Source organism: Brassica napus, chromosome A1 (assembly GCF_020379485.1).
Source record: "Brassica napus cultivar Da-Ae chromosome A1, Da-Ae, whole genome shotgun sequence".
NCBI lineage: Eukaryota > Viridiplantae > Streptophyta > Magnoliopsida > Brassicales > Brassicaceae > Brassica > Brassica napus.
Genome location: NC_063434.1, coordinates 24,423,244 through 24,567,422, shown reverse-complemented (window position 1 = coordinate 24,567,422; position 144,179 = coordinate 24,423,244). Strand labels below are relative to the sequence as shown.

The 144,179-nt window shown below is 33.7% G+C and overlaps 9 protein-coding genes, 1 long non-coding RNA gene, 1 other non-coding gene and 1 pseudogene across 27 annotated transcripts; 7 read left to right on the top strand and 5 right to left on the bottom strand.

Annotated features, from left to right (window-relative positions):
* Positions 1–6,593: 6,593 nt before the first annotated feature.
* LOC106396003 (F-box/kelch-repeat protein At3g17530) lies at positions 6,594–11,865 on the bottom strand. The gene is made up of 2 exons (XM_048738216.1): positions 8,485–11,865; positions 6,594–8,189 (listed from the first exon to the last, which is right to left on the bottom strand). Exons 1-2 carry the CDS (start codon positions 9,654–9,656, stop codon positions 8,090–8,092), a joined length of 1,272 nt encoding a protein of 423 aa, XP_048594173.1. The 5' UTR covers positions 9,657–11,865; the 3' UTR covers positions 6,594–8,089.
* A 6,335-nt stretch (positions 11,866–18,200) lies between these two features.
* On the bottom strand, positions 18,201–22,293 carry LOC106425326 (polyol transporter 5-like). The gene is made up of 4 exons (XM_013866059.3): positions 22,056–22,293; positions 21,583–21,929; positions 20,610–20,909; positions 18,201–19,057 (listed from the first exon to the last, which is right to left on the bottom strand). The coding sequence occupies exons 1-4, from the start codon at positions 22,210–22,212 to the stop codon at positions 18,272–18,274; spliced, it is 1,590 nt and encodes a 529-aa protein (XP_013721513.2). The 5' UTR covers positions 22,213–22,293; the 3' UTR covers positions 18,201–18,271.
* Positions 22,294–41,717: 19,424 nt separating this feature from the next.
* LOC106425247 (probable 1-acyl-sn-glycerol-3-phosphate acyltransferase 5) lies at positions 41,718–43,879 on the bottom strand. 2 transcript variants are annotated; one of them, XM_048738211.1, is made up of 3 exons: positions 43,687–43,879; positions 42,490–43,216; positions 41,718–42,425 (listed from the first exon to the last, which is right to left on the bottom strand). In XM_048738211.1, the coding sequence occupies exons 2-3, from the start codon at positions 43,062–43,064 to the stop codon at positions 41,864–41,866; spliced, it is 1,137 nt and encodes a 378-aa protein (XP_048594168.1). In that variant the 5' UTR covers positions 43,065–43,216; positions 43,687–43,879; the 3' UTR covers positions 41,718–41,863. The 2 variants fall into 2 exon arrangements, with proteins under 2 accessions (XP_048594168.1, XP_013721425.1); XM_013865971.3 differs by having other exon boundaries at positions 43,589–43,708.
* A 219-nt stretch (positions 43,880–44,098) lies between these two features.
* On the top strand, positions 44,099–50,673 carry LOC106425304 (annotated as a pseudogene).
* Positions 50,674–74,246: 23,573 nt separating this feature from the next.
* LOC111200637 lies at positions 74,247–81,833 on the top strand. Its single transcript, XM_022691870.2, has 5 exons — positions 74,247–74,619; positions 80,401–80,616; positions 80,694–81,032; positions 81,145–81,360; positions 81,435–81,833. Exons 1-5 carry the CDS (start codon positions 74,565–74,567, stop codon positions 81,668–81,670), a joined length of 1,062 nt encoding a protein of 353 aa, XP_022547591.2. The 5' UTR covers positions 74,247–74,564; the 3' UTR covers positions 81,671–81,833.
* A 2,323-nt stretch (positions 81,834–84,156) lies between these two features.
* On the top strand, positions 84,157–84,935 carry LOC106425250. Its single transcript, XM_022693991.2, has 3 exons — positions 84,157–84,279; positions 84,355–84,534; positions 84,609–84,935. The coding sequence occupies exons 1-3, from the start codon at positions 84,157–84,159 to the stop codon at positions 84,933–84,935; spliced, it is 630 nt and encodes a 209-aa protein (XP_022549712.2).
* Positions 84,936–92,123: 7,188 nt separating this feature from the next.
* Positions 92,124–95,153, top strand: LOC111200635. The gene is made up of 11 exons (XM_022691868.2): positions 92,124–92,570; positions 92,656–92,731; positions 92,809–92,895; positions 92,985–93,098; positions 93,196–93,531; positions 93,610–93,890; positions 93,983–94,082; positions 94,171–94,230; positions 94,311–94,397; positions 94,476–94,604; positions 94,693–95,153. Exons 1-11 carry the CDS (start codon positions 92,533–92,535, stop codon positions 94,978–94,980), a joined length of 1,596 nt encoding a protein of 531 aa, XP_022547589.1. The 5' UTR covers positions 92,124–92,532; the 3' UTR covers positions 94,981–95,153.
* Positions 95,154–113,864: 18,711 nt separating this feature from the next.
* LOC106425237 (protein JINGUBANG-like) lies at positions 113,865–116,775 on the top strand. The gene has a single exon (XM_013865960.3). It carries the CDS (start codon positions 115,088–115,090, stop codon positions 116,474–116,476), a length of 1,389 nt encoding a protein of 462 aa, XP_013721414.2. The 5' UTR covers positions 113,865–115,087; the 3' UTR covers positions 116,477–116,775.
* A 2,457-nt stretch (positions 116,776–119,232) lies between these two features.
* TRNAY-GUA lies at positions 119,233–119,317 on the top strand. The gene is given in 2 exon segments: positions 119,233–119,269; positions 119,282–119,317. It is a non-coding gene; the product is annotated as a tRNA-Tyr (tRNA).
* Positions 119,318–120,069: 752 nt separating this feature from the next.
* Positions 120,070–123,209, bottom strand: LOC106397947 (B3 domain-containing transcription factor VRN1). Its single transcript, XM_013838572.3, has 5 exons — positions 122,878–123,209; positions 121,566–122,016; positions 120,971–121,039; positions 120,669–120,868; positions 120,070–120,583 (listed from the first exon to the last, which is right to left on the bottom strand). Exons 1-5 carry the CDS (start codon positions 122,935–122,937, stop codon positions 120,335–120,337), a joined length of 1,029 nt encoding a protein of 342 aa, XP_013694026.2. The 5' UTR covers positions 122,938–123,209; the 3' UTR covers positions 120,070–120,334.
* A 2,350-nt stretch (positions 123,210–125,559) lies between these two features.
* Positions 125,560–128,582, top strand: LOC106425228. 16 transcript variants are annotated; one of them, XR_007315495.1, is made up of 6 exons: positions 125,585–126,228; positions 126,375–126,523; positions 126,600–126,709; positions 126,820–127,198; positions 127,278–127,374; positions 128,147–128,582. It is a non-coding gene; the product is annotated as an uncharacterized LOC106425228 (long non-coding RNA). The 16 variants fall into 16 exon arrangements; XR_007315496.1 differs by having other exon boundaries at positions 125,588–126,228; positions 126,406–126,523; XR_007315499.1 differs by having other exon boundaries at positions 125,588–126,228; positions 126,372–126,475.
* A 5,319-nt stretch (positions 128,583–133,901) lies between these two features.
* Positions 133,902–136,646, bottom strand: LOC111198599 (pollen-specific leucine-rich repeat extensin-like protein 1). Its single transcript, XM_022687337.2, has one exon. The coding sequence runs from the start codon at positions 136,589–136,591 to the stop codon at positions 134,069–134,071; it is 2,523 nt and encodes an 840-aa protein (XP_022543058.2). The 5' UTR covers positions 136,592–136,646; the 3' UTR covers positions 133,902–134,068.
* Positions 136,647–144,179: the final 7,533 nt, after the last annotated feature.

Sequence of the window (144,179 nt, the reverse complement as noted above, 5' to 3'; positions counted from 1 at the left end):
GTGATTGTGTTTGTGGCTGAGTCTGTGGTATACCATCCTCATGTGAATCCGTGGCGGCCAAACCCTCTGACGGAGGCATATTGGCGGCGCCGGAGCGGTGACTTGGTGAAGATGAGAACCCAAAACCCTAATCTCCTGTAAATCACCCTCAGAGCTAAACGCAGCGTAATCCTTTGATTTATTTGTTGTTGCTTTGGTGATCTTAACCTCAGGAGGTATCATGGGTTCTCTTTTGAAGTTTTAATTAACATGTTATTGCCAAGTCTAGAGATGTGTTGGTTAGCACAAAAGTTTAGTAAAAATCTCATCAAGAAAACTGGAAGCAACAGGATATTTTGTTTGATATGAACCTGATGGTCAGCAATTATACTTTTGGAAAAACCCAGTCACTTTCAATTTACTAACCGTTGGACCCTCACATCAAAAAAAAAAAATCCATACACCAAATGCATTGCAAACTCTGATTTTGTATTTGCAGTTGCAGTTTCATGACTTTTTAACTCAAATAAACTATACCAAACTTAAATGAAATGACTAAAATGACCTTGAATTGATCGTATCATATTAATGAAATAATGTTGTCACTGTATAACACATTAGAAATTAAAATTAATATTTTGAAGTTTGATTAATATGCTAATATTCATCTAAGTTTTCGGAACAAGCAAGAAAAACGTCAGTAAAAATCCAGCAAAAACTACCAATGATCCTTTTTTTTTGTTATCAAGAGTTAACACTAAATGATAAGAATAGAAAGACAAATATAGTTGATAGAAGAAAACACAGGAACCTTCTAGCAAATTAAGATTGTTTTCACTAACAAAGGAAATTGTTTCTGAAGTTAATATTTTAGAGTCCGTATAAGGAAAGCTTTTTCTTTAGTCAATCAAAATATACTAGCAGTATTACTAACACTTTTCTAAGCCTCTACAACTTTTAAATAAAAAATTAAATACCTTTTAAACATATATGTATATTTAGGCTTCGAATGGTGACGGATTTGGTAAAAAAAAACAGTGCAGAATTGAAGTGCGGGACGGTGTAACTGCGGTTCATGCGGAATTAAAGTGCGGTACGGAACAATTGCGGTTTTAAGTGCAGAATATTGTTTGATTGGTGACAATACATATTTGTGGTATTGAATGATTATTTAATAAATAAAATAATAACGGTGTAAAATATATAATATATTACATAATATTAACATAAAAAAATACGTTTCAAAATATAAATGTATTAAAGTGAAATGTGTTTTAAAGTTAAATGTGTTTAATAAGTGCAATTTTGATAAAATAGGCGATACATAATAATGTTTGATTGCTGAAAAATATTGCAGTTTTGCTAAATAAATATTAAAATAATGGGAAATATAAAATTTTGTTCTTATTCTTGAGTTCTAGAGATATAAGATTTGTTCGGATAATTGGTAGGATTCAAACCCAAACCGAACCAAGATAAGAAGTTTTGTTCAGTTTGGTTCTTCGGTCCCGGATAAAATATTGTAATTGACATAATTAATTAAAATGTAAAATGTGTATGGTGAGCCATATTTATAATTACTTCTTGTTATTTTATTAAATATTAGAATAGATAGGTATATGTACATTTAATTCCGCATGAACCGCAGTTACACCGTCCTGCACTTCAATTCTAATATTTAATAAAATGTTATTGACCATTGCAACTTTATAACATTTACATTTGTGTATTTTTGTAATTTTCTAACCTCTTAATAATTATTGCTGAACCAGAACATTATTGCAACAAGATTCTCTTGTCCATGTTGTTTATTATTTCCCAGTTCAGACTTCGTAGAAAATAATAGTGAGTCTATTATATTTAAGACTTTGGTTGGTAATCAATCGGAGCTTAAATATTGGGAAGTGAGGGATTATGTTTGAAAAGATTGAACTGAGATAGAGTCAAAGAATCGTACATTCAGTTCTGACCAAGTTGTAGTAACATTAGTGCAATAAAATATATGATTCCGCTTCTCGTCATGCTTCCCACACAACACAAAACTTTGTTTAATCTTACATTTTCACACCGGTCGATCGTCGATCACGAGCACGAAACTATAGGTCAAATATCATATGATCACAATCATGAACAAATCATATCATGTGATGTTACATTTTTAAGATATTGGTGGGAGTTTTAGAACTGACCAATTGTAGATGTACTTCCATGCATGTCAACACACGAATTTGGTTCTTAAGAAAGTCTAATTAAATGATTTAGAATTATATATTGTAAACGTGAATTATTTTATGTAGGTTTCGTGTTCGAGAAACAAAAATCATCCGTTCGTTGAAATAGTTTTGTCTCTTATAATCTATACTATTAAAAGAAAATAATTCTGAAAAATCTAATTAAAAAAGATTGTTGCACCCAATGTTTTTAAACCCGATCTGGACACTGAACCGGACGACTTACCGGGTTGCTGGGTCACTGGATCGACCGCGGGCGAACCGCGGGTTAATAAATGAAATAATTTTATTATATAATAATATATCAGCTATGTAAATAAAAATATAGAAACTAAAGTTTAATATTTTCTAAATATTTTTATAAACATAAAATAATAGTTTGGATATGTATATTTTTATGTTAAATAATATTTAGAAAATACTTAACTTTAATTTTTTATATTTTTATTTTCATTTGATATACAAAATATCAAAAAATAATTTAGACTATTTATAATTTTGTCTAACAAGATAAGAGTTATGACATCTAAAAAAATAAAGACATAAAATTTATAAATATTTAAATGTCTAATGTGAATAATAAATTAAATTATACAAAATAAACCAAAAGTAAAAAATCATTATAATAAATTATCAATAACGGAAATAAACTAACACTAAATCACATCAACTAGTTTTGGTTCTCTGGCATAGTGAAATCTTCATTAAAATCTAAAAATCACAAATATAAAACAAAAAAAGGAAAAACCTAACTTTTTTTGTTAGTATATAACTTCTTAATTGGAAATTTAGAATATAAAACATAATCTAAAAACATAATTAAAAATTAAAAAAAAGAAGTAAAAGTTATTTATTGGTTCAACCAGTGGTTCAACCGGTATCGGGTTCAGGGTTTTACTGGGTTTTTGTGGATTTTTGCGGGTTTCTAAATATTGGATTTTTCACAAAATCCAAACCGGATTTTTTCTGGATTGCCGGGTTTACCGGTTCAACCGCGGGTCTGGGTCGGGTTTCAAAACACTGGTTGCACCCTTTCCTTAGACTTAAATATTTTTTTGGTCTTATCTTATATATTTGTAATAATAAGTTAGTCAATAACATTATACTATAGATTTGCCTGTTTTTACTCCTTCCCTTTTTTGAGTTATCATATAATTGACCAAATATTTCTCTAAGATTACTTTAGTAAATTTGCTAACGTATTATTCAAAATGGTTTGGTCGACTAAAACACGAACCAAAACGATAATTGTATCAGCTCTCCAATAAATTGTTATGTCACCCGTTATTTTAACAGTTTGAGTAATGTATGTACGTTCAGAAAATGCATACATATAATCACATTGTTATCACATTTTGATAAAGTAAATTTGCTAACGTATTATTCAAAATGGTTTGGTCGACTAAAACACGAACCAAAACGATAATTGTATCAGCTCTCCAATAAATTAATTATGTCACCCGTCATTTTAACAGTTTGAGTAATGTATGTACGTTCAGAAAATGCATACATATAATCACATTGTTATCACATTTTGATTCATTATATAAGTAAATATCTATTTCCATATTTTTAACATGTTAGCATCATACTATATGGGTTTATCTGGTATAACACAAACTACAGTAATTACTATGTACTTTGTTTTCTAAACGATGATAAAACTCAAAAAAATTTGAGATCAACAGAGATGATTTGAATAAACTGTAAAAAAGCTCATGTTGGTATGATATGGAACAAATCGTAACAGACCATTTAACTACAATAATTTAATATAAAGCTTAAAATCTACTATTACCTTATTGATCCAGTGTTTTGAAACCCGACCCGGACCCACGGTTGAACCGGTAAACCCGGTAACCCAGAAAAAATACCGGTTTGGGTTTTGTGAAACAGAAAAACTCAATATTTAGAAACCCGCAAAAATCCACAAAAATCCAGTAGAACCCGGAACCCGATACCGGTTGAACCACTGGTTGAACCAATAAATAACTTTTACTTCTTTTAAAATTTTTTAATTATGTTTTATATTCTAAATTTCCAATTAAAAATTTCTATACTGACAAAAAAAAGTTAGGTTTTTCCTTTTCAGTTTTATATTTGTGATTTTTAGATTTTAGTGAAGATTTCACTATGCCACTTGAAGAAAATAAAGTGAACGATGGTAGAGAAAACCAAAACTAGTTGATGTGATTTGGTGTTAGTTTATTTCTTTTATTGATAATTTATTATAATAATTTTTTACTTTTGGTTTATTTTATTTGAAATTTAATTTATTATTTACATTAAACATTTAAATATTCATAAATTTTATGTCTTGATTTTTTATAGATTTCATAACTTTTATCTTATTAGACAAAATTATAAATAGTCTAAATTATTTTTTAATATTTTGTATATCAAATGAAAATAAAAATATAGAAATTAAAGTTAAGTATTTTCTAAATGTTATTAAACATAAAAATAGACATATCCAAACTATTATTTTATGTTTATAAAAACATTAAGAAAATATTAAACTTTAGTTTTTATATTTTTATTTACATAGCTGATATATTATTATATAAAAAATTAATTCATTTATTAACCCGCGGTTCGCCCGCGGTCGATCCAGTGACCCAGCGACCCGGCAAGTCGTCCGGTTCAGTGTCCGGGTCGGGTTTAAAAACATTGTATTGATCAGATAATTTCTTATAATTTTCAGATGATTGAATATTTGAATATAATTATGATCTTTAGATATGATTTGGATTTTATTTAAACTAAGATTACTGGATCTTACCAAATATCTAGCAACTTTGGTAAACGTAACTCTAATAATATACTTGCATGATCTCATTATTTTTCAATATACAGAAGCATAAAATATATGTGAAATATAGTCTCATATTCATTATAAATGAAATAGACCAAAATATACACATATAAACTTCAAACTACCACAAATTTTCTGTAATTTAAAGAAGTTATTGTATCATCAAAATCAAACAGGCTTGGACATTTTACCCGGACCCAAAAATCTGAAACCGGAACTGATTCAAAAATATTCGATCCGAAACCAAACCGAAAATTTAAAGTATGTATTGGATCAAAATTTCTTCTATCCAAAAGAACCTGAACCAAAAAAAAAAACAAATAGACTCGACATGATAAAAACCAATTAATACCTGACTTAAAAACATGAATATTCAAAACTATGATTTTTTATGTTCTCTTTTCTATATTTATTTTATGATTTAGTTAAAATATCTTTTTACAAACAATCTTTGTTATTATTTTGTGACATTTTCAAGTAATATGAAGCTTAAAATGTAAAATCTAGAGTTTAAAAATATTTTATTTTAATTATTAATAATTTATTTTAAGTTATTTTGTAGAATTTTAAATATATATAACAAATTTCGACTAAATTTTATAGGGTTTGGGTATATCATGTACTTTTAAGATCCGAAAATACATGAATTCAATCTGGATCGGAAAGTTAAGAGTATTGTATATGTATTTTAATTATAGACCAGAACCAATCCAGACCTGAGAAAAACAGACCTGAATCCGAGAAGAACCGACCTAAACCCAAAAAAAATTTACGAATACCTATTGGATCCAAATTTCTAGGCTCCGAAGGACCCAGATCCGAAAAAATTGGACAAAACCCAACCTAAAGACCCAAACGTCCAGGCCTAAGTTTATGAATGAGCGTCCGGGTACCCATTTGGGTACGAGTCAGTTCTTTAGGGTATTAGAGTTTTGAGTTTTTGGGTAGGGTTCGAGTCGGTCCTCTCAGATACAGTTATGTTCAGTTCTGATGTATATGAACCTGAAAATAACCAAATAACCAATGTATCTAAAACATGTTTGTCATGTTTGTAATACTTGAATCGGCATGATTTTAAAATATAACTAATATATATTTAAATTCTGGATATCTTAGAATACTCATTCGGTTTTCGGTTTAGGTCGTGTAATTTTTTTTTCTTTTTTCTTTTAAATCCAAATTCTTCGAGTCCTCGACATTTGGATCCAATTAGGTATTTGAAATATTTCCGGTTATGGTTCAGTTTGGTTCCTTTTGGAATCGAATCAGTTCGATTCCATAATTCAAATAACCCTAAAATACATGTAATTTAGCTACGTAATAGTCTAGCTCAATTTGGATATTTAGGAGCAAATTTTTTTTTTAAGTACCCGAAAAGCCGAAACACGAAAAATACCTAAAATATTAATTCATATCCAATTTTATTTATAACCCAAACAAAACTCGCGCTTTCGAAGCGCGGATCAAAATTTAGTGATTTTTTTATTTTTTCACTATTCCTTATTCAGTTCTTAAAAACATTTTTTTTCTTTTAAAGAACTCTCTGTAACTTATATTTGACACTTTATCCATTATATAATATTTCATGCGCCTGCTGTTTTTTTACCTAATCATGATATAATTCTTTCGTATTTTTGTGTTAAAGTATGGGGATCCCTACTATTAAATTTGCATATCATGATTTTCTATTGGAAACTTTTCAATCAAATGTTTTAAATTTATTTATTTTTAAAATGAAATTAAAAGTTAAAAGTTAAGGCATCCATTCATCTAAGTAGTTACATATCTTAGAATAGTCACATCATTCTCTTTTTCTTAAATGTGTCTTATAATTTACCATTTGTCTTTGATAATTATATCTTGGCAAACCTAATAAATTGTATAGAAATTATATGCAATTTGTGAGACACTCTATTTCTTTAACATTATATCTCTATACCAGTCATCTGTATTTAATCTGTGAACACTCTTTTATATTTATAGAGGTGAAAATGTTTACTGTATTAAATATTCTCTTCATATCCAAGATTTTTTTCCATTAATATAATGTCATCATTGGTCTTTTTATTTATAATTTTAAATGAAATTATTAACAAATTACTGTTTTGTTTTATTTTTTGGTAGATTATATGTATACATTTTATTAATATCATGGGAAGGAAATAACGGATTGGTTTTTCTTTCTTTTGTAAAGCATCGTTAAAATCACTTTCCATGTTATATTTTCTCAGCATATGACGCATATATTTGCTTATGTAATAATTTTGTTTGGAAGTTCTGGATGTTGACTTTGTAATCTTAAATTTTATTAATAAAATTTGTTAGCCATTAAAAAAAATATTTTAATTTTTAGTAAAGAATTTAAATACTTGTGTGAATGCGCAGGTTTGTTTCTTACTCATAGTAATAATAATAGAATATATTACTGTAAGATTTAATATACATATGATGATACATTATAATGCACTTGTGCGGTTAAAATAACAAAGTGTTGTGTTGTAGTTGTGTGGAAGAGTTGTGTTGGTTAAGACACATCCTTTGATTATATACAAAAATGACTCGTACATAATTTTGTTCGTATGTAAGTGAGAGTCTTTCTAAGACACATAACAATAATATTTATTAAAAGGAGAGATTAAGGAAGGCTTGGGATTTCTTATCCATCAAGGAAATCACCAAAGAGAAGATTAATGGGGAGAAGATCAATTGGTGGAATTGCATCCAAGCATGGATCAAGGTTAGTCCTTTCTATCTTCTCTAGAAATCATTAGGGTTGAATTAATTTAAACTAGAATATGGTCTTGGACATATTTTATTTCATAATAGAAATCATTAAAGTTTTTTTTTGTTCAAATAGAAATCATTAAAGTTATTCTTACAAAAATAAGATAATAAACTTCAATATGCATTCAATTTATTACAACATTTGGGATTGTCCAAAAAAAAAAAGAAGAAAAGATAGAAATCATTGCGACATTCAAAGCAACAGCAAGAGAACTTCGATGTGCTTTAGGTCTGGTTTCACTTTCATTTCCTAAACCATTTTGGGACATTCAAAGCAACCCTAGAAACTTCGACGTGCTTTAGGTTTTGCATTGGGTGTCACTTTTGTTTCCTCAACGCTTCTTGCAGAAGTGCCCTCCTCCGGTTGATGCCTGTTAAAGCTCAGAAACAGTTAAAGAGAACCCTAACACAAAACATAATAATATAAATACCTTAAGCAGTCTTTTAAACATGCATTTTTTTCTTACAAGAGAAAACTCTTTGTGTGAGATTTTGAGCATTCCGTTTTAAGAACAAATTATATGAATCTATGAAGCTATAAGATGCTGATATTTAGTTTCTTAATAACTACTCTTCACTATATGCATCCAATGCAATTATAAAGTATTTGAGTAAGATCATTAAGAACAAAGAAAAGCAAAAAAAAAAGGAACTTAGTTAATATATTTGACTAACCTCCTTGTAGTTCGTTTCCTTTTGCTTTTGCGCGTACTCTTCCTTAAAATTTGAACCGGGCTTGGAACGTAATTGATGAGATGTGGCCATGATCCATGTATAGCCCCTTCATCATAAACAAGACTTTGTATATTCTTTCCAATAATTGAAATGCTGGTGCATTCTTCTTCACTATCATCACTAGGATCATCCTTGCCTGTACTACAACACACTGCCACTTTATGCTCCTCGTCAACCACGAAGCTAACAACATTTAACAACACCACGTCCACTACCAAGAACTCGCCCCACGACACCTTTTTGGTGCCAATCATGTTGCTCACCCATATCTTCATCTCATATAAATCCAAATGAAGATACTGATGTAACACTGAGAGTTGTTCGTCTCTAACAACTGACAGAACAGCTGTATCGTCGTACTCATCATTCATGGAATCTTCAGGACCAGCACTCTCATACGGAAGAGGGAGAAACCCAAATCTCTCTCTTGTGAAATCAAAACTGAGTATGAACTGGTCTTCATTCTCTTTAGCAACCCAGTAAGTGTTTCCTTTCACAGAGACGCCACGAGCAGATATTTCCCAATCGTGCTCATCAACATCTAAAACCCTCCATGAGTCAGACATGAAGTCATACAGTTCAAACTCAGAAACCGTACGCATCGCTTGCTTGTCGAAATAACGACAATACCTCAAGATCTTGTAGCTATTAACACAAGAAGCCTTGCTGCCTTTGTATCCAAGAGCATATTCGAAACAGTCATGACTTGTTCTAGGTTCGACATACCTAGTTTCACGGTTACTAGGGTTGCAAACCACGAGCATTTGTTTTCCCACCATAGTGCATAGCACTAACCCCTTGCAGTAGAAAATATCATGTATTTGTAAATCATTTGAATCTTGTAAAGATCCAAGTTTACCTCCGAAATCCATCACTGGATCAACGTTGTTATGGACTCCCTCGAGGTTGATGGTTGTTGAAAAAACATTAGTATTCAACAATAAGATGAACTCTCTTCCTGTTCGAGCCAAGTGTTTCTTGGAGAGTAGATCTTGGCGTACAGCGTACCATCTCTTGCAAATAGTTTGCCATGCATGTGGTCGAGACTCTTTCGGAACAAGGGCGAGTATCTTCTTTTCAAGATCAAATGTAAGGTCGGTTATCATCACCATCTTCTTCTAGTAGTGATTTCTGAGCTAATAACGATATAAACTAGGGTGAACTTTTGTTTTTTTTTTGTTTGAACACCAAAACAAAGGTAAACTAAAAACTGTTTTTCATTGGGCTTTTATTGTAGTTGTATGATAATTGTTAAATTTATTTTAGGGAAATGCATATTTTTTTGAAATTTGAAATCGAAATTATATCTTTCTTTTGGAGAAAAGATATATTTCTTAAAAATGTAGATTTCTGGGAGACTAATTTCAAAAGAAATATGCTGAATTAAGTAAGGAATAATTATTTGTGAAACAGTGAATTCTTCTCATCAATTTATTTAGGTTCAACGTTTGAAGAATAGTTCGGTACAATGAAACACAGGAGAAAAGAGGCCTTACCTGCGGAAAAACTCAAACAGCACAAAAAAGACAACGACACAAACTTAAAGGAAAGATGCATTAGTCTTGTCTAGACGCTTTCTTGAGGTGACGGTTGTGAAGTCATATTTAGAAAAGGTAAGAAATATTTTTTTTTACAAATGATTTATTGATAAAAAAATATTTTATAAAAATATTTGTTACTTTTAAATATTCTTTCATTCAACAAAAAATGAGAATGGGAGGCGAGATAAGTTTAACGGTTGATATTTATGATGTAGGCGGGAATTGGAATGGAACTGAATGAACCGTTGGTAACACAAACAATGACTTCGGCCCGTTTATGTTTGACCTGAACTGAGTTTGAAATCTGAAAATCCGAAGCTCTCACTGTTGAATGCCCTGTTTCTCTCCCTGACTCCGTCTATCTCATGCTCAGGTCATCTCGCCAGTAGAGATTTGATCTTTTTGTATGTCTCTCTCCGTCTCCGTCTACTTGGTTTGAATACTTTCATTGGTCTTTTAAATCCAGTTCCGCTGCCTTCTTCATTCCCATCTTTTCTTTTTCTCCAATCTTGATAATCGATTTTCTGTACAAAGATAGCATAAAGCAAAATATTGAGAGCTTTTCTTTGGAGCATTTGTATCGATATCATGCAGCCGTAAGAGTTTGAGATTGATATTATATCATCACTTCTATTTTGATTCAGTTAGAAAGATTTGGCTTTTCTGCCTAGAGTTGGCTTGGGATATGAACTTTTTTTTTTTTTTCTGTTAACTCGTTTGTGCCTTGCAGCAACAAAACACTGAGCTTGTGCTTGGCATGGTGAGGCAGCAATTTAAGAAACACATGAATGAGACAGACCCCAAGAAGATTCAGAAGTTAAAAGATGAATAGGTCTTAGTTTCCTCCCTAAGCCTCTAGTGAATGCTACAACTTGTTCGGTCTTGTTCATTGAGGCATAAGTTTGATGATTCTCACACATTGCACTCTTGGGATTCTATCATGTATATGTCTATCTGGAAAGTTTGCATTGACTCAGAAAAGTTTTATGTTGGTATTTGGCAGTGCTTCTCGGGGACTCATCAATCACATGTTGTTCGAGTCAGCGAAGCTAACTGGACGCAAGGTTAGCCAGAGTTCCTGATGCAGCCTTGTTGTTATCGTTATGCGCTCTCTGGTTTATTGTATTCTAATAATGCATCTAGTTGGCTTTAATAAAGAACTTCATAACATTGATGATCTTGGTTGGCAATTCAATCTAGTGGTTCTGCGCTTCAAGTTGAATCATACTGTTCTTTGACTCTGGTTTCGATACGTTATATTAGACACTTTGAAAATGATTAACAAATAGATTATGACAGAAAGAAGAAAGAGACAAAAATCCTAAAATTTGTTCGAATTATTGAACATGCAGAGTGATACTTTAAAACATCAATTTCAAAAGATGGTAGATACAAAACATTAAAGAAGAAGACCTTTCTATCACATAGTCTTCATAGATCTTATCCCACATGAGCTTTTACATCTCAAAACTAGCATCATGGATGCATTTAAACCATCCATTGGAAATATTAAATCATTTTTACTTTTCCGTAGACGCCACATTGGTTCGGCCCAAATCTCCTCCAGTTAAGTTTGATTGATCAGTTCAATATTTTGGGTAGTTCGATTAGGCCGGGGACTTCGGATATTCGGATCGGGTACGGGTAAAATCTATTCGGGTCCGAGTGTTTCAGATAAATGAATTCTCTATCCAATAGGTACTTGGTAAATTTCGGTTCGAGTTTCGAGTCGGATACCACCGGTTTTGGGTATCAATTTATTATATAAATCATATATATATTTACTAAATAAAATAAATTACATGTAAATTGAAGTGGTTATATGGTTACTTACTCTATTTTTAGTGTGGCCAATCCGGATTCAAACCCCTAAAATGTTAATTTTATAAGAAAAATAATATTGAAATAGTATATATATTTACAATATAAAAGAATACATATAAGTTGAAGTGGTATGGTGGCAACATAGCCACTTTTCTATCTATCCAACTCGGGTTTCGAGTTGTGGTGATAGCACATTTTTTAATATTCTGGGTTTTAGGCTATCCATTTCGGTTTAGATGGATACCCGATCGGGTTTCGGGTAATAATCGGAACCGACCCGATATCCACAGATATTTGAAGCAATGACCCATTTGGTAATATGACCATATCCAAAACCGAACCAAACCAGTCTATTTCGGGTCGGACCCGGTTCGGGTAAACGGTTCCGGTTAAAAGTCCCAGCCCTAAGTTCGATTTTTAAATATTTTACGATAACTAGTCAAAGTTTTAGTTTTCATTTATATTTTGGTTAAATTTAATTTAAATTCGGGTAATTCTTGTTAGTTCGATTAATTTGGTTCAATATTTCGGTTAATTCGGTTAGTTAAATTCGAAATTTGAATTAAAATTTTGGAAAATTGAGCTATCCCATTGCCAAACCAAATCAAACAAAAAAAAACTGAATATTTTTATAAACATGTAAACATGCTAAATTGAACAGAACTAGTTACCCGACTAACAAAATTTTCAGTTCGGTTCGGCAAGTTTGGTTCAAAACCGCAGGCCTAGTATATACTATAATAACAAAAGCAGTTGGAAAATATTTCATTTGTGTTTGATTGCTAAAGCTTGCCTGGATCGTGAAATAACTTAATGGATTGGATCAGTTATGTCGGCTAAATCTATTATATTAAAACAAAAGTCACAACTTCTATTCATGTGTGATTTTTTTAAAATGGACATTCTCTAGAAAATTATATTTCATTTAATTCTAATTAACATAATGACATCATTAAGATATCACATCTTAAATAATTGACATATATAACAACTCACCTATAAAATTGTCTTATTTTTTAATTATAAAAATATATTGAGAAAAAAATCTACAAAATCATATTAGATATTTTAAATATTATTATAAAATGAATCATTGATTAATTTCGTTATTAGTACTCTAATATTATTATAAATTAATGTTAGTTAAGATTTTATTATAAAAAAAAAATTGTATACTATTTTCTTCAAATTTCTAATTATAGTCTATATTATCTATTAAAATAGAAGTAATAAATTCTTTCATGTATTGTTTTATAATTTGGACCATCCTTTCATTTTTAATTAAATATATTTTATTAAAACTAATAATATATAGAATCTTTGAACTACCTTAATCACAATATCTTTTGATATCTTTTCATTTTAAATATAAATATATATATTAAAAGTTCTAACAAGTCTGTTTAAAAGATTTTAACAAGATCTTAATTTTCAAAAATTATATGTAAATATTTTCATTAATTTCGAAATTAGTTATGAAATAATATCATACATTTATATATGTTATAATATTAAAATATAAATTTTATCATTTTATCAATTATATAATCATAATCAATCATTTAAAGAGAAATTATTAATTATTATATTGTGCTAAATATGATTAAATTATATTAAATTATTAATTTTATATATTTTATTTTTTGTAAGTATTTATATTCGAAATGTAATATGTAGGTAACACATGTTAATATTAGAAAACTATATAATACACGTATATAAATTAACATGTATTTCAACAAAGTTAATAATACAAATCATTTATGCATGATATCTTTTTATTTTAAATATAAATATAAATAAATATATACATATATATATAATTGTTTTAACAAATCTTTTGAAAATATTATAACATTATGTTAATTTTCAAAAAATTTATGTGAATATTTCAACTAATTTCGTAATTAGCAATGAACTATTATTATGCATTTATATATATATATATATTTAGTTATCATTTATAAAATAAAAAATTACCTTTTTATCATTTTATAATAATAATAGTTCATATTAAATGAGATTATTATATTGAACTAAATATGATAACATTATATTAAATTGATAAATTTGTAAAAACTGTTTTATAAATATAAAATATCTATGCTAAAAATACAATACGATGGTATAACGACTTAACATTCAAAAACTATATAATACATGTATAAAAATCGACATATCTTAGACTTTTGTATATATAATAATATATTATCTGAAAGAAATAAATGTAAAAATATTGCAAATAGAAAACTTAGTTTTGAAGGTCGGTGGGTCAAAACTGAATATAAATTTAATACAAAAATAATATTTAATATTTTCTTAATGCATATATTAATTTGTTAAATAAATATATATACCATAAATGATGTAAAAAAATATTTATGTATATTAAATGAAAATAAACACCCGTACGGTTGTGCGGGTCGAAATCTAGTGACTGTTAATAAGCATGATTAACTAGTTGAATATACTGTTTTGATATGATATGATTTGATATATCTATATTGTTATTTGATTAGTGTTATTTGCTTATTTATCATATTTTTCATGATTTTATGAAGAGTCATTAGTTTTAATAATCAATTTTAATTATATTAAAATTGATATATGAAGGAGCGGAAGTAATCATAGTAACCGATAATGCGAAGGTAATGTTGAATTCTGAAAATGTATGTTATCTTAGCTTTCTTAAATATGTTGAATTCTTAGAGAATGCCTAGAAGTAAGGATTCAAGAGTTGTTTAAAACAAAGTTCTATTTCAATAATCAAAAGTTGTAACTCTTACAAATCAAGAGCTCACTATTATATTAATATAACAAATACCTAAGTCTTTAAGGATTATGATCTAACCTTCTACCCTAAAGTTTTTAATCATTATCTTTCTTATTTTAAGAATACTAATGTTTATCTAGAAAGAATTAAAATGAAACTAGAAAACTAAAGCCCAACAGAAATAGGATGCTACGCTACATCAATATCTTCAATAAATAATTACATAATTAATTATTTAACTGATTACAAATTAATATTATAAAAAATATCTAAAAAATGGAAAACATGCGTGAAAAAGTATAATCCCATGTATTTATTTTTTGTTTATCTACATCCTCATCTTTCTTTCTTATTTGTAAATTTTATAATTAGTAGAATATATACACATATAATTATTAGATTTATCATTATACTAAAATAATAAAAATAGTTTTATGAAAAATATATAAAAGTGATTTATATTTGTTTGTAAACGTAATATGTCATCGCATATTTTTAAAAAAAGTATTAAATTTATTTTAATATTAAAATAGGTATATAACCAACTAAAATAACTTTGATTTATATTTGTTTGTTAAAATTATTTCTTTGTGGTATTTTCATTTTTAATCTTATTATCCAGTTGTAAGAATAACATTTTTTTATCTTTAAACTAATAATATAGATTAAAAAAATTATGTCCGTATATGCGGGTTATATCGCTCGGACCTCGGCTTAGGAAATATAACATGTTTTGATATATTGATTACTAGGTATTTTTCCCGCGATGCGGGCTTAAACATTTTCATAATTTTTGAAAAATTGAAAAATTCTTTGTACACTATATTTATTATACTAAAATAAATCTTACAATAACTTAATATTATATTTTTAATTATATAATTAAAGATATAATTTGATTAATATTTAATTATATAATTTATGTTTTAACTTTTTACTAAATGTTTTTTCAGATAACAATACAATATATATAGAAAATATATATTTTTTAAATTATATTTTTAGATTTTGGATAATTTAATATTCTATTTTTAACTATATAATTAAGAATTTTATTTGATTAATATTTAGTTATATAATTCATGTTTTTAACTTTTTACTAAAAGATTTTTTCAGATAACAATACAATATTTGCAGAAATTATCTCTTTTTAAAATTATATTTTCAGATTTTAGATAATTCTTACTATTATTAATTTTAATCAATTATCTAATCAAATAAATGAAAATTTCGTTTTTATTTTTTAATTTAGTTATAGAATTTATTCATTAAGGGTATAAATGATATTAACCACTCTAACTTTTAACGTGAGAGCTCGATTTCAAAATTTTACTTCGCAAATAATAGTATACGAGTTGCAGGATACCCCTTCTATAGAGCCGAGTTGCAGGATACCCCTTCTATAGAGCCGATCTTGGGCAATTCCGAATGAAACATTGATTTTAGGTTTAAGGATATAAACGATATTAACCGCTCTAACTTTTAATGTGAGAGCTCCGTTGCAAAAATTTACTTCGCAAATAATAGTATAGACTATTATTATTATTAATTTTAATCACTTATTTATTCAGATATAGTTTAAATTCGCTTTTATTTTTGACTAATTTATATAATTTATTCATTAAGGGTATAATCGATTTATTATTAATTTTAATCATTTTTTTAATAAGATAGATTTAAAATTCGTTTTATTTTTTGACTAATTTATATAATTATTCATTAAGGGTATAAACGATATTAACCGCTATAACTTTTAATGTGAGAGCTCCGTTGCGAAAATTTACTTCGCAAATAATAGTATAGATGACATTTAAATCTAATATTATTAACATAAAATTATTTTTTAAATATGTATAAAAATTCATTAAGGGTAGTATATAATTATCTTTTTTAATATTTTTTATATTTGTTTTTAAAACATGTTTTTATTTGACAAATTTATTATAATTTACAATTATCTAATATAACATATAAATCTAATATTATTAACATAAATTTCGTTTTTAATTAGATATAAAAATTTATTAAGGGTAGTATAGATATTAACCGCTCTAACTTTCAACGTGAGAGCTCGGATGGAAAAATTTACTTCACAAATAATAGTATAGATATATAGATAGATAGATTTCGGATTTATGATAAACGCTAGATGATTTGATATATAATGATTTTCCAGCATATTGGTTACAAATCTTTGGAACACACTAGTTTGTACAAAATTTGATTTTTTATGCGCGATAAATTTTTAATTTTTTAACGATAACATATAAATACTATAAGTAAAAGTTAAGATTTATATTCGGCAGGATGAATCCTCAGATTGCTTTCATTAGGTTTGTCTTTTTTTCGTTAAGGTCATTTTATTACAAGTTTTTAAGCAGCCTTTTGTCTTTGTGTCTGAACCCAAATCCACCAAGCTTCTGCTGTCTTGATTTTGTTTGATTTGGTTCAAGAAGTTGATCTCTGAGTCTCTGTGTGAATGTCGAATGTTTTGGTTGGTGGCAGGGGTGCGATGAAGATAAAGGGTAGTCTCAGTGCTTCGCAAGAAATTCACCCCTGACATTTTCCCAAAGCCTTCGAAGTTGTGAACACAGTGTAAGAATGGTGCTGCAAGCCTCCCTTGAACTCACCATCTGATACTTGTCTCCTACCAAACAACCTGCAGTAACTTATCCAACTGTAGGTTTAACTCAAGTATAATACAAACTGTCCGAGCTTCGTTTCTTCTCAGAGAAGGCAAGTCAACAAACACAGTTTCTCCTCTTTCACTGCAGGAGTTGTATTGAATTGAGATAAATGTTACATTTGATTATTTTTCTATTTCACTCAACTTTGTTGAGAGCATTCGTTATTGTAATTAAGATGTTTATGTTTTCAGGCTTCTGACTCGGAGGGTATTGCAGAGCAGGATTGTGATATGTTCTGATTCGTTTGCAGCTGGAAATTCACAGTCTGATGGTGATGAAGCCACTGCTGGATTGGTGATTAAGCCACTGCTGCTCTAGTAAGGTCAGTTTCCTCTCTATCTCTTTTCTTTCAGTACTCTCTCTCTGTAATGGATGAGTTTTAATTGTTTAAGAAGAAGCTCTGTTTAGGTTGTTCTGTCTCTTGATTCTGTAATGGAGTTAATGTTTTGTTATGTTTATGTTGTGTCTTGTTGTTGTTGTTGTTCTGTTATATTTATCTCTTTAATATATTTTTTCTTTCTCTCTTTAATCATCATTCACTCTTTTTTTTTAAGAACCCTTAAGTTAAGAAACTATGAATGGAGGACAAAAAATTAGTTTTTTTAACACACATTTAATACTAAAAAAGTGATTAAGAAACTCTTATGGGGTTATAGGGATAATCATGCTCTAAGGATAGCTCCAAACTGTTATTGTGTCTTATTCCACAGTGGTCAAGCTTTCACATTTGTGGGAGCCACCCTGTTTGCTTGAACAAAGCTTACTTGTTTCTGTGTTTTTTTCTCACCAGTTATCTCTAAAGATACTTTACTACGTGCTGTAAATCTGTCATTTTGTGTTTCAAAACGATTCCACTTGTTTAATAAGTTATTATGCATCTTTGGATCTTTACATTATTATGCTCACAGTTTGTTTGGTCCAATCTCAACCTGCGGGTTCGAACTGGAGTTCTTGTTGTTCTTAGGCTTACTCTTGGAGTCTCTCCACCTGAATCCACTAAAAAGCTCATCCATATCCTCAAGCGACCTCCCTTGCGTCTCTGGCAAGAAAGTGTAGAAAAACACCCAAGCCACCGTCGCAATCCCTCCAAACAAGTAAAACGCTCCTCCCGTCGTCATCGCCTCCGACAGCAAAAGAAACGTCATGGAGATCACACCACTCGTCACTCTGTTCACCACCACGGCCATACTCGACCCCTGTGACCTCAACCTCAACGGGAATATCTCAGAGGTGTAAACCCACGTGATAGGTCCAGCTCCTATCGAGAACGTAGCTACGTAAGTCATCACCGTAGTGATGCTTAGCACCAAAGCCCACGTCACTTTCTTCTCTGTGTGGTCTATTATCGTTAGAGATGTTCCCAACGCCGCGAGAGACAGGATCATGCCTCCCACGCTGGTGAGTAGCAGTGGCCGTCTTCCGACTCGGTCGATGAGGAAAGTCGCGACTAGTATGAAAGATGTTTTCACGATTCCTACTGCTACGGTCGCTAGAAGCTGCTGGTGATCTGTTTTGAGTCCAGCCGTTTTGAAGATTCGTGGTGAGAAGAGGACCACCGCGTCGATCCCGGTGGCTTGCTGGAAGAAATGGATTCCCATCGCGGCGATCATAACGCGACGGACGGCTGGAGTCGGACGGATTAGAAGCTCTTTCCAAACTCCGCTGCCGTGGCTGGTCTTCCTCGAAACCTGTAAATGTGATCAGAATTGTTAAATTCAGTTTATCATGAGTTTACAACAAACCAGTTACTATAAGTGGATATTGACGATAAACATGTAATAAAAATTTGATCTAATGTGTCGAGTTAGTGTAGAAATTTTTGGAGTAAAATTTTCATGAATTTTTCAGTTCTTTGTATTCCTTAAATTAGTTCAGCAGTTAAAATAGAAAATATATTTCATTTCATTCCATATTATTCCAGAAATAAATAACATTCAATTGAAAAATCATTCCACGCCAAATAAATTCTGGAATAAATGAAATGTTGATTTCATTTCATTAAATTTCATAAATAATTATTCATATCATTCTATCTATTCCTTTAACTAGTCACAAGTTACAGTCTTTATATAATTTTTTCATTTTGGATTTACAAACTTGGCTTCATCACTTCATAATCATATTTGAACGGTGTATACTAGTTGGTCCACAAAATACACATGTTGTTATCCAATATCCTTTATATACTAAATCACAAGTCATATAACCAATAATATCATGCCACATCAGTTTAAAACAAAATTAGAGAAAACTAAAAATAAACTACAAAAGCAAAATCTTTAACACACTACGTGTCAGTTTAAATATTTACTTGAAAAAATCTAAAATATTTTCTTAGTCCATCTCGCCACTCACCATGATCACCACTAACCACCAATATCCAAAAGAAAAAAAAACTACCACAATTTTAGCATTTGTATATCTGTGGCAGATACAATACGACTGTATTACTAAGAAAACACATTTTCTCTCCAATAACACACACTTTTTCTGTTCAAACCAGAAGAAAGTTTCAGAGTTGAACTCAAATGCGTTTTCCATACCATTATGAATTTTTGGCACAAGCGATCAAATTAATTCCAGGTATATTTTGTATCTATAAAACAAGTAGATATCAATCTGTGGAAAATCAAGTTTTTCTGTTCTTTTTAATTAAAAAATTACATATCGACTGTAGTTTGATTTAAGCATGCACATTGGCTACAACTCACGAGTGTGTATATGTAATTCCAGATTTACTAATAATTTACAATGCATGAGTTAGTTTCTGTATATTTGATCATAATTTTTGTGAGCATTAATTCTCTAACTGTTGTAAGAGAACAATAACAAAAGTTACACAAATCTTGCAACCAAGTAAAATAATTTTCTAAAAAAGTTTTGAGAAAAAAAAGATTATAATCACTTTTTTGGTAAAATATTAAATAATTATAATCACTTTTGTCGGTTCAGAATTTGTTTTTATCATTATTCGAATAGATCTCAGGTATATATATTTGTTGTCGACAAGTATTGCAATCATCACTGAATATTTACCATAAATCCGTTTATAAGTTTGGCTACATACAAAACATACTGTTTAACGTAATAAATTCGATCATTTTCTTCTCCCGTACGCAGTACGGGGTAGAATACTAGTATCTTTAATAAGTCATTAACCAGTATAATTTGACTACCACTTCTTGGTTAGTTAGAGACAAAACTTGGGACCAAGAGTCCATTAGAGACTGTTGTGTTTACCTGAACGACTTCGTCATGGCAATCGGCGGGGATTCCGGCGGCTTCTTTGATTTCTTCGAGTCGAAGAGCGGCTTCAGAGGGAGAATCAGAGGTTCTGTCGAGGACGCGTTTGGCTTCTCCTAGACGGCCTTGTATAACGAGCCACCGTGGAGATTCCGGCATGGCGAGAACGCCGATCGCTAGTAAGACGGAAGGAACGGATCCGACGCCGAGCATGAATCTCCATCCAAGCTTCAGAGGAAACTTGGAGAAGGCGAGGTTTGATACATACCCGAGCATTATTCCTGCGTTGATGAACACCTGTACACGACGTCATCATCTCGTTTAAAAAAACCATGCATCGTTAAAGATGATTAATGAAAAGTCAACGACTTCTTTTTTAAGTCAACCATTTCTTAATAATCATCTACTTACATTTTCTTACAGAAAAACTAATAAAAAAACATAGGTTGCAACTGAATGTTATTTGTGGGTAAGTTTGATTGGAATGCGTTATTTAATATCATCCATAGAATATTTATCAGTTTTAAGGAATATGGTTTTTAAAATATATCCCATTTTTGGAATGAAACAAAAATATAAATCTTTTGTAAAAAATTATTTCCTTTCTTCCATATTATAAATTTTCATGAATGCATGGAATTTCATTATTCCGTTAATAATTACCAATTATATTATATTTCATTTATTATTTCCTTTTATAAATAACCATTTGCAAACCATATACAGTATTTCAAATCATTTTTGTCCTCTACTGCAAAATACATCATGTGCTAAATTAACGTAAATTATACACAAATATAAATAAGCTGTGTGTATTTCTTTCAACGGAACATGGCCTACTCTATCATTTTGCAAACACTGAGTATATAATAGAACAATATCATTTTTATAGTTATCTATAAAGAAATACGAAGATTTAGTCTACACTGATCTAATTAATTAGTTTGGTTAGGCGTTAGCATATATATACCTCAGGGAAGGAGGTGAGAAAGCCACGAGAAGATGCCGGAGCGACTTCGGCGGTATAGACAGGTGCAATCATGAGAGCATAACCGACTCCTACTCCGGCGACAAACCTCCCGAACATGAGGAAAGCGTAGTTAGGAGCCAATCCCATGAGGATTGCTCCGGCAAAGAATATAGCTCCGGCAAACACGATTGTGTTACGCCGACCAATCCAGTCGGAGGTTTTACCGGCGGCACAAGAGCCGATGAGTGAAAAAATGTTAAGTATTCCGGCGAGAATACTGACTTGAAGATCAGTGATCTTGAAATCTCTCTTGATATAAATCAGTGCTCCACTCATCACTCCTATATCTGCATATTAACAAAATAAATATTAATGAAAAGTAATGAATGTGTGTGTTTCAGTGTTTGTATAATTAGCGGTGGATTAATATTTGTTTAGGTTGACCAGAAAAAGAGGTTAACAAGAAAGCTAACCATAACCAAGGAGGATGGAAGTCATGGAAGCTAAGATTGCACACGCGAATGCATACTTGTTCCTCTTTGGTTTCACCGGTGGACCTAACTCCGGTACATGTTTTGTTGCCGGTGCCGTCGTCGGGACTGTTTGATTTTCCGGCGTCAAACCTGTCATTTAGTGAGAGAAAGTGAAAAAGAAGAGAGAGTTATCTTAGAGTTGGAGGGATGTGAGGACTGAGTATACTAACAATAACTTGTGGTAATGAGAGCTAGCTATGTCTTAAATAGACGGTGTGTATTCAGAGTTCCATGGACAGGGCAAAATCGTCCGAGACAATGGGAACACTGCCCAAATATACAGGTAAAGTATTTGTATCCATGAGTCTCAAAAAAAAAATTATAGTGAATAAATAATAAAAAGAATAAATAGGAAAAGAAAGAAAGATTCTTGTAATTGTTGGAGATACTCTCTCAGTCTCTTGCCACTTGTCAAGTTAATAAAATTATAAGAGCACCCACATTAGTGAACTCCATGAAAGGGGTTCACAAAGTATTTTTTTATTATTATTTTTTTTGTTTGATTTTTGTTTTTTAAAAAAAAAAAAAATTAATCGGACCAATCGCGGGCCGCCACGTGCCGTGAGGCCCGCGCTACAGTGATGAACCAGGTTCACTAGGAAGAGGTGAAGAGAGACAAGTTTATCACTATTCATTATTTTAATATTTTTTTTTTTGGAATTTGTGTGAACCCTCCACAAGTTCACTAATGGGGGTGCTCTAAAAACGTGTGTTAAAAATTTAGGGATTTTTTCAACCAATGTGAATGTTATAACATTTACATTTGCTTTTTGGTTAGAGAACACAAATATCACTAGAGGAACGGAAATAAATAATAACTTTCATTTTATATGTAATTCTTTAGTATAATTATATTTTAACTTTTTCTAATTTTACTCTACCAAAATAGAATGACCACAATCAAAATCAAAAGGCAATCTCGTAAAGGCTACTTCTTGCCCATGTGAGCTTGTTGGCTCTTGGTATCGAAGATTATACACTTAAAGTGGTGCGAACGTCAAAATGAAGTTGAAATTTATTCCAATGTATTAATCTAGAAATATTTTCAAATATTTTCAAATAATTTCACTTTATTCATTAATAATTATTATTAATACCTTTTATTTATAAAATTTACGAATTAACTCCAACTTATTTATGTTTAGAAAACTTCCAACAAATTTAATTTATTCAAATTAAACATTTATTGTTAAAAAGTACGATAATCATATATATATATAAGATAGCATATTTTGGCTCTATATTGAACATTAGAATATTTTTTCACAAATGGTCAACTAATGCATTTTATAATGAATAATGGTTTCTTTATCTTTGACTTTCCTAAATCGAGTAATTTGTTTTTAAAAATCAGTCATTTTTATTGTTTAGACAATACTTTACATATCTAGGTGGTTTTTGAAATGATTTACCGGATTATTAAATCACTTATTTTATTTATTTTATATTTTTATGTTTAGTTTTGGTATTTTTATTAGTTTATGCATCATTATTTAAAATTATTAAATATTCTCTTATGGAAATCATATTTTTGTGTTATTGTATTATTTTAAAATATTAAAGTATGAAATAAAAATAAAGAAAAATGTATGAAAAATATTTAAAATTTAAGAACTATTCTATAAATAAAAAAAATTTAGCTCCAAAATAGAGTAATTGGTAAAATTACTCTATAAATGGAGTAACCTTAGCTATTATTCTATTTTGGAGTTGAGAATAGAGTGAAGGTTGCAGCATATTTTAATCTAAAATTAAAATGATGTTTAGACTTAAAAATGAAATATGATTGAAGATGCCCTTAGCTCAAATAATGTTATATGTTTGAATTAAAAATCGTGTTCACTCTGTAACCTTTCTGTCTAAATAAATAAATAAAATTTACCAATAGACGAGAAGTTTACATCTAGTTTACAGATTCGGTCAATAACATTGGGTATAATATTTTCTAATCAGCAAACCAGATTCGGATATTTTTATGCGTACCTTGCTTTAAGATTAAGACAGAGCTTAATTACCCAACAATGAGACTTATGAGAGTACGTCCTTCCACTTTAGTTGATGAGGGCGGAAAGAAATTCATTACGCATGTAAATTTGTTTTAACAAAAAACAAAGAATAATAAGGCATATTCGCCGATTCAAATGCATTAGATTCACGTACGTGTGCATGTTTTTTTGGGTCTACAATACGAGTGCATGTTTTCACCTATAACATGAGAAAAAGAAGAACAAAATTTAGGTTATTAAATTCACTTCAACTTTTATAACCAACCAAAATACCACGTAGGACTAGTTAAAAATGTAATAAAATTTAAAAATAAATGGTTGAAAAAACAACACGACGTTAACGCCGTCAGCAAAAACCAAAACTCTAAAAATCTAAAATTTAAACTCCAAATCAAAAACCTAAATTTTAAACACCAAATCCTAAATTATAAATTCTAAATCTTAAATTCTAAACTCAAATCGTAAACCCTAAACCCAAAACTCTAAACCATAAATCCTAAATCTTAAACTCTAACCCTAAATCCTAAACCTTAAACCCTAAATGTTATCCTAAATCCTAAACCTTAAACTTATCACTTGATTAAGGGTTGAGTTTAGGATTTAATGTTTAGAGTTTAGAGTTTAAGATTAATGGTTTAGGTTTATGGTTTAGAGTTTTGGGTTTAAATTTTAGATTTTTGGAGTTTCGGGTTTTGCAGTCGTTAATGTCGGTATTGTTTTTTCTCAGATTTGTTTTTTGATTTTGTTACCTTTTTTAGCTAATCTTACATGACAGTTTGATTGACTATAAAAGGTGAGGTAAATTTAACAATTCACCGTAGGGGTGAACTCAAGTATTGTTCAAAAATGAAATACGTATATTATATGCATAATTTGAGGATTTTAACTATGAGCTTTCGGTTGGTTAACCGTGTTCGGAATCGAGTAGAGTTTTTTGGGGATTTTTCAGGATTATAGCTTTCCAGTTCCCATTTGATCGTATTATTTTAATATGAATCAATTTTAATTAATTAGATTTCAGAGTTGGATATAATTAGTAAATTATGTCAAATTCATTTTGTGAATATGCTTATTTCAGATTCTCAATTTGAGCTCAAATATTTTTATTTATTATATCAAAATAATCGTGAAATTAGTATTTGGCTTACTTATTTAAAATATAAAATTTAATATTTGAAATACTTATTTAGGTTACAGATATTTATTTTGAATACTAATTTGAATTTTTGGATCAGGGTCTTCTGAATTTTTTTGTTTTTTTGGATTACAACTTCGGATTCGGCTTAACACGTCAGATTTGGATATATTTATACTACTATATAAGATCCATTCAAATATTTACATCTTTGGTCATATATAGATCCGAGTTTTTTTGGTTCGAGTCAGTTTAAATCTCGGATTCTATCTTTTTTTTGGTTTTGTTTTTTTTTTGTCTAGGCCTAGTTCTAACTAAATTAAAGTTGATTAATAAATGTATTTTTGTTCTTAACTGAAATGAATAGGTTTAATGTATTGTTACCAAAAAAAAATAGGTTTAATGTAACGAAATAATTTCTAGTCTTCTGATAAAAAATTGTGTGTATTACTATAATGTATATATTAAGTATTAAGGTTCCCTAGAGAAGCCGGGTCAAAGCACCCAACAGTCCAAGGCCACATGTCTTGATTCTTGAAGATAATAAGATGTAGATTATCACTCTAACAATAATACTAAAAGATTAATCCTGCAAATGTTGTAAGATGCTGTTCATATATGGTATTTATGGATACTTGCAAGAAACTATCAGTCGAGAAGTCGTTGGCATACAAGAGCAGTCGCTGTTATGAAGACTAAGAATTGTCAAACAACTTGCTTCTACTTGTAGACTATATTAGTCTAACAACAACAACAAAAACCCAAGTAATTATCAAAACCATTTTGTCTTCTTGAGCAGTCAAATATCCGTTTAATCTATTTCTAAATTTCTAGGAGCGTTTTGGTTGTGGTTATGGCCCGTTCAGCTTTGCTACTTGCCATATGGAATTCGACCCTAGTTTTCCCTAATGGGATTAGAAATATGGTCCAGTGACCTGTAGGTCCGGCCAAAAAAATATATAAATTCTTGGTTCTTACACTTTATGAGTACTATATGAAATACATTATGCGTGGCAATCTTAAAGTTACAAACTACCTAAGATACTTTATTTTAGAGGGCAAGTACTTGAGAAAGCTCTTTGATTTCTTCCGGATCACATCAGTTTCTTAGCTTCTAATACTATGTTTAGTCATAAGCTTTCTTCTATCATGCCTAATATTACTTTAATTCACTACTCAAAATATTGCTCTCCTTAAAATAAATGTGGTTCCCACTATGATTCGTCTAGTATGAATCATGATGAAGTACCATATTATGGCCTTATGGGTAATATAATAATATCACTATGGAAATAAGTTTTTTAATTTAGGAATAAGAAGATGTACATTTTCAGCATTACCTAATTTTAGTGTGTGTGTTTTGTTAAAAGGACTCATTAATAGTCGATATTACCACCTCAACATATCATGTTAGAAAAAGAATCCAATTATTGAAGAAGCAGTAAATGGTGAAGTGGGCCAAATTTTAGCAGAAAAGGCAGCCATCATAAGCGACCATAGCATTAGGCAGCTCAGATCTTTGGACTCTTATATGATATGATTTGACTTCTACTTTCGCCTTTTCAGTGTGATTTTAATTTTCCACACGTATATGTTCGTAAACTCAAAAATATGAACTATTTTAAGAACACTATTGCTAAAAAAAAGTTAAAGCCAAACAACAATATATCAATTAATTCAACACATAGACATCATATATCTGATTTATCATCTAATGCATCGCATCTAATCTATTAATTTGCAAGTGTCGGTACTCAAAATTCGTTGACTTGAAAGTTGACAGTTGGACCATGAGGCTATAAGACAAATAGTGATTTGTTTAAGACGTAATCTAAAAACAATTATTGTTTTTTTTGTTGTACAAGAATCATACATTGAACGGTTGGTACTATTACGTATGTATATGTTTTTATAATGAAATAGTAATAAACTAAAATGAGCAGCAAAAAAAATTAAGAACATATATTAATATTTTGCCAGAAGAGAATAATATTAAATTAGCTCATCACGATATCACTGATATTTATGTTATTTTGAGTGTAGACTTCTACAGACTACAGGTATGGTCTTTATTCTTTAAGACTCGGTGTGGAGAGTCCACACAATCTTCTATGCTGTACCAAAAGTCCACCACGTGCTGTTGAATTTTTACGCTTCTGCTTCCTCTATATCTCAGAGGCATACGTGTATACGTTTTTGAATATGATGTTATGATTATGAGACATCCAAAGAGAATTGAAAATTTCTGTGACATGCGGAGTGACACTATTTGATCTCATTACATCGACATACAAACAAACGAACAGAGCCTATGTTTATTAACCAGATATAATCCAAAATATTTGTAAAAGAGAAGAAAATATACTAGTTAGTCAAAGGAAAATAATATAGAATATACAACATATCTTCTTACGAATCTTGAGTCTGTTGGGAAAAAAAACTACTACTTGGTTATTATGATTATATGAATTAAGTGGGAATTCAAACTGAAAGATAAGGAGACACTACAAGAAAACAGCGGTATTCTGACGGACGTTCCGACGGAAAATGAATTCCTCGGAATATACCGAGGCATTTCCGAGGCAATTCCGAGGAAACACAAAATTTTGCTTCCTCGGAATTCCGTCGGAATATTCCGACGGAATTCCGAGGAAAATTCATTTCGTCGGAATATTCCGACGGAATACCGAGGAAACTAGTATTCCTCGGAAAAAACCGATGAATTCCGAGGAAATATTATAGACGTTAGAGAGCCGTTGGAGAGCCGTTGGGGGGATTTTAAAAATTCCGAGGAAATTCCGACGAACTAGCCGTTTGCATCGGAATTCCGTCGGAATTTCCTCGGACCGTCGGCAGGATTTCAACTATAAATACAAGCACCCCTCTTCCTCTTCATTCACACCATATCTTCATCCTCCCTCTCACTTTCTTTACACACGAATTTGATTCATAAAAAACATGTCTTCTTCAAATTATTTTCGTTATTGGATCGATCGACCTCATTTGGATCCGAACACGAGATTGCTTACGGAAGAATACCAACAAGGTATAACCGAATTCATGGGGTTAGTTCACCGACAACCGGAAGCAAAAACAGGTATGTTAAGATGTCCTTGCTCTAATTGTAAAAATAAAAAAGTTATTAAAGAATGGGATGTTTGGACTCATTTATATTTGAGTGGGTTTACACGAAGTTACAAAATTTGGTATCATCATGGAGAAACTGATTATGAACTTGGTAGTACTAGCGAACCTCAGCCAGCGGTTAGATTAGAAGATCCAATTAGAACGGATGTAGATTACGGTGTAGGTACTGAGCAGATGGTAAATGATCATTTTAGAGGGGAAGATTTACCCAATGCCGAAGCTAAGAGATTTTATGATATGTTGGATGCTGGAAAGCAACCATTGTACGAAGGTTGCAGAGATGGTCATTCAGCTTTATCATCTGCTACAAGATTGATGGGCATTAAGACGGATTATAATTTGGCTGAAGACTGTGTGGATGCGATTGCTGATTATGTAAAAGGTATTCTACCCGAAGATAATGTAGCTCCTGGCTCATACTACGAGGTTCAGAAACTCGTAGCTGGTCTTGGTTTATCGTATCAGGTAATAGATGTATGCAGAGACAACTGCATGATTTATTGGAGGGCGGATGAACAGCGGGTTTCATGCAAATTTTGTGGGAAGCCTCGTTATAAAGATACGAGTGGAAGAGTTCCAGTACCATATAAAAGGATGTGGTATTTGCCTTTGACGGAAAGGTTGCAGAGGCTGTATCTGTCTGAACGCACAGCGCAACCAATGAGATGGCATGCGGAGCACTCAACAGATGGTGAGATCAGACATCCTTCAGATGCAAAAGCGTGGAAGCATTTCCAATCAAAGTATCCCGACTTTGCGTATGAGAGTAGAAATGTCTACCTTGGATTATGTACTGATGGTTTCAGCCCGTTTGGCAAGAGTGGAAGACAGTATTCTCTATGGCCAGTCATTCTTACACCATACAACCTACCCCCAAACTTGTGCTTGCGACGAGAGTTTTTGTTTCTCTCGATTCTCGTTCCCGGACCAGAGCATCCTAAGAGATCACTTGATGTGTTTCTTCAGCCACTAATATATGAGTTGCAACAACTATGGACTCAAGGTGCTGAAACATACGATGTTTCGTATAAAGAAAACTTTCAAATGCGGGCAGTACTAATGTGGACAATAAGTGATTTTCCAGCATATGGTATGTTATCTGGATGGACAACGCATGGAAGGCTATCATGTCCATATTGTCAAGATAACACTGATGCTTTCCAACTAAAACACGGAAGGAAAACGTGTTGGTTTGACTGTCACAGGAGATTTCTACCACCAGATCATCCATATCGTAGAAGTAGGAATTTGTTTACGAAGAACAAGAGGATATGCATTCACAACTCAGAAGAGGAGACGTTCGAGTACGACTTACGATGCTGGTGTTTGTTCTGCATCAGGAGATGATGTATACTACGGACACATAAATGAGATTTTAGAAATCAAGTATTTGGGCATGGTTGGATTGCGCTGTACTGTTTTCTATTGTGACTGGCACGACAACACTCCAGATCGAGGTGTGAGAACAGATGCATTTGGTGTTACATCAGTAAATTCAAGACGGAAGCTGCAATATTATGATCCTTTCATTCTTGCTTCTCAGACCGATCAGGTTTGTTATATCAAGTACCCCCGGGTAAGGAACAGAGATGATCCATGGGTTACTGTTACAAGACTCAACCCGAGAGGCCGAGTTCAGGGAAGTTCTGAGCTGGAAGACCCACTACAACCAAGCACATCCGGCAACTTAAGTGCAGCAGAAGATTTAGGTGGAGTTGGCCTTGTAGTCGATTTAACTGACTTCGGAGAAGAAGCCGCCGTTCACGTAGATGATGAACCAGTGATTGGAGAGTTTCACCAAGATCCAGATTCAGATTCATCTGGTGATGACGACTCGGAAACAGACTAGCGTCGACCTTTTTTTTTTTTTTTTTTAAGGAAAATTCCGAGGAAATTCCGAGGACAGATAGGTTTTCCTCGGAATTTCCTCGGAATAGATCTTCTCGATTGAAAACCCCAAGTTCCTCGGAATTCCCTCGGAAAATTCCGAGGAAATTCCGAGGAACTCTTTATGTTCGTCGGCATTTCCTCGGAAAATTCCGAGGAAATTCCGAGGAGATGGGGATTTGATTATAGATTCTTTTTCCTCGGAATCTCCTCGGTATATTCCGAGGAAATGCTGACGAACATAAGGATTTCCTCGGAATCTCCTCGGTATATTCCGAGGAAATTCCGAGGAACTGGGGGTTTAAATCGAAAACAACGTTTTACGGATTGAATAACACGTATATAACCTTCATTAAGTGTCATAACCAGATTATGATGTTTGGAACTATGAACTTTGGTGTTTTATCCAATAACAAACACTTTTACGATTGCATGAACGAAAACCACACAACATAAGAGAAACACTTATACACTTTAATAAATGGTAAAGGGAATAGTTACAATTATTTTTGAAATTGTGTTATTTCATGGTTTATGATCATCTATACAAAGAATCCTCAATGGTATGCATTATAATTGTATAAGAAATGAAATACGGCGAAAATAATCGATGTTTAAAAACCCCAAACCCTGGTTCCTCAGAAATTCCTCGGAGATTACCGAGGGTATTCCGAGGAATCATTGTTCGTCGGAATATTTTCATTTAACCGGGTAAACCAAGCCGCCAAATATTTCGGGAAAATTGAATCAAAGAATTCCGAGGAAATTCCGACGGAAATATTAAATATTTCCGAGGAAATTCCGACGGATAGTTTCCGTCGGATGCCTCATAATATTAGGGCGAGCCCGATCTTCTTCCCCATTTCTCTCTTTCTCTCCGCGCCGCTGAGCCTCTCCTCTCGCGATTTCCGGCGACTCCACCGTTCTCTCTCGCGTTTTTCCGGCGAATCTCCCCTAATCCTCCCCCATAATCATGTAAGAACCCTATCCCACTCTTTTAGGTTAGATTTGTATGGTTTTTAAGTAGATTTGATGATTTTGGAATGAGATTTATAGATTTTGTTAGGGTGAATGGTAGATTTGTGTAAAATCGAGTTTGATTATGTATTTCACTTGATTTGAATTTTTTTTTTAGAGTTTTTATTAATTTTGTGGTTATAAAAATCGAATTTGAAATTATATATATATATTGAAAACGTTTTTTGTATATAAAATCTATTTTTTGCATTTTAAATTCATTTATATATTTATTAAACATTTTTAAAATCTATAAAACTTTTTTTAATATTAAAAATCATTTATATAATATTTAAAAACATTTTTTTTGTATTTTATATGTAAAATATAAATTTCTATATTTATTAAACATTTTTAATATTATGAAAACTATTTTTGTAATTATTTAACATTTTAAACATTTTTAAAACTATTTTTCGTAATTATTATGTTTTTGGGATTTATTTAAACTATTTTTAAAATTTTTAAACTATTTTTTATTTATTAAAACTTTTTTTATTTAAACTGTTTTTTTTAATTAAAATTATTAGAACTAATTTTTAAATATGTTTTTTTTTAATTTACAGGTCTAATGATGATCAGATCCGGCCTCGCCAGCGTCGTAGCCGGGGTGGTATGGGGAGCCAGTCTCGGGGTTCTTCCAGCCATGTTCAGGATTCCGTTTCGCCCCACAGCTCATACCATACATCTCCCTCTCCATTACTCGCTCATGCTGCTCCCGCTCCCGCTGCTGCACCCGCTCCTGGTCCCGCTGCTGCACCCGGTCCTCTGGGAGTGATGAGGGTTGCGGAGTTGGTTCGACAGCCCGGTCGTGACCATCTTCCCTATCTCACTGAGTATCCACATGGACATGGTCAAACATGGTAATTTAAACTTTTATTTTTTAAACTATTTTTTATTTAAACTATTTTTTTATTAATAATTTTTTTTTTATTAGGTTCAACCGATCCGGGAATGGGATCAGCGCATGGATCAACCGTATGATGTACTCGGCCCTCGACAGCGGACATCCGACTTTCACTCACTTCCCTGTCGAGAAGCAGCATCTGTGGTTTCAGCAGTTTGCGGTAAGTATTCTAATTTTTAAATTATATTTTTTATATTATTAAAACTATTTTTTGTAATTATTAAACTATTTTCTATATTTATTAGACATTTTAAATATTATTAAAAATTATATTTGTAATTATTAAACTAATTTTTATATTTATTAGACATTTTAAATATTATTAAAACTTATTTTGGTAATTATTAAATTATTTTTTTAATTATTAAACTATTTTTTATTTATTAAAACGACGATTTTTGTAATTATTAAACTATTATATTTTTGTGCTTAAAAACTATTTTTAAACTATTTCAGCAAGAATTCAACTGGAATGCCGATGATACGCTCTCTATCTATCACCATTTTGTCCATAAAGTTATGGACAACTATGGGAAGCAGATGTACGAGTGGAAGAAGAAGTGGGAAGTAAACAAGGTAGTTTTTAATTTATTAACAATTTTTAATTTATTACACTATTTTTAAAATTATTAAACTTTTTTTTTTTAAATTAAAAGGTCCCAAAGTCGATGAACGACACGGTCTGGAAGGAGTTGTGTGCGCATTAGGATAAAGAAGAGACGAAAGAAACTTCTTCCACCAACTCCAACAACCGCAGGAGCGACCGTAAAGGAAAGGGCATCTACAAGCATAACTTGGGTGCTCAATCTATTGCCACTCTGGCGGATCGCATGGTAAGCTCAACCGCTTTTTCTTCAATTATTTAAGTTTCAGAATTTTATTTTTTTGCATTTTCAAATTTCTAATGTTTGTCTAATTTATTTTTTTTCAAGGCGGAAGAAAATGAAGGCCACCCAGTTGATGATCTCGCCCTTATGAAAAGGGCGTATACCAACAAGAAGACCGGCCAGATTGATGATGGTCTTGTGAGGGACGTGGTCGACCTGGTCCAAACTCAGGTGTATGACGAAGTGTCTCAGCTTCAAACCGATGATGACGATTCGACGGCCTCGACCAACTTGTCTCGGGTTCGAATCAACGAAATCGTTGAATTGGTAAGTTTTTTTTTTTTAAAGTTCAATTTAATTATTTCTTGATTTTTATTTTATCATCAATTTAAATTATCTAAACTTGGTTATTTATATTTCAGTCGGTTCCAAAGAAAAAGGGACGTTTGGTCGGTTTGGGTCGTCGCTCCCGGTCGGCTGCTCGTTCTTCTGCACTACATGCGTATGTTGATCCAGAAGTTCTTACGGCTCAGCTGAAGGACAAGGATGATCGGATATCTGCGTTGGAGACTCAGATGGCAGCTCAACAGGCGGGCTATGAGACCCAGAAGAGGCTGAACGAGCAGATGATGGAGATGATGAAGAGGATGTACCCGAACGAGACGTTTCCGAACATTCAAGACCCGTAGTTTTTTTTTTTTCCAAAAACTCTGAATGTTTTATTTAAATTTGAATATTATCTACTATGTTTTATTTTATGTTTTATTCAATTTTAATTTTAAATTTTAAAAATTTTAATTTTTAAAAATAAAATTAATTTAAAAAAAAAATAAATTTTTAAAAAAATAAATTTTTTCAAAATTCCGAGGGAATGGAGTTCCTCGGAAAATTCCGAGGAACTTTCTCCCCTCGGCAAATTCCGACGAACTTTAAGTTCCTCGGAATTTTCTGAGGGAAAAAGTTCCTCGGAATTTTCCGAGAAACTCCACTCCCTCGGAATTTTCCGAGGGAGTGGAGTTTCTCGGAAAAGTCCGAGGAACATTTGTTCCTCGGTATTTTCCGATAAACATTCCGAGGAATATTTCGTCGAAACTTCCGAGGATTGGACCATCGGAATTCCCTCGGTATTTTCCGAGGAACCTTCCGACGAACTTCGTGTCCTCGGAGTATCCTCGGAATTTTGTTTCCTCGGAATTCCGTCGGAAAATTCCGACGGAATTCCGAGGAATTATGAATTTCCGAGGAGTTATTTCCGAGGACTTTTTTCGTCGGTATGTCCTCGGAATAGCGTTATTCCGACGACATACCGATGATTTTTTCCCTCAGTATCCCGATGTTTTCTTGTAGTGAGAAAATCTATAAATAGATGCAAACTATATGGCTTCCACAGCTGTATCTATATGTGAATGCAGCTTCTGACAGCTTAAGATGCTCCCAAAACCAGTAATAAGTTAGTAACATATATAATTCACAGGATTTTTATTTATGTTAATTTTATTTTGCTTGTATAGTATGGGTTGATGTAACTAGCTGGAGAGGATGACCTACAATATTAACAACATATATTTTTTAGCAAATACACTACATCCATCAAACTTGTAACTTATTTTCTTCGTTATTGTTATGATGGGACTTTTAAGAAACTAGATACTCTTAAATACATATTTTCTTTAGTATATATAATAATAATACACTTATTAACCTACATTTTGACCAAATGGACACGAATGAAAGGAGTAATGGTTTACGTTGAATAAAGCAAATGGTGTCATATTAAGGGATATGTATCACACATTGGAAAATCAATGGGACATTAAGTAATATATAAAGGGTTGGGGCCAATCCACTAATTGCCAATCACTAATTGCCAATTGGTTTTGAGTTGGAAGCCCATAATAAACCTGAATCTAACATGGTATCAGAGCGATAAGATCCTTTGACCTAATTTACTACAACTACTACTACTATACCGATGTTGGGCCCTCTGTGGATGTTATTCCCACATTGTCCACGCTTCAGACCTAGAAGTCTGAGTATGAGGGAGGGTATTGATGAGAAACATCTCACATCGGATATATAAGAATTAATCTACTACTATATAAAGGGTTATGTATCCCACATTGGAAAATCAATGGGACATTAAGTAATATATAAAGGGTTAGAGCCAATCCACTAATTGCCAATTGGTTTTGAGTTAGAAGCCCATAATAAACCCGAATCTAACATGGTATCAGAGCCCAGATCCTAATAAGTTAAACCCCTAATTAATATTAACCCTACCCGACCGGATATATAGGTCATAATTGACTCGCTCGACCGAGTATAACTGTCTTAAAAAAGTTTCCGAGATTTCTGGCCGATAAGAGCCATCATCTCGATGAGGGGTATTAAGGGATATGTATCCCACATTGGAAAATCAATGGGACATTAAGTAATATATAAAAGGTTAGGGCCAATCCACTTATTGCCAATTGGTTTTGAGTTGGAAGCCCATAATAAACCCGAATCTAACATGTCACGTCGGTAATCTATAACAACATATTGGGGATCCATCCGTTGGGCCACGACTTAAAGCAAAACAAAATAAATGTTACAATCACTTGATATATATCACACAATCCTAAAGGGTACTCTGTGGTTCAAATTGAGGTAAGCCTCAATACTCTAAGATTACCACAAAGACTTTTCTTTTTGAATTTTCCAGCGTTTTTATCTCTATTTCCTCTAATAGTATCTGCAACAATTTGTTTGGTACATCCTTGTTGGTGGGTTTGCTTAGTGATTAAGCTGATTTTAGTGGTTGGGTATAATGCAATATTGTCAGACGGAATGCTTTATAGGGTTTACCAACATTTAGACTGATCTAACGAGCTAGTGAAAATCATTTTTTCGAAGATAAAAATCACAGAGTTGTTTACGTGAAATGTGAATATATATGGAAATATTCTGTAGTCCAAATAAACATGATTACATAAGCAGGCATGTGGCATGTGCTGTACGTGGAAAGGTCATAAACTAGAGATGGGTGGATTTGTGGACCAGTTAAAGTACGTTGTGGTTTGTCCAATATATATGTGGACAAACATATTTAAGAGTCATTATATCTTTAGCTCTTTTTTGAGATTTGGCATGAATCATGTATGCATGTTTGCTCGACGCGCATCAAATTTTAGCAAAAAAAAAAAAATGTTTGCTCGACGCTCATCATCGTGTACAAATGATTGTATGCTAAGTGGCTACAGATCATTTCTAAATTGATGAGTCATTATATCTATAATGTTTGTAACAGTTTCAAAACTATTTTTTTATAATATATAGACTACTTACCCTATAAAAGTAACATAGCGGTGAGTTTATCAATAAGATCGGTCTCTACGTACGTACTATCTTTTTTTTTTTCACTGGTATTATAAACAAGATTTCAGTCTGAGAGATATGGTTACAAGATAAACCCAAAATACCTCAAACAAGCGAGAAGTCAAAATGTTTCAACCGACTAATCATGTAGGTATAAGATCATTAACCAAAGTTTTCTTGAGCCAAAAAAGATAACCTCTTGCAACATAAGAATGTAGCCGTTGACCAAAAGAGGCACTTTTAGCAATGAGTAATGCACCTTGATTAGTATTAGGAGTTTCTGACTGAAGCTTCCAACCAGGAATGGTAGATAGCGCTAGATTGATCTCTGATGCCTGGAAAGCAAAAGAAGGCCAAGCTTTCGGTCTTGTAACTGCTCCCACCAATTCTTTTGCTTCAGAACCAAAGATAACATTGGAGAATTTTAAGCTGGACATGCTATTAATAGCCCATAATAAGCATTGGAATTTTGCAATATCAAGACTATCAATCTGAGCAAAAGCATGTCGACTATGAAGAAGAACTTTTCTGTCATGGTTTCTTAGCAGCCAAGAAACACCAACTATCTTTGCTTTCTTATCCCATGAGTAAGCTAAATTACATTTAACCCAAGAGGGAGGAGGAGGAGTCCATGAATGATGAGGATGACCGATAGTGGAGTGATGACAAATATCTAAATCAGCTTCTGTTCTTTGCGCTAAGAACCAGAGATCTGCTTCATCATTTATCTTTTTGACAGTTTCCATGGGACAGAAACATTTACCTTCAAATATCATTGAATTTCTTCTTTTCCAAATATGCCAAAGTGTCCAGGGGAACCTTCTAACAATATCTGGAGGGAATGAAGAAGACTTACTTGCTTTGAGGAGAAAGTGAAAATTTGAGAAGAGAGAACCGGAAGAGAAGGCTGTTCTTGGTTTTGGAAAGTGAGAGAGAGCCCAAATCTGGCGAGCTACATCACATGTAAAGAGGAGATGATTTACTGTCTCGCCTTCTTTTCCACATGCTTGGCATCTTGAATCAACTTTCATACCTCTCGATAAGATCTTATCAGCTACTGGAAGAGCTTCTGAAAGAGCTTTCCACAAAAAAGTTTTGATCTTCGGAGACGTTTTTAAAGACCAAACCTGAGCTTTAAGGGTATTGATTGAAGGCAAAGCTTTAGCTTCAGAATGCAGCTGAGCATTTGTAATTTGATTCTGCATCCAATAGCCTGATTTAACAGAATACTCTCCACTTTTATTGTATCTACAGACCCAAAAATCTTCTTTAGATACCACTGGTCTTGTCTTTAATATCGAAGCTACATCTTCAGGATAGAACAGAGCTTCCAGTTTTTCTTTGATCCAATCTCTTTTACTATGATCAATCAGATCAGATACACGAAGATCAATATCAATGATTGAGTTTTTTATCAGAGGTCTTCGCATATATCCATCTTTGATCCATGAATCTGTCCAGACATAAAGAGATGAACCGTTCCCAACCATTTTATCAAGACCTTTAACCAAAAGATCTCGACCATGAAGTAAACTTCTCCAAGCGAAAGATGGTTTCGAGGTAAGAGGGGCAGACAAGAAGTCTTCGTTCTCAAAATATTTACTCTTCATGACCCGAGAATATAAGCTGTTTGGGTTCTGAAGAATAAGCCAAGCACGCTTAGCCAGTAAAGCTTGATTAAAAACTTCTATATCTCTAAAACCCAACCCACCATCTTCCTTTGAGAGACACATATGTTCCCAGTCCACCCAATGTATTTTTCTTTTATCTTTAGAGGAGCTCCACCAAAAATTAGCTATGGCTGAAGCTAGAGAATCACAAGTGGTTTTAGGAAGTCTAAAGCAAGACATGGCGTGAATAGGCATGGCTAAGGCTACTGTCTTGATCAATATATCTTTACCACCTTGTGATAAAAGTCTAGCAAACCATCCAGAGAATCTAGTTTTTAAAGAGTCATGGATATACCTGAGCATATCAACCTTTGAACCTTTAAAACACTCAGGAAGTCCAAGATGATTTCCCATTCCACCTTCTTTTTCAATCCCTAGACTCAGTTTGATATTTTCCTTCACTCTATCATTAACCTTGCTTCCAAACAAAATAGATGATTTACTTGGGTTAACCATTTGCCCTGAAGCCACCTCATACGCTCTCAAAATTCTCTTTAACTCATCTGTTTGTTCAGAATCAGCTTTGCAAATAAATAGACTGTCATCAGCAAATAACATATGATGGAGAGAAGGTCCTGTTACCGCAAACTGAATGCCTGAAATATTATGCTGGGCAGAAGATCTATTCAGTAAATGAATCAAGGCTTCAGTACAAAGGACAAATAGAAAGGGAGATATGGGATCTCCTTGCCGTAACCCTCTCTGCGGCACAATGTAACCATGAGGTTTGTCATTAATCAAAACCGAATAAGTAACTGTTGTCACGCAAACCATGATCCATTGTATCTATTTCTGATGAAACCCCAGAGCTTGAAGCAAAGCTTTTAAAAACTTCCATTCAACCCTGTCAAAAGCCTTTGACATGTCTGATTTAATTGCCATATAATGAGATGATAAGGTCGGATGAGTGGAGAGACTGTGAACCACCTCATGAGCCATTGTAATATTATCAGAGATCAATCTCCCTGTCACAAAAGCAGATTGCGTTGGTGATACAATGAGAGGCAGGAGAGGTTTTAGTCTCTGAGCTAATATCTTGGCAATTATCTTATAAAGAACGGAACATAAGCTGATGGGACGAAGGTCTGACATAAGAGATGAGTTTACCTTCTTAGGGATTAGGCAGAGATGTGTATAGTTCCATTCTGAAGGCAGATAACCCGTCTCAAAGAAGTTACAGACCTCCGATGTAACTTGGTTTCCAACGACTTCCCAAAACTGTTGAAAAAATAAGCTAGTCATACCATCAGCTCCAGGAGCCTTTGAAGGGTTAATAGAGAAAAGGGCTTCTTTAACCTCTAATGAAGTAACATTTCTGATCAACTCCACATTCATCGAATGAGTTACTCTAGGGATGAAATCTTGAAATAACTCACTGAAGTCAGATGGGTTTGTTGAAGAGAATAAAGAGGTGAAGAAATCCACAGCAACCATTCCTTTTGAAGCTTCAGAACGATTTTCTCTTCCATTTCCATCTAAAAGCATCTCAATGCTTTTTTTTTGCCCTGTTTGCTTTAACTGAAGCATGAAAGAATTTGGTATTTTTATCACCTGAATTCGCCCATCGTTCTTTACTTTTTTGGCTCCTGAAGGATTCTTCATCTTTATATGCTTTCATTATATCCAACTTGAGAAGATGAATATGATTAAAATTGGGAAAATCCGAGGATTGCTCCCTTTCCAGCTTCGCATGAAGATCCAGAATTCGGGACTTTGAGTTTAAAGAATTGACTTTCTTTAATTTACTCATGGTTCTTCGGCAAAGATGAATTCTGTGAGACACAGATGCATCAGCCAAATAATGAGGGCTGTTCCAAGCAAGTGTGATAGCTTTCTTAATATTGGGCTGATGAAAAAACCGCCTATCAAACTTAAACTGTCCTCTATAAGTATCTTGAGATGCAACCAAACTCACCAATACCGGCCTATGATCAGAGCCTCTTTTGTCAAGAAATGCTTGATTAGATGCCGGAAACAAAGGATGCTATTCTTTATTTCCAAAGCATCTATCAAGTTGACATTGAATCCACATGTCGTTTCTCTTACCTCCCCAAGTAAGGGCATTACCAGTGCTTGCTAAATCAGTCATTTGACAAGCTTTGATCATATCACGGAATGGGATAAAAGTAGTCTCGTTCCTCAACGGACCTCCACTTTTCTCACCATTATGCAGTATGTCGTTAAAATCGCCTAGCATACACCAACATTCTTGACGATTTACTCCTATCCTTGAAAGACGCTCCCATATTTTAGGACGATTTACACACATGGGATCACCATATACACAGGAAATATAAAAGCCGAAGGAATCAGGAAGTGAATAAAAAATCATCCGGTTATTAATTTTGTTAAAATTCACTGAAAGATAAGCCCAAACTAACAAAGTTTAGATCTTTGTCACGATCGAGGACGCACTAAGGAATGACTGGTTTTCCTGATACCACCCGTAAACGCAGTTTTTACGGTTGGTAGAGGTTGTCGACGGTTTACAACAATCGTTCTAAACCGCTTCAAACCATTCTGAATCTCATAAATTCAAAAGCTGGCTCCAGTTAGCGTTTGCGGTTGCGGGAGGGTAAAAAAATTTTCTTTTTTTTAAAACAATATAGATACAAAAGTAAAAAATTTTAATAAAAAATTTAAAATTGAAATTATGAAAATATTAAAATATATCTATTATATTTTAATTAATATTATCAAATTTTATAATAAAAACAATTTCAATAAATTTTAAAAAATTAAAATTATAACTTTCTAAATATAAATTTTATATTTATTATAATTTTATGATTTTTGATATTTTTATAATTATATTAAATGTAAATATTGTTAATTTATTATTTGACTGTTACCGTATTTGGTAGTTAACCAGTCATAAGTCACCCGCAAACGCACCAATTTTTAACCGCGGTACCAGTCATACAAATCTCCTAAAACCGCTAGAAACCGCAACCGTCCGCATCCATAAACTTCCGCAACTGCAACCGCTGCGTTTGAATCAGTCAGACCCTAAATTAAAAAGTTAGATTGTAAACTTTTGTAGATGTATTGTTCAAAAAGAATTTTTTTTTTAGATATATAAATATAAGTAATATATTATAAATGGTGGGTATATCTACATTAATACATTGAATATGTTAAAAGTAAAGCACCATTTTCATGCGACTGTATGTATGAAAGAAAGAAATTGAGCTTATAAAATTTTCAAAATTATATCCTCCTTTAGGGTAAAGTTTCTAAAATCAAGAAAAATGAAATGTTTTTTTTGTGCACAAAACAAGGAAATATAGTTGCACGAAAAAAAACAAGGAAATATAAAACACTATTTATTAACGGGCCTAGATATTTAAGCCCAACTACAGATATTTTGACGTCACGCTCCGCTTAGGGTGACTCCAAGCTGAAACCTTAGAATTTGTCTGAAGCTTGACATGAATTGCTTTTTTTTTTTTTGCATCACACGCGCTCCATTAAAGCTGGTTTAACCTCGACGACAAATCACTTGGAACCTATTCGATAATCTCTACTCCAGAAATATACTACTGCTCGGAATATGTTCGACGAAATGCCTGAGAGAAACGTTTTCTCGTGGAACGCTGTGATCTCGGCCATTGTGAAGTTAGAAGTGCATTTTCTGAAGGAGATTTGATTGAAGTATAACACTTTGCTTGCAGCTTGTGCTCACATTTCATAAGTAGAAATTGGATTGAGTCTTAACCTCAAAATCTAACAGTAAAAGAAAAAAACATTACTCCATCATGTAAAATGGAAAACAATGAAAGTTTATTTGTTTAATCATTTGAAGGCCTTTTTTGCAGTCTCAACAAGTGGAACAGAACGAAGATTGAAATGTGTAGCGGAGGCCAAGTAGGCACAGACCAAAGAGACATAGATCTTGAACCAGACCATCGACGAAAAGAAGGTGAGATACGCGCAGATGACCGTGAAGACAATCACTGCCAAGCAGTTTATGAGGTGCTTCAGTGTGTTGAACTCTTTTTCTGTTCCTTCGTTAGGGAAATGGCCACTGGAGTAGAAGTCACTGAGAAGCTGGTCTTTGAGCTGGAACGCGTTCATTAACCAATCATTGATCTCCTTTTCTTGATTTGGGATTTGGCTTTGGTCGATTCGACGGATTCGGATGTGAACTTCTGATGGTTCAATACCGTAGACGTTGTCTAAGAAAGACGGACAACGGGTTTTATAACCGATGGTCACGTCATAAACTGCATCAAGTGAGGAACTCAGTTCTTGCAAGCAAGAGACGAAACCTTTAGTCCTTGGAAGCAGGACGTTGTTCAGTACTGGTAAGCCATGTTCAGCTGCAAACTTCTTGCTCCTTTCGCATTTAGCCTCTCTGCATGGTGAAAATGCGTTAAACCAAAAGAGTTTCTAAACAAGAATGGTAAGAGGGAGCTTACGTGTAATCTGTGCCTTCGGGGAAAAGAGCAAGCCATAAAGCATCTCTAGGATCCTTAAAACTTGAAACTATCTGCCTCAAGTTCGCTTCATCGACTTCCCATTTCCTCTCAACGGGGATAAACTCAAAGAGGTGAAACGCCCAACCAAACAGAGGTAACTTCATCAAGCTGCTCTTAAGCACATACTTCATGTTCCCAATCTGGCCTTTGCGCAGTGCAAGATCCCAGAAGTACATCCAATCAACTTCTGTTCGGTGATTCGCAATGAGCAATACTCGTTCCTCGCAAGGAACTTTATCCCCAGAGAAGACAACTTTGGTTCCGTTTATCTTCTCAAAGAGGAAAGGCCACAAGGCGAGCCAGGAGCCGAAGAAGAAAGAAACACATTTACGGCTATAGTGTATGCTGAAGAGTCTCAACACTACGCCTGATAGGAACCCCCAGAATATCAACATCATAAAAGCTGTTGAAACCAGCACCATCAGACATGTTATACCTCTCAACACTCTTAACAAAGACAACTTGTTGTTAGAGTTCGGTATGTTTCCTTCACTCTTTGTAACTTTATTTTCCATGTTGTGAACACCTTAAGATAATCTATTTACCCTCCTATGTTGTGTCTGCTCTTGATTCAAGAATTGGCACCATCAGAGGTTCGTATGGTTACAACATCATCATAAGAGTTCTTAACTTCACCTGCTTTGATATGATCAAAGACTTAAAGAACCTGACATAACATATAATATATTAATCAACAGAATATACAAAACTAATAATGAAAACAAATGTCTGGAATTTAATTAATAAAATTTGAAGAAGATGAGAAAATCATAAAAGGTTCATGTGAAAGCTTTCATATTTAATTACTAAACACTGCACATGTTCAAAAATAAACATGTTTTTTAATAGAAAAAAAATCAAACCAAGAATCTAAGGATCTGACTAATATTTGGATTTGAAATAAAGAATAACATTTGTTCGCAGACATATACATTGTCAAGAAAAAATGAACAGCCGACCATAATAATCAAGATTCAAGGTCAAATCTGAGTAAGGAATCCAAATAATACAATAAGAAAAAAGAGCATTGCAAACTTACAGAAAGAATCAGGATACAATGCAGATGTAAAATATACTATCAGATTTTTTTTGTTTTATTTTGTTCTGGAAATAAGATAGAAGAAGAAGACAGCTTACCGTGCTTATTATAAACAGTGCAGAAAGAAAGAGTTAATGGCCGAGAAAAAACGATCACCAAGCAAGTCAAAAGGACTACGACTTGTTCGAAAAAGGGCTCGGAGGTAGTTGGTAATCACGGTTTATGCCACCGGTTCTCGTAGAAAGTACTCAAGGATGGTGCGGAAATTTAAACCACTGTCCCCTCTCCTCCTTTTTCATTAATATTAAATTGGCTTCATGTCACCATTATTTGTTCATCCTCATTAAATATCTTTAAGAAGTTAAAAAGTAAACAGATCAGTTTCTACATTGGGCTGGGCTTATAAAGCCCATAAAGTTTAAATGCAGAGTAGAATCTCTTCGTAGGATAGTAACTTTGGTGGATTAGGGATTTAGATTTTAGATTTGGAGGTTTGATGTATTTTCCATGTTTCCAAACACATAGAACCATAAACAGTAGTCAGTGGATCACTAAACAACAATTAATGTTTGACAAAATTAATATTTAATACAGTTTAATTAATACTGATAGATTCGAAACCAAACTAAATCGAACCAAAAATTGAATCAGTATTCAAATTTCTATAATATAATTTATAAAAATAAATTATATTTAGTTTTAAAATAATTAAATAATTAATAAAATATTTTTTATTGATCTGCTAATTCGCCAGCCTTATAAAAGGTATTTATGATTATGCCGGATAATTTTTATTCGCTCTTCCTTGCGTTCGCAATTCAAAATTTTCTAGCAGACCTTTACATTTCTGAACACATATTTGAATCTGCTCTTATAATTTGTGATCAGTATTTAATACAGTTTAATTATTACTGATAGATTCAAAACCAAACTAAATCGAACCAAAAATTGAATCAGTATTCAAATTTCTATAATATAATTTATAAAAATAATTTATCTTTAGTTTTAAATAATTAAATAATTAATAAAATATTTTTTATTGATATGCTAATTCGTCAGCCTTAAAAAGGGTATTTTATTTTAATCGTCTGGATTAAAAAGATTCAAAGAAATGAAACGCCTCCATAGAGGACAATGCCTTATACAACAAGACAGAGAAAAATAAAAAGCAAGCGACAACATTCTAAATAAGAATCAAACGTCGCTCTCCGAGGTTTCTCTCTAAATACGATCGTGCAGCCAAGAGGGACCTCCCAATGCCAAATATGACTGATATCGTCCATCACGCCTATCAGATTTCAAACTCATTTCTGGTCAAACATAAACGGGCCAAAAATATAGGTCCATTAAGTCATTGTTTGTGGAAAAATTTACGCTCTAGCATACTTTATCTTTTCTCCATAACATTCTAACATACTTTTTCCATGTGATATACTTTCTTATGTGCTATTGTCTTATTTACCCCCGAAACTAGAAATTATTTAGTTACCTTTTCTTTCTCTTTATTTTTCTTTTATCGTGACCCAACATCTCATTCTCTGACCTAGATCCCCTTCATTTTATTGTTCTAGCGGAATTGCGAAGGCAGCCACCTCCTCCTTCTCGACGAAAACACAATCTCCTGTCAATGTTTCACCGGTGTTAATCGTTGATTATATAAATCATAATGAAGAGTATGACCTCTCTTACTTGATTTTAATTTCCTCATCCCATGATTATGGCTATTGTTGACAACTAGATCTCCTTCTATGGTTATGCAGAAACCGGAGAAAGTTTTCGTCAAGATACGATGTATTGTTTGCAGGATACCACTTCTACTCACCCAGAAAACCCTGACCACATCAAGAACTCAATTCAGGATATCGAACCTACTTCTCCACTTAGCAGCTAGTTCAACGCTGAGCAGTTTTCAAACAACCCTCGGTATAGCCTACTAACCACCGACCACATCTTGCTTGACCACCCCGACGAAATCATCACCAGCGATCATCCGATCACTGCATACAACCCAGTGTGTCAGCCCTCCGCATACCCGATACATTTTTCACCCGACCACGATTCTCCCACCCACACTTCACCCAACCACACTTCTACACAACACAACTCTCCTGGCCAGGCCTCCGCTGCAAACATGTCCGCTGACCACAACTCGCCCAACCACACTTTCCATCTCTTGACCATGCGGACCTGCACACCGAGCAAGGAATAGTCAGAGACCAATAGCACAATTACTTAGAGATACCAGTTTATGTTGAATCTAGGTTTCGAATCCTTACCACACCTTCACTGAACAGATATTGTGTTCTTTCCCAACGAGAAAGAAAGCCAGCAATTACTTCATCTAAGTTATCACTTTTAGATAGTAGGTTTCTACTTGATGTAATACCAACCATCCGATTCGTTTTAAAATAACTTAATCTGATGGTTCACAACATATCTCATATTTATTAATAAACCTAATAATTTATTGCAAGCAGAGGAATAATGCAAGTATGGTCGCTTTCATACTTTAAACTTGAACAGACTGTGAGATTTGGTTGAAAAGTAAACGTAACATTTAGTAAAAATTCGTTCACGAAAAGAGTATTTATGGAAGTGAAAAATCAAAAGTAAGTCAAATAGTACACCTCAAGTGTAAAGTACCTAAATATGTTAAAGGTTCATGACAAAGTAACCCATCATGTAACTCTCTCTTGTTTGTGTACCAACACTTCTCATTTAGTCTCATTCCCGCCTATATCATAAATCTCAACCGTTAAACTTATCTCGCCTCCCATTGTCATCTTCTTGTTGAATGAAAATATATTTTAAAAGATACAAATAATTTTATAAAGTTTTTTTTTTATCAACAAATTATTTCTTTCCTTTTTTAAAATATGTCTAAATAAATTGATGAGAAGAATTCACTGTTTCACAAAGAATCATTCCTTACTTTATTCAGTATATTTCTTTTGAAATTAGTCTCCCATAAATCTTTTGGCCAAAAAAAAAGTCTCCCATAAATCTACATTTTAAGATAGATATCTTTTCTCCAAAAGAAAGATATAATTTAGATTTGAAATTTTCACAAAATATGCATTTCCCTAAAATACCTTTAACAATTATCATATGACTAAGATACAATAAACGCCCAATGAAAAACAGTTTTAGTTTACCCTTGTTTTGGTGTTCAAACAAAAAAAAAAAGTTCACCCTAGTTTGTATCGTTTCTCCTATACTTTCTGCCTGGGGAGATATTAGGTCAGAAATCACTACTAGAAGAAGATGGTGATGATAACCGACCTTCCATTTGATCTGGAAAAGAAGATACTCACCCTTGTTCCGAAAGAGTCTCGACCACAATGGCAAACTACCTGCAAGAGATGGTACGCCCTACGCCAAGATCTACTCGCCAAGAAACACTTGGCTCAAACCGGAAGAGAGTTCATCTTATTGTTGAATACTAGTGTTTTTTCAACAACTATCAACCTCCAGGGAGTCCATAACAACGTTGATCCGACCATGGAGTTCGGAGGTAAACTTGGATCTTTACAAGATTCAAATGATTTACAAATAGATAGTATTTTCTACTGCAAGGGGTTGGTGCTATGCACTATGGTGGGAAAACAAAGGCTCCTGGTTTGCAACCCTAGTAACCGTGAAACTAGGTATGTCAAACCTAGAAGTAATGGCTGTTCCGAATATGCTCTTGGATACAAAGGCAGCAAGTCCTCTTGTGTTAATAGCTACAAGATCTTGAGGTATTGTCGTTATTTCGACATGCAAATGAGGCGTACCGTTTCCGAGTTTGAACTGTATGACTTTATGTCTGACTCATGGAGGGTGTTAGAAGTGGATGAGCATGATTCGTACATATCAGCTTGCGGCGTGTCTGTGAACACTGAAGGGAAACACTTACTGGGTTGCTAAAAGATATGGCAACCAGTTCATACTCAGTTTTGATTTCACAAGAGAGAAATTTGGGTTTCTCCCTCTTCCGTATGAGAGTGCTGGTCCTGGTGTTTCAGTGGATTATGGGCATAAAGATACCGCTGTTCTGTCAGTTGTTAGAGAGGAACAACTCTCGGTGTTACATCAGTATCTTCATTTGTTTTCATTTGAGATGAAGGTATGGGTGAGCAACATGATTGGCACCAAAAAGGTGTCGTGGGGCAAGTTCTTGGTAGTGGACGTAGTGTTGTTAAATGTTGTCAGCTTCATGGTTGACGAGGAGCATAAAGTGGCAGTGTGTTGTTGTACAGACAAGGATGATGGTGACGAAGAGGGTACCAGCATTTTCGTTATTGGAGAGAATATACAGAGACATGTTTATGATAAAGAAGTGACAATAGATGCATCATGGCCACATTTCATGAATTACGTTCCAAGCCCGGTTCACGTTGTGAGGAAGAGTACGCGCAAAAGCAAAAGGAAACGAATTGCAAGGAGGTTAGTCAAATATATTAACTAAGTTTCTTTTTAGTTTTTCTTTGTTCTAATTAATGATCTTACTCAAATACTTTATAATTGCATTGGATGCATATAGTGAAGAGTAGTTATTAAGAAACTAAATATCAGCATCTTATAGATTCATATACGTTGTTCTTAAAACGGATTGCTTAAATCTCACACAAAGATTGTTCTCTTGTAAGAAAAAATGCATGTTTAAAAGACTGCTAAGGTATTTATATTATTATGTTTTGTGTTAGGGTTCCCTTTAACTGTTTGTTAGCTTTAACAGGCATCAACCGGAGGAGGGCACATCGGCAAGAAGCGTTGAGGAAACAAAAGTGACACCCAAAGCAAAACCTAAAGCATATCGAAGTTTCTAGGGTTGCTTTGAATGTCCCAAAATGGTTTAGGAAATGAATGTGACACCAGACCTAAAAAGCATATCGAAGTTCTCTTGTTGTTGCTTTGAATGTCGCAATGATTTCTATCTTTTCTTCTTTCTTTTTTTTGGACAATCCCAAATGTTGTAATAAATTGAACGCATATTGAAGTTTATTATCTTATTTTGACTCTTAAAATCTGAGTAAATGCAATGGTTTTGTATTTCATTTTATTTACATTGATACCATCAGATTAATGCGAAAGAAGCACACAGACTGCCTCCAACTTGCTTCTTTGCTCTCGAGAGACGTTGAGAGCGTAGTGGAAAGGAGAAGTGTGGTTCAAGTTTCCTCTAACTTGAAGAAAAAGAAAGACGAAGGTTCTTTCAAAGTTCACTTCTTTTTCGCTATATAGTCTATTGAGGTTAGCCGGGGTTTATCAAATAAGCACAGTGTCTATTATTCCGTTTTCCATATAACTAATATTTGTTCTTTCTATAGTCATTGAATGCAATTTCTTATAAGTTATTTAGAATGTAGCATTCTATTTTTGAAACATTGACATCCTACATCTTGGTAAAATAAAAGTCACTCTAACACGATTATGAACTTCATCATCCCATCAAAATTACCAATTAGAGGTGAATTTTTAATATCAATTCCGACATATTCTATTTTTTGAAAAAAAAACTTTTATAAAATATTTTTTTGTCAATAAATTCTTTTTGTAAAGGCTCAAATTTTTTATTTTGGATTTTTAACAGTTCGAGGAGAATATAAAGTTTTGATTACTTTAGCAGGAGGTCTGCTTGACTTTGATTCTCTATCTACCATATTTTGGGTATTTTGTAAAATGTATTCCTTTCATTTTCTATAAATACGCCTAAATAAATTGATGAGATGATTTCACTCTTTAACAAATTATTATTCCTTAGTAATTTAGGATATTCCTTTTGAAAATATAGTCCCATAAATCTATATTTCAAGAAAGATATATCTCCAAAAAAAAAATATCTTATCAATATGCATTTCCCTAAAACACCTTTAACAATTATCACACAAACAAGATACAAATATACAATAAAAGCCCAATGAAAATCAGTTTTAGTCTACTGGGAAAATGATCATTTAATTTCTCAAGTATTTGAAATCTATACTATTAAAAGGGAAGGAGTACTTAAAAATCTACCTATAAAATGTTACTGCACCTTTTCATTAACTAACAATATTTTTGGTCTAACATAATATTTCCCTAATTATCTCTAACAATACTGTAGTATTAAAGCTCTAACTATATGGTAGTATTAAAGCTATTATCCATTCATATGCATTTAATAGTATAACACATTAAATAATTATATTTTCTGAGTATATTGATGATCGTAGCGATCACTTATGTTTCCATGAAATTTATATACATTTAATAGTATTACACATCAAATAAATATCATTTCTATAATATTATAGCAATGATTTTTATTACCAGCCAAGCTCTATAACTTCTGATTTTTCCTCTTCGACCTACATCATTAATAAAAAACAATAAACAACCTATAACATAGTCTTCGAGTTACAAAAAAAAACATAGCATTCAAATCTCAAAATTAAAAATTCAACCAATGAACACCATAGTGTCTTCTCAAAACTATTTGAATAATTTTATACCAAACTAGGACTTTGGCTACAAATAAATAAATATTATTATAAAATTAACTTCGAATCTAAATTAAAGAAAATAGATAAATTTTATAATATATTAACACTAATAAAAATAAAATAATATTTAAATATAACTACAAATTAGATTTTGTAAAATATTTCATGTGATACACTTCTTCTCTAAAATATTTTATCACTTAACATTATGGTTGTTATGCAATAATGTAGGTCTATATTGGGTTTGGATCTGTTCTTTTGGATCTGGTTTGGTTGATTCTATAATTCAAACATCTATAAAATATATGTAATTTTGGTACAAAATAGGTTCGGATCAGTTCGGGTATTTAGGACCAGAAAAGATTCAAAGTACTTGAAATCCTTAAAAAGCTAAAACACAAAAATTTAAACAAACACCTGAAAATATTCAAATACCCAAAAATTATCTGAAGAACCATAAATATCCAAAGTTTTATTCGAATACCCAAAATATAACTTTGAAATTTCACCGAAACCCGAAACTATAACCGAAAATCCGAATCTAAAACTTAAAAATTTCTATAATACTCAAAACAATTTGAAATACCCAAATATACATAATATACACAAAATATTCAAGTACTTTGGGTATCCGACTCGAACAGAGACCTGCGGATCCAAAAGAAAAAAAACCAATATGTAGTTTACTCGATTTCGGACCCGAACATGTATTTTCGTGTTGGTTTCGATTCAGTTTTTTGAATCCGAAAAAATATCTATGCCTAAGAGACAGTTAATAAAAGTTTACATACAAAATCTCACATAAAGTACTTCATAAATTATATATTTTTTAACAAATTTTCTTATTCGATATAATACGACTTTATAAATATAAAAATCATAGAAGATTAATTCATATCAAACTTTGTTTATAACCAAACGAAACCCACACTTTCGAAACGCGGGTCAAAATCTAGTTAACATTTTAAATCTTCAACTCTTAGTATGCAATTTAAATCCTAATGTTTGTGTTGACTTCAAAAACTTTCTTTTCTTGCTAAAAACATATTCTCTAAATCAAAACCCAGAGGTTAGAGCTTGCTTTAAAGAAGCTAAACTTAAAAAATAAATCTTCTTTAGAGTCTTAAAGCCAGCGGAGACTTTATTTTAGGAAAATAAAATTCTGAATTTTGATATGAAGAAGATGCTGCTTTTAGGATTTAGAACTCTGGGTTTTGATTTGGGGAAGCAGATGATAAGAAACAAAATAGAAGGAGATTAGCTGTTTAATTTAACGTTTTTTGGTATTATCTAACGTTTACTTTTTCAAGACTAATGTTGTGAAGTCAACACAAACATCTATACTATTAAAAGGGAATCAATCTTAAAAAATCTACTTATATAAGGTTGTTGGACCTTTTCATTTTTAACTTAACTTATTATAAACAACCAAGTTCTATTATAACAATATTCAATAATACTTTTATACGTTATATGTAATATGCTATTGTTACCCATATTTCGCTCAACAGTTACTGTAGTGGTACAGATAACATTTGTCCCCGTAATACATACGTATTCCAATAATTTTTTTAATTTGTCTCTATTCTAATAACATCAGAAGACTAATATGATACATGAAACCGAAATAATATCATAGTCAAATATCAAAGTTCACCTAATATTAAAGTACAAACCTCTACAAATGAATTATTCAGTTACACATGTTGATGGGAAACACAATGATAATTCGTAAAGTGATATCACCAATTTTCTTTATTAATGTATTTATGTTCGATGATTTCAGACTTGGAACTACATTCTTTTAGAATTCTGCAACAGGATTTAGATTGATTTATAGTTATAGTTTGAATTACATCATTCTCATGCACTATTTGCTTACATGGCATATTAATTTTTTTCTTATATTAGAGCTCTAATGTAGATGACAATTGACAAACATACTACATTAGAAAATGATTTTGGTGGAGCAAACTATTCAAGTGGACATGATAATACCTTGAAACAAGTTCTATGCGGGTACGTTCATGTCTTCCACATATGAGAATGATCTATACAATTTAAAATATAATTGTAGCAGATTAAATTGAATATATTAAAGTTCAAAATCATCAACTGCACATTTGAGAATATACTTATATATTTTCAGTATTTATTTACTAAATATTTTCTTAATATAAACCAATCATAGTAAAATGAAATCTATAAAAAAATATCACGGGTACATTTATACCAGAATTTTTGGAATCCTTTACCATATCAGGTTAATATTTTTAGCCCTTCAAAATGGTAACAACCAAAATATTAGGCGAACAAAATCTTAAAATAAAAGAAATATTTCAGATAACAACCAAAATATACGCCGTAACCTAACACATTATTTAAATATTTCAGAAAAAGATATCTAAAAGATATTTTTAACAATAAATTTTAGTTTTCTATCACCATTTTCTTCATTAAATTTAAATGATATAGTAAAGGTATTATCAAAATTATAAAAGAAAAAAATCATATAGTTTATTCAAATTTATGTACTATTAGAAATATATAAAAGGTGAATCATTTTAAAAACAAATATCATTAAATTTATATGGATTTTTATCGGATAAACCAATAATGAAGAATTTTAGGAGTTTAACGGGTTATAGTTTTTAAATATCGGGTTTTAACTAAATCTGAACTAGATTATATATATGAACTAGGAGTTTTCCTGCGCCATGCGCAGATATAAAATATTTAAAAATGTTATATATAAATAATTTTTTCTATTTTTATGTGTTACTTTTATTAGTTTAAAAAATAAAACTATAATGTAATTGTTTTTAATTTGATTTATTCAAGTTTACTTTGACCCTTTAATTTTGCATTACTTAACTTTTGATAAAAATAATTGAAATTTATAAAGTTACTTTATTATATTATTCTTTATTTAATTATCATTTTTAAATATGTCTATTTGTAAATAGATAAATTATTTCTAATAATATATACATTAAATAAAATTAACTTATATACGTTGATAAAATATATTGTAAACTACACTTACTTTAATAATGAAAATATGATTCATATATTGATGTAAAATTTTAATATTCGTAATTATTATTTATATATAAAACCTATTATTTTAATAGATATAAAAAAGTTATTAGGTATAATAAAATCTTACGAAAATGAATATTTAGTGAGAAAAAAATATTTTTGATATAAATTTATTAGTTATTACTATATTATGAAACTTTTCCAAAAATATAAATCCGTATATATAAAATCATCATTATTATATTATAGAAATCTTACCAAAAACATAAATCTAAATATAGTAAATTTTACATGTCACAATTAGATTTATGCCATGTCATATTTCTTTTAAGCCATGTCATCATTTTTTTTGTGAAAGTTAATGTAGTGATGACACATATACAAATCACTTCTCAAATATAGTCTAGGGAATCACTAGATTTGCAAGTTCGTCCGCAGGTTTGGGTCGAATATGAAAATATTGGTAAAAATTATTAAAACCCCTTGAAATACTATTAAATTAGTCTAAAATATGCCAAGTAAATCTTATGTCTCACTAACTCAACCAATGTAACTCTTACAAAATATAAAGATGATGTTGTAACATAAGAGTTTACATACAAAATATCAAATAGAAAAAAATGATAAAATTATATAATTTTAAACAAAAAATCATCTATATCATATGAATTTATAACTAAATAATGTATATTATAATCAAAACACTAATTCATATCACATTTTTATTAACGAAAAAAAACCCGCGCTTCGAAAGCGCGGGTCAAAATCTAGTTGAGATTTAAATTGCATACCCAAGAGTTGAGGATTTAAACTGTTAATTTCAAATACTTGAGGAATGAAATGATCATTTTCCCTTAGTCTACTCTAGTTTTGGTTATGCCGGACGCTCTTCCTTGTGATCGCGATTCAAAATTTTCCAGCAGACCTTTACATTTCTGAACACATATTTGAATCTGCTCTTATGGCTTTACTTAATTTGGAGTATAATTTGTGATCACCCCCCTCCCCCCTGACTTGGTGCATCAACGTAGACGAACGTACGTCCTTCATAATGCCTTCCACTGTCAATCATAAGTTAGGGTAATAGATAGCTGGTTTCCACCACCACAACCACGTATGCATCCAAGAAATAACGTTAACTATACAAGAAATTTTAGTAATCATTTTGACTTTTGTCTTTTGATGATGAACTTGTAATTGAGATTTGTTTGATTTAATTACATGTCAGATAAGACTGATAGCGTGTCATGTTCAATATATAAACATGATGCTCATTTATCACATGGAAATTTGTTTGTCGGTCTTTCAAAAGAAAGTAAGCCACCATTTTCTTAATTAAGAGCATTTGTTCGTTGAATCAACTAACTTTCATAATTAAGACCAACCTTATTAGAATGTGTTGGAATTTGGAATTGAATTTTCACCACGCAATACGCCAGCAAACGGAGAAGGATACTTTGTTAGCAGTATATATTATCTTAACTCAGCTGAAAACTCATTAGTCGAAGAGAGAGACCTTGTAGGCATCCTGTAGAATTTACGAATAACATTCGAGTTTGAGACTGCAAACCTATTATGAATATATTACTTCTATATATTACTATGCTAATTTTTTATATCTTTTTAATTAACTTTGCTAAAATCAGAAGTATGTTACTTCAAAAAAAATTCAATACAAATGTTATTATTTGAATTAAATTTAAATTAATTTTGTTATAAACAAAATTAACATACAATACACACGTACATGCAGCAGAAACTCATACCAAGCTGACTTGTAAAACAAAAAGTGGAAACTGGAAGGTTGAAAACAAGCTGAAGTCTCAAAAGATTACACTTTAACCCCGAAATTTACAAATTAATGCTCTTACATATTCAATCGCTCTCTGATAATGATTATGTTGGGATGATGTGATCTTAGTAAATTTTTTCAGAGCGTCTTCAATCGTCGCAACAAATCCAGCCTTTGGCAGGAGGTGAACGGCTGAAGTTTACACTGATCTGTTTTTCCTTGCGAGTGTGAATCTCTCCATCTTCTCCTTCATTGAATTGTAAAACACTCAAAACTAATTAACTTTCACATAAATCGCATAAAACAACAAAAATATAGAGAGGTAGAGCAGATTCTAACAACATAATAATATCATATATATGGGTATACATTAATGAAATGACTTACTAAGTTTCCGGTTTCTGAAAACAGGAATAACTGCCGAACATGAAGATGCAATGCATACAAGTAAAAGTGAAGCTATTAATAAAAAGAACTTGAGATTCATTTTGTTTTTTCCTCCATTTATCTTTTGCTTTGCCAAGTATAAATAACATTTAGTGTACGGCTATTAGGTAGAGCTTATAATTAGGGTCGTCCTCACCACCAGTCGGTGGTGATATGTATAAGTCAATGTATTTTAAATGACCCGATGTTGATGACTATTTAATCTTGTTCTTTCTCCTTGAACTTGTATGAGATGAAAGAAAGGCGCCATTAAGAGATACCTTATATGTATCTTTGAAAGTATGTCCAATATTCCGATACTACATATATATTGGTTTAAATTGAAACATGTTCATCTTTAGATTTTATGTTCATCTTTTGAACAAACAAAGCTGCAAAAACGAACCAACACACACATACAAAAAACACACGCATACACACAGAGACAATGATCCACACGAGATAAGACCGTATACACACCTAGCTATCAAGGGGAGGGGTTGTGAAAGCGACCAGAGAAAAGTGTAAGAAAGTTATCTTGATCATGACTCGTGAGTCGTGACGTTGTGTTGAATAGCATGAAGAGGTACCTTAGAGCGATCAAGACAAGCGTTCTTCTCTCCTTCCACAACTACTACTACTACTCTACTGTAACATATAATTTCATTTATTTAATTAATTAGTATGTATCACATAATGAAACAAAACCTTAACAAACAATCAGAGATCACAAGTTAAACCCAAAATACTGCTGAAACTTCTTCAACTCTCTTTCCATATCGTAAACAAGTAACTCAAACTTGGGCCTCAAGTTATCCTCCAAGCTTTACCCGAATATTGCCGGGACTCTCCCAAATTAAAACCCTGGCCGATTCCTCGTGTTCAAACCCTATGCTCTTTAAGAATCTCTCATCTTAGCTCTCAGCTTCTCAACACTCGTGTTGAGCCCTCGTGCGCGTTCTTCTTGCTCCCTCTGTTCAGATTCTGCAACCAGCCAGCGACGGAGAGTAGTATGTTTGGGCAGTTCAAGATCAATCATTTGGACTCCTCCGGGGAAGCTTCAACCTCGGCAGTGAAAAAGTGGAAGACGGGGTCGGTTTTGGAGATGTTGAAAGCTGGAGAGAAGAGATGGGGGCAGAGATAGAAGAGGCGAGGGAAGTCTTAAGTTTTCACGGAACTTGAGAACTTGGAGAAGAAGGATGAAGATAGAGGTTGAAGATGAAGTGAAGCACAGGTTTCGGAAATCGCCTCTAAGACCATGCTTATCCCTAAAACTTAGTGGGTTTCTTAATTTTTTCTTTTTAATTTTGTCTGATTTTTTTTTTTTAAATTAAAAAATGCACTAATCGCGAGCCGCCACGGTAGAGTCCGCGAATAGTGTTAAAATTCCTCAACAATCGGTTATTATTTCATCGATTCTGTTACCCGTTTTTGCATAAAACGTGGGACCCAACACCCTAAGAAACCCTTTAATTACCTCTGATAAACATGCCCCTATGCGACTAAAACATAAGAGAAAAATAAAAACTTTTCTCCCAGGCACGAGTCCCAATGCCCGTTCACCTAACCCCGGAACAGTGACTTCTCACCGCAAACTCTTCTCTCTCCGTCGCAAAAACCGCAGATCCCCACCGCAAAGATATCTCCGATGACCTAAAATCATCGATTCAAGAAATCCTTCGGTCAATCTGTAGATCCCGACATGGCTTGTTTCCCCCTGTGGCCCAAAACAGAGGCAACCCCTCCTACCTCCTCACAGGGAACCCCTCCTCACCAAACAAGCTGTAGCTCGCGATCCGCAACGAAGTAAGAGAGTAAAAGAAGCAACGAGTCACTTTACTGCAAGAGTGCAAAGTCTTTATATTTACCTCAGTGTAAGGATAGATCTAGTTTCAGAAGTTTATCATGGCTCACCGTTACTCTAGAGTAGAGAAAGGCAAGTGGACAGCAAGCGAGACGCGGTCAGAAAGAAGGCGTCCAGTACAAATCCCCAACAGAGATAACTCAGTGCTTATAGAAGAGAACAAACTCACCTTGATAGGAAGAGTCACCAACCCAACAGTGCAGAAGACCCAATGGGTGGTTGAATGGTTTCTTCAGTTCTGGAATGTGGAAGGCCTAACTGGAAGAGAGCTGGGTCCTGACCTCTTTCAAATCAGATTCCCTTCCGAGGAAACGCTCCAATCAGTTCTTAAGAAGGGACCTTACCACTACAAACGCTGGATGATCCTGCTCCAACGGTGGGAACCTGTGGTCTCAAACACATTCCCAAGCAAGATAGCTTTTTGGATCAGAATCCATGGCATTCCCCTCCACTACTGGCACGAGGATACAGTTATGGCCATCGGTAAAGAACTAGGTCCAATCTTGGACAAGGATGTAGATCGTGGGAGGGTCAGAATACTCATAGATGGCCTTGAGAATTTGGAAATGAGACTACCTATAGAACTACCCTCAGGGGACGTTATCAAGGTGAACTTGGAATATGAAAAACTTGAGAAGCACTGCTTCCTCTGCTTCTCCCGCAGGCATGAGAAAGAGTCATGCCCTCTGAATAGGGATAATAACTCCGTTGACACGAGGAACCAGGGCATCAGTCAACAAAATACATTAAGGAAGTTGGAAGAAAGTAGGCGCATGAACGATTCTCGAAGATCAGGCACCAGGAGTTCAAAAGACAGAGATGCTGATTCCAGAGAATACCAAAAGAACAGCCAAAGATCGATACAATCTCGCCTGCAGGAGCCTGAGCGAAGACATTACGCTTCCCAGGATAAATCAAGATCCTTTTACTCCCGCGAAGAAGAACGCCGGTACAGTGGAGGAAACCGTAATGGGAGAGAAAGAGTTCAAGTACGAGATCACTCGTCCCATCACAGCTTTCCATCGCAGCGTAATCACTCCCCTATTAGAAGAACTTCTCCAAACCACAGAAGCCAAGGAGAAAGGAGAGCCCAAAATTCAGGTCAGAGGACTCAGAGCTCGAGAACCCCGCCACCGAGACCTCCTAGAGAAGAGATGGACGTACCGGCTGCTCCGGATCATAACGAAGTAAGTAGCAGAGCTAGGGAGAGAATTCCAGCATTGGCAAGACTTGAAGAAGGAATTAATCAGGAGAAAGTGAGAATTCCAGCTCTTGATAGGATTGAGATCCCCGGAGAAGAGCCCCCAAGAATTACAGGGCTTTCTAGCTCACTACTAGCACGACTCCAAGATGTAGAGGTCCAATATGCAGAGAATGAGCATCTAAGTCCTATTGTGGAAGCATGATCAGGCAGAGGAACCCTGATGAACCCAACCTCAGGGAACTTGCAAATCTCTCGAGTCCCTGCTACGCTAAGACTGGGCTCAGGCTCGGGCACTAAGAGGAAGCTCAATACCTCGAAGCCAGCCTCCAACAGGCCTACTCAAGTAAAGACGCTAAAGAAAAGAGCCCCAGCAAGCATAAAAGGGACTATAAGAACTCGTGGAAAAAGAAGCCCTCTGCAAGGTACAAAGTTTACCAGACAGATGACAACAAGAGCGGCCTCTGCAGCTCGAAAAAGACTATGTGTCGACAGGAGTGAACACATTCAACAATTACCTTTTAATAAGGATGATGCAGGTCCGTCAAGAGTGATTACACAGGGGAAAGCTAGGAACAAGGTGGATTTTCAAAATCCACCAAAATCGATTCCTTAGCATTTTTAAGTTGGAACTGTCAAGGTTTGGGAGGTGACTTGACAGTTCCAAGAATCCGGGAGCTGAAACGTGTTCATGCCCCGGACATTTTGTACTTTATGGAGACAAAGAACCAAGATGAATATGTAATCCAAAATCTAAGTTCTTCGGAGTATTCTCAACATTTCACGGTACCACCCACTGGCCTTAGTGGAGGCCTCGCTCTCCTGTGGAAGACAGATGTGAATCTAACAGTCCTGAAGGCATCATCTAACTACATCGATACAAAGATCGACCACAAAGGAAACTTCTTCTTCATAACCTTCGTTTACGGAGCGCCACAACAGGAGAATAGAGAAAGGGTCTGGAGCGAGATCTCTGGTTTGGGCCTGAACAGAGACTCAGCTTGGGCCATCTCAGGAGATTTCAACGATATCCTAGACAATTCAGAAAAGGTGGGAGGATCACCTCGGTGTGAGGGCTCTTTCATTCCATTTCGCAACTTTGTATCAGTGCATGGGCTTGGGATATCAAGCATACAGGAGATCATCTCTCTTGGAGAGGAACAAGACACACGCACAACATCAGGTCTAGACTGGACCGCACTCTTGCAAACGTTGCGTGGGGAGACTTATTCCCGGCTAGCAGATGCAATTACCTCCGTTTTGAGGGTTCTGACCACAGACCACTACTTACTTACTTGGACACCACAAAGACAAAGCAAAGAAGGCCTTTCCGATATGACAGAAGACTGAATGATAATGAAGAGGCAAGAAGGGTCATAGAGAAAGCATGGGCAAAGGAAAAACTGGAGGAAATTGAACTCAAAGTCAGCCGGTGTAGACATGAAATTATCAAGTGGTCCAAGGAAAAAAAAGAAGCCTGTTCCCGTGAGATCACCAGGAATCAAAGGGAGCTAGAAGAGGAGCTCTCCTCCCCACTCCCCAACTCGGAGAAGATTGAGAAGCTGAAGGAAGCCCTCTCTAAAGCCTACAAGGAGGAAGAATTATTTTGGAGACAGAGGAGTAGAATCTTGTGGCTTCACGGAGGGGATAGGAACAGCGCTTTTTTCCACGCAGTGACAAAGGGAAGGAGAGCAGTCAACCAGATCACAACAATAGAAAATGAAAATGGAATCCCAGTGCACGAAGAAGAGGAAGTAGGAGCCGTCTTTGCGAAATTTTATCAACAGCTCTTCTCATCAAATGGAAGCGATGACTACAAAACGGTGGAGGAAACAATTATTGCGCGAGTCTCAACAGAGATGAACGAAGAGTTATGCTCCATTCCGGATGAAGAAAAAGTAAGAAGAGCAATTTTCGCAGTACATGCTGATAAAGCACCAGGAGTGGATGGATTTTCAGCAGGGTTTTACCAGTCTTTCTGGAGCACTTTAGGTCCTGATGTCTACCGTGAAATACGGAGTTTCTTCACTACAGGAAAAATGACCCCACGTCTCAACGAAACACACGTTTGCCTGATCCCAAAGACAACAGCTCCGAGGAGTGCAGCAGAGTATAGACCGATAGCTCTTTGCAACGTCCGATATAAGATTATTGCAAAGATATTGGCGTCGAGACTCCAAGGGCTTCTACCTGACCTGATCACGCATCACCAAACTGCATTTGTCCCCGGAAGAGCTATAGGAGACAATGTGATGATAACGCATGAAACCCTACATTACCTCAAGAAATCAGAGGCGAAGAAGAGATGCTCCATGGTCATTAAAACTGACATGAGCAAGGCCTACGACCGCATAGAATGGGGTTTCTTGAAGGAGGTAATGAAGAGAATGGGATTTGGGTACATCTGGATAAATTGGGTCATGGAGTGTGTTACAACGGTTTTGTACTCCTTCCTGATAAACGGAGCACCACAAGGGAGAGTCATACCAGCGAGAGGACTACGTCAAGGCGACCCCCTTTCCCCCTATCTCTTTATATTATGCACTGAAGTGCTCTCAGGATTATGCAAAAATAGTCAAGAGAATGGTCGGCTTCAAGGACTTCAAGTGGCAAAGAAAAGCCCTTTCATCAACCATCTCTTGTTCGCCGACGATACCATGTTCTTCTGCAAGACAAACGCGCGAAACTGCGAGAATTTGAGGGGGATACTCCGTAGATATGAGAGCAGCTCAGGGCAATGCATCAACTTGAGCAAATCTACCATAACTTACTCCTCCAGAACGCCAAGCGACATCAAAGACAGAGTAAAGAGAGCTCTAGGAATTGAGCAGGAAGGTGGTATGGGCAAGTATCTAGGATTGCCTGAAACTTTTGGTCGAAGAAAGTGTGATGTGTTCACAGGTCTTGTGGATAAAATTAGACAGAGATCTCAGTCTTGGACTACACGTTTCCTATCGGGAGCAGGGAAGCATGTTATGCTGCAGTCGGTGCTCACTTCCCTACCAACACACTCCATGTCTAGCTTCAAGATCCCGACCTCCCTCTGTAACAGGATCCAGTCCATCCTTACCCGGTTTTGGTGGGATAGTGCACCTGACAAGAGGAAAATATCATGGGTAGCGTGGAGCACAATGGCGCGACCAAAAGTCTTGGGAGGACTGGGCTTTAAAAACCTTGAGGACTATAACGACTCGCTTCTGGCTAAGCTCAGTTGGAGAATTCACTCCAAGCCGGAGTCTCTACTGGCCCAAGTGGTGAAAGGCAAGTACTACCCGGAATGCACCTTCCTGGAGAGTAAAGACACCTCTGGCTCTTCCCATGGTTGGACAAGCATAATGGCGGGCTTGGAAGTTCTAAAGAAGGGAATGGGTTTTGTAGTAGGTAATGGTCACGACGTTCATGTCTGGTCAGATAATTGGCTCTCTACCTCAAAGCCTATGGTGCCAATAGGACCTCCAACCTTCATCAATCAACATCTGATGGTCAAGGACCTATTGAATCCAGACACCAACGATTGGGACTTGCAGAAAATCAGACAACATTTACCTCAGTATGAGGAGAATATCAGATTACTCATCCCAAGCGCTTCAGCCCCAAAAGATCGAGTAGTCTGGTTACCTAAGGACTCAGGAGTTTATACTACAAAGTCAGGGTACAAGACCATCTTTGAGGAGAAAAATGTTTTAAACCCTGATTTTGACTGGATGCGGTTTGTTTGGAAAATCCACATTCCACCAAAGATTCAACACTTTCTTTGGAGGCTACTCAACAATGCTTTACCGGTGGGAGAGCTACTTGCAATTAGAGGAATTAATGCAGAATTACAATGCAAGCGATGTGGAGAGGCTGAAACCTTACAACATCTGTTCTTACAGTGCCCTTTTGTAGGGGAACTCTGGCAGCATGTCCCTGTTTCACCACAGCTGCCAGATAGTTTGGGTATAGAGAGCCTCAAAGTTTGGTTGCAAAGAACGACAACTTCTCAGGTGTTACCTCCAGTAGGCTTATGCTCTTCACCTGCGATACCATGGATACTCTGGAATGTGTGGACTGCAAGAAATAAATTGGTGTTTGAAGGAAAAGTTTTTCAGGTTAAAGAGATCATCTCGAAAGCCATTGCAGACGCAAGAGAATGGGAAGCAGCTAATCTCAAAACAGAAAAGGAGCATGCGAAGTCAACGGGAGTGAAGCTGAGACTACACGCTGTTCCAATGTGCTGGACTGATGGAGCTTGGCAGGAAACCTCAAAAGCTGGAGGCATGGGCTGGATCATCAAGAATGAGGATGGTGCTGTGCTACACAGAGGATCAAGCAACCGGCTGTCGTCTGCTCTGCCCTTATGGCAGAAGCTCTAGCAATGCGAGAGGCCTTCATCAAAGCTAAAGAACTCAACCTTCAAAGTATCCAATTATTCTCGGACTCTCAGGTCCTTGTATCGGCCCTGCGATCAGGGTTGGACGTGTTAGAGATTGCAGGTGTCCTTCATGACATCAGGAACCTTGCCACTCTCTTCTGTCCACTATCTTTCAATTTTATTCCTCGTTTAGATAATCGTCAAGCTGACTCTTTGGCACGAGCAGCTCTTGAACGTTTGAATGCAGTGTAAACCTTTGAATTAAGTAATGAAGTAGTTGATTGACAAAAAAAAAAAAAAACATGCCCCTATATCCTCATCCCGGTACGAATTTTAAATAGAAATTAGTTTTGAACCGATCAGTTTGAAATCGGTTCATATCCATGAACCCGAGTATTTTGGGCTAAATAAAATCCCATTGTTAGTCGACAAACACAACTAAGCCTGTTTGATAACTTACCGGACCAGCCCAATATTAAACGCCCACAAACAACAGACGGACACACTCTCTATCCCCAGCTACCCTCTCAATATTAAGCCTGTTTGATGTTTGATGTTTCGTGCTTAGATATTTAGTTCAAGTTCATGTCTTGATGAGAGTAGTAGTATTGTCTCGAGCTTGATGTTTGATGTTTCGTCCTTTGCAGGGGGTTTGGGCGTTAGAGAAAGAAATCAAGGAGGTCGCCAAGAAGATCACCGGTCTCTGTGGTATGTCTGTCTCTGCGCACTCGTTGTTTTACTGAAGCGTTTTGGTTTATGTAACTTCAGTTTATAGAGTGAGACAGAAAATGGTTATTGATTTATTATATGAGAGAGTGGTTATTGATTGGTTACTTATATATTTTTAAATATTAAGAGTTTTTTTAAAATGTTGTCCAAATTGTTCTAAGGCTTAAAGATGTGGTGTTTATGGTCTGTGCTGTGACTGGAATGAGTAATGTCGCCGCCACTTTCAGTCACCACACACTTGTGATCTCTTAGTCTCTGGTTGTTTTTTTTTTGTAGAGATGGATTTTGATTCTGACAGATATGCTTCCTTGTGTATCTCTTGATCTCTAAATCATTGAAATCGTTTGCCTATAGTTTGAAAAATCGTGTGTTTGATACGACGTTGCTATTAGGTTTAAAATGTTGTTATACTCCTAATTCAATTTTTATGATGATAGATGGCTCGTGAGAGCATTTTTAAAAGACATTTTATAACTTCAAATATGAAGTTTTTTGTTCTTCAAAAATGAACTTTTGAAGTTTTGAGGAGTGAAACTCTATATATGAATTTTCACTATTCAAAATTTCAAATTTGAAGTTTCATATTTTTATTTGCATTTTGATTTTTACAACCACACATCAACTTTATGATCCATAAATATTTTTTTGTTTATTGTTTTAATCCTTACTAGATTCGGACCCGCCCTCAAAGGGCGGGTATATATATTTAGAAATTTAATTTCATATTTATGTTTTTCTTTGAAATCATATTTATGTTTTTCTTTGTAATCATATATGTGTATAAATCTTGATCAAAGTCTATTTTATAAAATAATAGAAATTTAAAAAATTGACCCGACATACACTCGGTTCTTTGTAATAATATGCATGTATGCCCGTTTTTTTGTAATCATATGCCCGTATGCCCGTGCGCTTTTAAAGTGTGGATTTATTTCCAAAACAAATCAAATTTATTTGATATATATTTATATTTTTTATTATTATTTATATTTAAATGCTACAAAAAAGTATTATAATTGTGCAGATTATAATATTTTGACATTTTGACAGGAATAATTTTGATGATGAAATATGTAATTTGGTTTTAATAAAATCATGATATTTTACATTTTTAGCATTTTGAATTATTAATATAATTAATATTCATACTCGGAAACCAATGTGGAGTCTACCCGTAAGTATGGGTCCCGAATCCGATTAAATCCAACCTATATACTCAAAAGTATTAATATATTGTATTTATCTAAATTTTGCTAAATTTAATTTATAATATAATTTTAGATCTTTTCGCGATATTTTTCATATTTGATCTGAATCGACGATAAAAATGGTAAATCGAGTGATCTGCATATAATCCAGCTCAGATTTTGGATTAAATTATAAAATTTCTATTTAAAAACTCCATAAATCCGGTTAAAAGCCCAACCCAAAAAAACCTAGATAAATCTAATGATCTTTTATTTTTTAATTTAAATTTATTTTAATTTCATGATAATTATAATTTGTTTATTTAAAGGTGAAATCCTAATTTGGTAGATAAATTAGTCAAATAATTTGCATTTCATGAAAATGAAATAAAATTCTAATTGTATTTGGTAAATAAAAAAATATTTTTATATTAACTATTTCAATGGTAAATAATATTATACTACTATATTATATATTTTATTAAAAGGGCAGGTTAGTAAATATAAAGCATAAACTTAGATTTTAAATATTAGTAGTCATAATCATAAGAGTAAAGATGGATATTAATTCACTGGATTAACTAATGTATAATGTATAAGTAAAGTATTATTTGTTGGTTATAACATATATTGTTTGTAACAAAATGTGTAAATGTTTTCAAAAAAATGATGTAGTTATTATGCAGATTTGAATCAAACGTATATCAATTGTTTATTTGTACACTCTGGTAAACATGGTAGTTATGGATCCTAGAATATAGGAATAAAGGTAAGCAGTTATAAAATATATGGTTTAATTTTTGAATATATTGCATAGGAAAACAATAAATTAGACATAACTTTTTATCAATTGGTCATGTTGCTGTTTTAATAGTATTGATTCTTTGAGAGGCATGTGTGCATCTAGATCCATCAGCTCATTTAAGTCTCCCATAAGAAACAACTTATTAGTAGCAAAAACATAATTGGAATTTCTAGTTTTCAAACGCCAAGTAAGAAATTTTTTTAAATTTGGAGAATTGATAATCATTTGGAAGTGAGAAAGTTTGATAATCCCTGTACAGTCCAACGTAAAGGGGATTATCGATGGATGAAAGAAAATATATTTAACCCAACTCAGGAGAGCTCAAAAATAATATCATCTAACATAATGTATTCCACAAAACCTTAAACTTGAATTTGTTCTATTTACGTGGACAAAACATAAAATTGTTGAGACCAGACTAATTAATCAAAGATAAATTAGTGGAGAAGAAAAGGCAGAACCTTGTTCAATGTTCGTAAACCGTCAAAATTGTCATGAGTGTTCTAAAGTGTTTGGTTCGGTGAAAACCCCCTCCCAATAAGATTTTTTTGTGAAGTGAACACTTCATAAATAAACAACGACTGAAATTCACATGACCAAAGTTCTAATGAGATATATAAAATAATTGCAGTGAACTAACATTTTACTCACAAGAGAGTATTCATGGATCTACAAAATACATTCAACCAAATCTCAAAAAAAAGAGAAGCAAATCATCTAACCAAATTTATTCCACAAAACTTTAAACTTGAACTTGTTATATTTACTAAGTTTAGAAACCTTAATAAGCATAGAAATTGTAGAGGATCTTTGATTTCAACAAGTAATCTGGAAAACAAGGTTTACTTACATGTCGAAGGAGAGAAAACACTAAAATCGTACATAGAGAATGTATTCAAATCATCTTTTACTCTTTACAATATTGTTATTGCCCTTGCGTTGCATCCCTTTTAAAAATGTATTCAAAAAATTGTTGAAGCTTATTGTAACAACTCAAATAGCTACATAGATCGATTAGTTGATTTAAATGCTGACAAAAAGTTTATTTAAGTATATATGTAAACATTTATTTAATCATTCATTTAGTCTCTAACATTTTGTAAAAACTGAATTGACATTGTTTGATGTTTTTGTTAAGTTGAATTCATTGAATCTTGTCGATTAAACACATGCATCAATATTAGCAAAAATGTTTTTATAAATGATAGAAAACTTTTTAATCTAATTATTGTTCAGAACAAGTCATATCATATATCATATGATTTACAAAAAGAAGATGACAATTCAAATGAATTGGTTGATCATCTAAAGTGACAGGTTACTATGATCTTGGTTGTCTATCTTCAGTTCGGGTACTCTTTTCATTTATACTCTTTTTTCATTTATACTCTTTGGCTATATTTGCCGCTTTGATCTAACCGTTCTGATTCTGGTACAAGTTTAATTGAGATAGTAATATTATTTTCAGTGAATCAACTGTGTTTTGCAGTTACGTAGACCTGGCGCAGATGTGAAAATTCAATTGATAGTCAATCGATACTAAACAAGCACCCAAACATGAAAAAGATAATGATCCAAATGCATCGAAGAGAAACATTGAAATCGAATAGGTAGCAAGAGAGATTCAGATAAAGACCCTGAATAATTCAAGGAGGAGGAATTGTTGATTTTGTGAGTAAAATAAACCGAAGGCCAATTGAACCAAAGTTAATTTATCGAGCCAGTTTATTTTGGTTTACAAGTTTATTAATTTAAAAAGGGAAATTAAAGATTCTGTTTCGGAAAAAAGGAAATTAAACATGAGAACAAAAAAAGGAAAATAAAATAGTGAACAACCAACCGACTTCAGTTAGTTAGCTTCTTCTTCTTATAAATTAGGACGCACTTTGAAGCATAGGTTCTAATTTCAGAAACAGTATGTTGAACAAGACGATGAGTATAGAAGAAGACAACAATGTTGTTGTTGACGACTCTTCTTCACTAGAGTTTGTCTCTTTTCTTGGGCCAGGTGGTTTCGGTTACGTATCTATCATGAGAGATTCCAAATACCTTTTCTGCGCTGAGAAATCATATCTAATGGATTTTTTGAAGATTCTCGAGAAAGAGCTTAGGATCATGCTTCGTTTTCGCAACCATCCATGCATCGTTCAAATCACTAGTCCTAATCTTCACGTTGGGATCAATGAACTGAAACATTTTTTACAGTTCAACCAATCTAACTAAAATTAATTTAAATTGTTTTCTGTTCATTTTGCTCATTATCTTATATGTAATTTTCTATAACAAAAAAAAACAAAAATTCAATTTTGTAAAACAAAAAAAATAATATTTTAAATAATTTTAAATTGTCTACCAGCTATTTTAATAGCAACTTATAATACTTATATGCCAAAATATACATACAAAAATATATAAACAAGATTAAAAATTAAACAAAAATCCCGGGTGTAGCTTAGGCCAACACCTAGTTAATAATAAAGTAGTTGTGATACATGTTAAGTTTATCGACCAGAGACTTTGATCCATGTAAATATGTTTTCTTTCCTTTTTTTAAATATAATTTTCGGTTTTATTTATATGAATATTTCCTTTTTATTATATGTATTTTATTTGTAAACAAGATTTGAGCCAGTTGCATTGCAACGAGTTTTTGTTTGATGTTTTAATTTAATAAAAATCATAAAATAATAAATCATTTATTACAGTATTATGATTATTTTATTGCATATATTGTTTGAAATTTATTTCATAATTAAAACCCGTTTTCACTCATAAGTTCAAGTTAATTTTTTTTGTATTTTATAATCATGGTGCATAGATGACTTAATACTCAAGATTAGAGAAAATACTATACATAAACATTTAAACTGAGCACAATCCGAAATAAGAAATGAAAAGTAAAAAGAAATAAAATTTAAATACACCAATCAAATCAATTACAACGGTATACATGTTCTTATGTTCTAATTTAATGTTTTTATTAAATAAGTCTTTAAATTGTTATTTTGCCAGAATTTTTTAAAAAAGGAAAACATTCTATTTTATAAATCTCCTTTTTATTTACAATTAAAAAATAAAAAATACTAAATTCCTTTTTTTTTAATTTTGTTTAAAACTTTAGAAAAGGTAAATTATTGTCATATTAGCTATTACAATTATCCTCTCTTTATAATTTCAGGACAATAAAATATTGCTATCAACTAATTATTTTTAGTTATTAATAAATATTTTAAAATTTTATTTTTACAATTCATATGAATACTAATTTTACACTTCTTTTGTTAATTAAATAAGTTTTAGTATCATGCTCATCATCAAACATTCTCTTAAAAATAATATCAAATAAAATTTTACAATTCTCTTTTGGTTAGGACTTAAAAATATGACATATATTTCTTTTGTTTAGGATTTTTTTTATAAAAAGGAAAAAACTATCAAATATTCTTTTACAGTTTTGTAGGATTTTAGAAAAAGAAATTAATATTACATAATCTTTTACTATTATATTTTGTCTAGGATTTAAAGAAATAAAATTTCTATCAAATAACTATTTCCAGTTAATATTAATTATTTTTAAAAGTTGCAACTTTTAAATCGTTTTTTTTTCAATATCATTAATATTTTTATAATTTTTCTTGTTAATTGAATAATTATTCCTATCATGTTTATCATTAAATTTTTGAAGTAAAAATTACTATTAAATAAAATTTTACAATTCTTTCTAGTCACAATCTAAAAAAAGGGAAAATTCTTAAATGGTTAAGATTAGAAAAGAATTTTATTTTAAAAATCTCTTTTATTTAAGTTTTTAGGAAAAGAAGAAGTTATTTTCATATAATGGAAGTTTTTATTGACACTAATTTTTTTAATTGACACATATCACAATCATACATAATAGGTGAAATATTTGAAGTTAATTTTGGTTTATAGTATTTTTTAACACAAAATTATTAAAAAGTAAAGGTAGTTAATTATAAGAAAAATAAGATTAATTTTATGTTTTTATTTTATTTATGCTTATAAAAAGAAAATTAATTATTTTATTTCTTATAGATTTTTATACAAATATTTTCTTTTTAATTGAAAAAAAATGTTTAATTAATTATATATTTTTTATACATACAAATACATATTTACATATACTCATGCACGACAATAACATCAAAATTAAAAGTTATGCTAGCATCATAAGCTGTAATAAAGATAATAAAAAGTTGAGTTGTATCAAAAAATTAAAAGAAAATACTCAGGTAATATAGTGCATGTAAATACTATTGTATTTTGTGAAAATAATATGTGGAATCTCAAACATAAATATAAATATGAAATATTTGTAGCTATTTTTAGTCATAATTTATTAACATACAATTATCTATTAAAAAATAAAGTTATTTACTTATAAGAAAATAATAACATTATTTTTACAATTTTCTTTTAATTACGCTTAAAAAAAGTAATATTTTTTTCATGTTTTTACTAAATAATTTATTGGACTTGTAGGATTCTACAATTCGTTTTTGTTTAACATTTTTTTCTTAAAAGTTAATGTTTATCTTTTATAATTCTCTATCTTTAATACTCACTTTGTTCCTAAATATAAAATGTTTAGGTAGAAATACACATATTAAGAAAACTACTTTTTGTCTAGAAATTATTATTAAAACTATAAATTAATGATATTCAACCAATTACAAAATAGACTATTAAAATATGATTGGGTATATAGTTTTTAATAAAGTAAAAATTACCTAGGAAAATGAAAACATCTTATATATTAGAACATCAAAATTTTGTAAAACATCCCACATTTAAGAACAAATGGACTATATTTTAAAACAAACATTATAATGAAAAATAATAATAACAATAATAATAATAACAGTTTGAAGAACCAAGTTTTATATAATAAGATATAAAGAAGGAAACTAAAATTAAAATTTTAATTGGCATAAATTATTAAATATTTTTTGAGTACATTATTCTTAGATATAATATTTTACTTTATTAAAGGCATCTTTATAATTAACCATCGTAAGAATTAACGTGAGCGCGAGACGTAAGAAACTGACTTCTCAAATAATATTATTGTTTTTTATTATATATTTTATTTGGAAATATATAAAAAAACGAAACTAAAATTTAAAATTTAACTGACATAAATTATTAAATATTTTCATAATAACAATTATTATTAAATATAATATTCATTAAAGGTACCTTTGTAACTAATCATCAAGTAAGAATTAACGTAAGCGAGACACACGTAAGAAACTGAATTCTAAAATCATATTTAAGATGGTTTTAGCCGACCAAATGGTAATTTTCTTTCTAAAACGTCTGTTAACTTCAATTGCATACTTTCTTATACTATTAGGGTAACATGATCCATGATGATAAATATAAATTTGTACTATTTTATAGTTTCTTTTTATTCAACTAAAAATAAACTGTCTAGTTTTAATATTTGATAAAACAAACAACCACAAGTTATATAAACTAGGCTTATTTTGTGCAGGGGCCGGCACAGCACAGGCCAGTATTCAAAGAATATGAAGCATGTTATGAATAATGTGGATTGCCATTAACAAAGACAAGAAGAGAAGATCCATCAGGCCACGACCAGGCCCAACCGCGGTCGTGTCCAAGAGGAGAGAGAGAGAGAGAGCCGACTTCAGGAGAGAGAGAGGCGACCACAAGCTTGAAGAAAAGGAAACCCTTTCCTTTTCCTATTAGATGTTATCTTTCCTTTTATGTATTTAGTAGATTTCCTATTTTATGTAGGGTTAGGATAAGTACTCTTTCTATTTATCTCTATCTTGTAATCCTTATATAAGGAACCCCTTTTGATGATTAATAATAACACGAAATATTCAGTCTAAAACGAATTGTTCACAACACGTTATCAGCACGATAGACTCCAAACCCTGAGACAAAACCCCAACCTAAAATCCGTCACACATAAACCCTAAATCAGGCGGAACTTCAAATCGAGCGATCTCTCCAACCCCGACGAACCAGACGAGACGAATCCATCAGCGTAAACCGTTTGTCGATCCGATCTGAGACGCGCCCACACTCGCAGAAACAATACACGGCGCCGACTTAGCTCTTTGGAACCCTAATCCGAACCTACAAGATTTTCTAACCAATTTCAAATCCTATGAAAGATAAGTTTATCATACCTTAGTATTTTGATGATATCTTGTTCAGATTATGGTGTTCATGTAATCTAATACTCCTTATTTATTGTTTCATGAGCTGAGAGGAGTTGGTGCAAAGATCTAATCCCGAAGAAGCCTAACTTGTTCTTGCTTGCGTTCCGGCTTGCAAACTCCCGATCAGCTAAAGCCCTTAAGCGTTCCTGATCCTAGACAACCTCAGCTTCCTGTTCGCAACATAGCCAGCTCGTGTTCCCAATCAACCAGCTTCTGCTCAGCCACTCGCAAAGGAAGCAGCTCGCGACCCGATAGGAGGCACCGTCCGTCCAGCTCGCGTCCGAGGTTTATCAGTCCATCTTGGAGGTCCGGTTTCTACAATCTGCAAAACAAAGGTAATCCTAATTCTGAGAACATGAATCGAACCTGGTTGTTTTGTAAAGATTGAAACCCTAAAAGATAAATCTCTAAACTAAAATCCATAGGATAATAGATCAAATCATGTCTTTGGATAATAGATCGTAGATGTTCCATAAGATTAAGGAAACTCGGATAGAAAGAAAAGGTGCATAGAATGATAGATCCGAAGTTATAAGAGAAACCATACAGACATTGAGAAAAGGCTGCGCAGCTACACATCTAAGGTACCAAATCAAGTGGCTTGGGACGCCAAGCTACTAGCTAACAAAGGTCCTGGATAATGAAATCTCAAAATGATCAAATCATGTCTGGAACATAATGGAACCATATGAAAGTGTAGACACACACATGAACATCTATATAAGGATGCATAAGAGAATAGCACTTGAACATGAACGAGGATCATGAACCCACGAATGAGTACTCATCATACAATCATACAATCATAAAAGATTATAAAGATTAGAAAGATAAACGTGGAGGTTCAAAGTATCTAAAAGAGAGATGAGCGTATTGGCCATGTACATATACAGAAACGCTATCCGATAAAACCAGTGAAATAGATGGATCTTGTGAGATAAAGAAACCGTGAGAGAAGACATATAAATCACATGGCCTAGAGTGTCCATGTCTTCATATTAACAGCATTAGATATAGCTTGTTACACAAGGTACTCACAGAGATCAAAAGGAACAGATTATAAGGAGATGAACTCCTATGTGGTGAATGCTACTACAGAATTCGAAATTGACAAATGGTTTGGTCATAAGAAAGAAAATAGATACACTGATGTAGTAAGCAGCATATGGATCACTGGATAAGATAATATAAAATAAGAGAACAGCTTTGTTCCTAAGCTGATTGATGGACTGAAATAAAAGCAGATGCATATAGTATGTAAAAGAAATTGATCACACATGATCATTGATCTTGGAGTTATGTAAAAGACAATCCAATAACAGTCCATATACTTATGAGAATTTATAAATAAATTCCTTATGCTTATACTAAACCTAAAAGAGGTTAGAAGAATGACACAGAACATATCTGTAGGCGTCCAGCACATTGGCTGAGAGCATCCGGTCCTTCAAACTAAAGACGTCCGGCCCTGTCCGTCCAAGGGCGTCCGGCTATTCAGCAAAAGGTGTCCGACCCTTTGACTAAAGACATCCGGCCCTTATTCTTCTCGATCACGAGCTAGTAGGAAAGATCAACCATCAGGTTGTGATCCGACAATCAGATCCTTTAAGTAAGGATCCGGCTTAGTAGAACCGTCTGCTGCTGTATAACCCATACAAAGACTTGGTCATAAGATTGAGAGGAGATAGTTAATCAAACGGATACAAAAGAAGTTGTAGTCCCTAAGCTCGTGAAAGCCGAAGTCCATGACCTAATAATGTATACTTAGCGTGTTATATGATCCACAGCAACTGAGGTCATGAGACGCCATCATATGGCATTACCTAAGGCAAAGGAATCAATGTCCACATCCATGAGTGTGTTCGGCCTAAGAGCCACAGCAAAGATCATTGATCTTGAACACTCATAACATAAAGTAGTAGACATGTATAAGACAAGGTCTATGACCTGGACATTGATCGGCCAGATTGATACATGGCCGAATGGTAATCATGAATAGCAAAGTAAAGAGTTTGGTGGTCGACGATCACGTCTAGACCATGGACACATGCAAACACGTTTTGTAAAGACCAACAAGTGATCCCCAAGGACAATGTGGTTCACATTGTTTAGCACACATGCTTTACCGGGACACTCGATGTCAAAGGACATGAGAAACGACCTGAGAGGTCTAAGTGGTCTCAATTACGGTTCAGTAATGAAACTGGCCGATTTCTCCCTTCCTATACAGACATGATAGATCACGCATTAGATGCGTGGAATGCAGAACGTACACTGAGGTTCACATCAGGAGGAATAGTGCGTGTTGTACTCTTTTTCTTTCATCATGGTTTTGTCCCACTGGGTTTTCCTGATAAGGTTTTAATGAGGCAACATTGAGCGTACTACAAATCCTGTATGGTTATGGCATCCAAGGGGGAGTGTTATGAATAATGTGGATTGCCATTAACCAAGACAAGAAGAGAAGATCCATCAGGCCACGACCAGGCCCAACCGCGGCCGTGTCCAAGAGGAGAGAGAGAGAGCCGACTTCAGGAGAGAGAGAGGCGACCACAAGCTTGGAGAAAAGGAGGTTTTCTTTTCCTATTAGATGTTATCTTTCCTTTTATGTATTTAGTAGATTTCCTATTTTATGTAGGATTAGGATAAATAATCTTTCCATTTATCTCTATCTTGTAATCCTTATATAAGGATGATTAATAATAACACAAAATATTCAGTCTAAAACAAATTGTTCACAACAAAGCAACGCATATATAGACATGGTTTATAGCTAACCCTAAAAAGAAAAAAAGAGAGAAGAAAAGAGCAAATAGAGATCTGCCGCGGACACATATTAGGTTGTTTCTATCTTTTCATTCACAGAAGTTTCTCTCAGCCCTTAGCCAGAAACCATGTCCTATTTGCCGCTGGTGTTGCCTTCTGCTCACTATGCCAATACATTCCCAGGTAAGATCTATTCGATTAGATCTGATTATGGTAGTAAAAATAGAGGTCGAATCTAGGTCGAGTCTAGTCAAATTATATCCCATGATCTGATATCTATGTAGCACGGGGACGTCTATTTAGGTACCGATACGGGAAACGTTTCGGGGACTGATACTTCACGGGGACATCATTGGTACGGCTTGGGGACGGTTAGAGAATAATTGTGTGTTTTACTGTCACTTAGTTGTGGAATAAAACTAGTTTTCACGGGAACTAAAACTTGTGTAATTGTGTTTTTACTGTCACTGTTATGTTGCTTGATTGGAGTTATAATAAACTTGGTCCAAAACACTTTTGACCTAATACGTCTGATATGTTTTGTTTTCCCAGTCTCTAATCGGTTATTATTGTTTTGTGAAACTGGTATAGAAATCTGATCTCCGTAACAAACGATCCAATGTTATTCACAAAGAATCGACTAATCACGCCAAGAGTTTACAAGAAGAAACAACTCAAAAGCTATGAAAAGTTATCTCACAAGTTCTCAGAACTAAAGATCAAGAAGGAAAACATTATACATTTTTCTGGATAATCCGAATGAATCTACTCTTCCTCTTTTATTCAAACTCTCTTTTTCTTCCTCGTAACAAACTTCTTCAACGGCCTCCTTATCTTGTGACGCGTGTCTTCTACGCTTCTCTCCCATCCACGTGTCACTACTCATAATACTTCCTATAGCAAATCCTCCCTGTTAAGAGAACCTTGACCTCAAGGTTCAAAAGAAGGAAACTTCTTCTGGAAATCATAGAGAAACTCCCAAGTAGCTTCTTCCTCTCCTTGATTGGCCCACTGAACCAAAACCTGTGTGGCTGCCTTGTCCTGTCTCTTAACCATCTTCCTCTCCAAAATGCGTACCGGCTGCTTAAGTAACACATCGTCAAGGACTGTAGGTAACACTGTTGAAGAATGCACATTACCAACCAACACCTTAAGTTGTGAAACGTGAAAAACCGGATGAATGAGAGAGGATGGTGGTAACTCCAATTTGTACGCAACAGAGCCACAGCGATCAAGAATTTTGTAGGGACCAAAGAACTTTGGAGCCAACTTGTTGTTAGACCTGACCACTGCAGATTGTTGTCGATACGGTTGTAGTTTGACATAAACATAATCTCCAATGTCAAAACTACGTTCCGTGCGATGCAAGTCTTCATTTTGCCTCATACGATGCTGAGCACGTAACAGATGGAATTGTAACAACAAGATCATGCTCTCGCGCTCCTGTAAGGATTTGGCCACGACGTCAACCTTGGATTCACCTGGAAGATAAGGTAAATGAACCGGAGGTGGACGACCATACACTGCCTCAAAAGGGGTGAGTTGTGTAGATGTATGGTACGTTGTATTGTACCAGTACTCGGCTAAAGGAAGCCATTTACTCCAAAGATGCGGTCGCTCACTCGTCATACACCTTAAGTATGTCTCTAAACACTTATTCACCACTTCAGTTTGACCATCACTCTGAGGATGATAAGCTGTGGAGTAGTTTAAAGAAACACCTTGTAGAGTAAATAATTCTCTCCAAAATTCGCTCAAAAACACCGAGTCTCTGTCACTGACAATCGATTGAGGTAACCCATGTAAGCGATAGACGGTATCCAAGAATGCTTGAGCAACCGAAACTGCAGTGTAAGGATGACTGAGGGCAATAAAGTGAGCAGCTTTACTGAGTCTATCGACGACCACAAGAACCACAGATTTTCCGAAAGATTTAGGAAGCCCATCTATAAAATCCATCGAAATATCTGACCAAATAGCTGTTGGAATAGGAAGCGGCTGAATCAAACCTGGAGAAGCCACTGTCTCGTGCTTGCATTGTTGACACACTGCACAACGCCTTATGTAACTTTGTATGTCCTTATTCATTCCTTTCTAATAAAACAAACTCTTCACTCTCTGATAAGTGGCATCGCGTCCTGAATGACCTGCACTGCTCGACTCATGTAACCACTCCAATATTGTATTCCGCAATTGTAATACTGCAGGTATAACCAATTTACTCTTCCTTCGCAATGTACCTTGAGACCATGTGAAATGCTTTTTAGCGTCATGTTTCTTTTTTAAAGATTCAATCACCTCCATAATAGCCACATCTTCCCTGTAACTCTCCTGAATTTGCTTCATCAAGTCACACTCCATGACTGACAGAGCCATACTCAACACTTCAGAGCCTTCAACCCTTGATAACGCATCCGCAGCCAAATTGTCTTTCCCCTGCCTATACTGAATCTCATAGTCAAACTCCATCAACTTAGGCAACCATTGTTGTTGGATTGGAGTGTTTAACCTCTGTTCCAACAAATACTTCAAACTTCGCTGATCAGTTCGAATGATGAAATGATCATGAAGAAGATAGTGTCTCCATTTTTGAACTGTGAAGACCACTGCTAACAACTCCTTTTCGTAAATAGACAAATGTAGTTGTTGGCCTTTCAAGTGCCTACTTATATATGCGATAGGATGACCTTCCTGCATCAACACAGCTCCTATACCACTTCCACACGCATCAGTTTCAACAACAAACTGTTTCTTGAAATCAGGTAATGCTAATACAGGGGCGTTGCACAGAGCAGACTTCAACTTGTCAAAAGCTTCCTGAGCTTCCTGAGACCACGCAAAAGAGTCTTTTTTGGTTAGCATGGTAAGTGGTCTCGCAATACTTCCAAAGCTCTGGACAAATCTCCTATAATATCCGGCGAGACCCAGAAACCCCCGCAGTTGTTTCAAAGCTTTAGGTTCTGGCCACTCCTGAATAGCTTTGATCTTGCTTGGGTCTGTAGAGATGCCCTTAGCTTCGATAAAGTGCCCTAAATACTCAACACGAGAAGTAGCAAAATCACATTTACTTCGCTTGGCAAACAAGTTATTTGCTCTCATAACCTCAAATGCTTGTCGGAGATGCTGACTATGCTCCTCCAAAGAGTTGCTGTAGATGAGTATATCATCAAAGAAGATGAGAACAAATTTCCTGAGGAAAGGTTTGAAAACCGAATTCATCAGACTCTGAAATGTAGCAGGGGCATTGGTGAGTCCAAATGGCATGACCCTGTACTCATAGTGACCACTATGCGTCTTGAATGCAGTCTTGTGTGTATCCTTAGGATCCATACGCACTTGGTGATAACCTGCACGTAAGTCAATCTTAGAATATACAGAAGAACCTCCCAACTCATCCATTAAATCTTCGATCAGCGGAATAGGAAACATATCCTTAATTGTCATGCTGTTGAGGTTTCTGTAATCAACACACAATCTCCATGTATTATCCTTCTTCTTGACAAGAACTACCGGAGATGCATAAGGACTAGAACTGTTCGTAATCGTGCCTGCATCCAATAAACTCTGAACCATCTTATCAATCTCTGTCTTCTGATATAGAGCATAACGGTAAGGACGTTGATTGACTGGGTTTGAACCATCCATCAAAGGTATTTTGTGATCATGGTTCACACGGTATGGAGGAAGTGTTGTTGGTTCCTCGAATATATCCTTATAGTCTCCTAATAAGTTTTTCAAACCAAAATCTGTTTCCTTACTACCAGCTCTGCTATCAGCACTCACTCCTACTGAAAACATTGCTGGAGTATCAGCTCTCACTCCTACTGAAAACAGTTCTGATGGATCAGCACTCACTCCTACTGAAAACAACTCAGATTCTACTCCTTTTGTATTAGCACTCACTCCTACTGAAAACTGTCTTGGTGTATCAGCACTCACTCCTACTGACCCTAGTTCTGGTGTATCAGCACTCACTCCTACTGAAAACAACTCAGATTCTACTCCTTCCTCCACTGGGTTGATGTAAATCAAAGATATTTGCGCATCATCCCCTGACAGAGTCACCTTTTTACCCTTTACTTCCGTCACTATTCCCTCCTTTAGCCCATGTAATACGACTCTCTTGTTAAGATATTTGAATTGCATCTCCAACTTCATGAAATCCCAAGTTATTGGTCCAAACAAGGAAAGCCACTGCACCCCCAAAACCATATCACAATTGCCCAAAGGAATCAACATCATATCCTGCTGGAAAGTAGCATTTTGAAAACGCCACTCAAATTGTTCTACAGTTCCTTTAACCATCAATTTTCCCCCATCAGCTACCGCAACTCTTTTCATACGAGGTGGCTTGATCTCACATCCCAACTTCTCAGCAATACTTGGATCCATGAAATTATGTGTGGAGCCCGAGTCAATAAGGATGTAAAGAGTGCGTTTACCATGTAGACCACGGACCTTCATTGTTCTGTAATTCTCAGTGACACCCGCGACTGCATTAACGGAAATATGAGCAATATCACCTTCCTCATCAATCTGTGCAACCCCTTCCTCCGCTTCAAAGAACTCTTCATTCTCCTCAGACTCTAGTAAGTAAAGCTGAGTCTTTTTATGCTTCAGATAATGCCCTGGAGTATATTTTTCATCACAATAATAACACAGACCCTTCGCTCTTCTATCACTCATCTCTTCATTAGATAAAAAAATTTTCGGTTGCTTCGCTCCCTCTTTCTGTGTGACAGCTCCTTCATTGTACTTCATCACTTCCGAAGGCTTTGGAGTCTGCAATAGACCTTTATTTGTGTAAGAGTTACTCTTCGCCTGTGACCAGTTCTGTGAGGAGAGCTTCCGGGGATGAGCAGTCTCATACAGACGCCCCAATAACCAACATTCCCTCACAGATTTAGGTTGAAACATCCTCACATGCATCTGAGTATCATTGTTCAATCCAGCCAAGTACGCACTAACCAAATAACTCTCACTCAACTTCACACGAGTACGAATAAGCTCAAATTTAGCATGATAATCACCAATACCCGCCGTTTCTTGTAATCTCTTCAAATCCGCAATAGGATCGTCTAGAACATCTTCAAACCTCTCTTTCAACAGCACCTTATACTGCTCCCAATCCTCGATAACATAAGCATCTTGTTCAGATTGAGCTAATGATTGATGCCAAGCTGCTGCTAATTGATCGAAATGAATCGAAGCCAAACGCACTTTGAGATCCAATGGTGTGTTATCTATTCCAAAGAACTCTTCTACCTTAAACAACCACTCCTTCACATTTTCACCGTTAAATCGAGGAAAGTCAACCTTCGCAAGCCTCGTCATACCTGCGTAATAAGTTTGTTGACCCTGACGATGACGATGATACAGATCTTGCTGCGGAGCGTTACTTGATGACGGATTCATCGGATTGTTGTTCGTCATCAGCTTAAACGTCTCGATCATCTCTCGTACACTCTCGTCCGTTCGCGCGCTCTTTTCGTTCTGAATCTCGATCGCCTTCTCCAACGCGTCAAATCAACTGGAAATCGCTACCTCCGACTCACGCGTCGTCGTTCCTTTCAGCAGAGCTTGAGATCGCGTCTCCGCCATTGTTTCCGAGGTTCGTGTGGCTCTGATACCTTTGGTATAGAAATCTGATCTCCGTAACAAACGATCCAATGTTATTCACAAAGAATCGACTAATCACGCCAAGAGTTTACAAGAAGAAACAACTCAAAAGCTATGAAAAGTTATCTCACAAGTTCTCAGAACTAAAGATCAAGAAGGAAAACATTATACATTTTTCTGGATAATCCGAATGAATCTACTCTTCCTCTTTTATTCAAACTCTCTTTTTCTTCCTCGTAACAAACTTCTTCAACGACCTCCTTATCTTGTGACGCGTGTCTTCTACGCTTCTCTCCCATCCACGTGTCACTACTCATAATACTTCCTATAGCAGAAACTTTGCAGCCGCACACACAGGTGTCTTCTGGGACCTCAATGATTTCCCAATTCCATGTCTCGATCCCCATGTGGTTTATGAGAATATCAAGTCAACTCTTCTCAATAAGGGTTACTTGGGACCCGTGTCTATATGGTTGTACGCGAATCATGAATCCCAGATACAGAAGGATTATAAGGAGGATTATGAGTCTGCTGGATTCAGATTCTGTTTCGAACCTGCAGGTGGGTAAAACCCTATCTCTCTCTCTCTCTTTTTTTTTTCCTACTTATTGTGTGTAATCTGTCTATCTATTTTGCAGACACGAGAGATTATAGAATGTCAGTGGACATGCTAATATGTGCACTGGATCATCCATCTTCAAATCTGATGGTACTCGCAGAGGACTTCAAAGAGGAAGATGCAGTCTATAATATTTACCTTTTGCACCATAGAAGACAAAATATCTTCTTAGCATACCAACAGCAAGTAGAACCAAGCCTTTGTACTGAAAGCCCACGGTGGCTTTATGAAAGTGTCTTGCAAGCTGTAGATCAACAAGGCGGCCAACATGTTGACAAAAAGAACAAGACCACCATCAGAATCATCAACACCCCAATGCCGACCTTAGACGTAGCCGGAAGCTTCGTCAGATCACGGGGTAAGCTTGAAATTCTTTTTTTTTAGATCTATATATTGATTCATCTGATCATAATTCTGTTTTTTCTTTTTTCTTCTTCTTTTGTTATTTAAATAAAATTGTTTACTTGCAGTTCATACTACACATGCCATCTGGGACGCCGTGGATTCCGCAGCACTTCAAGATTTGGAACCTGTCATCTCTGCTGCCAATATCGATGCATTTTTTATGCTTAGAGGTCTTCCTCCTCCTAATTTTACCAAGGTGTTTGCTGATGAGGATGCCCTCCCTCAACATCTCATCACAGAATATCTAGGTTCCAGTCTCCATGTCGATATCATCCCCAAAGGTAATATTCTGGAATATGTATATTTTGTCAATAATCTTTTTAAAATAAAAATAACTGTGTTATTTTCTTTTCAGGAAATATGCGTGTCAGAATTCAAAAAATTGCAAAGTTCATTCTTTTCAATGCATTGACTCATCGTAGCAAACCAACAACCTTGCTTGTACTCTCCGAAGACATTCTTGAAGACCCTCTTTTCATGACTGTTTATGAAGCTGTGAAATCGAAAGGTTTCACTCTCTTTTTTCAGCCGCCCAAGTCCATATTAGCGTCAGAGTTATATTTGGATCCCAGATTAGGAAGTTGGTTCTGATTGGACTTTTCATGTTCCTTTCTTCGAAATAAGCTATTCATGGTCACTGCCCTTGTTTGTTTTTTTCTTTAGTTTATTTCAATGCAGTTTGAATACTTGTCTTGTAAAATATAACTTATTGTGCTCCTCCCTTATGGTTACATTATCTAATAATGTATGGTTACGTCTTCTGACCATTTTTGTAATACCGGTGACATTTACATAGTAGCTAGACTCGAGTCTTGCTTGTCTTCAATACCAAACCTCTATGTGTTCGTCATAAGTTCATATCTCCGCTTGTCTCACACCTCACTGAATGCATGCACACGATACCAAACTCTACTCATCTCATCTGCTACTACTGATTCTGTTATCTTCTCAGGGTTTCTTGATTCAAAGTTTCCTCCTTTGGTTCTGGTATCTTACATGTTTCTTGATTCAAAGTTTCCTCCTTTAGCTAAACCTAAAAAAAAAGAAAAAGAAAAGAGCAAAAAGATTAGGGTTGTTTCTATCTTTTCGTTCACGGAAGTTCCTCAGCCAGAAACCATGTCCTAGTTGCCGCCGGTGTGGACTCTCGCTAACTATGTCGATATTTTCCGAGGTAAGATCTATTCGATTAGATCTGATTATATCCCATGATCTGATATGTTTTGTTTTCCCAGTCTCTAATTGTTTACAATTGAAGAGGAAGATGCAGTCGATATTTACCTTTTGCACCATAAAAAATAAAATTTCTTCTTAGCATACAAGCAGCAAGTAAAACCAAGACTTCATAGTACTGAAAACCCACGGTGGCTTTATGAAAGTCTCTTGCAAGACAAAAAGCCGAAGACCACAAAAGTCTCTTGCAAGACAAAAAGCCGAAGACCACAAATATCATCAGATTTTTCAATAGCTCTGTAGGTCCGACCCATAGCATAGGCAAAGTAAACGGTCGCTTAGACCCCAAAATTTTTTTTGAAGTTTTTAAGTTTAAGAAAAAAAGTCCAAAAAAAATTTCATATTTTTTATCTTAAAAAAAGAATCCAAACTTTTTTAATCTAAATAGGACATTTAGTAATGATGGGTCATCCCTGTCCCAAAACCGAGGCCGACCTTAGGAAGCTTCTCCCCAGATCATTGGGTAGGCTTGAAATTCTTCTTTTTTTAAATCTATGGCTCTGAATGGTGACTGCGGATTGAGCGGTACGGCTGATATAGTTTACAGAGTCTATATGAGTTTGTAAAGTTGTTGACAAAAAAAAATAGTTCTGTTGGAATTTTGTTATGTAAGCATCTACATATGACACATATGGTAGTTGTAGAGTGTATATGTTTTGGAGATCCGACAAGCTATGTAAATTTTTCAATGGGGAAATGTTTTACATCTAATTCAAAAGATGTGGTAAAAAAATATAATGTGATGATTATATATGGTTTTAAAATATAATTGTCTGGTGTATGTCAGTTACGTTTTAGCATTTAGACAAAACTATGTAAAATTTTAATTCTGAAAAATTAGAAGAGGGCAAGAGCTCAGTATATATAACCCCGCACACACCCGGGTCAAGAGACCGGATCGCTTCAAAGAAACTGGTCCAAAGTTCCATCAACTTATTGTCTCCACTAGGATCACAAGCCCAAGTTACTAAGCTCGACAATATATATGTAAAGCAGAAGAGGTTGTAGATAAAATAATGTGATGAAAATTATAAGAAAATTTGAATATTTTTTTTTTGCTTTTCATTATATTAAAGTTTGATGTTTTCACTTTGATGACAAAAAAAAAAGAAAAGATGTTTTCACTTTTTCTTTATTTTACATCATGGAAAAATCAAAAATACTAATTCCAATTCAAAATGCAATGTCGAGATTCAAAATAACAACAATATTCAACATTCAATGTATAAACACACTAAGAACACATGAAATTCAAAACTAATTTATGTCCTTGAGTAGACTATTCTTTCGTTCTATTTATATTTCCGATATGAATGTCGGCAGCTCAACAACATTGGCTTGATCAACAACTCTACGAACATCATTGATTTGACCAACAACTTTTCCGTATCTAATTTTCGTTACTCTTCACAATATCATTATTTTACTCGTGTTGCATCCCTTTTAAAATGTATTCAAAAAAATTGTTGAAGCTTATTGTAACTCAAATAGCAACGTTGATTCATGACAAAAAGTTGATCTAAGTATATATGTTCTCTAACATTTTGTAAACACTGCGTGTACATTTTTTTACGTTTTTGTTAAGTTGAATTCATTGAATCTTATCGATTAAACATCAACATTAGCAAAAAGATTTAAATGATAGAAAACTTTGTTATCTAATTATTGTTCAGAACAAATCATATCATATATCATATGATTGACAAATAGAAGATGATAATTCAAATGAATGGGTTGATCATCTAAAATGACATGTCCTTGGTTGTCTCTCTTTAGTTTGGGTACACTCTCTTCATTTATACTCATTTCTCCAGTTATATATTCTTTGGTTGTATTGTAATGCAGTTATGATCCAACCTGCTTTCACTGTTTTCGCAACCATAACCACTAGTCCTAATCTTCACGTTGGGATCAATCTCGACCGCTGCTACATCAACATGGAGTTCGCCTCCAAAGGTTCTCTCCACAACGTCATGATCTCTAGTTCCTTGGCAGACCCATGCCAGAGATGATGATCGGACGTGATGCTCTTATGATCCTTCAAGGACTCGAAGCTCTTCACTCCCAGGGATACGTTCACTGTGATCAAGCCTGCCAACGTTCTTCTCTTCCCTTCCAAGACTTTCGGAGAGCAGTGGGATCTCAAGCTTGCCGATTTCGGTTTATCCAAGGAACCGGGCACGGATTCTTCTAGGTCGGTTTTGTCTGGTGGTTCGCCCGCCGCAGTACATGCCCCCTGAGTCTTTGGGACTCAACGGAGTGAATATGGTCGGACCTTCCGTTGATATGTGGTCTCTAGGGTGAGTGGTTCTTCAGATGTTTGGTGGCTGTCCAAAGAAGATGGGAGATTGCTACGCCATGGAGGCTTCCCAGACTTGTGTCTCCAGTGGCCAATGACTTCTTTAGAAAGTGGATGGAAGTGCAGCCCTCACGCAGAGCCACCGCAGCGGATCTGTTGAAACATCTTTTTGTTGCACCGCACAGAGTCGTGAGGAGTGTGATTCCACTAAGTCCAGATCAGATGTACTGTCCTCCTGCGATCATACGGTATGCTAGACGACAAGGAGGACCGATGATGATGATGATGACTATGGCTCCACCAAGACCTGGAGATTTGATCTGCTGAGATCCAATCAAGCACTAAAAAAAATAGAGGAGCTAGGGTTTCGGTTGTTAAAGAGTCGTGTATAGGTTTCAGTTGAGTCCATGTCTTAATTTCAGTTGGTGATTAGTTTAGTCATGTGTTTGGTACTTGTCTGCTAAGTTTCAGACCCTCTAATTTCTTTTAGGTTCAAGTCTTGCTGTATTTGTAATGCATCTTCCTCTTTTATATCAGAGATTATTAAGTGTTTGATTCTTTGATATCATCTAGTTATGAGTTAAACAGCTACTCCAGCTATGGAAGGAATCTTCCTAAAAACAACAGAGATACCTTTGACTGTTTTCTTCCCTCTGCTTTCACTGTTTGATATGTTCCAATTCCGAACTATCTCCTTACCAAAGCAAAACCTGTCATGACCCGAAATTTTATTGAATCGCTTTAGCATTAATGTTCTGTTTTATCTTCAATGCATCAACATTGAAGGTGGCAATCTCTCGAATCATCTCCTCTCATGCCTCTATATCTCATAACACAATCTCAAAAAGACTTTTTTGTTCTTTTAATTTTATATGTCAAACGAAAAATCATAAAATTAAAATGGAAACGTTAATATTTTTTATTTGATTTATACAATTTGATAAAAATATTTCAAAAATCCAAAAACGTTGTTTTCCATATTTTCGAAAAAATCATCAAAATATGATTAAAAACGATTTTAAAACGATTTTAAAAATCAGAGTTTCTCCTGAAATGGAGGATCATTCATTTGCTTAGATTCTCTGGTATATATGGAAAGGTAGAAACAACAAAGTTTTTAGCAATTTGGATATGGACCCGAGAGATACTCTCAAACTGGCAGAAACGGAATCGTTACTTTGGGTGGAAGCACAAAATTCTCAGACTCAAGACATGGAACGCACCCAAATTCATGTATCTTCGATAATAACGAGTATACCAGGTAGATGGTGTTTTACAGACGGATCTTGGAAAAATGAGGATAGTTTTTCAGGACAAGGATGGTATAGTACCCTGGAAGGCTACGATGGACTAATGGGAGCAAGGAACACGAGAGCGAGTCAGTCGCCACTACACTCAGAGATAGAGGCCCTTATATGGGCAATGGAATGTATGAGGAATCTTAGACAAGCATGGGTTACTTTTGCAACGGATAGTGCTCAATTGGTGAAGATGGTGTCGGAACCAGAAGAGTGGCCAGCCTTTGCAAGCTATTTGGAAGACATAAAAGTTTTAAAGAGGAGTTTCAACAGCTCAGAGATCATTCATATACCACGGACACAGAACTCAAAGGCGGACAGTCTCACACGCAGTGCAAGAAAGCAACCGTCGTTTGTCGTCCATATGGATGCAGAGCTACCGGAATGGTTCGCAGAGTCTACATGAATCTGTTTTGTTTGCTGACAAAAAAAAAAAATATATTTTTTTTGAATTTGAAAGGTATAGAATTTAAATATTTGCCCATGGGTTCACTAATCCATAGGAGGGGTTAGGGTTTAGTTTTGATAACCGGGAAGGATTTAATTTGGGAATTTAGATTTTGTTCAAAAAAAGAATTATGAAATAGGGGCATAGGAGACTCTAGGATCCCATAAAAGATTTGGCATTTCACATTTGGGGCACGCTAGAAGTTGGCTCACCTGGTTCAGGTTTTGCTTGTTGTTTGTGCAGGAACACGTACGACTCAGCGTCCTACTGTACCAGAAGCAGAAACTGTAACCAATGTGACAGAAGACAATGCATCTGATCAGCCAAGACTAAGACTTTTGTCACCTTACACAATATGAGATTAAGAGAGATGAGGTAAAGCATTCTACGTTAAGTGTGGTCAATTGTTATTACTTCTTATGTGAGCTGAGTGACTTAAATGCTTGGACATGAAGCCTCCAACATCACCGCTTCCATCTCCAGTCATCACTCATTAGTTATTTGTGAACGAGTTGGGCTTAAACCCTGGTGCTTCTTCCTAAGGAATAATATCTTATCCTCTAATACTAAGAGCATGTGCAATGGTGAGACCAATCCATGAATCCTTAGCATTTTTTTAATAATTTTTTTCCTTTTTGGTTGTTGTTTGAATAGTTAAGGATTCGAATCAAAATTGCTCGTCCAATGGTGTTTCCAAAGATGGAGTCCTTAGGAATAATTTTTTTTTAAAAAATTGAAATTGAAATTTTATTAATTGCATGATTAAAAATAAAGATACAAGAAAAGAGAAGTTTAAAAATGTATAAGTTTAAAAACTATAAGTTTTACAATGTAATTTTTTAAGAAAAAAATTTATAAGCTATAAGCTAAAGAATTTCTATATAAGTTTCATTTAATATGGTTTCTATAAGTATGATAGAAATTTAAAAATGTCTACGTTTGATACAAATTTAAAAATGTTTACAAGCCAAATTCAAGTTTAACACACTAGCCTTAGCCGAAAACAACATAAGAGAAGCATATAAGATAAGAAACACGATTACACTTGTGGCAACTTCGAGTTGTAGCAACAAGATTTTACAGTAGTACCAAAAGGAAAGAAAAGGAAACAAGTTCTGATAGAGACGAAACAAACCGAAAGAGATAACTAGCTAGAGAGGAAACAAGTTTGATAGAGAGGAAACACAGCAAAACAGATATCTATTTCCGGTCACAATCACTCCTAAATCACCCGTGAGCTAGAAGCAATGTGAGCTGCAGAACAAGACAAAACAAGTTAAAGCACAAGCAATGTAGTAAAAGAAATAACAAGCAAGTTAAAGACTCACCATTCTTTCTGCTCAAGTGTTCAATAGTTCAGAACACTCTTTCCTTTATGGACATACACACATTAATGGAGTAGTTTTCCCATCTCCAACCACATTGAACACAAATAAGTCTCCTATGGCGCATCTGTTATCAAGACAGAACTTTCTCCAGCCTCTTCTGATGTAATACATGTCGTCTGATTCGCTAAATCGCAAACTCGCAGTCCATGAATTTCTCTCTTTGTTCACAAGTATTATCTCTTGGCATTGTTTGTTCAAAGCAGTAGATTGCGTAGCTTCCACAGGAAGATACTGCAAACACAGAACGTAAAGACACAGAACAGACCAAACCATATATTTGACTAACTAAATATGGTCTATACGTTTGAAATTTGACTCACAAGTTTGTCTTCTTCTAGATTTGAAGCAGTGACCTCCGCCAAAAAACAGTAGTCAAATGAGAAAGAAGACATTGCCCTTGTTCCTCCTGAAATAAAAGAACCAAAATTCCACGTCAAAACATCTCACAACAGCTACGACCAAAACGATGAACTTTGATTGAAACTTACTAATCTCATTGTCATCAGCATCACCTGCGTCGGCTTCTTCCTTGATGATGTCAGGATCTGTATACTGAATCTCACAACAGCTAGGACCAAAAGGAGTGACATGAAACACCATGTCTCCTTCGTGTTTGAAGATGACAATGTCACCGATTCGAAGGTCATGTGCTGTGGCAAAATCTTTCCAACCTCCAGTGAGTCTCCTGCCTTCTTGTATCACTTCCCAATTTTATCTGAAGCGTCCGATCTTAGTTTCCATGTTTTCTGGTTCGTCTTCCCTTCTATGTGCTTTGAGAAGAAGCCAAGTGGTATTGTCTGCAAGAAAAGGCAAAGTTAATCAAACAAGAAATACATCTAATCAATAAACGAATGTAAACAAATAGAGAGAGTGAGGTTCTTACGATGCCACTGTAGAAACAAGGAAGCAGAGGCTTAAAGAAATGAGGTTCATGTGGATTTGCCATCTGCAAACAAGAAACGAATGTAAACAATATCAACAATGAATTTTCAAGCAAACTAAATCAGAGTAAAAGGATAAAAGAACAAACGAGAAGATTATCAAATCAATTAAAAACCCGAGTAAGAACAAACGACAACAAATCATCACCAAAAATTATCAAATCAGAGGGATCGAGTTAAGAACAAACGAAAACACTTGAGCAGAAAACACAAAACCCTAACTACAAACGACCTAAACCCCAAATCGTTTGAAACCAAAATCCTTTTCAAACCCTAACTACAAACGACCTGAACCCCAAATCGATTGAAAACCTATTTTTTCGAAAACCTAATTTCAAACGTAAATATCCTCAAATCGATTGAAAACACAAAACCGAACACTAAATTGACAGGAAAACAACATCGAACCTAATCTAAATCCCTAAATCGGCAAGAGAAGGGTTCGATTCTACCTTCGTAGCGGGACGGTTCCAATTCGCCTTTCCTCGAGAGCTTTTCTTTTTTTCTCGGCTTCGGTCGAAAATAATTTTTTTTTTTTTTTGGTATACGAAAGACGAAAGCCGACCCAACGAATCATCCGCTGCCACGTCTCTAGGATCAACACCTTTAAATCCTTATGTAAGGATTAATCCTTAGCTTATTCAGCTCAAATAATATTATTATAATCCGAAAAACATATGATTATGCGCTAAGGACCATCAACGTTCCCCCGTTACAGCTGCTCTAACTTCAGATTATTACAAAATGAGCTAGAGAGAAAGAGGGCAATTAAGTTTTTGCTGATGTGAATCAGGGAGCTTATTTGTAGAGTAATACAACATATTCAATTTGATAAACCATTTGTGTTCCTCTCACATAATATATAATCCAGATTTATTATCATTAAAGGATTTTATAAACTTTGGATCTATCTTATATACTCAACTTTACATATATAACGTTAAATGTTTTAATAAAACTGTATATATTACACAGTTTTTTTTTGGTAAAAGAAAATATATAGCATATTTATATTACACAAAAATTTAAAAAGATATGAAAAAATTGAAGTTTTTTACTTTTTAGTGTTGTATACTCCATAAGAGCAGGCCCGTCCCTGCATTAAAGCAGGTGAAGCAATGGCTTTAGGCCACATATTAGAAAAATAAAATATAGGCCACATTGTTCCAAAATTAATTGCAGATCAAATGGTTATAGTGAAGAAGTTAGTGTTCCTATTTCCTCTGGTTCGAGCGACGCCATAATACATTTTGCTATAATTGTTTTGGTAACTTACTATAAAGGCCACACGACTTTTGACATGCTTTAAGCCTCAATTTTTTTGGGACGGCACTGCATAAGAGAAATATTTTTTACTGATTATAACGATGCATAGAAGTACAAGTTACTGTGTGCATGGCCAAGGGCTAACACTCATGAAGCATCAGTGTTATCTGCTAAAGTTTACATAAAAGTGTAAGGCATAACACACTCTTGTATGGACAATTTTGTGCATACTTTACACGACCAACTATAAAACACTGGCAGAAAATAGTAATTCTAGATTACTGGGTGCATGGTAAGAAGAGTCGACATACTTGGGAGTTAGTTTGTGTTGAAAATGTGGCAATCGAGACAAGAACTTAGAAGACAAGAAAGAGTTGTCGCCTTACGTCTCGGAGAGAAAACTACGGAACATAAACATGGGAAACCACAAAACGAAGAACACAATCCCAAACTATGAATCTTCTATAAACTCTCTCTTGGATTCTCTTTATCTCTTTTTATATATTCTCAAAAGTTTTGTTTTGTCATATAGTCTGATCATGAATATACTTGAATTTACGTTTAGCCACATGGAATAAGTCCAAACAAAACCAACTCTAGCAATATTTTGCAAATATGTTATTTTTTTTAATAATGTTATCGATGATATCGCGCCAAAACTTGTGTTGTGTCATTGACTATTGAGTACTAGTCTGTTACAACTTACAACATTAAATAGCACATTTATTTTAGAAAATATGTATCTCTAATAGTACGTTGCCTATAGTAGATTTGTTATAGCAAGAGGTTTTGACAGCTTGCTCACCTTTCATCGCTTTTAAGGCTTTCCTTTACCATTTCAATCAAGTGCTTGCCACTCCATGCACAATCTCTTTAATCAAAAGGCATCCACCAAAGTAACCTTTGTTGTCATTTACTATTAGTAATTCTTGCGGATAATGCTTTGTCAAAAGAAGTTTTCTTTTATATTCGTGAAATGCTTTTACAAAATTTTGAATGTTTAGTGGAGCTTAGAAAGGTTCCACTTGACTAGTATATATGGCCAAACCATATACACGACGTGGAACCAAAATTTCAAGAGAATCTCATGTTTTTCAATAAATTGTTGCAAATGTTAAATAGCTCTCCCACGAAAAATACTACCAGTATATCCAAATTTATTGTTATGTCCATATAAAAGAAATTAACTTATAAATCTGGTAATGTATCATGGAAATAAAACTAGCACAAGCGTACAATCATGCACCAAGTAATTTAGAATCTTGTGTAATAAATTCTGATGATCATGTTCAGGTCAGGTCCTATATATAACCGATTAAATCATAACGGAAAATTTGACCCCAAAAAAATCATAAAGGAAATTAGGATATAAATTACTATACTAACTTTTTTTTATATCATTTAGTTTTTTTTTACAATATTTAGTTCCTATATAAAACTTGATGTATAAAGTTAGCCCACAACCCGTCTTGATTATCATCTGAGAACCACAATATGATGATAAAGATGAGTTAACATTACAAGTTTACACACATACACAAGCCCTTTCTCAAAAAAAGAAAGTTCACACAAACACAGGAAATCTCCAATTTGTAAGTGGTCCTTGGTGATTTTTGTTTGCATGAAAAAGGTTACTTTTTACAAAACACCAGACCCGATGTCAAACCAATAATTACATATTATTTGTTTCTTTTGATGCAATTACCCAAAAAGAGAGACAGTTTGTTTTATTTTAAGAAACTTTATTTTAATAATAATAGTGTCTCAATCAAAGGCATGTTTCTTTCTAAGATCGGACTGGTCAAATATTGAAATTATGAATCATGAAATAGATAGATAGCCAAATTATTTCTACAATGATTATGCAAATGGTCATATCCGACAACGAGTTATATTCAGATGAAACTTTGACCACGCGATAGATATTAAAACAATTGTGTTTATCATTCACAAAATACTCGAATTTAACATAAATATGTGAACGATAAGAGAATAAAATGTAATTTTATCCAAGGTAAACCATATTGTGGAAAAAAAAACTAATAAACCCCAAAATTTTTTGACGCCAATTATAACTAAAAATAAATTTTGAAAATTAAAACTAGAAAAATATAAATTAAGACTAATCAATATGTCCTTATTGTGTTCTTGTTTTTGTGATATTCATTTTGTGCCCAATCCTAACAAAACAATGCGCATGATTATGTGTATACGCATTTACTGTAACCTAAAGAAGTTAGGTGAAAGAAGAGATGAAAAAATAATACTAGTATCAAACAGTTTAGTACTTTTACTTTTCCTATGACAAATATTTTCTATAAAAAATACATTTTATACTAAGATAATTTTTCTTTATTTTAGTGAGTAGTCTCATTCAATTTGTGGTATAATGTTTATTCGTTGTTTCATCTGTTTTTGACCTTTCCTTTATTCTTCTGTAACTTTTTTGTCACTATCTAATTATTTTATATGTCTCATTAATGCTTTGTTTCAGTGAATATCAGCTGCTTAGTCGTTTTTACTTCTGATTTTTAATATAACAAGTTGTTCACCGAAGCAAACCCTTCAGAGTTCAGATCATTCATGACAACAACAAATTCGATTCACAACCGTTCAAGAAGGTTCTGTCTCTTCTACTCCATTACTTTATAATTAATTTAGCAGTCCTGTCTTAACAAGTGTCTGTGTTGTCCACCATTTTTCCAGTGATCCAGTCCTCAAAAAATCTCTCAAAACCAACAAATCAAGTGAAGCCACTCACAACATCGATAGATTTCACATGGTCTGAACACTCAACTTTGTTTGTTAAAGCTTTTTTCTTCACGGCTCATCAAATTAACATGAGTTTTTGTTCTTTAGGATCAAACGTTGCAGAGAGAGATAGAACAGCTCAAATCTCTTGTAAAATGCAGAAAACTACAGCCCCAGGGAGTGTCATGTGATGAGGTTTGAAGAAAGTTTTATCTAAGGATTGTCTCAAGTTCTTTAAGAAAATCAAAACAGATCTTAAAATCTTTAAAACTCTTTATGTTCAGATTGATTTGCTGCTTCAAGAAGATGAACTTTTAGTACGGGGTGAGTTGGAGACAGTTCTCAGACGCAAACTGTTCTTGGAAGATTGTAGAAACGAAGATCCTTCTATCCCCAAGGTTATAGAAAACAACTAACCTTTGGCTACCTTGTAACACAAGTAAGCTATTGAGTAATCTTCTCTGAGATTTTTTTTTTAATGGTTTCTTGATTTAGGAAGCAAAGAAACTGGTGAGCGAAATCGCAGGCTTGGAGCTGCAAGTGATGTACTTAGAAAGATATCTTCTTTTGTTATACCGAAGGTTCTTCAACAACAGAATTACAAGTAACTTAGAACCAGAGGAGAAAGAGATATCAGAGGATCTTCTTGTGTCTACTAATCTCATTGAGTCCCCAAAAACTGCGGTCTGCAGCCCGCAGAAAGTTCTAGAGGACTCTGGAATATTCCGCAGCCATTCATCGTTGTCTCATTGTTCAGGCTATTCCTTTAGAATGTCTCCCCAAGCAATGGACTCATCATACCATCACTCTCTTCCTTTCTCAATGCTTGAGGTAAAAGCAACTTTAGGTAAACTGATGTTACTGAGTTTTTTAATAAAAAAAAACTAATATGCTTTTTTTTTGTTACAGCAAGCTGATATCAATGTGATGGTTGGGACATATGTTTCTGAAAATGTTACCAAATCACCAAACAGTTTGTCTGAAGAGATGATCAAGTGTATCTCAGAAGTATTTCGTAAACTTGGGAATCAAGAATCATTGGATGATGATCAAGAATCTAGTAGTCCATTTCGCAGAAAGGGGAAGCTGAAGGTTACTAGCCGGCCTTACGATAAGTTACTAATGGTGAAATCTCTATGTAGAGATTCTGACAACTTAAATGAAGTTGAACCTGCTTTAAAGCATTTCAGGTTACTATTAATAACCACCTCTCTTGGTTTATATTAGTCAGAATATGTTATTTATTTAATTGTATCATTGTTCTTCAATGTAAAATGTTTAGGTCGCTTGTTAATAAGTTAGAAGGAGTTAATCCAAGGAAGTTGAATCATGAAGAGAAGCTAGCTTTCTGGATCAACATACACAACTCTTTGGTTATGCATGTAATGCTTTTGAAACTAAATTTTCAACTTGATAAATCTCTGTAAGACATTAACTTGTGTTCTTGGGTTTACTTTTCTCCTTTTGCAGTCGATTCTTGTCTACGGGAACCCTAAAAACAGTATGAAAAGAGTATCTGGATTGCTGAAGGTAGTAGGATTGTCTTACTTGACTCTCAAGTCACAGTTAAGTAACAATATCAACAGCTAGTTTTTCTGTGTATAATATAGGCAGCATATAATGTTGGAGGTCGAAGCTTGAACTTAGATACAATTGAGACTTCGATTCTTCGTTGCCGTGTCTCTCGTCCAGGACAGGCAAGTTTAGTCTTCTTTCAAGTTGGCTCAGAGTTTTCGAAGTTCATTTGAGAGCTTGAAGGATTTGCATATTAGCAGGTGTTTAGGTTCTTGTTTGCTTCTAAACCAAAGGGTAAAGCTGGAGACTTGGGTAAAGATTATGCTATAACTCACCCTGAGCCTCTTCTTCATTTCGCGCTTTGCTCTGGGAACTTCTCAGATCCATCAGTAAGCAACTCAAACATGTTCCTTGTGTTACACGCTTCCACTTGAAGGATTATGTATGTTTTGAACAACACACGTATGATTCTTATAGGTCCGTATATATACGCCGAAGAACGTAATGATGGAGCTAGAATGCGGCAAAGAAGAGTATGTAAGATCAAACGTAGGAATATCCAAAGACAACAAGATTCTTTTGCCGAAGCTGGTTGAGTTATATGCCAAGGACATTGAACTTTGCCATGTCGGCATTCACGACATGATCGTGAACCATCTGCCTTGTGATGCAAGAAATAAAATCCACCAGTGTGTGAACAAGAAGCATGGAAGATTCACCATCGATTGGGTCGCACATGATTTCAGATTCAGGTTGCTTCTTTGAGAAGAAAACATCAGATGGTGAACTGAGAGTTTTATTTATTTATTTGAGAGTTGAATTGAAAAACTTGTACTATGCCAATTTTTCCAGTTATGGTTTTTCATGAAGATTGTTGAATTTAAAAAAAAAAAGGAACTTGTATTGTGGCAATCTTTCCAGTTATGGTTTCCCATGAAGATTGTGTTATGGTTAGTGGTTAACCTCAAGAACTTGGCTCTTGCAGGAACATTCTGTGAGATAACAAGTTAAATCCCACATCGGATATTAGACAAAGGAAAGTATAATATATAAAGAGATGTCCAACTCTAATAGTACGAGGCTTTTTGGAATGGAAACCAAAAAGTAAATCTATGCGGGCCAGCTTCTGAGGCCCAAAGTGGACAATATCGTACTAATAAGATAAGATAGAGTTGGACACGGGATTACACAATCCCAACAATTGGTATCAGAGCGGTTTGACAAAGAGATGCAAGAAGACTAAAATACACTTTAAGTAAGAACGGGTAGAAGAGGAAAGAGAAGGTACGTTGCAGAAACGTCAGAAGATCATGGAACCTTTAATGTGTTGTGGGAAAAACATTCTAAAAAGAAAGCCCTGCGATTACTGGTACAAGGTGGTGCCGAAGATGATTCGCCGAAGGAAACATACGAGATGAATGTGGTCCTTAGCTTGAGGGGGAGAATGTGAGATAACAAGTTAAGTCCCACATCGGATATTAGACAAAGGAAAGTCTAATATATAAAGAGATGTCCAACTCTAATAGTACGAGGCCTTTTGGAATGGAAACCAAAAAGTAAATCCATGCGGGCCAGCCTCTGAGGCCCAAAGTGGACAATATCGTACTAATAAGATAAGATTGAGTTGGACACAGGATTACACAATCCCAACACATTCATTATATCAAAATGTTATTATTGTCTCTACTCTTCTTCTTCTCTAAGATTAGTTACAACCCTAAACCTGGTTTTGCTTTTGCCATCTGTTTTTTTTTTTTTACTAGATAGCAAATTTTTTAATTATCAGAATATTTTGACTTACTCTGATACTAATAGTTTGAGAACTTTATTAAGTTGGGTTTTATGACTTCTATATTTAACTGGATCAAAGCCTTTTTATAAAATTCTTCTTTCTCTGTTTTTCTTTCTTCCTTTCCTCCATTTGTTCATACTGCTTGATAAAACCAACCAAGTCTGGTGGTTTCCCTTAGGAGTATTGTTTTGTATTATCTCAGATTATTATTCCTATGGTTTTGAGCAAACACATGCTTATCTGGTGGGTAATACACTCCCTGGATATTAATTTCTCTCTGTATTTTCAGACTGACGATATGATATAATGATAGAAGTTTTCTTTTCAAAACACACAAAGCCGAAATACAATAAAATGACAGAAACTAAGAGATCAAACTAACTGGAAAAAGAAGGTTCATCTCGCATTGGACAGCATAATGCCCTGCTTTACGGATTAAGGAAACCGAAACTCATAGAAAACCAAACAAAAGAAATAAACTTGGGCTTGTGCTGCAATACTACTGATCATGGCACTGTCTCCTTAGCCACTTTCATTAGAACCTGGCGGGTCTTCAATGGCTGCTTTACTCTTCTTCTTCTTCTGCCCAAACACTTCATCTACTGATGTGGGGACTCCTCTGCCAACCTCCTGAAAGAACCTTTTAGTACCTTGCCTCAAAGCTGGATTAACATCAGCACCTGATGGGTCTTCAATGGTTGCCTTACTATTCTTCTTCTGAACAAACACCTCAGCTAGCGATGTGGGGACTCCTCTGACAACATCCTGGAAGAACCTCTTTGCACCTTGCCTCAAAGCTGGATTAACATCAGCATGCTTTCTCAAGACCTTCTGTTGTCCGAGTGGAGCATTTCTGAGCATTATGTCACAGAATGCCTGGAGCAGTGGTGCCAGCTTTTTAGCCTCTTCCTTGCCATCTTCAAATTCCTTCCTAGGACCAGCATCCAAGAATGCCTCATCATAGGCAGTAGGGGTTCTATGATACACAGTAGGAATTTTCCTAATCTTAGCATCAAGCTCGAAGATCATGTCGATTTTGGTGATATTTAGAGCTATCAGGTCATTCAGGAACCCAGCAGCGCTAAAAGACTTCAAAACAGCAGCTGTTGTAGTCACCAAGGCAGCCCCAACAGGTGCACAGGTCATCCTCAATTTTATGGCATCTGGTAAGAGTCTACTGTCCTCATGTGCCTTCATTACCTTCCAAATCCTTGCAGGGGTTATCCAGTGAAAAGCAGATTGATGGAGCAAGTTACTTGGTAGGAAATTCCCAACATCTGGCATCAAGGAAGCTTTGAAGATATCAACATAACCCTTAATGTAATCAGATTTCAAGGCAGACAGGTAATGATGCCCCATTGTACGGAAGGTGTATTCAGCTGCCAGCGGTACTAGCCAAGCTACATCCCTTGCTGGTGCTAGAAGCTCGGTTATCAGGGCAATATCAGCAGTAGCAAGGGTAATGGGATCATTAGGAGCTGGTTCCATCTTGACTGCGCTCTGGTTTGAGAACCACCCTAGCTTTACAGCCTCCATCCTGGCTAACCCAAACCTAACATCATTGTTGTTTGTGGTATCAGCACAAATAGCCTTGTTAAGGATGTACACAGAAAAGAGGTAAGGTGCAGTGAAGTAATTCTTAGCTTTCTTGGTACCAACTTCTTCAAGCGGAACTTCGGGGATGGGTAAACCAGCAGGCAATACCAAGAACTCTTTTTCGGTCAATTTATCAAGCGGAATGGCTTCAACACTGTATGTCACCGTCACCATTAATCTCTTTCAAAGTATCAGCTGTAATGATGCCAGTGGGCATTGCAAGAAGGTTAGAAGTGGTTTGGTCCACATAGTAGGGAAACATAGAATGAACAGAATCTGGAGTCATCCAAGTGTCTGTGGCTGGACGACGAAATATGGACTAATATGATAGAAAATCTAAGACTGTAATTTTAAATATATATCAACCAAGTAACATAATTTATTATCCAACTACTTAAAGCTACATTTTGAAAAAGAGGTTGAAATTAATTAGTTGCTTATCTCAAAAAGTGAATTCATTTCCAACAAATCCTAATCAATACACATGCATAAACGGCACCCATAGAATAAAACACTATTTGACTCCAGAATAGTGACTACAAAGAAAGTAGTTGGGCAACAAATCCATAGTGAGTTTCATCGGCTCTCAAGATTGAAACTGGTCAAACTACTTGGCTTGGCTTATCGATAGAATAAAACACCAGCTATATGACTCTAGAATTGATTGCCCAACTACTTTCTTTGTAGTCCCGGAGATGTTTCTATTATTTTACCGGAGATGTTTACTCCCCAAGGCTTTAGAAACTTGTTACCATCCATCCCCTATGGCTATGGCCAGGAGTGACTCCAACTTTTAAACATCAAACATTTATGTACGAAATTCAAATCTATCAATTGATCACTACTTTCTTATTCTCTAAAGTAGTCCTCATCAATAGGTTTATATTCAGAATAGGATTATATATGTTTTAAGCACACATGGTTCTTATAGGTTCGTACTTATACGCCAAAGAACGTGATGATGGAGCTAGAATGCGGTAAAGAAGAGTATGTAAGATCAAATGTAGCAATATCCAAAGACAACAAAATTCTTTTGCCCAAGCGCTGGTTGAGTTATATGCCAAGGACACTGAACTTTGCCACGCTGGCATCAACGACATGATCGTGAACCATATGCCTTGTGATGCAAGAAATAAATTCAGCCGTGTGTGAACAAGAAGCATGGAAGATTCACCATCGATTGGGTCCCTCATGATTTCAGATTCATGTTACTTCTCTGAGAAGAAAACATCAGATTGTGAACCGATAATTTTTTATACTTGAGAGTTTAACGAGAAACTTGTATTGTGCCAACTTTTCCAGTTATGTTGTGTTATGGTTACAAGTCATGGAAAAAGTGCCGATCTTATTATCACTGAGAGCCTGGCTTTTGCATGAACATTTTGGTAAGCGTATCTATCTACTAGGCCTCGTATATATTGGCTTTGGCGACCAAAAACAATACGTGGGCTGTAAGTTAGGCCTCGTTAGATCGTTATCTATATCCACGTGGCTTTGATTGGTGACATGAGTTACAAATGATTAAGTTTGATTTATGTCCATAACTCAAAAATGTTACCAATCATGATTAATTTTTTATTTTTTGAGTTTGTGTTTGAGTTATCATGTGTTATCATTGAGGTACAATTTTGAGTTATCTCTTTTGTAAAATTGGTAAATCAAATAATTAATCAACATCAAGCCATTTTGTATGTATTAGAAGTTGATGTGGTAGTTATTTTGTTTTCTACGGATTATTACGGTTACTTTTAATTTTTTTAACAGTTTAATATATTAATTGCATGGTAATCATTTCTCAGTTTACTTTCCTTCACTTACCAAACCATTGTAAAAAATCACGTAATTATGCACTAGTTAGTCAAACTTTTTTTTATAGATTTTCTTATTTGAAATTAATTATTATTTAAAAAAAATTGTTAACTATGTTTGGTAACTCAAAATTTTATATACAAAATTATGAAAATATATAAATACCTTTCCTATAATATATATATATATATATATATCGAAGTATATTTCTATAATATTTTTATTATATATTTTATATTTTCAGTCTATTTTGTTAAATCTACCATAAATGTTATTTTTTGAAATAAAAAATACTACAATTTATACATCGAAAGTATTACCAGTCGATTATTTTAAAAAATAATAACTCATATTTTTACTGCGAACTCACTACATAAATCTGCAGTTTTTACCACATAATTTTTACTGCAAGTTACATCGGATTGTAACTTTTATTGTAAATCAACTCTAATACAACATGTCACCAGTCGGAGCCATTATCACAGCTATTACATCATGTAATATTTTGTTTAGTTTAGATGTGTTATAACTGAAATACTTTTGTATCCACGATATTTATCATTTTGAATGAAGAAAAGACTCCAGAAATGTTTATATGAGATTGTGCATACAAATTTTTGAATTATTTTTTAAAAAAAAACTAAAATCATAATCATTTTTCATTTTTCATTAAAATTCATTTTAAATATCTTCTTAGATGTTCAAAAGTAATTTACTCTACTTAACCGCCAGCATTATCAATTCTCATTCCGAAAGCAGAAATACTACAAATCCCAAATATGATTACTGCCAACTAATTAAGAACCAAGAAAATTGAGACATCAAACATCATTATTATGTTAATATCCATAAGTGAACCGAGTTTGGTTAACACATATAACCAAAATAACAAATTTCTTAAGTTCCTCATACAAAATAACCAAAATCATCATATTTGGTTGGGATCCACGATTCTTAAGGATCTATTCTTGTGGTTCAGTGAAAAGTTTGTCGTTACCACATATTATTTTTATAGATGTCAGAATATACATGTGATTAATGTTTTTAAGAGTTTTGTCAATGTGAGTTGTTAAACGATTCATATTAGTGTTTTCTCATGTTAAAACTCATGTTCAAATAAAATAGTATATGCATATATTAGATGCCAAAATAAAAATTAAATAACATGTGTGAATGAATTACTAAAGAAAAAATAACAAATCACTGCTAAATCAGACGAGTTAAATAAGAAGAAATATAAAGATAGATAGACAACACCAAAATAATAATAGTCATGATGATTATTAACAAAAAAATGTTAAAATGATATAAGAATTTGTTGTACAGTTATTGCCCATAACAAGCAGTATTATATACAATGTGATGACAATTAGATGACTATTGAATTAGTTGATCTTCTAAAATGACAAGCCATTAACAACACTTAAGATCATAAAAAGTAACTGTAAAAAAAAAAACTAGAAATGTTGTATATGATTCAATTATTTTTACATTGAATGTTGAAACAAAACTTGTAACAATTATATGTGTCCTCGATGTAGTACTTTGGTCTACGTTGATGAGCCATCTCGCCAGATATCTTATCAACATAAGGCCGTGCCAATCTCATTACGCATTCAGTCCCCAAATGTGATAATTCTTGATTTATATTTAAGATATTTATTTTATTATATAAATAATTAAATAAAGTTACTTAGAATTCCTAAATAAATAAACTTATTATGAATGCTTCATTTTCTCAGGAAACAAGTTTGCTAGAATGCATAGCATTGCAGAGGACTTGCTTTGCCATGCAATGACTTGGTTAAATAAACCACAACTTATTTGATACTCTCAAAAGACATTGGTGAAGATCTTATGTTCTCAACTGTTCTTGAAGCCTTGCGAAGGAAATGTTTCAATATTGTTGTTCAAAATCCTACACCCATAGTAAAACTTCCTTTCAACCCAGATGACTATGTATTTGATGATATTAGCCCGTATTTATGAATTAATTATGTGATGTGTTAAATATAACTTATTTTGCTTTCCCTTATAGTTAAAGATAACAATTATTATAATAAATAATGTTGGTCCCTTTTTCGAATCATTTTTGTAACTAAATATTTATAGTATGTGAGGACCAGTTTGTAAGCCTGGTCTTTTAATTGACACATGTTTAAGATCTTTAGCTGGTAGCAGCCACATTAGAGTTGGGACGGGAAGGGGGCTTGATTTTGATCGTTTTGTTGCTGACTCATGACCTTGACAATAAGATGAAAAGTTATTATAAATTGATGATATCTCTATAACATGACTCAATTCCCTCCTTCAAGAGCATCAATTATAACATGACTCGATTCCCTCCTTTAAGAAAATGTAAAGGAGAAAATCCTTTAAGCTTAATCAAATATACAAGTAGGACTCTTGTGAGTTAAAAATGGATGATCACCAAAAAGATAGATAGATAGCCAACACCAAAAACATCTATAAGATTATTTTCATCTTTACATTTGTGATTCTAGCCAGCAGGTGGCAGAGCTACCGTTGTGAGAGAGGGGGGGGGGGGGGGGGGGGGTTCATATGGCCCATGTTTTTTAAAATAAAATTTACATATATTTCTTATGAAAAACTTGGAAAATATTGCAAAATTAGCTGATTAACCCCTATAATAATGTTAATCATAAGACTGATCCATGTAAGTAATTGGGCTGGCTCCGCCACTGCTCACCAGTACTGACATCAACGAGGAATAGTTTCATCTCCTCCAAGGCTCCAACCTCATCCATTACTAATTTTCGTCTTCTATGGACTTTAAAACTCAGCTTCTTTGAGCTTTGCTCATTCATTTGGGCATCTTCTCACAATTGACATTGTTTGTAATATTTGCACTCTCTTGTTTTAAAGCACCTCCAACAGTAGTATTACGAGAAGTTATAATCATTTAAAGAAAATTAAGAAAGAAAAAGAACAAAAGTTCTAAACTAAGAAAATTTAAGAAACTCCTTATCTAAACAAAGTACAAATCTCATTCTTTAAGATAAAATAAATGTTTATCTGATTTTAATAAAATGAACATAAATGAGTGATTATAGTAATAATGATGGATTCTAACCGATGGAAGTGCTCTTGAATACTAAGTTTGTCAGCAAAAAAAAACTATAACATCACCAAAAAAACAGATTTTTTTTTTCAAATACAGATTTATATAAACCTTTTTATGCAGTATGAAATGATTGATTAGAAGTTACTATCCCGGATACTCAAGAAGAATGAGCCAAGTCACTCGTCAAGGGAGCTGGTGCGAACATTCTGGGCGCGGTTGCAAGTGTTGGTGTGCTTTCTAGAAATTGCAGCTGCTTGTGTTTGCTAAGAAGTACATATCAGGTGGTGCCTAAGCATCGCCTTCTCACAAAGTGTTCTCGGATTAGAAAACGGAGTTAAAAGTGATTTGTTCCCGCGAGTGTGGCAACAGACTCAAGAGTGGCAACCAAAATGTAGCTTTGTGTTAGTGATGACCCAATCAGGTCAAGAAACAGAGCATGTTGATGGCTATCTATGTTATGTGGATTCATGCAGCATGTGATGAGAAAAAAAAAACAGAGAATCGGATGTTATTTATGTTCACTCTGATTCCTATGTTTCTAGTTAATCTACTAAGGAAGGGAGAAGAATGTTCTGAGATCTCCAACATCCTCGTTGATATTCAAGCTCTTTCAAATTCATTATGTTTCTATATCAGCCGATACTATGGAGTATTTGTTAGCTCTTGTAAACTTCAAGCTTCAGCTTTTGATGGTGGATTGAATAAAAGAAGTTTATGACCAAAGGTTAAACGTCATGTTTTTATTTAAACAAATATGGCTTTATGTAATTATACAAAACTGGTGTTAAGTTCATGAATTGGGTGAGATTTTATCTTGAAAGTGTGTTTAGCAAATGCTACAACGTAGGTTTAGCAAATGCTACAGAAATACCCCTTTCTTTTGCTTGATGAAAAAAGAAAAATAAAACAAAAAGATAACCGAAACCATCGGATATTGATCGGTCTTGGTTTGACATGGTTTATGTGTTACTCGTTCCCGGAAGAGTTAATATCTCCATTAGCTTCACCCTTTTTTACCCTGCCTTTTATTGTTATTTCGAGCAATGTATAAGGCAACTCTCCAATCGTGGGAAGACGCTGCAGTTCACCGAGAATGACGAGAGTCCTTGTTGGAATTCATGGTTGATTGTAACCTAAGGGTTGTTATATCACTGTCCTTCTGTGTGGGAGAAAGAGGGGGTGTTGCTAGCTTGGTAGGTATCCGATCCGATAAGATAGATCTGATGCATATATAGTAAAGAAAAGCTCTTCCGCAAGCCATTTGGGTAAATTCCCTAACTTTGAACGAAATCCATGGAGCAATTCTTAGATAACAAGCGGGGGGGAGGGGGGGGGGGTTGATTTTGATCGTTTTGTTGCTGAATCATGAGCATGATGATATCTCTCTCATCAGTACACACAACACATCAATTATAAATGACTTGGTTCTCTCCTTCAAGATATGTAAATGATAAAATCCTTTAAGATTAATCAAACATATAAGTCGGACCCTTGTGAGTTAAAAAGGGATGATCACCAAAAAGATAGATAGATAGCCAATACCAAAAAAGTAGAATCAGCTATAATATTGCCAAAAAAAACACAGAATTATATAAACCTTTTTATTCAGTATGAAATAATTGATAAGACAGCAACTATCCAAAGCAAGCCATGCAAAGACTATATATGATGATGGTCTCTTCGGTGCGGGTACGTACACTACGTACACTCTTTCCTTTAGTGCTCTTCTTTGGTATATGCATGAAAATCATGAGAGTTTTTTATTTTGAAAGTACAACTATTGACCCAATCAGGTGTTGTCAATAATTGACTTCAACAATATTGCATATATTGATTAATCACGCATGTATGCATTAACGTGGAATCTAAAAAGAAGATTAATGTAGACACGAAGAATTAGAAGAGATTGAAGGACACCCGTACGTCAAGGCGTAGTGGCCCAAGCAGTCCATTTTCAATGATATATTATGAAAGCAAATCTTATCCACTGATTGAAAATTGTTGTTACTTTCTTTCATGAACTCTCCTAAGGTCTTCGTCCTATATATGTCCATTACTTAAATCTAATTTACAACCTCCAAACCAAATCTCAACAGACAAACATACTTTAGTAAAGTTATTTGTTTTGTCAATCACACTTTTTCTTGCTACAATCTTCCATGTGTCGTTGTCCCTAGAATCTTGAATCGATTTTTCATTAATATAATCATAAATTATCGGGTCCTGGTCTCGCAAATCGTCAAACAAGGCCAAATGAGTTGCAGATCTTAATACACTGTTAACTAAGAAGCAAACACAGATTACATTTTATAATGATAGTTAATTGAGTAAAACAATAGCAACGGTTTTTACCAAAAAAAAAAAAGACCATAGCAACGGTCCAGGATACTTTTTTTTTGTCGACCGGTCCAGGATGCATTTAATTAATGACTTTAGACGTTTATATAATTTATTTTCTTTGTTACAAAAGAAATGTAATTTCTCTTCTTTCTCGAGATGCTTGCATATTACTCACCTAACAAATACACTAATGCCAGATTTCATATATACATGGACATGGTGATGATATCATGTCACTTATAGGTTAATGTATAACTCATATCATGTCGTGTGTCGTTTTAAGCTAAAACTAGATTCTGATCCGCCCTTGAAAGAGCGGGTATATTTTTTGTTTACGTTTTTTTTGTAAAATTTGATATTTATATTTATGTTATTTTTTGTAATCATATTTGTGTTTAATATTAATTTAATATCATTTTGGTAACTATATTAAATATGTCAAGTTGCATAACTATACACTTGTGTGCATATCATAAATTATTTTCACTTTATTCCTAAAGTTTGTGATATATTATATTTTCTTATTATATTAGTTACCTAACATAACTAATCAAGAATATTTCGTATCCAAAAAACCCAACTCGGAATCGACTCGGAAATAAAAGTCTCATACTCTATTAGACCTGGCGTATATATTCAGACGGTTCTCAAAGTTTATATCCCATAACCAATATCAAATCCAACCAGTACCGTAAACCGAAGAATTTTTTTGAAAAATATTTGAAAAAATATATTTTTAAAATATTCTGTTATATATATATGTGGGTTAATATGTACTTCACTAACTGTAAGTAAAATCATATCTACTAAATATTTTTAATCGAATAACCTATTTAAAACTCGTTAAACTAAAATTGTCACCCTCACCGTCTAGAGTAACAATTAAGCGAAGAACACCATCCATGGATGGATGGCGAGGTTCCATATTGACTATCATAAAATCTTTTCCTATAACTTGTCTTTTCATAAGTATATATTTTTATAAATAATACTTACATAATAATATCAACTTAAATAGTAATCTTAAATTTACTTCCAAATATATACTTTGTTGTTTGTTATAGTTTTTATAGATTGTGCTTGCTTTTCAAATTTCTCATTTTAACATATATATTTTTTGCATGCATATATACGAACTATATAGTATAGCCTTTCAAAGATAATCATAATGTGTCGCTCGTTAAATAAATTATAGTATTCGGTTTGTATATTGGCCATATAATTAAATACCAGAGTTCGATATTTATTGTTTGTTGCCATATACCTAGCCTATAAAATAGAAGCTTAAGTGGTTATGGAAGGTGGTTATGTTTTTTTTAACAGGAAGGTGGTTACGTTTTTTTAGATACAGTTATATTTTATGTTATACATTTATATTTTAGATGCACTTATATTTTTCAATTGGACATAACATTTTATCAATTGGTCACACTGCTCTTTTAATAGAATACTAGATGTTGACGCGCCCTTTGAAAGGGCGGGTTTATTTTTTATTTTATTTTTTTTGAGAAACTTAAGTTTTCTATTTATGTTTTTTACAGTGTTTTAAAACACAATCCAGACCCGCGGTTGAACCGGTAAACCTTGTGATCCAAGCTAAAACCGATTTAGGTTTTGTGAAAAACGATATTTAAAAACATGTGTTTTTGTAATTAATATAAATTTAATTTAATGTATTTTTTGGTAACAATATTAAATTTGTCAAGTTGCATAGTTATATACTTATGTCATATGCATTTCATAAACTATTTTTAAATTTTATTTCTAAAGTTTGCAACACATTTTATTTTTTTTAGTAGTTACCTAACATAATTAGTCAAGAATATTCTTATCCAAAAAACCCGACTTAGAATCGACCCGAAAATTTAAGTCTCATACTCAGTGTTTTGAAATCCGAGCCGGATCCGTAGTGTAACCATAAATCCGGTGACCCAAAATAATTTCGGTTTGGGTTTTGTAAAAAACAATATTTAAAAACCTAAGATGTTTGAGTATGAGACCATATAAATTGAGATAAAATTTATTCTTTTCTAGTTTTTAATTATTTTTAAAATCTGTTTTGTATAGTTTTTAATAGAGAATGTCAAGTTTTTCATTTTTATTATCTAGAATTTAATCAATTTATTAATAATGTTTTACCAACATTTTTGTTTGGCGGTTGCTATTTTGGTAGTCCTAAAATATAGGATTTTAGTGGTTATGAACTGCCTTGTTATTTAGATGCCATATTATTTAACGTTAGATTTTAGGTTAAATAGTTATGTTTATTTACACATATAAGCAGTTATATTTAAATGCTCTGTTTTTAAAATTTGGACTGAACTAATATCAATTGGACATGACTCTAATTTAATAGTATTGATAGACTATAGCGTTTTTTGTTTTGTTTTGTGACTCAGCCTTTTGAGTTTTGTTTAGATTCTTGGAATCTGTTTGATGGAAATATCATGCAAAATTAGACAACAAAAACTAATAAAATAGCGCCACGCAAGTCTGATCTTAATGGGTCTATTTTGGTAAACCATGCATATGCGTATTTGTTATCCTTCCCAACCCTACCGGCTGGTGGTAACCCAAAAAATCATAAACTACGGAATATTGTACATCGAAATCACAATTTTAATATTAAAGCTGCTCTCATCATATTAACTACAACTACTGCTGCTGTAAATCATTTTCGGTTGATATATTTGCAATTACTTTTTATCAAGGCAAAAACAGCTTACCGTTTTGGATCCAAAAAAAAAAAATCTCTTTACCAAAACCTAATTTATCGGAAAAATCGGTCTTTTAATTAGCCATCAATGAGTCTTGGAGAACCTATTTGCAATACTTTGTCATGTATACAAATATATATCTGGAATATTTTATACTTGCGTGTCATACTTGGTATTTATTGAAATCGATAAACCAATGAACGTATATTAATCGTAAATCTGAAAACAGTGTGTATCAACACTACTAAAGTCAGGGCCTCAGGGGGTGCACTTTCTACGTTTCAAAATTTGATCAATTAATTTTGATTATAATTTAATTATGTAATTAAAATAGTAGTATTAAAAATTTTGAGAACCTCCATTTGAGAATATAGCCCACAAGGTTGCTCTAATAGAAAAATTTATTTTGTATGGAATTTCCTATATATATAAATATTTCTTCAAAAGACTGATATCGTACACATTTCTCAGTTTAAGCTTTAATTACACCAAACTAATTAGGTAAATATATATTAAGTTGGGTGGAAAGTATTTCTGAACTAGCTTATTTCAATCTACCAAAACTAACTTCATGTAATGAGCTGTGTGTTGTGTGTGTTGAGTTAATAGTCAATAATGTAGTGAGCTGTGTGTTGTATCATATCTTTTCTCATATATTAATTTAACGTGCAAACTAATCAAATATATAAATAGTATGTTTATTTTATTTAATTTGTCTATCTACGTTTTAAATTCGTTAGATTTTCTGCTTATATATATAGAAATCTCAGTTTCTGCTCGGACCGTACATCGACTAGGATCAGTTAAGCCAATCCATAATGAAGAAAAATCTATTCCCTATCTCCTTGGTTCCAGGGTAACAAAGATTTGTTTCTTTGTCCATTGGTATGGCTGTGCTGTGCCGAACTACCTAGTACAATAATGATAATTATTAGTATTGTATATACGATTGGGAAAGTTAAAGTATCCTCATTGCAAAAGGGGAATGGTAGACTCTCTCTCCCTTAAGAGATATTGAGAGAGAGATCGAGTCGCGGTGGTTCCCGCCTTCTTCCTCCTTTCTGGTTCACGGCATCGACTCTAGTGCACGGTGATCTCTTTGACTCCGGTGTAGCTGGCTTTGACTCCGGTGTTTTCGCGATCTTTTAGGCGAAATCATTCGGTTTTGGTCCACGTTGATGGGTTTGGATGAGATCTCGGTGTTTAATCGATTGATGCTCTCCAAACCAGGGATGTGTTGTAGCTGATGAAGCCCAAAACGTCCAATACAGTCGTTGGAGGTGGGTTTCTTCGGTGTTCATGGTTGAGTCTCCGGTAGAATCCGGGAAGAGTATGTTTGGTGTGTGATTGGTGACTTGGTGAGGCGGAGGAGATATCGAATAGGTCGATGAAGCTCTCCGCTGGGTGATGATTCCGATCTGGGTAAAGCTTTGTGTGTGTGTGGGGGTGGGGATGGAGGAGATCTTGACTCTGGTCGATTGAGGCTCTCCATCGGTGTATGCCTTGAAACTGGAGGGATTGTGATCGTGATTCTATCTCCGGTAGGTTTCCGGCAGTGAATTTCAGACGGTGGAGGCTGCTCCCAACACGTGTTTCTCTTCTTCGAGCGGTTAACACGTTGCCTCCGAATCTTCCTCTGATCTGTTTAGTTTTTGGGCCGTTACTGGGCTTTAAATCTTTAAGTGCATGATGTTGGGTTTATATGCCTTTTTGTCTGGGCTTTTATGTTTTTGTAACAACTTCTGTTTAATATAATATATCAGTTTACGGTGAAAAAAAAAAAAAAAGGGAAGTTAAAGTATCCTCAGCATATCTGTAATTGTTATATATGGGGCTTGTACTATTGCCATGGTAGTGACGGCATGCGTACGTACCATACATATTTAAAGACAATGATATGATATTTTTGGAAACGTTGTTATATATTAGACAGCGATTGATCGTATAATAATTCAAAGCTTATCACATAATAATACATTCATGTCGTGTCGAATACACGGCGTGCAAAGTGTAAACTACTCATGAAGAAAAAAATGCAACTTTGTCTGATTGAAACGGTGATTTTTGTCGGGTTACAGAAAGCGACATTTGCAATCTAAGTTATTAATTCAAGGTCGATCTAGCAATCGTATAGTAGCTGCAAAATATAGGAGTTTCTTAGGATTATAGAAAGCAGAGCATTGAAGTATAACAAAGATTACAGTGAGAAAAAGCGACACTGTTAGAAAATAGCAATTCAATTTATTCGAACTTAACAACAACAAAATGTGCATATCATTGCTTCAGTTCTGTTGTGGTTGATGTTAAGAAGATATGTATAACATTGTGGTTCATATATATCCATCTAATCGCTTATGTTATTTTGCTTTCCTTCCGCTCCTTCGTTGTTGTTATTGTGTTTGTTGTCTTCTTTACTTTCCGCTACTAGTGGTCATTGTATCTTTTGTCAGAGAAAAAATTAGTATAAAATTTTAACATTTTACCAAAAGATGCATTGTTGTTAAAAATGTTTATCGCTTCTTTAAATCATGTAACATTAATTAAGACCACACGTTAAGACAAAAAATATTGGACTATATTTTTAAATACAAAATTGTGTGTAATTTAGATGGTCAAGTACAAACAAAATTTTTTATTTCTCACATCTTCGATTCCAGTTCATCTCTATGCTTTTTTTTCCTAGTTTAATTGTAAGGGCCACATCTTTTTAAAATGATCCAAGTCTCATAAATGAATGGGACGGCAGTAGTTTTAGAACTGAGTGCAAATATGGAATTGCTACATATCAGCTTTTATAGTGTTTCGATTTAAGTCATGTTAGGACCAGACACCAAATTAATTTTATGATTAAAAAAAACTCAACATGGTAATATTATGTATTATGGATCGAAGATTATAAATGTTATGAACTTATGATTTAAAAACTACCTAACTATAGTACGTAATATGTTATTCAGTTGCCGTTGTGATAATTTTGGTCATAGGCTCATAGTTAGGTAGTTTTTTAATAGACCTGAACGGATATATCCTTTCAGGTCTAATAATACGTTACGTACGTGAATGTGAAAGCCTTTGGGAGTTTGGGAAACGATGGATCCCCTCTGACAAATCTCTTTGTCTTTAGATTCGGAGACGTCATCGTTCTGTATTTCGAGTCCATGACCATTGACAACTACCATTTTCAAATATTAATAAATGGATAAAGGTAAACGATGATATTAGGTCTCATGATATTATAAGACCCTAAAATGTCAAAACTGTGCTAGCTGTCAAAAATCCTTTTCAATTTAATTAGGGGTTGACAATAAAGGATTGGATCATTTGGAATCTCACTTTTTCCATTTATTTTAACAGTTGGTTTGAAGATGTAAGATGTATGTTCTGAATTAGTCACTGACGTAGTTGCTGAAGCAGACGTTGTGGTGAGTGGTGAAAGATCATATGGAGTTAAGGTGCTGAGATAGAGTCGTGTAGATTTGGAGAACGAGAGTATCTTGGAAATATGGAAGGATGAATAAACTTGAAGAGCAAATTTATGACTTAAAAAAAAGGAATAAATACATTCCAAGAAAAGGAAAATTGCATTTATTGTTATAGAATATGTCTATACATGTTGCTTTGGAGACTAGGGTTTCGGAAACATGGAGAATAACTATAAAATAGCTATAGGGTCGTCTGTAGAGGGACAAAGACAAAGAGGCTGATCTTATAGAAAGAGAGAGAAACTCTTGGAAGTGTTATGGGTCGTGTTGAAACAGTGGCTGCAGTACTCGACGGAAGAGAGACATAAGCAGGTAGTTTATGAATCTTTCAGTAGCAGTAATTAGAGTTTAACAGACTGTATAAAACTGATTAAACTGATCTTGTAACAGAGTGTACAAGACATTTCTAATAAAACTTAAGGGTTGTTTGTATTTGATTTGTCGGTTGCTTTACTTTATGCATTACTGTATTGTGTTTGCATCTTGCACTTATATGCTTAACATGGATTCTCGAGAGTCAAAGAAATTTAAATTATTTATCTATAGTTTTAAAATGTATTTTTAAAATGTATGTACTGAATCAAGATTTCATAATTTAACGTTATACAACTGATGAATATTTCTTACCTTGACATTTTAAATGGTCGAGTTGATAAGAAATGTTAATTCGTATAAGATCGTTAGACACAAACAAATAAGGCACATATGTTTGAACTTTGATGTCTATTAACTTAGGTTTCAACTCTATAAATTTAACTAATATACGAATTTCTATGTTATAGATGATTCTCATACTCCCATCCAAAAATATACTTTAGCGTAAAGAAAGTCAATCAACACGAATAGACCAATTATGAATAAATGAAGACACATATAGTCGTTGATTTCGGTTGGGTTCAGCAATTTTAAGAAATAAAAACATACTATAAAAGACTGTTCTGCAAGTCGCAACTAGAGAACAAAATGTTTTTCAGCTTGCTTTTTGCGTATTTATTTATTTTTGCCGTTTGCAACTTGTCTAACAAAGAAAAAAAATCGTACAAGTAGGCAGACAATTTCATGCCTTCATGGGGAGTCAGAAAAGTCAAGCATCTGGAAGATGACTTTTTCTCAAATGTAAAACTAAACCAAAACATATAAACGAAGTAATAAAAATCAATACCGGTTGGAGAGGTGTTACCTTACGTGATGTTATGCAACATTGCAACGTGTGAAGATAATTAGCCGCCAACAAAACCACACACGCTTTATGTTAGTTCTATTACTATGAAATTATTCAACCAACTTCGTAGAAAAACCCGAATCTTTGTACGGACGCATCTCATGTACAATCATTTTCACATTGCTCAACCAAACATGTTATATGTAATATGCATATTACGTTTAACGTCCTACATAGTTTGTTGTTGTTGTTGTTGTTTATGAGCTTCATACGTTTTTCTTTAATACACGTTTTAGTTTCATAATAACGAATGGTTGTCTAAAAGTTTGAAAAATTCATATTAGAATTAGGGAGATTTATTATACTTTTTTCTTTTAAATTATACTTTGATTACTATTATTGCTACTAGGTAAAGAACCCGTGCGATATCGCACGGAAATTCATTTATATAAAAAATATGATACAATCAATAATTTAGAAACCTATATGCTTAATAAATAATCAAATTATATAAATAATTAAATTAATCTTAGTGATTAAAATATGATTTGTAAAGTATTAAATATACATTTATATAAACTATAATGTTCCGGTTATATTTTTATCAGAACAAATATTGCATACAATTATGTCTCTGTCTCTTAAAAGTTTTTCTTACAATTTCAATATGACATTTAGCTCCAACCAATTCTTGAACAAATTCAATTATTTTTGCATGAATTTTTTTATAAAATTTCTATCTAAGAGATAATATTAAAATTATTATATAGTTTATACTCTTTTTAAAAAATTACTATTTCTATGTTAATAAAACTGTTATTATTTATGATCGTGCTTATAATATGTTAATCACATAGAAAGTATTGTTTGTGCTTGAAAGAGTATAAAGGGAAAGGTGTGATTATCGAAAAGGCACAACAACACATATATATGTATTGCTCACGTGTGTTGGTGGTTAATATAGAGAGAAAAGTGACTTTTCTTATATGCAATAAGAGTTACGTTTGTGTCGGTAATAAAACCATTACGTAACGTATAAGCCACCGTTATAAACGTGAATAGAAGGGTTTAGATTCCTTGGTTCATCAAAGGGAATCATAAAGGATTGAAGGTCAAAAAGAAGAGAAGATCAATTGGTGGAGTTGCGTTTATATTAAGTCTAATCAAGTATGGATCAAGGTTAGTGTTTCTTTCTCCTTCTCTTAGAACACTATTAGGGTTGAATTAAGATATCTTAATTGAAATCATAAAAGTATATCTTACAGTTGGTCCTCCAAAATTGATGCATGAAGGAACATGTCATCTCTGATCTCGAACCCTTTTTTCATTTCTTCTGCCTCATAAGCAAACCTTGATACGATATTTTGAACCATATAACCAGTGAATTCTCCAAAAATTATATAAACAATGGAAACTGCATTCTAAATCCCTTTGTCAAGATTGGAAAATGGGAAAACACCGGAAATAAAATAGATGTTATTCATTCTGCAACCAAAATCAAATAAAACAATAAAATAGTTTACATAAACATTTATATATAAACTAAAATGTGATCTTTTTGTTACGGGTTTGTTGGTTTGTTTTACAATGGCAACAATATCAAGAAGAACACGGCAATAACATGATGGATATAAACAAATTTGTATATGTGTGAAAGACAAACATTTTCATCTAGTATAAAAAAATTAAGACTAATGATTTTACTATTTCGTTTTGGATTTTTAGCTATCCAAACACGTAAAACTCTTTCTAATATTTTTTTTGTTTATAACGCTTCATTTGAATGTCTTTTAAAAATTTGTATCCATGTAACTGTTTAGAACTTTTTTCCACCATTTTATTGTTAGTTGATTAGTGAAAATATATTTTGAGAAATGCATGGTAGAGACTATTTATAGATTTTAAAAATCTATTTGAATAGTCACAACTCTTCAATTTGAATAGTCACAACTCTTCAATTTGAATAGTTACAACTCTTCAATTTGAATAGCCACAACTCTTCAATTTGAATAGCCACAACTCTTCAATTTGAATAGTCGCATTCTTCCAATTTAAAAATAGTTATTTAAAAAAAATACTTATATGAATAGTCACAACTTTTAGACAATTTTTAGAGAACATACAACCTTTCAACATTAAACTTTTAGAAAAGACACAATTTTGTACACATCTTTTACAATAGTCACAACCTTTCAATATAAGTGGATTCACAACCTTTGGAATTAATTGGGATTGCTATTATTAGTAGATATCTTTTATGCTTGGCTTATGTTGTAAATGGTAATAATATCCATCACGACTATGTAATATATTATCGAGCTGAAATCCTCCCTTGTATAAACATGATTAAAAAGTAATTTTCAAAGTTAAATTTATTTTAATTTTTTTTGGTTGTATATTTATTTCTAAAGTTAGTATGATTAATTTATAATTATACAGTAAACAATTGGGGATCAACAATTTTTATAGCTCATAATCAGTCTCATTATTTTGTGCACATTGCTTCGAGACCGTCCATTGATACTCCAATAAAAAAACAAAACCTTTCCTGATATTGATTAGCTAGTCTTACACATTCTTAATACGATCTCATGTGTAAACTGACGCTCCCGGTAATGTGCCGGTCACGTATCCAGTCTGAAAGTCACGTGTCAGTAACCCACGTCGTCCGCTCACCAACTCTGTCTCTTGGGTTTCTCTATATATAACCCAATCCAACTTCCCTTCACACTCCTTTTATTTAAAATCTCACAAAACCAACAAGTTTTCCCAGCGAAAAAAAAAACAATTTCGAACTTTTTTCCCTGGAAAATTTTCCTACAACACAACCAAATTAAAACTCATTAATCCTTGAAAAAAAAGTAAACCTCACAACAACTATTATTCAATATGGTTATAGATTCAGAAACCAGTGGTAGTCATCACCGTAGACTCACTTTCGCCGCCTTCTTGAACACCGATCTCTCCGCAGACGAAGAAGAAGAACAGAGCCATGGTGCTGCTGATGGTATCAATCCCAGTAGTACCAAGAACAAGAACAATCAGCAACGTCAAAGCAATGCGTCGACCACGAGCGGCGACTCATCTCCAAATCAGGTTCGGTCTCCATGGAACCAGACTTACTCTCCGTACTACACCGACACGACAACTACACCGATGATGTCACCGTCTCCGTGGAACCAGACTTACTCACCTTACTACAAGTCTCCGTGGATATACCAGAGCCGAAACGTGGATGATGATTCGGACAACGGTTTGATCGGTACGATCGTGAGACAAGAAGGTCATGTCTACTCGTTAGCTGCTTCCGGAGATCTTCTGTTCACTGGATCCGATTCCAAGAACATTCGGGTCTGGAAAGATCTCAAGGATTTCGCCGGGTTTAAATCAACAAGCGGTTTGGTTAAAGCGATTGTGATAACCGGAGATAACCGGATCTTCACCGGTCATCAAGACGGTAAAATCCGGGTTTGGAGAGGGTCTAAAAGACGAACCGGAGGTTACTCGCGAATCGGAAGCTTACCGACTCTTAAAGAGTTTTTAACGAAGTCGGTGAATCCCAAGAACTACGTCGAGGTTCGTCGCCGGAAAAACGTTCTTAAGATCCGACACTACGACGCCGTTTCGTGTCTGAGCTTGAACGAGGAGCTCGGTTTACTCTACTCCGGTTCGTGGGACAAGACTCTCAAAGTCTGGAGACTCTCCGACTCTAAATGTCTCGAATCGATTCAAGCTCACGACGACGCGATCAACACCGTAGCCGCCGGGTTCGACGACTTGCTCTTCACCGGATCCGCCGACGGGACTTTGAAAGTGTGGAAACGCGAGCTTCAAGGGAGAGGGACGAAGCATTTTCTAGTTAACGTGCTGATGAAGCAAGAGAGCGCCATGACGGCGTTGGCGGTTAATTTAACGGCGTTAGTTGTTTACTGTGGATCTTCTGACGGTACAGTTAATTTCTGGGAAGGGAAGAAATATCTTTCTCACGGCGGGACTCTCCGCGGCCACCGTCTGGCGGTGCTCTGCCTCGCCGCCGCCGGGAGTTTGGTGCTGAGCGGCGGAGCGGATAAGAACATTTGCGTGTGGAGGAGAAACGGCGATGGGACACACTCGTGTCTCTCGGTGTTGATGGACCACGTGGGACCTGTGAAGTGTTTGGCGGCGGTGGAAGAGGTGGAGGAAGACGGCGAGGGGAGATGGATAGTGTACAGTGGAAGCTTGGATAAATCGGTGAAGGTGTGGCGCGTGAAGGAGACGGCGTCTTCGGTGATTGGCTGAGATGGGTTGAGGAGGAGGAGAGTTACGCGCCGCCATAGCGCGTGGAGATACGGAGGAATAATCCGTGGGACATGTGATTCCTGCCTTAATGGTCAAGGCAAGTTTCATGGCCGGCAAAACTAAGTAGATCATACTACCAATAGCAAACTGCCACGTCATGAAAGTATCTAAAAGGTTCGGAAAGTTTCTATAGTTTATTTGATCTTCATTGTAACTGCACATATTTGATTCAGAAAATGGGGAAAACAAACCTTATATTATTTCATTCATTGTATTAAAATCATTTTGTTCATATACTATATATTCGTTTAAAACTGTTTAAATTAAAAATTAATGTTTCCAATGGTTAAAAAACGGAATTTTAGATCTTTACTTCTAATACGTACGTTAAGTTGATTTGTTAGCTTCTCTTTGTTGAATATGTTGTAGCCATTGACAAATAAAATGTAAAAATCTATTGGTGTCGTCATGAATTCATGTATTAAAGTCTCACTATTGTAGGATATATGTAAATCATATCAGGTTCTCATAAATTTACATTGGCATACACACACATCCTTCTATTTCTATTTTCAAATAATAGGGATCTAAACATACATTAAAGTTAGGCCAAGAATCTAATTCAGAGGCGCTAGTATTGCTTACGCTACTTTCCCTCTTCTTCCTGCTTATGCTGCTTTCCCTGCCCTTGTGTTCTCCCCCAGTCCCCCTTGCATTCTTCTTCTTCGCAGGCCGCATTTGATTGGATACCAAATCTTGCTGAAGCTTTTAAGTTTTCTAAGGGGCTACGGAGGAACGTAATAGACGAGAAAACCAGCCAAATTCCTAACAACTAGATTCTCAACATTTCACAGTCGGATTTTATGTGATGTAGATCATATTCATATATATATATATATATGATTATATATTTTTCACTAAAATATATATTCGACAGAGGAGAACTCCATTCAAATGAAAAACTGGAATTGGAACACCTAATGATTAATTAGTAGATGTACTTAAGAGGTAAGATTTGTCTAAATAATATTTTTGATATGTGCTAGCTTTTACTTCATCCCAAATGACCTAAAAAGTTAATCTCTACGATTATTTTGTTTGACAATATTCTAGTATATAATTGTCAAATTTTATAATTCAACTATCCATTTTATGAGTTCGGGTCAAATATTTTATTTTAATCCTTTCCTCTCACATGGATGTAAATTTCTTTTATGCCAATTGTCAAATTTTATAATTCAACAATCCATATTATGAATTCAAGTCAAATGTTCTGTTTTAGTCCTTTCATTCACATGGATGCAAATTGTATCAAAATAAAAGTTATCTACAAAGGAAAAGAAAGGAACAAGCGATTTATTTTGAAATTGATCTGGTAAAATATTAAAATTAAAATTTGAGATTTTCAATACGTATGGTACTGTGTTAGCGGATTTGTTAGTTCAATTTGTTGAAAAAGAGTTGGTCATTGGAAACTAAATGTAATATTTTATTGCTGTCTCGATGACAGTGTATGTACGAAGTCTTTCTTTCGTCGGATTTAAGTTCGATACAAATCTTACAAGCATAAGCTATATCTATGCACGTTGACTATACACACCCTTTCCAAAGCATGTTTTTGTCAATGTTGTACCTGCCAGGGTACCTATCCGCTTTAAGAATATGAGCATTCGTATTCATATCATTGGCCATAAGACACAAGTTGAGTAAGTTTGAAAAATGTATTATTCTTAGTTATAATTTGGATAACAATTACCTAAATTTAAATTTTGAATCTTAAAGAAGTTATTTAACTAACACTAAAATTTCAATGAACTTTGTGAAAGTTATATGATTTTTCACAGGCAAGTTTATTCATATGAGCATGTTCTAAACTTTAGTTCTCCTATATTACTTTAATTTATTAGCAATGATTAAGCCCATAAGGCTGCATTTTACAAGCAACGAATGCTTTCCTATTAAAAAATGAAGGTGGCAGTTTACAAAACAAACACCGTGAGGTTAGTCATGCTTCTCCAACGTAGTTAGGCAAAGCTCCACTAGGTTTTAGTCCATCTGACTTTAATTTATTAAGAATGATTAAGCCCATAGTCTTGACTAATTTATTACAGATTTTCACATGGTAGACTGTTAACGTTCTTATTAGGTTAATCACAAATTCAGCCTTTATTTTTCAATATTAATAATTCATTTTGACTTTGGGAGGAATCTGTATGCTCCCCTGATCAAACAAAATGCATTGATGGAATAAATAAATTGTAAAACACGATCACAACTCACGAACAAAATGATTTACACTCACGCACGCACTCAGCAATCAGCACATAGGCTCGTAGCTCCAACTAGGACTAGTATATACGTTAAAAAGATGCTAAATTAAGAATTATTTAAGACAGTCTCATATAATATATATATATATATATATTATATATATATATAACATAATTGGCACTAAATAATCAGCATAGACTGTCGAGATTACTTGCTTATATAATTACATGTCTTTGTATCGTGCAACGATTTGGTTAATTAGAAAAAAAACTTGGCAAGTGGCAACAATGTAATGTCTGAGGACGACCATGATATGAATACCTCTCATATATAATTATCTGACTGTCCAAATTAAACTGCCCATTTTAGATATGATTTGAAACTTCTGTCATCAGAATTTCAAAAGAAGCATAAAAAGAAGATGATACTATTATTACTCGAGTTTAAATAGGTTATATATGTAATTGTTGCCACAATAATCGCATCCGACCTTAGCTCAGTTGGTAGAGCGGAAGACTGTAGTAGTTGCAGATAATCTTTAGGTCGCTGGTTCGATTCCGGCAGGTCGGAATAAATTTTTTAACCTTTTTACTCTCTGTTTATTTGGGCTTTGAGAAATAAAAGCCAGCCCATATCTCTGATGCTCTTGCTTAAAAATTCCTCAAATAAACCGTTATGAATTGAGTTGCACACGACAAAAACTGTAACCAGGTCTTGTTTTGATTCTTTTTTCTTTCATCTCATTCCTCACCTTCTCTACCTCTACCCATTTCCCTTCACATTTGATAAAAGAAAGCAACATAATCTTCACGCTCAAAACCAAGTTTCTTCTCCTCTCCTTCCATCTCGAGAAGCGCCTTTCCGATCTCTTCACCCATCACACTGTCTCCATAGATGCTGCCGGCATTGCAGAGACTTATCAACAAGATGGCGTCGGGTTTGATAAGCATAGGCTCATAGCGAATACAAACTCATACGCTTCTTGTAACCGCCCTACTTTACCGAGAGGTCCACTATGCGCATCCGTAGCGTTTAATCACCTGAGTCGCACCAAATCTTGTCCTCATGCTCCGAAACAACTCTAGTCCTTCTTGAACCAGACTATATGACGATAAGCCAAAAGCAAACTAGTGATAAGTCATGACATTCTTCACTTTCATTAACTCGAACACAGATAAGATCACACCATGGTCTTATCAGAATCTTGGTTCCGGAAAAACAGGATGAGCTCCTACACGCCAAACTCTGTTTCTGTTGTTATATTCTAATGCTCGAATGAAGACAAAGAGAAGGTGTAAAAACAAAAGCTAAGAGATGAAGAATCAACAAACACAACAAACCTGACATCATATCATCTTTTCTTGGGGCACAAGTTTCAACACCTAATTTGATTAGGTATTTACAAACTTCTAAAAGTTTCTTAAACCCTAACTTGAGTTCCACTCCAAGGATATATATAATGGTAAAACAGCAACTTATCCACATCGAGACACTGACCAATGACACAAGAATAGAAAGAGAGTTTAAATTAAGACATCCTACATTGCACTTGGATCAGTCACACCATAGAGTGAATCTCAGTTTGTTTCAGACGTACTCGTTGACACGAAAGGCCGTCACTTTGAGAACGAAGTCTCTGGTTCTGAGCAGCTCGAACACGCAGACGTCACCTTCTCCAAGGTTGTTCTCAAGAGTGAACTCGTACCATCCTTGGCTGAACTTGGCTCTCCCTGCTTTGTAGAGGCATCTCACTGGCCATTGTTTCTCCCCGAGCTGGACCTTGATGAATCCCGAGATCCCGCTTAAATACTTCTCAGCAAACCCTGACGGCAGATACTGTTGAAAGAAACACGCAACAAAAGATAACTGTTTCAGATACCATTGTGTGATGTAATAATAACAAAATGTTTTTGTTGCTTACCATGATGCAACCTCTGTATAGATAGGATGGTCGTAGAACAACTCTGAAGAAAGGGTTTGTTGGCTCGAACGTTTTGGCTGCATTGATGGCTCTCTCTCTTTCCTCTGCAGTCACGGTTCTCTTTCTTGCAGAAGCACTCTCGTAGAACTTTGAACGGTTCTCTGGGTCGTCATCTCGTGGAGCAGATGAATTTATTTCCTCTGGATGGATCACATTAGAAAAGGTGTCTTCTCATGAGAATCAATCTATGTATGAAACAAGAGTTTGCAGAATAGTTTTAAAAGAGAGAAAAAAATGCTTACCAGGATCAGCGTTCTTCTTCTTCCTCCCTCTCTTTTTAGGAACTTTTGGGGTTGGTGTTGTCTCTTCAGCTGGTAAAGAAAGGAAAAATCAAGTATCAATCTTTACTAGTAGGCATGCGGGTTCGGGTAGTTCGGGTTATTTGGTTAGTTCGGTTTAACATAAATCTTTACCGAATTAATCTGAAATAAAGTTCGTTATTTCGGTTTTTGAAAATCCAACCAAAGTTTAGATTTTGGTTTAATCTTGTTAAATCGGTTAAATTCGGTTGTTTGGTTAGTTCGGTTTAACATAAATCTTTACTGAATTAATCTGAAATAAAGTTCGTTAGTTCGGTTTTTGAAAATCCAACCAAGGTTTAGATTTTGGTTTAATCTTGTTAAATCGGTTAAATTCGGTTGTTTGGTTATTCCGGTTCGAAATTTGGTTAATTACGTTGGGGTTTTTGGTATAGTTTTGGTTATAATTGTTTTTAAGAAAACCAAAGTCATCAAAACTAACCAAAATTTTCGGTTCAGTTCAGCCGGTTTGGTTCAAAATCCCAGGCCTAGTTACAAGTATGATCACAATAAACAAGAAAGATAAAGAGGAAGTCACCTTTAACAGGTTCAGCGAAGAAGCTCTGGATAGCTGAACTAGTATGCCCTTTATTAGCGTGCCCAGTAGTCTCAGGATGCTGTAATGGGTACAACGAAGAAGGATGAACAACCTCAACATCTTCATCTTCGAGGTCTTCAAACAAACGCGCACGTTTGAAGTGGTTGTGCGCAGAATCCATGAGACCGGTGGAATGGTAGTTGATCTCGGAGTGTGATAAGTTGTAAATGTAGACGCTGAAGGCAGAGTTGCCTTCGTATCTAAAAATCAAAAGGTAGCCAATGCGGATTGAGTAACGGTCAACAAACTCTTGCCAACCATCTTGAAACCAGATTTTGTTGTTGTCAGCTTTCCTTAGTCCTACACGCCAAACATGACCATCAGGTACTGTGAGTGCAACTGCAACCGATAGCTCGTCCTTGAATTTACTCACAAACTTATCTGGAACTCTCTGCACATAATGTAAAAAAAAAGATTATATATTCAAAATTAACAAGATGCTGGAGGAAAGACTGCTTTGACTTAATTTAAAATCACAATCCAAATGGTTCACAAGTGATAACTAATCACTGTATCATCTATATTTTTGTGAATATAAAGCAGATAATAAAACCATAAATGTACTTTTATTTTTCTACACAAAAACACTTTTATCTTAAGGAAACAAGCAATGAGGCTTACAACATAGACATACAGAGAGACTATACACAGACAAAAAGTCAACTACTACCCAGTTTCACTTCACTCGCAAGTGACAATACACTATTATCAATAAGGAATCTAAAATCCTTAGACTTGATAAGTCAAACTGAGAACACAGTCAAAATAGAGAAACCACAAACAGATCTCAACTTTTTCTCCCTCGGAAGTTGCATGAATCTAACAAAAGTGTACATCTTATTGTCATCAGAAGTCAACTCACTAAACCACACACACACATTCCCAAACTACGCTCAATTTGACAATCAAAATAATAGACCAGATGTAGATTTCTCCAAACCACAACAATGACCATTATATACAACACAAAGCTTACCAAATTGAAACTTTTCTATCTTCCTAACTCAATTTTTTAGCTCAGAAAGCTGTACGAATAAAAGAAAAAACAAATACAAACTTGACTTGATGTCTACCGAGAATAAGACAATTCAATTCAAGAAAGCTAAGAAACTGTCGAAACATGGAGAATATCACAATCTTGAAAACTCTCAGCTTTAGACAAAGATCAAAACTTTGAAACGACCCAACAGAAAAGAAGAGATTTTTGGGATAGAGGGGGAAGAAGAAGAGGAAGAGGAGGGAGGGAGATTACCAGACGTTTTTCTTGGATAGTGGATGAGAAAATCAGCTTGTGGAAGAAAGGGCGTGGCATGTTCAGAGAGAAACAGTGATCAAGTAAAAGGAACAAATAAGAAGAAGAGACCAAAGTCAGATCATGAAACGACGCCGGAGAATACGCGACAGAGACAGAGAAGCACTTTCAGATCTGAAGCTATGGTCAAAGGGGGGGTGGTGGTGTGGTGTTACAACACTCTCTCTTCTCCTTTTACACCTGACTTGAGTGACCCAACCAAACCCAAACCCAAACCAAAAATTAAAAAAAATAATAATAATGTTATTAAAAAAAACACAACTTGTACAGCTCGAGTGAGTCGAACCGGTTGATCACTCGTGTGGTTTTATTATTGATTTTTTTTGTTTAAACTATTCAAAAGCCGACCGCCCCCACCTACTCCACTTTTTGGACCACCTTTTTGTTTTAACAAATATTAATATTTGTTTCTTTTTCTTTTGATTTAAATATTTTCTTTCTTCTTTTGTAGCACAAATTTCATTTTTCGCCTTTATCAGTATCGCAGAATATATTTTTCTTTTCAGAAAAAAAATCTGCTATTTATAACCCCCATTTTCAAATTAATTTTTTTCCTGAAAATATGTATTACTGAAAAAAAGAATTACTCCTAGCATTTATCTTGACCCCATTTTGGTTTTCTTGGTTTCTAATGATGAATATGATTATGAAGGTTTTGACTTTTGATTATAGTACGTAATGAACAGTGTACGGTTAAAACATTCAAGGTCAAGCTATATCTATTTAAAAGGTCTAGTACATTCTAGTAGGACGGCCTTCATTATTCTAATATGTACATTTGTACTGCAAAATTAGCAAGGTTTAGATATATCATGCATAATGTATACATATATCTACCGACTAGCTATAATGTGAGACAAAGTAAAATGTAGCTATAAAACTCTACAATGTGATTATAGTACATATAAACTCAGGTAAAGTCATGTAGGAATCTAGTAATTACATGTATAAATCCAGGCTATCCAGCTACACTATCTTATAAATTCAGCTAGAGTATGTACAAATCTATAACATATATAAAGTCAACATAGTTACAACATTCGTAATCCTAATTTATAATAAGTCTATTTACGTACAGCTTGCGTAAACCTCTACGTACAACATGTATAAACTCAATCACAACAAGCACATATCTATTCAAGTACACTCTGCATGCATCATCTTAAATTACTACGACAACATCATCTCTGCCAATTTTTTTTCCTTTACGAGTTATACACCCACTTAAATTAAAACTTGTAGCTTCTCCGGTTCTCCCATGTGTACAACCCGATCACAATATATTACATCCGCGACGCAACGATGCATGAATCTCGTTATAACATGTTTAGTTATCAGTTCTAAAAACCATGTTTAAACTTATAAATAAAACCATGTTAAAACTTAAATTGCGCATGTAAAAATCCTAAAAACCGAAACAAAGTTTAACCTATGTAATTTATTTTAGCAAGTATTGAATTTGGCTGATATTAAATATTCGGTAGCTTAGCCATCGGTCTAAATGTTATCACTGAATGGAATTTAGTTTATCTAAAGCTTAGTTCTGACTTTTGAGAATCTATCCTTAGAATAATGTACGAGATGGAAACAAACAAAGAGTAGTATATATAATATTGTTGTACTCTTTCTACCTGGTTCGCGTGCATTTTTAGAAATAAAAAAAAGAAACTTGGATGACAAATTAAAAGTTATGAATTAGCAAAAAAGCGCTGTAAAAAATCCAAAAGTAGATTCCAATCTCGCATCGCATGCACTTCGAAAAGCATTTATTCAATTATAAGAAAGGAAAACTGCATCTTGGTTTAAGTTAGTGATACAGATTATTTTAAAGTGTGATTACGGATACAATCATACAAAAGCAAAACATTGTTCACGCTCATTAATAAATCGTTAGGAAACGTGTGTGTATAATTTGAAATAAGCTCTTGAAAAAAATTTATATGCATGTATCATGTATGCGTCTTAAAACACTTCTGTTGCGTGTGAAAACTTTCCCTCCCCAATTATTCTTTGTGACAAGGCGGGGCTTGTCGAATGGTTTAACGCTGACTTCTTGTCGAAAACCTCTCGTTAATTACTTGTGCTCACCAGCAGTCAATGCTCTGAGGCTTTGTGGGTTTAAGTTATTTATTTTGATATAGAAGTAAATTAATATGGATCACGTTCATTGACTAATTACTAGTCGATACAAAACCCGAGACACTGTTAGGAAATGTTTTGCTAATGAACATAACCGTATCGATTAATCTGGATGTTCTCAACTTCCAGCTTCTTGAAATTAGTTGTGCTTTTCGAAACAAAGAACTTGCTCCACTTGTATTCTTGCTAACAAGGCGGATTTTCTTTGCCTATAAGCTTCCGATGGCTCAATGTTGGCTTCATATGATGGGAAAAAAGAAGAACGGTATTGAGACATTTTGGACATCTTCGGGGTGGTCGAGACGAGAGAGATCCATCACGTGTAATTCGTCGGGATGGTTAGGGATTAAACTTGAATCCGGTCTATGCTCTGTTGCTTGGATGAAAGGTGGAACAAGATCTTCCCTTTAATAAAAGTAAAAAAGTTCGGGGCATGTCAAGAGAGTTCATACTAGTCCTAGAGCATCCACAATGGTGGATTTGTGGAAGGAGTCCTTAGGATTAGTTTAATAATTTTTTTTTTTTGAATAGTTAAGGACTCTAGTCAAAATAGTGTGTCCAATGGTGATCCCCAATCACTACAAAAAACTATTGTTTAGCATCATTTATTTGTATTTTTCCATTAGTTATAAATGATGTAAAATAATTTTGCATCATTTATATAAATGACTCTGAAAGTGGTGATGCAAATAATTCACATCATCTATCCTATACTAAAAGGAGGATATCAAGCCCTCTAAGCCTGTCCACGTCCGATTAGAAAATCGTCCAATCAGAGGGCTCTGTTTTGACATGTCATACAGGCTTTGGTTCACCAATCAAACACAAGTTTTATAACATGTCATTAGGTCAACACAAATTTTATTCTTCTGAATCGATTCCTTTTTTTCTCTCCAAAACGTATCGTGGACTTTTTTTTATCCTTTCCAAGAGTCCTCTCATTGATTCCTCTTCCTTTCTTCTCACCTTCTCTGCAAAACCTTTCCCGTAGCCAGGAGTCACCTTTTTTTTACTGCGGTTTCCGAAAATTTTATTCTCGAAATCGACTTTGGTGTGTTTTTCTTAGAAATCCTATTTATGGATTTATGATTCAGACAAAAAGAAACAAGAGCTACAGAAGGTGAATCACGAAAAGTTACAAAGGGATTTACGGTAAATATCTAATTGATGTTCTCTCCTCTGAACTCTCTGATGGTTTTATGGTAAAACTATTTGATTCAAAAGCACTAAGATTAGAGCGTTTTGTTTTGTTTTGTTTTGTCTCTGAACAAGAAAATAAAAATCTGATTTGTTAGCAGAAAGTCATGATTTTGTGCACTTATGATTCAGCAGAGAGAGTCAGAAGAATTGCTAATAAGGTTTAATGGGGAAAGTAAAACCTAAAAAAATGAAGGTTTTCGTAAGGATCTCTTGCACAACTTCTCTGAACCATTTGGTTGTTTCCTCTGTGTGTTTTCCTCTTCCAAAGGTTTTTGTTTTTGTTATCATACATTTTCACTTTTAATATTGGTATTATTTAGCAGGCTCAAAGTATGATAATATGAAACTGAGGATACTTCATGATAAAACCCACCAAAAAGAGAAAAGAGGAGGAACATAGCAGACATGTAAAAAATAAGACATTTGATAAAAGGTACAAATGCTTCCCTTAATTCATCACCTACAGTCAGCAAAATATATCAGGATCGCATTGCACTGTTTATCATCTTTTATTGTTCCTGCTCATGTCTTTTTTCTTTACAGGAAGATATTGCCCTTGGAGAACTGTATACTTTTAGTAAACTCTAAGTATGCTTTAAGATTTTCAGGTCTTTTAGTCTGCAAAAGATAGGATCCCTACGTTTAACCTTTTATTAACAATCTTTTGTTAAGACCCTTGATTTTTGTGGCAGCTTTCAGTATGTTTCTGGAAGTAAGCACAATTCCTCATCATTCTGATGTATTCTGGGTCCGTTGTTCCACGTCTCTAGGCTTATGTTACATAAGAAAAGACCTAAAACTCAATCTCACTGAAAAAACCTTATATCTTAACCTTTTTGGATTTGTGTGTGATCATGATTGTGTGGATTTTCCTCACAGGTTAGCACATCGGGGTACATTGCATCACATACCGTGTTATGAGGTAGGTGATCTTTTTCTTTGTTCAATACTCTTTGTGATTTTCCAGACTGGTTTCATTAATTCACCGACAACAAATGCAGGAGGAAGCTTCATGGACTGGAAGGAAGCGATGACGAGGTTTATGACTTGGTAACGGCTTTGTTTTTGAGGGGTATCAGAGGCTCATAGAAGAAACCGGTAAGAAAGGAAAATTTGAAGTAGAAGTATGTTTCTCAAATGATTACTTTGGTTTGGATTTCTATATAGTATATAGTCCCGAGAAAAAAACTACATAATCTTTTGTGGGTTTGCTGACATGTGAAAATTCTGAGTGGAGCTCAAGTTTCAGCCATACTCTTTAATTTTCTCCACTTTTATACTTCTTATATGTATGATGTATCAACATGACTTAGAGTTCACATGTTGCATGTAGTTATTATGTCAGATGATGTTTCTCGGTAGCTAAATTTTGCTGACCACTATTCAGCTTTTGGCTTAATTGATATATTGGTATATACTTTCACATAGTAATTTTTGATTTCCCTGAGCTATAAACCATAAGTATGTTGCCAGCAATCCAGGTATTCTTCCCAGATAATGGTTTCTTCACTTATTCAAATTTGTGGCAATCTGGAGTTAAAAGTTGTAGTTAAAAGGGTTAGGAACAATCTCATCCTTTTGCGCAATGTGAATTCTTCCTACGATATCTGCAAAATATAGGATCCCTATGTCATTTAATTTTAGTATTCTACTCAATTCATGAAATATCCAGATGGTATTATGCTTGAAAGGGGCCAGTACACAGTCCTCCTTCATGGGAAAAATGTGGATTCTTTCAGCTATGCATTAGAAGATAAATCAGATTGTGGTTCTGAAATGTGTGTTGGCTTTGATTACTGCATGTATATTATTACTCTTTACTGTAGACTAGGAAATATTTTTAGATATATTGATGGTTTTATTTTGGCAGTTGCTTGCGGCTGGAGGTGGAATGTCTGTGGAAGTCTTCAACAGAGGAGTGATTCCATTGGCTTACAATATCATTAAGAAGAATAAAGTCAGAGAAACTAACACTTACTTGGATGGAGTCTACCTTATTTTCACTTGCTTAACTAAAACTTGAATCCATTACTCCAATGGAGACTGCTCTTACTACTGCAATATAGTCCATAATGGCATTATCCGATTTTCTTCCTTCAAGATAAAGAAGAAGTACAACTGAAGAGACGATGAACATTGCATGTGTGTATGTGACCAAATTTAGGATTCTAGATGTTCCTTCTGAATTAAAGTAAACCTATCTTTATTTCGTATGTGTCTTTGTATCATTTGAAAAGTGCATGTTTTCTTTATATACAGAGTGTGAGAAACTGCAATGCAATTTTTATTATATCAGCTATTCAAACCCTTTCCTTTGGTATGAAAAGTAAGTCTGGATTTGATGATCGACTATATAAGTTTATACGCATACTATAAACAGATGAGGACTAATTACTTGGCATAGAAGAACATGTTGATAGCTTATCAACATTCTTGAACTTGGGGAGAGACATCTGAGAATGTATGCACATTTTATTAGGTATAACTGTATAAGCTTGACTTAATGATGGGTGGATTCTATTTGTCATGTCCCAAATTTTTTTTGTTATAGCTGGATAAGTTAGCAAAAAGGCGAAGAAATATATTTTTTTATTCCATTCCAATCGATTTAAGAGCAAGAGAAAGAGTTTATACCGCATTCATGCATCTCGGTGGAAATACCCATATAGATGCAATGATTTTTGAATTGTGACTTAGATGTTTATGTCTCTGTAAGATTCCGTGTTTCTTAGATGTTTATGTCTCTGTATGATTCAACAAAGGTGCTCGGATTGAGGTATGTTTATCCGTGACTTTTCTTTGAGTCATGAGACTTTAATTTTATTCCAAGTTATATTTCTTTCTCCGTAAGGCAGCAGCTACAATTACTAAAAAAAAAGAACAAAAGGCAGAAGCTAGGTGCCTTTTTGACATCACACCAAACCAGGAAGGGAACTCTTTTATTCATATTTGTTTTTTGATTTTCACTAGATGATTCCATCCAAAAAAGTAAATATATATACGCAACAGACTGCCCATGAGTGAATATATTACAATTGCTATCAAATAAATAAATAAATAAAATGTATAACTAAATTATAAATAAGTGGAGCTTAACAGTTTTTAGTGAAAACTCAAATACAAAAGATTTATGAACTAAAGTTTAATTAACTTTTCACTGAGTTTGCTTACCACTCTATATATTTTCTGATAGTAACAAACAAATTTTAAATTTTAATACTTACAAATTGTTGTGTGCATGGTAAAATAAGAAAAATTTAAAATGTTTACTTCTCTAAATATTATGTGTTTAAAAAAAAATAAAGCACACAATCCGCGGACACGGACCTAGTTTTGTTAATAATTGATGTAAAAATGCTAAATATTTACATCAACTATTATAAATGATGTAAAATATATATCAATTACAATAACTGATATTAATATTTATATCATTTATTAAAATGATGTTAATATCAGCATCAATCAATTAATTGATTTTAATAATTAATTATATCACTTTTGGTAATTGAATAACTAAATTCTTATCATGTTGATTTTTTAATTTTATTAATATTTATACAAAATTAATATTAAATTGATAGCAATAAATAAATAAATTAAATACTTTTATTAATTGTTAATGATTTCTTATTGCTCTTTTCATTGATGTTACAATTAAAAATAAGAAAATTACAAAAACAAGAAAACAAAAGAACACAATTAAAAAAACAGATAAACATAGTTCGCCGTAAGAGTTCTTCGATCAAGCTTCTTCTTCTTCCAATTCTCTGTATCTTTTGCTCTTGGTTGTAGGGTTTTAAGCTAATAGTTTCTTCTATAAATAAAACCATAATCATCATCACTCATATAAGAAAATACCGATTCATAGACAAAAACAATATAAAGAAAAGTTTGCATCAGATTGTCACTATTGACTAACCTTAACCAATGGTTCCTGAGGTAAAGAATAATAGACTTCACGAAGGTTCCAAGAATATTATTTCAGATCTGCAGATTCAACCTCTCTTAAACTGTGTTAAGGAATTGTGTGTGGAAGAAAAGACTACAAAAAAGATGTAAAGGATCGTTGCTTTTATTCAGTTGATTTCTTATTAGAAGGAAACGTGAACTAGTGGTGAGATAAAATAGGAGATATTGCTATATTTTTGGTAACAAACATATAGATTTTTAATGGTTTACAATTTTCTTTACAAAACAATTTAACGCAGTACTTATATAAGATTAACTATTAACATTTATTAATTAGGTCGAAAATTTAAAATATTAGTTGTAAAAAAAATAGAATAATTTCTTTCTTTTAATTAAATATGTATTCTAGTGAGTATAAATTTTTTTTTTTTAATATAGATTTTCAGATTCTTTATTTAGTCAATATATATGTTATATTTTTAATATTCAAAATATCAATTAATGTAGCTTACTTATTAAATCAATTCGAAATAATTTATCAAAGCATAAAAAATCGTTTATAAGCAGAAATGATCTACATACATATTAGTAACTAATGAAAATTATGTTAGTATCATTTTTATCATTGATGTCAAATTTGCAACATTTATTAAAATGATGTTACTTTTGGATCATTTTAATAAGTGATGTTAATATAAATTAATAAATGTATCGATCATTTAATTGATGTAAACTCATATTTTCTATCATTTTTCAAAAAGTGATGTAAACTAATAAAGATTTGCATCAATTTCATTCAATCGATGCCAAACAAGTTAATAACCGCATCATTTGTTATGACTGATGTTAAAACAGATATTTTGTATCATTTCCTAATAAGTAATTCTAAATAGTATCATTTATTTTTGTGATTCTATTTAAGTGATGTAATATGATCCTTTTTTGTAGTGAATTAGGAGTCCTTAGGAATAAAAAAATATTTTTTTTTAAAATTGAAATGTATTTATTTATTTATTGCATGATAGAAAAAAAAATAAAATAATTAAACTCAAAGATACAATCTTATATATTAAAACAGGAGTCATGACTTTTTTCATGTGTGATTTTTTTAATTTGGACTATCATTTAAAAATATCATTAAATGTATTTTATTAAGACTAATAATACATAGAATCCTTAAAATACTTTAATCATAATATCTTTTGATATCTTTTTATTTTAAATATAAGTATATTTATTTTAAAATTCTAGCAAATCTTTTTTAAAAGATTTATACAAGATCTTCATTTTCGAAATTATTTTTAAATATTTTCACTAATTTTGAAATTAGTTTGAAATATTATTATACATTAATATATTCTGTTATCGTTTATAAAATGAAAAACAAAAAAATCTATGATATTTTATCTATTATATAATCATAATCAATCATATTAAGAAAATTATTATATTGAGCTAAATATAATAAAATTGTATTAAATTTATATATTTATATATTTATATAATTTATATAATTTATATATTTTATTTTTCGTAAGTATAAAATATTTATGTTCAAAAATAAAATCTAATATGTTGGTAAGATGAGTTAACATTAGCAAACTATATAATACATGTATAAAAATTAACATATATTTCTTTAAAGTTAATAATATAAAATCTTTGTGACTACTTTAATCATAATATATCTTCATTTTAAATATAATATATATTTATATATTATATTTTAAAAATTCTAATAAATCTCTGTAAAGATATTTTAACAATAACTTAATGTATTTTAAGTTAGCGTTTATAAAATAAAAAATAAATAGTTATGTCCTATTTTATCAATTATTATACTAAAATAAATATGATAAAATTATTTTCAATTGATAAATTTATAAATTTTATTTTCATAAATATAAACTATTTATTTTTAAAATATAACTTGATGATAGAATGGCTTAAAATTAACAAACTATATAATACATGTCTAAAAATTAACATATCTTAAAATTTTGTATATACAATAATATATTATCTAAAATGAATAAGCATAAAAATATTTGTAAAAATAAATCCAGTTTTGAAAGATGGGTCATAATTTAGCATAAATTAAATACAAAATATTTTTTAAATATATTTTCTCATGAATATATTAATTTGCTTAATAACTAAATGCAAATAAATATATAATAAGAAGTGACAAATACATATGGTTTTAAACAATTGATTAATTATAACATTAAATTATAAAATTATTGTATTTGAAATAGTTATATAAATATTTAAGTATATGATTAACATTAAAAATACATACCACTTATGTTCTAAAACAATAATTTATGTATAGAAAAGTGAAAACAAACACCCGCGCGGTTGCGCGGGTCAAAATCTAGTAATTATTAATCTTCATCACCAAATTTGTTCCAAATATGCTCAATTAAATCTTTTTTCAATTGTTCATGTATACGCCTATCCCGAAGATCTTTCTGATTCTGATTGACAAATATGTTATTGAGATTTGTAGGCCTGTCGGTTTCGGTTTCCACCCGTGAACTTCTGGTGACGTTTCCTTCTTCAAATTCCGATATGTCGATTTGAGCGTATCCATTGCGTTCATTTTCGACTATCATATTGTGTAGTATGATACATGCTCGCATAATTTTTGCTATCTTTTCTTTGTCCCATGTAAGAGCCGGGTTTTTGACAATCACAAATCGAGCTTGCAATACTCCAAAAGCCCGCTCCACATCTTTTCGTGCTGGTTCTTGAACTTTAGCAAATAAGTTTGCTTTAGGACCTTGAGGAAGTGTGATAGATTGGATAAATGTTGACCATTTTGGATATATACAGATTGAAATCAAACACAAATAAACCTAAGATAACACAATCTCGTTGTAATCGATTGCAAACATTAAAAATGACAAATCAATAAGAACATGTTTCGATTCAAAAAATAATAGGTTTTGAAACCGTTAATCAATTGAAACAAAAAATAGAATTTCTAACCGTATAAGAAATAAAGAGAAGATTTGCTTCCGATTGAAACCAAAATTGTTTCGAAACCATATCTACAAAAGCAAAGAATCCAGAAATCGATTTTTCCCCAAATAGTTTTGAAACCCTAATTTCAAAACTTTTCCCAAATCGATCGAAACTACATAACCCAGCCCTTTTTAGACAACAAACAAGATGGAAACTGATCTTAATCGAGAAATCTACAACTTTAAGGCTTGGATTTACCTTGGTCAAGCCGAGGGAGAGAGATCACCGCGATGTCGCCTTTCTCTCGAGAGCTCTTTTTTTTTCTCCTTCGGTCGAGAATGATTTTCTTTTTTTTTTTACCCAAGCCAAACCCTAAACCGAGACCGACCCACTCAAGCGGTGACACGTACACAAGGACTTGATCCTTAATATCATTCTCGACGGACCAATCCTTAGTTCAATTAGGATAATTAATAATATTTTATTAAAACAAACCTAAGGATTTGCGCTAAGGATTCCTTTAACATATCCCGTTGTGGATGGTCTTACATGTCCACACGAAGAATGAAGCTAGTTATATACCACTTCTTAATTTCAGAGTTTTCAAATTTAAGATGCTTATTAATGGGATTAGTTTGGAAAGTAAACAAACAAACTTTTAGACAAAAATACAAGTAACAAAAAAAAATCTACGGTAATGGATCTATCTTACTCTATACCTTAAAAAGATAAAGTTCAAAAAAAAATGTGATGAATTTACGCTAGACATAAAGTTACATAAATGTTTACAGTTCATTTTGGAAATGTTACTTATAAAAATCATCTACTTACATATTACGGTGAACAAATTTGTGAATGTATATTTTGAAACAAATTTGATACAAAATAATATTAAAAATGGTTGGTTGGTTTAGTAACCGGGGAACATTGGTGGTGGTGGTGACGCATATTGAAATCCAATGTTTGGTGGGAGAATGAAACTATCGTTGTCATCATCTTTTTTTGATGGTGGTGCAGTTGTAACTGGTGGTTGTGTTGATGGTGATGGTGCTTCGACTTGTTCACCAGACGGTAATGGAGCTATATCTGGCTGAGAAAGTGGAGTTGGAGTCAAAGTAGGACTTGAACTGAACACTGGTGATTGATCTGATTCTGTTGGTCCCTCGACGGTCTCAGATTCTGAGGTTGGGGCCTGAACTGGTGATGAGTCTTCGTCTGTCTCCGATGAATGTGTTGGAGCATTTGCCATTGGAGATGTTGCCGGTGATATAATTGTTGTAGGTTTTGGTGGCGGTGAGAAAACTGGGGGAGGAGGAGAATAGACAGGTGATGGCGGTGGAGGGCTGTGGACTGGAGGCGGAGGAGAATGCACTGGAGGCGGTGGGGAGTGAACCGGAGGGGGTGGAGAGTGAACTGGAGGCGGTGGCGAGTGGGCTGGTGGTGGTGGTGGAGAATGGACTGGTGGAGGCGGTGAATGAACTGGTGGTGGTGGTGGAGAGTAGATTGGTGTAGGTGGTGGTGGAGAGAAAATTGGTGGTGGCGGCGGAGAGTGGACTGGTGGTGGAGGAGAGTGGACTGGCGGTGGTGGTGAATGGACTGGTGGCGGCGGAGAGTGGACCGGTGGTGGTGGTGGCGGAGAATGGACAGGCGGTGGCGGAGAGTGAACTGGCGGTGGGGGAGAGTATACTGGTGGAGGAGGAGAGTACACTGGAGGTGGTGGCGGATAAACTGGTGGTGGGGGAGAGTATGCAGGAGGTGGTGGAGGAGAATGTACTGGAGGAGGAGGTGAAAATACATGAGGTGGTGGAGACTGTGATGATGGTATTTCTTCGGTTGACGGTGGTTGAGGACGTCGCTTTTTAATAGGAGATGCTTCGTACGGATCATTTGATACTGGTGGTTTTACTGGCGGTGACCCCATTTGTGGTGTCTCTGTTTTTGGTGGTTGTTGCTTAGGAGACTCTTGCTTTGGTGACTCAGGTTTGGGGTTCGGCTGTTCTGATTTTGGTGACTCATGTTTTGGTGATTCTGGTTTAGGAGATTGCTGTTTTGGTGCGTCTGGCTTAGGTTCCTTTGGTTTAGAAGGCTCTGATGTTTTTGGTGTCTCAAGTTTTGGACTAGGTTGTTGTGGTTCGGGAGCTTCTTCTGGTTTTGGTTTAGATGGCTCTTCCAATTTTTGTGGGTTAGGTGTTGGCTTTGGTGATGGGTTAGATCCGCCACCTCCTCCACCACCACCACCAGCACACTTGTCTTTACTACAATCCACGGGACGAGTAATCACCGGCAAACATTCGTTAGCAAGCTTCTGTTTTGGTCTATTTTGTAAGCAATTATTTGTATCATCGAACTGTTTGTCTTGACTTGTTCCGGGAACACAACTTTGAGCCTCTCCATTGAAAAAGTTGTAAGAAAATGTAAAGTTAGACAATTTTGGCAATTTGCATACATCGTCTGTGACAAATCCGGTGAGCTTATTGAATGAAAAATCCATTTGTTCCACATTGGTTAAGCTTGACAAGCTCAACGGCAAACTTCCAACAAACTCATTGTTGCTCGCGTCAAATACTGTCACATTGTTCAGCGAACCGATTTCGTTTGGGAAACAACCACTCAACTTGTTCCCTATAAATACAATTTCGTTGAGGTTCTTCATATGCCCGATGGTCTTTGGAATACAACCGCTGAATTTATTATGAGCAAATGTCACGACAGAAGCAGTCGATTCCCCAATTGTCTCAGGGATGATCGACTCGAATCTATTGTTGTTCAAGAAAATAGCATCAAGATCCTTATTGAAGATATCTGCTGGAAGTTTTCCTTCAAAGTCGTTGTATCTTATGTCAAGAAACTTCAAAGATGGCCAAGAAAGAGCAACCATCGGAAATGAACCAACAAAACGGTTATTGCTCACGTCAAATTCGTACATTAATGTTAGCTTTGACAAGCTTTTTGGAATTACTCCGCAAAATCTGTTAGAATTGACGTGAAACAATGCGACATCGGTTAATAGACCTAGCTCGGGAGGCAAATACCCGGCTATATCTGCATGGTTAATATCGATTCCTGCTACAACCATAATGCTTTGGTCATCAAGCGCCGGCGCACAGAATACACCTTTATAAGAACACACGTTTTGACCGATCCAGTTAGCCGAGGTGTTAAAGGGATCAGAGTATATTGCTTTTTTCCAAGCTTGAAGGGCAATATAAGCCCTTTTAAGTCGGGTATTAGCAAACTTGAGGTTTAAATCGACTTCATATTCCATGTCATCAGAAAGGTCTTCATTTTCTGACAAAGCCAAAAGTTGACGTTTGGTGAGAAACGAAGTTTCCTCATTAGTGAGACCGGCTGCAGAATGTACAATGACGAAAATGATAAATAAGAAGAGGAGAAGGAAGCAGCCATAAGGCTTCCCCATTGTTCTTCGGGTCATGGTGGTGAAAAACCTTGGGAATGCCCTAATAGCTTGCTTAATAGATAATGTTGTGGCGACAAAGCCTTTAATGAAAGAAAGGCCAACATAAACCACCGATTTGCTTTTCTATTTTAGAAAGGAAACAAAAATAGCAAACTGTAGTAGTTAATATAGAATTCGTGGAACAGGTAAAAAAAAATATTTCTGTGTTGTGAACATAATTTCAGTTGGTGTTAGCGTTTTGGTTTCTTAAAAACGCTAAAATTAATTTTGTTATTTTTTCTTAAAACTGTTAGGCTATTTCTTTGTCAGCATGATGAAAACTGTTTCTATTTTTAAATTGGGATAAACTAGAACAAAAGAAAATTACAACATCACCAAAATCCACATATACGAATTGATGAGGAAGAAATCCAAAGAAGAGAAAATTATTTTTTTAGAGCAAAAAATGATAACAATGTTCCTTTAGATTAATATCTATTTTGTGTCATTTTTGTCCATAACTTCCTTTAATATTTTTGAAAATAAATTTAATAAATAGTTTTACAAACCAAAAAAAAATTGGAAAATAGTAACTTGTGATAAAATACCAATATGAATTTAGTGGTATTTTTTTCAAATCTAAAAATATTTAAATCATAAATTTCAAATTATGTTTTAAATAAAGTAGAAATGACATTCTACGAAGTAGAAAACAAAATCTACTTTTTTCATTGAATCTACAATGTTTAGAATACGTGATCTACGTAAATAAGAGTACTCTAAAAATATTTAGAATACACATTCCACGCTTAACCTACCAATCTAAAATCTTTAGAAATCAAAATCTATACATTAATATAAATCTACAACACGTAGAAACCGACTTCTAAATATTTACTGTAAATCTAAAACATGTAGAAATCAAAATCTACATATTACTATAATTCTAAAAACCTGTAGAAATCGATTTCTACATATTAGATGTATTCTACGGATAAGAAATCAGTTCCTAAAAATATGAAAACAAAATATTTGGGAATATTCACTTTCATATTTTGAAAAAAAATTGATTTTTTTTATAAAAAAACAAAAAAAAAACAAAAAACAAAAAAATACAAATTTTAGGGCATTATTGCCATTTTAAAAATAATTAGTCTAATGGGACATAAAATATATGAGATTAGTCTAAAGGGACATAGTTATCATTTTTTTGCTCTAAAAAAACAATTCTCCCAAAGAAATTTAAGAAAATGTCTTTATTAGTAGTATAGCACTAAAATAAAATATCAAAGGATCAAATCAAGAAAATGATTCCATCTAGTACACTATATCTGTTTTAGAATTTCTTTTAAGATGTTCAACTAATATATTGTCTGTGACATAAACATACAAATTGTTCGATTTGTCAACACCTTATTATCTAATGTTACTATTAGATCATGACCGCGGTTAAGTTTTTAATCTATTAAAAGAATTGTATAATGTTTGGTGTTATAGATTTTCTAGTTTTTAAATACTTATGTTTATGTGGTTTTTAAACTAGTTTTTAAATACTAGTTTGTGTGATTAATGAATGAAAATATCTTCTTAATCTTAATGTGAATGTACAAAGTGTATATATAGTAGAGAAGAAACAGAGAGACTAAGCTAATCACAGCTATACGTCTCTAACTGACTCAACAGCCTCACGTGGACATCACGTGGTTACTAACATAATACGCCCCCACAAGCTTTTAATCTGGAGCAGGAAGAGGAAGATAAAGGCTTGAGACTGATAATCTGGACAAGAGGAAGCGAAACAGAGCAAGTTGCAAAGCCTTTGTCAGAATGTCAGCAAGGTTGTTAGCGGTGGTGACGTGAAGCGTGTTGAGGAAGCCAGACTTCATGCGATCCCGAGTAGTGTGGCAATCGAGTTCCACATGTTTGGTACGCTCGTGAAAGACGGGATTAGCCGCCAAATGAAGAGCTGACTTACTATCACAAAAGAGAGTAACAGGAAGCTTGACCTTGATCTTGAAAGCTGTGAGAAGCTTGATGTAACCAAAGAAGATCACATGTCGCGTTTGCTAAACTCCTGTACTCGGCCTCTGTACTGCTACGACTAACGACATCTTGTTTCTTAGACTTCCAGGAGATGAGAGAACCACCAAGGAAAACGCAGAAGCCAGAAACAGAACGACGAGAGTCAGGACAAGTACCCCAATCAGCATCAGCAAAGGCTTGTAATGTGAGATCAGACGAAGCTGAAAACAATAATCCCTGACCAGGATTGCCTTTGATGTATCGAAGGACCTTGTGAGCAGCATTCATATGAAGATCAGTCGGCCTAGAGAGGTATTGGCTGAGCTTGTTGACTGTAAAAGTGATATCAGGTCGAGTAATAGTCAAATACAGCAAGCGACCAATAAGCTCTCTATACGGAGTCGAAGACTCCAAAGGAACTCCATCATCAATGCTCAAGTGAACAACATGATCCATCGGCACTGAACTTGGCTTGCAACCCAGTAGGCATGTGTCTTCAAGAATATTTCGATTGTGTTGTGTATTTAGTTTGTCATAAGTTGTTAAAAAATATAGACTCGCGGTAGAAAATCCGTCAAATAAATTGTATATTACATATATTTCTTGTTTAGTATTATCGATCTGCAGGGGTACATTCCACAACAAATATATAGGAAAGTAAAAAACTATGTTTCTGCTATTGAAATAGAATGTGCAGGATTAGGGGTGGGCATTTTATCCGAACCCGATCCGAAAACCCGAACCGAAGTAGCAAAATACCCGAACGGATATTGAATTAGGAGATATTAGATATCCGAATCCGAACGGGTAATATCCGAACCCGAGTGGATATCCAAAGATAACCGGACATATGTATTACTAACCCTATATTTCTAGTTTATATCTCTCATTTTATTTAACATATTTATATTGATATTACACATACTTTAAGTTTATATAATTACATATAATTACGGAGGAAATGATTTTCTACTCACTTAAAATGCATGTAAAGTTTTTTATTTCAAGAATTAACAAAAGTTACATTTGAAATTTTTAAAATAATAACCAAATTAGTGTCTTTTTAGTTTTAAAATATTATGTCCAAATCTATTAATCATTCAAACTAAAAAAAAATAAAAAAAAAATCAGTTAAGTGAAAGTTATATTTTTAAATACAAGAAACTTGAAAAATAAAATTTTAATTTTTTTCTTTCAAGATCTAAATCTCCGAACCCGATCCGAAATAAACGATTCCGAACTAAGAATACCCGAACCCGATCCGAAGTACAGAAATACCCGAACGTGTTCTACACCTTTATACCGGAATATTAGAAAATCTGAAATATCTGATCCGAACTCGAACGGGTATCCGAACTTCTACCCCTATGTAGGAACTTCCTAAACGAATACTAATATATTATTATTGAATTAGAATATGGACTATGGTTATAAGTATATACTAGAGTTTAACCCGCACATCGTGCGGGTATATTTTTATTTTATAAATATTTAATTTTGATATTATTATATAAATTTAAATATACAATTTATATCTTAGTGTTATGTATTTTATAACTCTTTAATTTTATTGTTTAGGTTTCTTATTACTTTATTAATATAGGAGTTTGTTTTATACATTTTACCTTTTTTATTACGTTTTTTAGTTTTCATAATTTGAAATAATCAAATAAAAAATATTCTTCAACATATGATTTTTGAAAATATATAGCTGTAGAAATAAAATTTTAACATATGTTAATAACTTCATTTGTATGAAAAAATATGACATGATTAACAAATTTGAACCCGTTTTAGTGGTAGATGATAATTTATTTAAATGAAAGCATTATATTACTTAATTATAAAATTAATTAATGTAATATTTAATAAAAAGTATTAAAAAATTTAGTAGGATTTTGTTAGATTTTTCTCAACAGATTTTGTTATAACTGAAAATAAAATTCAAATCTATAGTTAAAAATAATTTTATTAATATTCATATTAACTATTATGTCATATTATGTGATTAATAAAATGGTCATAGTAGACTTCAAAATAGTAGATAAAAATGGTACTATGACGAGATTTGATTAAAAATATTATGAAATATTCAGTTATGTTTTCTAAAAATATATGTTATAGATTTGGTTGATAATAATTTTTGCAACACTATTTATCCTATCTCCAAGTTTTAAAACTTGAAACCAGAAGATTTCAATCCCGTTATTAAAGGAACTTAAAGAACATTTTTTAACACATTATCCAACATGTAATTTTATCGTAATGAAATGGGTAAACCGTCTACAAAATCCAGTAATCGTTGTGAAATGGTCATACAGAGAGATTATGTTAGGTAATGCATGTTTTCAAATAATATAGGTTAATTAATGGGAAATTGGAACATATAGCTACAAACAAATCATATATAAGTAACTAACCAAAAAAAAAATACCTCAACTATTTTTATAATATATACTATATTACATTTACTCTTCAGTTAATGAAAGAGAAAAATATCTCTTTTTTCTTCATCGATTACAACTACTACCATTTATCCTTTGTCACCATTATAATACAATCATCTCCAATTATATAGCCATCACAACCATCACCAAATCCATAATCTATGCTAAATACTAGCATTTCCGCTTCTGAAAATCTGCAGACCACGAGGATGTTACGATCGAGGCTTCCTCGTTTGTCATGTAAGTTTTTGGTAATACTATTCTATTTGAACAGTATGTACTATGGTATTTTGTTTGTTACTATTTTATTTTAATAATACTTTATATTATATATTGTGTGTATATTTTGATATTTGAGTTAGAGTTTGTATTTCTTTTTAGGGTTTAGTGATTAGTGTGTTGGGCTTAGTTTATAGAACGTTTGTGTTGATTTTGGGGTAAGTATTACTTCCTTCCATGTAATCATATACATTTCAAAATTTGAACATTAATATATACTATGTTATTTCGTTTGTTTATTGTTCTATTTTGATAATGCTTCAATGTACTATGTGTATATTTGATACTGGATTAGGGTTTATATTTTCTTTAGGGTTTATTGATTAGTGTTTTGGGTTTAGTTTATGGAAAGTTTGAGTTGGCTTTGAGGTAAGCATTACTTCATTCACTCTAATCATAGACATTTCAAAATTTGAACAATAATATGTACTATGCTATTTCATTTGTTGTTATTTTATTTTAATAATGATTCATATTATGTACAATGTGCATATTTTGATATTAGGCTTAGGGTTTATATTTTCTTTTAGGGTTTAGTGATTAGTGTTTTGGATTTAGTGATTAGTATTTTGGGTTTAGTTTATAGAAGTTTTGGGTTGACATGGAATAAACATTACTTCCGCTATTATTAATTTTATTAATATGAACTATGCCATATGTAGAATGTTCTACTATTTATTATGTTTATCTTCTTCCATAACATTTTATCTTTCTTTAATCATCGCAGTCATATTAATCTTTGTATGAAAGATGGCTGTTTCTTTTGGATTGACAACTTTTGTTTCATCTTTAATCACTCTTATCGTAGTCATCATCTTCGTAGTCATTGCCACCGTCGGTGCGATAACCAATATCACCACTCCGATAACCACTACCGCCGCGACCATGCCGCAATAATCACCACAAATATTGATCACAATTTTTTTTCTTTGACTGGAAACTGGTTCAAAAGAAAGACAAAACCGGAAAATTATTGCACAAATGCTATGAAATCTAATAACGTCAAAATCAATTGTCATATTCTTAATTTGTTGGTGAAATACAAGCCCTTAATCTACTAATAATAGCAATCCCAATTAATTCCAAAGTTTGTGTGCTTTTATAAGAATTTTATTTTTGTTAAAGGTTGTGTTTGTTCATTAAGATGTCTTTTGATTAAAAGTTGTATCTCTTCAATATGAAACTATTATTAAAATTTGTGAAAAAATGTTATGTTGTGACTTTTCATCATAAAATGTATATTAATTGATTTTTTTGTTTAAAAGTTATATATTAGCATTATAAAAGTGCTATTTTAAATAACTAATTAAAATATGAAAATTTGTGGTTATTCATATGATTTTTTATCAAAAAAACATATTTTTATAAAAAGACGCATCTTTATATATATATATATATATATTTACAATCTATAAGAACTAATACAATGTTTAAGATGAAAATTTGCATCATTTCACAATTAATGTGAAAAGTTGTGAAAAATGTCACAAAAAGTTGCATCTTTCTATTAATATCTACCTATTCATACATTTTCGATTTGTAAAAGTCCTATGGTTGCAACTTTCTATCATTGTTATACATACCTATTCATTTTTAACCCTTTAACTTTTGAAGTGTTGCATACTTTACCACACGTACCTTTTCAAACCTATTTAGACAATCTTGGATCAAAATTTTGTAAACAAAAAATTGAATGCTCGATGTATCACACATGACGTGACCAAAGGAGTTGTCTCCTACACTTTTATGAATCTCGCTGATCATGAAGTTAAAGCCAAGGCTCATAACCATATCTTCCCAAAATAAAACCTACCTCCAAACTATTTTCTCTTTAATCTCTTACTGTCCCTCTATCTCTCTCTCTTTCTCTTGGTCAAAGGTCATTAATGTTACGAAAAGTGTAAAAATCTCTCTTTGTATAATATGCACGTGTATGGAACAATTTTTTGCTATGAATTGGGTGCGTAAAAAAATCTCTTTGTTCTTTTTTTTTTGTTTCCTTCTAGATCAGATTATGAAAAAAACACAATAACCGTTTCAAAAACACAATAGCCGTTTCCTTTTATTTTTTGTATCTGAATTTTTCTCTGCAATTTCTTACTCCAGTTTCACCCTTGATTCGTTAATTACAGGAAAAACTATTAAACCAGTGGGTGATTATTTTTTTTTACTTGAAGGGACATATCTCTTTTAAAAGTTTGGGACTGCGTGGGAAGGAGATGGAGGGAATCACGTTTCTTTTTTGCCAACTAACAATCTTTGTTCTCATATTACTTACAGATATTGGTATTTTCCCAAGTTTTTTACAGAAGTTAATTATAATGTTTTTCTACTCGATTTTCATTGCGCTTTTCTATTTTTTGTTGATTGGTATTTGATGTTTTGCCAGAAGAAATTATCTGAGAGTAGCTTAGTCAAATTCTACTGATGTCCCTTTTCATACTTGTATGTGTAACTAATTATAATTGATGCAGAATTGTTCGAACAATACCCAGTTAGGTTTGAATGGAAAAGGGGAAAAATGGTTTGCTGAAGAATTTGATTATTAACTTTAGAAAAAATAGAATTTGATTATTTGTTCCCAGAAACTTTTTTTTTTCTTTTTGGTGTAAATCCCAGAAACTAATTGTTTTCGTTACACTGATTTATGAACATGCCGATATACTAACTAATTTGTTTTCGTTACACTGATTTATTTTCAGTGAGCCATGTTCGTTTGATACTTTTTTTTCCTTTTTGATGTCTTTCGTTTGATACTTCAATTAGAAACAGTAGTACATGTTTTTTCATATATTTATACCATACCTATGATAGTAGTTAGTTCTTAAAATGTGTGTGTTTCTACTAAAATTAGTTCGAAAAAGTTGTCAAATTAA

Coding starts and splice junctions, on each gene's coding strand:
- LOC111200637 (XM_022691870.2), top strand. CDS start 74,565: ATGTCCTATTTGCCGCTGGTGTTGCCTTCTGCTCACTATGCCAATACA. Junction 80,617..80,693: donor ATTCTGTTTCGAACCTGCAG/GTGGGTAAAACC, acceptor TCTATTTTGCAG/ACACGAGAGATTATAGAATG. Junction 81,361..81,434: donor TGTCGATATCATCCCCAAAG/GTAATATTCTGG, acceptor TTTTCTTTTCAG/GAAATATGCGTGTCAGAATT.
- LOC106396003 (XM_048738216.1), bottom strand. CDS start 9,656: ATGGTGATGATAACCGACCTTACATTTGATCTTGAAAAGAAGATACTC. Junction 8,190..8,484: donor AGGAAACGAACTACAAGGAG/GTTAGTCAAATA, acceptor ACTGTTTCTGAG/CTTTAACAGGCATCAACCGG.
- LOC106425250 (XM_022693991.2), top strand. CDS start 84,157: ATGATCCAACCTGCTTTCACTGTTTTCGCAACCATAACCACTAGTCCT. Junction 84,280..84,354: donor CCAAAGGTTCTCTCCACAAC/GTCATGATCTCT, acceptor TGATCCTTCAAG/GACTCGAAGCTCTTCACTCC. Junction 84,535..84,608: donor CTGGTGGTTCGCCCGCCGCA/GTACATGCCCCC, acceptor TGTGGTCTCTAG/GGTGAGTGGTTCTTCAGATG.
- LOC111198599 (XM_022687337.2), bottom strand. CDS start 136,591: ATGACCCGAAGAACAATGGGGAAGCCTTATGGCTGCTTCCTTCTCCTC.
- LOC106425326 (XM_013866059.3), bottom strand. CDS start 22,212: ATGACAGGTTTGACGCCGGAAAATCAAACAGTCCCGACGACGGCACCG. Junction 21,930..22,055: donor TTCCATCCTCCTTGGTTATG/GTTAGCTTTCTT, acceptor GTTAATATGCAG/ATATAGGAGTGATGAGTGGA. Junction 19,058..20,609: donor GCCATGACGAAGTCGTTCAG/GTAAACACAACA, acceptor TCACATTTACAG/GTTTCGAGGAAGACCAGCCA.
- LOC111200635 (XM_022691868.2), top strand. CDS start 92,533: ATGACAACAACAAATTCGATTCACAACCGTTCAAGAAG. Junction 92,732..92,808: donor ACATCGATAGATTTCACATG/GTCTGAACACTC, acceptor TTTGTTCTTTAG/GATCAAACGTTGCAGAGAGA. Junction 94,231..94,310: donor GAGTATCTGGATTGCTGAAG/GTAGTAGGATTG, acceptor TGTATAATATAG/GCAGCATATAATGTTGGAGG.
- LOC106425237 (XM_013865960.3), top strand. CDS start 115,088: ATGGTTATAGATTCAGAAACCAGTGGTAGTCATCACCGTAGACTCACT.
- LOC106397947 (XM_013838572.3), bottom strand. CDS start 122,937: ATGCCACGCCCTTTCTTCCACAAGCTGATTTTCTCATCCACTATCCAA. Junction 121,040..121,565: donor CTTCGCTGAACCTGTTAAAG/GTGACTTCCTCT, acceptor TTTCTTTACCAG/CTGAAGAGACAACACCAACC. Junction 120,584..120,668: donor TATACAGAGGTTGCATCATG/GTAAGCAACAAA, acceptor TTCTTTCAACAG/TATCTGCCGTCAGGGTTTGC.
- LOC106425247 (XM_048738211.1), bottom strand. CDS start 43,064: ATGGAAAATAAAGTTACAAAGAGTGAAGGAAACATACCGAACTCTAAC. Junction 42,426..42,489: donor CCCGAAGGCACAGATTACAC/GTAAGCTCCCTC, acceptor TTCACCATGCAG/AGAGGCTAAATGCGAAAGGA.